Genomic DNA, 144,179 nt, shown 5'->3' with positions numbered 1-144,179 from the left:
ATGCAATACTAAGAGCTGTTCTAGTGAAAAGCAGACTAAATACTAAGTATTATTCTTGTCCCTTTCCCTCAGAACTTTGCATGGGTGGTGCCAAAATATCCTGTAGGGTGTCCAAGGTTAACTTTTATGTTTTGCAGGTTAAAATGAGTATTCCACAGGCTTCAGAGGCTGTCAGAGCACTGTTTGTAGGTCTGTCAGCTGTGTTACCATCACCTGTTCTTGTATTTCAAAAAATCTAGTACATCTTTCCCCTTCTTTAAATAAGAAGTAGAAAATATATATCTGCAAAACATATTCAAGGATTAGTATATTTAATATAAAAGCCTATAAAAATTGTGTAGTTTTGCTTCATATGTCAGTGTTGCTTCAGGATTAGACAGTTATTAAAATAAAGACATTTGTCTTCAGATTTGAAAAGAAATGGAACTTAAAGACACCTCTGACAAAATACTCTTACTGAATACAATCACAAGTAAACTCAGCCATACAAAAGATAAGTGAATATTAGTCCCTGGTTAAACAAGGAGCTGGTAGAAGAAATGGGAACAAGCCAATACTAAGCATTTAGATAGGCCTTTTCACACAAGAATTTAAAACATTCTACAATGAAAACAACAAAAAAAGCAGCACTTGATTCCTGAAACACATTCTTCTGCTACACATCAATCTTCCTCAGAAAATGTTGGTTCCAACATTTACTTTGTTCCACATGTTTTCACCCCACCTCTGTAATAGGTATTTTGAGTAAACTACAACCTTATACTGACACACGTACTTCTGAATTCAGAAAAATATTTTAACTTCACTATAGAGACTTTTGTAAAACCCAGTTATATCCAACCCTGTAAAATAAGACAATCTTTAATTGTAATTATAAATATCATATTACAATAATGATGTTTTCAAGTTAATGGCACAATAAAAACTTGCTATAAGGCAGTCTTTATTATCCTAATAGCCATACTATTTTTAAAGCAGACCATGGCCATAGAATAAGTTATATTTTCAGAGGTTTATCTGAAAATTTGCCCCGTAAGAGTGATATTGAGGTTTTTTTGGAGGGAGGCTTTCTATTTATTTCATGTTTGTATAGCACCAGGAGGAGAGAAGACCTCATCCTATGTTTCAATATCATAGGAATAATAAATAGAACTAGTCAAATTTTCATTAGTATTGCGTTAAATAATTGATGAAAATATACATCCTGGTTTCAGAATCTTTACAGTTTTGATCAGACAAAATATCCTTCCCCAAAACAAACCATGCTGCCCATGACATTCGTGAGAGCAATACTGGGGGACCCACATGACTGTGTGTGCAAGGAGTGCACCCCAATTTTACAGACCTCTTTTGGAAACCCCACTGGAATACATTTGAAAGCATCAAGATAGTAACCAAGAAACTGTCTTTTCCTTCAGTTGCAAAGGTGTACACAGAGGGTAATTAAATTGCAATTAACTTCTAACCACCTTGTCTCTCAACAAAGTGATCCTCTTCTGTGGGAAAGGAGAAAGTAAACGGGATTTGGAAGTGTGGTGTACTTCCCTCCCTGCTTTCCTAGAGCTGAGGAATGCCTACTCCAGCTGGAAAAACATAAACAACTCCAATGAATCACGGAAGCTGGGTATCTTGCTCAGTTACTTGATGCTAGATATCTGAGTGTAGGCACTCACTAAGCCCCCACGTAACTGATGTTCTTGGAATAAGACAGAGTACGAGCAGTCAGTTAGGGAAGACAGATTTTAATTAGCCTTACTTTGTAGGGGCTTACAATTTCAGACTATGAAAATGGTGGAATTTCAATCTTCTGCCTGATCTCTCTTCACACGTTCACATATATAAACTGTAAGAAAAGCATCAGGCACCCTCCTTTCATGGAAAATTCCTTGGAGTCAACCTCAGTGAAGGAAAACAGACGTGGTAAAATAGAAAAAAAATAGGTTAAATTTCAAGAATTCTATAGTAAGTAATCATTCCAAGGGCATGTGAGCAACTGGGCATTTCCCGAACACGACCTCTCCTGGTGGCAGTGAAGTGCTGGATATCACACTGAGAAATGGTACAACTTGACGAGGAGCACATTTCAGCTAATTGTGCTCACTGTATCTGCTTATTAATACGGGAAACGACCTCTATATTCACATGCTTATTGAACAATATTATGCCAATGTATCCAGAATAAAGTATGGAATTCTTGTACAATTTTATAAACAATTAAACTTTTAATACATTTAAATTAAAAAAATAAAGATTTTTAGTAAATTTATAAATAATACATTTTAGTAAATTTAAACCATAAATTACATTTACAAATTATTGGTTCGTGGCAGGTCTTGTTCAATTGCAGAAAAAACTGAGAAGGCATTGCAGAAAATGTAAATTATTCATATGAATTCCCAATCTTAATATAAAAAAGCAGAAGAGGTCCTCTAGGATCTAGTTGGGCAGATTTTTACTTTAATATCTCATTATCTTTTATTCAGGTGAGGAGTTAATGCACTTTTGATACAACTGTGTAAATATGGCACAACTAAACATTCAGACTATGATTTTGGTTGCCATTTCTACCCTCTCTACTCTTTCATAGCTCAGCTTCTCCAATCACCTTCGTGTCTTGCAATGCACCATAAGAGTTCAATCTTACTCTTGCCAATTCATGGCTCAGGGAAGATAGAGAACAACTGAAGAATCATTGTCAAAAGTGTTAGGAGGAAGTGCAAGAATTACAACAATTACAGTCTGCATTATCATCTATTATGTTTAAAAATCACATTACCTTGTAGGAGAGGAGAGAGTTTTAGTAGTTTATAATAGTGACAAAATATTAATGATTGATAAAATATGAAAGTAAAATTTAGAGTGATATAATACAGAAGGCATTTCTTTCTCAACTGTCTATAGGATAACAACTATCAACAGCTTACGTTAGTAGCCAGCTAGACCCAACCATCTGATTAGGCTAGGTTGTGCCACTCAAAGTTTAGGGTCAAATAATATGGTAAATATCAGAGGTGATGAAGAGATAGACACAGACTAAAAAGACACAAACAGTGGGATGTTAGATACAAGAAATGGAAGGTCGATGAAATTATGAGACTAAGACAACACATGCATGCTGTAACAGAAGTTAGGGATCTGAAAATCTAATACATCACTGGCCTGATTCTCATTCATATTATCGACCCATTATTCCTCACAACCAAAAAAACACAACAGGTTACAAGAGTTTTTAGATGAAACATAGAGTGAAAACATAACGCCACAGGAGTTACTAGCATGACTTCATCTGCTTCGGTACCAACAAGAATTTTAATCTTATTCTTCAATAAAATTAAATTATTTAACACTAGAGCTCATTAAATAGTGAAAAAAAAAGTATTCATTTTCCAAAAACTATTCATATTAACTAGATTTCTAATCTCTTTATTCATGATTCATACACATTCATCTGAACTCATTTTCATTTACATGAATGGAGAATATTTCAGACTCATACTTGATGTGAACACCTTGCAATGTGCATCAACACTTCTATGTATTCTATTCAGAAAATAAAACCAGTATCATGTGCGCTAGGTAAGCAACCCCAAAGTATACAGTGAAAAACACAGACACAGGAGGGAAATAGCCCAGAAGAAGCCATAAAATGATATTAAATTTACATGAACGATTCGGTGAATATTAATGACAAAGAAATACATTAGGAGAAATTCTAATCAATCTGTCAAAATACTTACAAAGGGGGAAAAATTGATTAATATGTAATCAGCATCTTGTTGGGAAGGTTTCGTTTGGGTTTTAGTTTGGGCTGCTTGAACCTGGAGTGATTTAAAATTGCATGCAGACAATTGCAGTGGTTTTGCCACAGGAATAGGTGTATTCCAAAATTGTTTTTAAAAATTAAATCTGAGTGAAAGGATAATCATGTCACTTAATTGAAAATATTAGATGCAAGCAAACAAACGGTACGAAAAGAACAGAAGGCCTCCTTCTAAACTAATTTGTCTCTTGCAGTGGTAAAACTGAATACCAGATGTGTTAATACACAAATCAATAATTAGAAGTGTGCTACGCTCACACTACCCTGACCAAGCCTCTCTGACAAAGGAGGGAAATGGAAAACTGTTTTGATCCCAACTTCTTCTCATGACTGTCACTGTCAACTGAGTATCAGCTGCTAATGACAGGTTCCTTCAGCCTGCCTTGTGCTTTACCTTGACTCGAAGTGTCATGACTGCTTTCACCTGCTCCTGCCAGGATAATCATATGGAAGATGATCAGACATATCTGAACCACTACAAGAGCAATAACTGATGGAGACGGATGCTGTCAGCTAGGAAGACATCTTCACATGCTACTTGTTCACAACTTGTCACCTTTAGATCACAGTACCTCTGTGTGCACCTTTCTTTTTTATTATGACAACACTGCAGTCCAGTAGCATTCATTCCTGAAAGCTTGATGAACATAAGTGATGATTTTTTGAAATATGAGAAGAAGCTGCTTATCTTTGGAAAGATGTTTTCTTTGATGCCAGTGTAAAAATGCATGGAATCCATCTAAACTCAATTAAGGAATAGTTGTAGTATCACTTAACCTTTTACAAATGCTTCCTGGGCAATTGTAAACAGAGTTGACATTTTCTTTGAACAGAAGAAAAAAAGGAGCAGGGAGATACATATTAAAACATACTTCTTGTGGGAATACACTCTGGGAAATTTCTTGTCAGAAGAGAAAAGTTTTTGGGGCTGCCAACAAAATAAAACATCATGTAACATCACGTCGTTGCTTAAGGGTTAGATGTAGGATACTGTTCATTACCCAAGCCAAATCCATCCGAAGGTACTGGACAGATCACAAAGATATCAAAAACTGTTCCTGTATTTTATTTAAAAATGCTACTACCTAGAAACAACATTCCTTAGCTCACTTGTTCTGCAGAGCATTAAAATGGAGTTTCAATGTAAAACAAAGTTCTTTTCCCACTTACCAATGAAACCATAACAAAGCATTTTCCCACTCTTGGAGTCTTAATGTTAGATACTCAAGAAAATTTATTATGTTTTTTCAGAGGTGGCTTCCAATGAATTTCATTCGTTTAAGAGTTTCATTAGGCACATAGCGGCAGGGAATAGAGAAGGAACAGACTGTGTTAATAACATGCACCTTTTGGATCACCAGGTCTAAAGGAACACAGACCTTGTCACTTCTAAGCTAGCCATTCCAATCTAAGTTCACAAGATGCTGCAATCTGCTAATATAATATTCTTATTTGAGTATTTTATGCCTCTAAAGTCATTAACAAAAACCATCTCCTTTCCCCTCTGATTATTTAAATCAATATCTCTAACAAACACACTAGTGGTCGTACTTCAGCTCCTAATATCCCATGGTCCAGATTCTTGCAGCCCAAACTCCATCCAAATCCTAATTCTCTTTGCCTTTAGGCTTTCAAGGATTCTCAAGCAATAGAAAGCATCAAGTGAGTGGAGATTCAGTTGTATGAATCGTGGATCCCCATGTCCAGATCCAGACCATGTCTCTCCAGGGTTGCTGCTTTTGACACACAGACTTGGAGGAAGAGGGAAGAGATAGTGCAGCACAATACGCAGTGTTTCCTTCTCCTGTCTGTATGAATAATAGTTATTCAGCTGAGACTGAGCAACAGACAATCTCCTGAAAAGAAATTCTCAAGGGATTCTCCAAGCACTAAATAAAAAGGTAACAGAAGATGAATTGTTTTGTTTTGCTTTTTAAATGCAGTAGAACAAGTAAACATGGACATCAAAAGAGTCCTTGCTTCTGAAGTTCAAACCTCAGCTGTGTTCTTTCACTTATGTGGATGGTACAAATGTGACATCAACAAGCTCTTTAAAGAACAATAGTTGGTAGCTACATAGAGAAACTCTGAAATCTAAGAAAATTCTTTGACTTTTCTAAAAATGCTTTCAAAGGAAGGGCATGTATTTATTCAGCCAGCACTAGGATAAGGTCTAAGGTGATAAATGAGGAATTAAGCAGCAACCTGATAACATCAGCGTTATTAAATACTACTTACAATGACAAAGTGTCAACTATCCTTGATTAACATTCAAGAATAGCGATGGAATTGCTAGTGTACTGTGGACGGTTTTCTCCACCACAATCTTCCACATTAGAGAAAGGTAGTCAGTATTGAAATGAGTGGAATTTATACTGGCAGACATCTGCAACTTTACGTGCATTGGCACAATATCTACACCACTGTCACTGCCACTCACAAAGCCACATGAGCTACCCTCAATGAATTTAGCTTAAATACTCAAGCTAAATACCCAAATATCTGCCAGACTTCCTGGGAGGTATTTACAACCCTTACTTCCAGGACAATATTCTTAGTACTGTCCATTATCTACTTCTCATACAAAGGATACAAGCTGTTGACCAAAGGCTATTGTATCATGAGATAAATGACTTCCTGGAATTCCCAGGATAAATGCACTGGGAGATAAAACAATACGTAATGAACTCAGGTGGCCTTTAGACTAAGCCTAAACTTCCATAAGCAGGAGAAACTGGAATGTCTTACACTGTTTATTGAATATATATTAGTAGTTCCCAATCGGTCTGTGTTTAACATTAAGGAAACAGCAGTTCAATGGGATCTGGAATTTTAAGACCCATTTCTTTATAAAGCTTTATTGCAAAATGGGGAACAATCACACTAGTACATGTTGAGCATTTATATATGCAAGGAGGCTTCTTTTGACTGGTTCCTCCTGCCAGAGGCTGGCAAGGTAACTAGTGAACACACTAAACCCCATGAAGAAAAACCTTACACATCTTTTTCCAATTTGCTTTTCCAAACTGTTTTTCCCCTTTTCTTTGTTTTGTTTACAAAGTGTTTATTCATAAACACTTATCAAAACGTGAGCACCCACTTCTGCATTTTTGCCAATTCACACTGTAAATGTTCTGCCCTCTGAATGTTCAGGCCTTTTGATTTTGTTGTGTTATCTGGGACTCAGACTGGAAAGATCTGTCCCCCTGCAGGTTTTGGATCATCACAGCCAAAATATTCTAGGTCATTTTGGCATTCAAGTCAAAATCCAGGTGTGTTGATACCTAATAAATGCTTCATTAGTATACTTTAGATACTGTACACTGCCCTGGCAAAAGGGTATTGCATTGCATTTATAATGTAATGAAGGAACAAACAGATTCCTTCCACATGAAGCTCTGACTTCTAATTATAAACCATATCTATGTGGGAGATTAATAACTAGACTTCTCTGCCTTCTCTTCTTTCAGTCTTCCAGTTCCTTCATCCATTTAAGTTTTTATTTCTGTAATGTCTTCTTTTCCCATATTTCTCAAATGTTTTCAACACAAGAATATGCCATAATAAAATCAAAATACTTGAAAATACATGATCTTATTTACTGGCAGATTAAAAAAGAAACAAAATCAGTGAGGTGCAGTCAGAAGTAATTGAGAAATATAATAGGAAAACAGATGACTATACTCAATGTCGATCTGACAAACACTGGTATTAAATAGGTATAATATGCCTGAGATTTCAGAAGGTGTTTTTTTACCCTAATCTAAAAGTTAAACATCCCCAGCACTGGGAAGGAGCTTTCTATTGGACTGGGAGAGTATCAAAGAAAGAAGGCCCTTGTGAATGAAAAAGCGCAGGACAAAAGACAGTGATTAGCAGGTCGTCACAAGGATGAACATAAGGACAGTTTCTGCTCACACTGGATATAACAAAATAGGAACACACAGAGTGGTAGAAAAGTTTAGCAATAATTAAGATAAAGGAAAGGATGGAGTCATATTAAGTTTAGCGCCAATAATCTTGCAAAAGTTCTAAACAAACTACAAAAAAGTATGGGAATATTGTTGACTTCCTTACTGCAGTCTGCAGAAATGTAGGTTAAAGAGACTTTTATAACAATAAAAAATAATTTTAAAAAATCTATGCTACAGAACTTTGCAAGAAATCTCTTCCCAATGAGTAAGTAGAGTTTTATTCATTTAGTCCCTCCTGACTGCTTATGTTTCAGTGCTCAGCAACTCTTAAAGAGAATTATAACAGTAGTAAAAACATATGCACATCCTAGTATTTACATGCATCTCCATCTTCACTTAAACTTCTCAATGGGTGTAAGAAAAATAGTCTACTAAAATGGCCTTGGTATACAAAAGCAAATTACAAGACAACATTGCCTTTGCTGGTGCAGGGTCCAGTCTTTTAATCATTAATTTTAAGCCTTAAGAACAAAAACTTACCACGTATCTGAAAATATGTGACTATACATAACATTTCCTCTTAGAATTACTAATTAAAAAATGGTTTGAGAAGCTGAGGTTTCATTTCGAGACTTTGAGTACAGAAAAACCTACACAATATTTGAATCCTAAAATTATTTGGGGAGCCTACAAACTTTGGTTGGGTCATCTCTAAAGACAGAACACTGAATAAACTGCCACAGCCCATCATTGAAAGCTCCTAGCACAGACTATGACAGCAATATACCCCAGACACAGAGCTCCATAACTCACCCTCATTGCAGGTAACCTGTAGTGATGCCATCGAGTCAAACCTGGACGTGACTCTTACCTACACTCAGACGTTTATGTTAAATGGACAGGCTCACTCACAGGCTGGAAGTTAAGCACATGCTCAAGCGTTTTCTCTGATAGGGTCCTGAGTGACATTGCACTCATTACATAGAAGATACCAGTTTTAAGCAAACTCAAAGCACTGGTCAGGCCCTAAAAAAAGAAGAGTTTTAGCATAACCAGATCTGACCACTTGCTCTTCCACGATTTAAATATTTTTACAGACATGATTTGAACTGCTTAGTTTTCCACACAAACGGTGATGGGCTTGGTCACTGACTGCGTTTTGCTCATCTGTGCAGGATGAGCAACCTAATAGAGTAGAAGTAAGAGATTTTCCAGGAGAACTTCTAAGGTTCAATTCTTCCACTTAGATTTTCTCTGCATCTGTTTTGTTCTAGTACAGATCACCACTTTAAATCCTCTTCCAGCTCCCCAAATATAAGCAAATAAACTAGAAGCCAAATCTTTTCCTCTAGCACTAGGTTTAAGAAGAGTATTGTATCACTTTTGCTAAATACCTCTCTAAATACAGAAATTCTTAATTTCCGTACTTGAAAACTATGTCACAGTAATAATATCCTTTATTCCCTGGTAGCTGGAAAGAAAGACCACCTTCTAGACACCAGTAAGCAAGAATGATATTAACTTGGCCTACAAGAAAATTCTATTATTAGAAATAATAAGAATACAACTGTGAAAATGAACGATAAGTAAAATTTTGAGTTAAATACTTTTGGAAGTAAAGTACACTGATTGGTTATAATGTCAAGCAAAAAAAAAAGATGGATAGTCTTTCATTTTGAAAACCAGCATTTTTTTGTATTCTTACAAGCATTTTGGGGGAACTCGTCACCTTACACCTGCTCTAGCAGTAGCCTCAAACAATATAGAAGTCATCTTTGGATTTCAAGCTGCCATTTAAAAAAAAAAATCCAAACATAAAAAGGCTTTCTTCTTTTGCCAGAGAAAACCAAATTTACATGAGGAGCAGAACTAGTAAAGACTGAAGTCAATCAAAATATGTCTTTCTAAGGGGGTTAGGAGGCACTACAAAAATAATGAACAGAACATTCTCACCTCCAGAAGATTATCATTTACAGTAAAGAATTCACTGTCTGCAGAGGACAATGCTCTTAAACGAGGCGGTCTCAGACTTCCTGTTAGAAGACCATCTTTCCAGGAGTTAACAGCTCCCTCAAACTGTAATGGTGTGAGGTGAATTTTTTGAGAATAGTTCTGGCTAAGGCTGAAGTTTTTGGCAAATGTTGACCTAAAACAATTCTGCTCTTCCTCGGGGATGAGAGGATGAATACATTGTTTCCCACATTCCCTCCTCTCCCTTGTTTTTTAAATAAAAAACACCTTTTACAGCTGCTTTGTGAAGATGCTACAGCTCTCTCCATGACTCAGATCAGGATTTGGAAATATGGCATAGCAGTTGCTATAGCATCAATAATCTGTTGTTCTTGAGAAAATGTCCACAAATTCAGCCAAGTTATGAGCTTTGAAAAATCTGCCCACACAGACTGAGTGGAAATTTTGGCTGCATAGCAGATAACAAGAACCATGCTCCACTGACTTAACCTGTTGGGCCAGTTGGAAAGTATGTGCCTCATCCTCCCTAACTGCAGGTCCATCCGCAGCAGAGTTTTGCAAGTCTTTCTGCCTGTGTGCACCCACCAGCCCCACTGCCTAGGAGTGAAAGCAGTAAGTTTTCTCCCTCCTGTGCTTTTTCTCGCCCCTGTCTGTTATCCTTCCTCTCAAGAAGGAATATCGCAGATTATTACAGTGGAATCAGGATCAGGCAGAAAAGTTTGGGGAATAAAGCAGCTCAATTATAAAGTGCACAGCAGAAGCTGAGCCACATAACAAACAGCAAATGGCAGCTGACTGTCCAGTGCGCCCAAGGATTTTGGTCTTGCCACTGTCTCAGACAATCAATATGTTTCAAAGTGCAGCCTTACAACCACCTTTCCAAGAATTTTGAAGTTTTATTTCCCTCCATGGGATAATGTTATAAATATTAAATTGAGGGGGGAGAAAATCAACCCAATGCTTAGGAATCCCTTCATAACTTTACTTCACAACCTCACTAGTTTTTGACTGTTAGATGTTCATCCACATGAAGCCATTTCATTCAGTGTATCTAGAGGCCAACAGTCTGGGACCACCATGTCTATGCAAATGAAATTGCCATCTGTAAGATCCTCTCTCATTTACAGCAGGAGTCGAAAGACAGGCAGTGCACAAGGAAAGGCAAAAACATGGTCTTAAGGTTAAAAAATGTCGTCCTCAAATACTGGAGTCTGTTCAGTTTTGACCACAGCCTATATGATGCTGAAAAGATCACCCTGAACTTTTCCTTGCTGAATCCTGACTGTCTGGCTTTTACTTTCTGAAAACCCAGATTTTCTGAGATCACGGAATCTAATTTGTAAAAGGGCTGAGAATTCAGAACTGCAGGAGGAGTCGGATGCACATCTGTTCTCACTACAAGAAGTGCAAAGTATTCTGAAATGTATCAGGTGTAAAGCATCTCAAATTGCATTGGTAAAATTAGTGATCTCTCTTACCTTGCATTTCACCATTTTTTCTGTCCCTTTGTGTTAAATAGTGAAAATACTTTAAACAGTGATTAATCAAAGGACTGCCTCTTATGGCAGCACTATAGAAAGGTACTTGAGGAAGTCTATAATCACGCATTCAGTGCCGGACAGAATGGTGTGCAGCAAATAACTCAGTGGTATACACTGAGCAATTCAGATAAAAAGAAACATTTCATAAAGCTCCTATTCAGCGGTGTCTATTGTATATGTTAAAGGCGCAGACGTCTCAGAGAAAAATGTAGCTATGCAATCATGTAATTTAATATCCCTGTCAGGATGTGGATGAATAATCAGAAAAATTGCCAGAATTAAGATTGCCCATGTATTTTCTGTTTTCTCTACACTTGACTTTACAACCTAAACACTCTTGTAACAATGCGTATGATACACTGGCTTACCAAAAAACATTTTTCCACTATTGAATATTTCCACGTCAGGCATTTGTAAACACCTTTTTGTATTCAAATTCCTACTAATATTAAAAAAAAAAGTCACTGAACTTTATATTTAAGATTAATAATTCGTTATACATTTCTAGTAACATGAAATATTGAACCTGCCTTTTAAAAAAATGAGAAAATGTGATCATTTATCACGTAAGGGTATTAGAGCAAGTTCAGTGACCCATTTGGGAGGGTATGGGGGTAGAGGCCAGGAATCTGAAACTATCCACTTTAAAATGTCTCCCTTCTTTAACTTGAATCAACTAAGGAAATGGTTTGCCATTAAATTATGGCTCTCCCACACACCATTTAAATACACACTTGACTCCCATTGAAATGGTCAGTTCAACTTAAATTAGATTGAACTGCGCATAAACAAAAGGCTACTGGAGAGCACAAAACTCCCATAGCACCCTCTACTGATAAAGAGGGAATGGGATTAACATTCATACAGAGCAACTCCACAGAACAGGCAAAGTAACAGAGAAAAGTGAAAATGGGTTTTCATTGCAGTTCAGAATTTAAGCTGCTGCTTTATAAAGGGACCCTTTCAAGACATTTACACTCAAAGGCCCAATCCCGTAGTCCTTACTCTGGCAAAATTCCAGCTGAAGTCAATGGGAATATTGCCTGTGTAAGGACTATTCAAAATTAGTCAAACTGTCTGAATATCATTCAATCAGCTCTAATCACTGCATTGAGAATAAAGGCCGTAATTTTGGCATTTTTTGTCACTTTAAATTCTTCAACAAATACTTGCATTATTCTCTGTAAATCATCTTGCCAAGCAGTATTTGTCAAATAATTGGACAATTTTTTTCCATCAACCATTGAATAAATTATGAATAACAAGCACTGATTTAATCATGTGACTCCCATCAGTCAATTCTTAAGTTTCCTATGAAGGGCTTAACTGGGGGGTTTATTGGTGGTTTAAACATTAGAGAAAATCTGATTCAACCAGAACTACTCGGCTATCTTTCCACCAACATTGACAGTGTAAAGGCTAAAACTAAATTGTGATATACTTTTTAATCATATGGACTACCATAAGCATTGACTTTTTTTTTTTAACAGAATGTTTGATTTTCCTCATTCTTCCAAATATACTTACAATTTTATTTAGGAAAAAAATGTCCAAAGCTCTGCCTAGGAAATATGATGCATGTAAAGAGACTCAATAATATTTGTTAGATCAACAGTTATACTTCGAATAAATATTTATTTTCTTTCATGTGCGTAAGCCTCATACAGGCACAATAGCTACAACACTACCACAACAGCTTTTGTGTCTCCTCTACCATAAATCTTTCCACCTTTGATATAAACTCTAATTAGAAATATCAGGATCATTTGAAAATTTGAAAGGGAGGGTGAAGATGTAGATTTTCTATCTTTTAATTCTCTTTTAATAAGAAATTTAAATAGAGATTAAAGACATTTAAATAGGCATTTACTAGGCATTTAAAACAGGCATTTAAAATTTCTATTAAAAATTAATAAGGACAAAAATTACTTTTAAATTAGAAATACTAAGACATCAGAGTGCACCAATAACCCAGCGACCAGTCCCTAAAATATTAAGTAAATTCTGATTTAGAAGAAGAAACAATCCCTTATGAAGTTCTAATATTGGGCAACATAGTTTCAGAAGAAAAATCTTTGGTTTATCTGAACTTGTATAGCAGCTGTAGTCACTATTACTAGAAACAAATCTTTTGGATACTAATGATCTCATCTGAAATTGTTCTTCAGTAGTATCTATCCCCCCATAATGGCTTATACCCCGTCACTTTGGATACACAAACGAGAAAATGATAGCCACAAATGATGCAAAGCAAATGCATAGCCAGAGCCTAAGGAATCCCTCTCCTCCTCTCTGAGATGAGCACATTGACTCCTTGATTGACTTTCACTCAGGTCAAAACAAAACAAAAAAAACCCCAAATTATAATAAGGCAAAGAGGCAAGGTAAAATGAGAAGATGAGCAAGAAAGACTGTGATGAGAGTTTATAAAGCAATGGTGATTGGTAAAACAGATTGAAGTCTTACAGGGTAAAAATGAATTTTAGAAAGAATTCCCACTCTGCAGTAGCTTGCCCTACAGAAGCAATGTGAATTCCCTCTCTCTCTCCCCCATGTGGATATATGTGTTTGCATGTTTTCTTGTATTCTTGAATCTTATTAATTCTCATTAACTTTGTGTTTCCCTGTCATTAATTCACCTTTCATTTCAGGTAGTATTAGGAAGTGCAATTAGCTGCATCAAGCACATCTTCACTATTCAAACTATTTAGCTGGTAACTATGTTTATAATTAAGTGGTTTAACACCACTCCATTACATCAGTTACACAGTTGCTTATAACCTTGCCAAGCTTCAATTGTTTTCTATGCCAGGTTTATCTCTCAGAAAGAAAATTTTCTGGAAAATATCTGTAAAAACTGTTTTGTCTACATTCAACAACTCGTGGCTTTCACTGATATTCTTGAAGTGACAATTGCAGAAAAGAGATGAACTTTGGGCATGTCCTTCTCTATATGCTCAAGGGAGTTTTGTGAGAGTTGGCAGATTCAAAACCTCCGTCTACTGCTAACACGTTCCATCCTCCCAGCACTCTGAAAAATAAAACCACATCAACCACACTTTCACCCCAGCAGTTGGCTGTTTTCTATCCTTGTCGTAGAAGTCTACACAGGACTTCTTCTGCAGACAGGGACTTCCAGTGTAAGAAGTGCAGGGATTGAGATCAGAAAAGCTCTGGATTTTAGCCTTAAACTGCCACCTAAAATCTGTGTGTACATATCTGGGAGATACCACCCTGGCAGTTTAGCAACACAGCCAAATCTGCCTCAAGCTCAGTGTGGGTCAATCCCTTAAGTATTAACTTGGTTTTCCAGAAAGATTTCACAGCTCCCACTAAGTTGTGTGTTGCAGAGACCTAGAGGCAGGAGGTGAGTTCCGGAACTTAAGGATAATTTGGGCATGATGGCAGACAAACAGGCACATCGTAACAGCAGTACGGGCATCTGAGCTGCCTCCTCTGTTCTCTCTGCTCTCCTTTTCGCTCTGTCGTGCCTAGGCAGAATAGATAAAAAAACCTCCCTGATTTCAATGGAGTATAGAATAGTAACTGGGAGAAGGCAGGAGGAAGAGCTAGACTGGAGCAAGCTAGGACAGGAAAAATTTTCATTCTGCAACAAAAAATAAGAAGCAACTGATCCTAACCAGCACTCAGAACAAAGCATACCCCTAAAGACACAAGTAGTGTCAATTTTGGCAATTCCTAACCTTTGCAGCCTTGCTTTTGTAATTATGTTGGTCTTTTACTGTAGGTCTCTGTTATAATCGCCTTGGGTTTTCTTATTAAAGAAGCATTGGGGTAGATTCTCTGCTGGTGTAAATTGGCACTATGCCATTGATTCTAGTGGAACCATGCCAATTCTCATCAGCTGCAAATCTGGATCATTCTTGTTAATTTACTTGTAAAGAAGCTCCCCACATGCCTCTAATCATTTCTATTTTCCCCCTTGACCCTTCCTGTGTTTGAGTTTGGGTTTTTTATCTTAGAGATGTAGTGACAAAATGCTTTATTTTGCTTCATCAGCAAATTGGGATGTCGTTAGTCACTACTTCCAACCTCTCCTTCCAGAGATTCACAGCAGGGTGCAGCACAAAAAGCTCTGCAACAGTGCTGTCCCAGAGTGGTGTATCGCTGTGTTTTGGCATCGTACAGGAGGGGAAGCACATAGTGCAGCTGGTGCAGTGTCTCAGGTAATGAGACCTGCTTATTGTGCTGCATCAGAACAAGAGGCGGCACGTGCTTTGTCTCAATGGCAATTTAAACACATCCACAATGACGCTTGAACATTCTACTGACTGATTTATTTTTCTCATGAAATCTTTTGCTTTCCATCACCAATCTACTTTTTCACCATGTTTTAATATTTGTGTCATCTTAATTATCAAGTTATTTTTTTATGATTAGCTGTGTTTCTAGATACTGTCTAAAAGCCTTGTCTAATACTTCTTGTGCAACTCACATCTTTTTGATAAAACCGTGTAAGTACTTTTATTGCCAACCTTCTCATTAAACTGTCAACCTTGCTGGAGTGGCAAGTTATACTGTCACAGCAGTCACAGTTATTTCTCCTTAGAACTGTACTCCAATCAGGTTCTTTATAGGTTTGGGGTTTTTTATCTTTAATGATTAAGTTTCCTGACACCAAAAAAATGTTAACTGTACTATTTCCTGGAATCATTCTCAGAACAATTTCCCCCAAAACAGTTTTGTATGAAGCTGGTTACCTTCAGTTTTTCTCTATTGTATCAGATTTTACTGATTAATTACCTAAGTTCTAATAGGAGTTCAGTTAGCAATTCTTTACCTCATTTAGATTGCTTGGATGAATGCCATATGCTCTGACTTTCACTGTCATTTAATTCCATGTGTTGCTGCAAACCCTGTATATACATGACTACTCTTGGCAGCACTTGTTTGTAAATAGCCAGCGCCAAGGCAAGTCTTTCTTTATGATCTGCTCCGTTGAAATTCTAGGCAACCAAAATACTTTGTTTCCACACGAGCTCCTTCTCCTTTGAATTTGTTCCCTTTGCGCCCTGGTAGCTCCTCATGCATTTCCAGCACATTGTTACTACGACTCTAATCTTTCTTCAGATCTCCCCTAACTTATTTGAGATTAATTACACTTGTATTATATGGATGTGGCTTTGAAATAATAATAAAAATCTATTATTTAAAATACACACCAAAAGTTGTGTTCCAAGTTTCAGATGTGCTACAAACCTTAGTTTTATAAGGTGTTTAGCTCATATTGTGTTGCGTATCACATTTTGACATGAGATTCAATGACATAATGTCATCTACCTCTACTCACATTCTCCTTAAAATCCCATTGGAGAAGAAAACTGTCTTTGTTTTGTGCTCTTTACAGTCATACTCGTCCTGTGCAGGGCAATATTTAGCCCAGATAATCTCACATGGTCCCATTTACTCTTCAGTTCTCTTGCTCAGAAAAAAATACAGGAATTATAGAATCAACCTCTCACTTCCACATCCCAATCTGTCTTTCCTATGCAGTACACAGAAATTAATTATTGTACCTTATTGATTTTTTTCATGAGCACCATATTTCACAAGTGATAAATTATACCTATATCGTCCTGATGACAGACATTACGACCTATTCAGAGTTTCCTTTAAGCCCCTTATATCAGTATTGGCAAGTTTTATTATTTTATGGATGTGTTCCTTTTCAAGGATGTGTTTTACCTTTGCTGCACCACAGCTGCAGTTCCTTACTGTATCTGCTACTCTTGGGTATATTTTGCAAAGATGAAAGGTCTGAATTGCACAAACCAAATGAGACATTTTCATCTAAAAATATCAAAATGAGTAAAGCAAAATTATGGAAAAGCAGTCTTTGTTGTGAAGAATGGGGGTTTTACTGCATACACTTCTGTTCTATCAGGAAATGTATGATACTAAGCAAGAATAAGAAATAATTTTGCTTTGCATAAGTTGTTGATGAAAGAAAGAACAGAACACTATATTGTTCAGGTATCTTAACTTTTTAACACTGAACATTTATGTAATGCTCAAGGTAAAATAAAAAAAGAAAAATATTCCAGGCCTAAGCAAATGTCTCAAGAGTGGTCTGACAAATCCAATCTATTCAGATTAGCAACAAAAATTGAGGGATGACTTGATGACATTGTTAATGTATCTCTTCAAGAAGAAAATACCGGTTAATAAAGAGCTCTTCAGCCTAGATGAGAAAAGCATAAAAAGAGCAAATGGCTAGAAGCTGATGCCAGACAAATTCAAATGAGATATAATAGAGCAACAGTCATGATGATTAACCACTTGAACAAATAACCTCCCCCAAGTTATGAAATTTTTAGTTGAAAACTGAATGACTTACTGAAAGATATGGTTTAAACAAATGCTTTAAGTTCTAAACTTTGATAACTGCATAAAATTCCTTCTGCAATCTCAGAAGGTCTGCGTGGATGATTAAATTGTGCCTCAGACCTGAAAGTTTTAACACATGGCAAGATGTAACTTAAAGAATCACACAACCGCTCAGAATAATTGCTTGTTTGTTATTATTGTCTCTTTTTTTTGCATTCTCTTAAAAGAGTATTTTGGTGAGATAGTCTTCTAACCCTCTGTATTGTTACACAAAAGGTTAACCTCCCTACAGACAGACCAGGTAAAAAGCAGGTGAAAGTTGCATTTAAAAAAACACCCCTGTTTCAAATAGCATTTAACATAAAAAGAGGGAGAGAGAAAGAGACACAAACGCCAGCCCTGGAAGTATTGAAAGCAGGCTCTGAATACTCTGTGATGACAGTTTGAAGAAAGCAGCTTTTATGTGCTACCGAGCCTGCCTCTGCAATGTCTTTTAAATGCAACTGTTTACCTAGAAAATATAAGCAAGGGCCAGAATCTGGACTAGAAGAGGCACCTTTTGATTGCAGACACTGAACTGAGTCCTTAACTAATAAATTGCTCCACACCTTTGTCTGAAACAAGAAAAGCAAAGGTCTGCATTTTCTCACAAGAATGCACAGGCCCCCTCAAAAGCAATACGGTTTTCTTCATCTAAGTCTCAGTATTTGTTGACTTAAAGAGTTTGTATGAATGACAATGCACATCACTGGTTTGTTACTTCTATCATCTGTGCTACTGAGTGTACCTTGACTCAGATCAAAGTTGAAAGCTTCTTAAAAGATACACAAACCACAATGTGACAAATAGCATGCTTTGTTTGACACAGCAAACAAGAAATTACTTTCATCAACCCAGGAAAAGAATCTTGTGTTTTCAGTGCTAATTCTGAAGACCGCAGTGATGGAACCAGAGCTTTACTTCATCCTCAAGGAATGAGGACCTCTCCAAAGACAAACAGAGAGGAAGAAACAATATCAGTGCATTAAATGCTGACAATGGTATGAATTCAAGTCTTGTACTCTACAGTACACGTTTGTAGAAAATACACTCTTTAGATAATTAAACGGATTTCCTACAAAGTGGAAAATATCTCCATTAAGCAAATATTCATCTAACCGGAAATTACTGATCAGAACATATGCAGCACTTCACAGGCACATCCAAAACTAAATACTCATACATCTACAGCTTTACACAACCCAGTACCATACACAGTTAATAAACAAGCATAAAAAATGTTGTAAACCAGATGGTTTTGGTTTGCTCTTCCTACAGCAGCATTACCTAAGTAATTTCCAATGCATTCTTATAAAATACTTGCAAGTTTTTACAAATGTAAAGCGCTTCAGATCTGTAAATCCTAGCATGTGCGATTGCAATAAAAAAATTTTACTATGACATACACTCAATAAAAATCACTGGTCATGTATGAAATGACATTTGAGATGGAATCTAATTTCTTACAAAAATATACATATACAAATTTCCCCTTAAATTAAGCTTTTCCTCCCTATAAAGGACATAATATTTAATAAACAGAACATATTTTGAATTCAACTATAATCCAGTGACAGCCTTTTCACCAAGTTGAAATGGCTTTGAAGGGATGTAATACCATCTCTACTCACAAATAAAACTGTGCAGCTTTCCTACTGAGTTGGAAGCAGTGCCTGGAAGTTAGCAGAAACAGACACAAAATGGGAACAGTAAACAAATAGCACCACAAGGAAAAATACATTGTGTGAGTGTGTGTAAACATATGTATATTTAATATGTATATGAACAAAGAGTAAATGAGGTAAAACATTTTCAAACATCTGAGAGGAAAGAGCAGACACTGTGTTTTTATGACTAAGGAAGTCTGACTCAATTCTCTTAAAAAAAAACTTTATCTGGGCAACTGCAAAGCTCTGTGACACTCTTCACTGCTGAGTCAAAGGCATGGCTTGGGTGCGGATGTGCCAAAATCTGCCCTCCTCAGCTAGCAGAAGTATCTTCAGCTGAAGGCATTCAGACTCAGATCTTATCATTTATGACAGCAGTTAATTTGCTTCTTAGAAGAGCTATTGGCTTGTACACTTTCAGCAGTCCTTATCCCCAGTGAAAAAAGAAAATCTGTATCTTAACACATGCGAAGGGCGTTATCCATCCTATTCACTGCCCACACCCTGAGCTTGGTTTGAAGACAATGCAGCCTAACATCACTGTAACAATACTACAAAACAACCCTTTCAAGAATAGGTTTGCAAAATGTTTATCTTACAAAAGTGTAGCACTCACCATTTTTGCCCTTTACAACACATTTTTGCTGTTTATTACCATGTCAATATACATTTTTATAATGTGTTGTTTTAAAACAACTGTTCATAGAATCATAGATTTATACAATAGTTTGGGTTGGAAGGGACTTTAAAGATCATCCAGTTCCAACCCCCCTGCCATGGGCAGAGACATCCCACTAGTTCAAATGTTGGTCAATTGGAAATAACCTCCACAAAAGTACTACATCATTATCAAATATGTTAATATTTTTATTACATTCCTCTAACATAGCAAAGCATAAAAACGTATCACAAATGGTATTATGGGATGAAGATCTAGTTTCAGTCAAGCTCAGTACAGTTGCTAGACTAGAAACTTTACTTCAAACCTTTGCCCCGGCATTGCTGTTTCTTGTATCAAATTTATTCAGCCCACATCATTTATCAGCTCTTCCTGAAACTTTACTCTCCTGACATTGACTGCCACCTGCCTCTGCTGATTAGCACTACCATCCTTGGTTGCAGCTCTACAAGAATAAACTGGATTTGCTCTTCTGCTAGTGCATTTTATTCTAGAAGGCCAGTAGCTGTCAAATTTGTGTCTTAGTCCTTCAAAAAAGGCTTTAAATTGTACTACAGTGAAGATGTACCTCAGATGAGCAATCTGAGCCAGTGGAAGGTGTCCCAGCCCGTGGCAGGGAGATTGGAACTGCATGATCTTGAAGGTCCCTATCAATCCAAACCATTCTATGATTCCATGAGTGCTGCTAACCTAGGGCTAAAACTCTCATTTTTCCTAAATGTTCTTGAAAAGAATTTTGTAAAACTCAACCATTCTAGAGAGATCCATGATTTCAGCACTATTTAAACACACAATTACCATTTTTAAACTATGCCCACCGATGAAAACAGGTATATCATTAGTCCCTCACTAGTCACCTTCAAAACAGGCAGTGTGTTCATTATGGCTTTGGACTGTTTAAGGCAACCTTTTGCATTTGAAGTGGGGGCTCTTGGTAAAAGGTGGCACTTTAAAAGAAATGGCGGTTACTGAGCCATGTTACTCTCCAGAGGACTGCAGTATGAGTTTTAATGTCATCATGACCATGTATCAGCTAAGGATAATACAGACATATTAGTTCAGAAGCAGTAGGAAGTACAGTCAAAGTGAAAACCAAAACAAGAGACGACACTAATCTTCTATAAGTTTCAAATAGGGCCAAGCACCTTTGGGTTAAAGGCTCATTTTAATGAAAATCCTTAATTAAGGATACATGTGTATAGGATCACTTTAATGAGGTATGACAGAAATAGAAGCTGAACATTATTTTAAAAGAAGCTTATTAGCAACTCAGTTAAGTAGTGCAATACTGAAAAGACACAGGAGTGCTGGACCAAGATAAAGCATAAAAATGTGAAACCAAAACAGGTACAAGAGAGGTATTTTTCAGAATATTTGTATTCAAATTGATACATACTAATGAATTTTCTACACATTGACGGGTTTATTTTGGCAAATATTATGACATTGAGACTTTTATTTAAATTTTAGGCAGTAGAAAAATAAAATTTTCTACTGCATTTCCTAATTAAAATGTATTGTTAAAAATCTTTAGAAGTTCATAGTGCTATTTTATGGTATTTTATGGTATTACTTTTATGGTATTACTGAGTCAGGTTTGGTGTCAAGCTAACTTGCAAGTTCACTTAAAAAAAACGTTATTTTATCTTTTCATTCTTGTCTTTAGAAACGATCAGTGATTTAATGTCATTTTAAAGATAGCCACTTCAGTTGCTTTTTACATCTTCCTCTACAGTACACAGAGGTATTCTCATTTGCAGATTTGACTTTAAAGTAATTACGTATAATTACAGAGAAGACATGCATCCAGTGGCTTAATGACTCCATTTATAAGCCGCTCGAAGGATTACTCTCAGGACAGCCTCACTGCATTTCCTTGGAAAATGTCATTTCCACAAGAAATTGAATCTCTCAAATCAGTAGCAGCTGAGAAGGACTGCAGCAACTACTTAAACCTCAAAGATTAAAGAAATAGCACACCTGGACTGGAGGCAGCATCTGTACCTGTGCTCCACTTCAGAGATACAGGGCCACCAAGTGAGAATGATCAGGAAAATGGCCAGAGGAAGCCTACATTCCTACTTGGAGTTAAAGTACTTTTGCACAGTTCTGGACCTTTAAGAAAGACATAATCATAGAATCATAGAACCACTAGGTTGGAAGGGACCCACTGGGTCATCGAGTCCAACCATTCCTAACACTCCCTAAACTATGCCCCTCAGCACCTCATCCACCCATCCCTTAAACACCTCCAGGGAAGGTGACTCAACCTCCCTGGGCAGCCTCTGCCAGTGCCCAATGACCCTTTCTGTGAAAAATTTTTTCCTGATGTCCAGCCTGAACCTCCCCTGGCGGAGCTTGAGGCCATTTCCCTTTGTCCTGTCCCCTTGTCCCTTGGGAGAAGAGGCCAACTCCCTCCTCTCCACAACCTCCTTTCAGGTAGTTGTAGAGAGCAATAAGGTCTCCCCTCAGCCTCCTCTTCTCCAGGATAAACAGCCCCAGCTGTCTCAGCAGCTCTTTATAAGACTTGTTCTCCAGCCCCTTCACCAGCTTTGTTGCTCTTCTCTGGACACGCTCCAGAGCCTCAACATCCTTCTTGTGGTGAGGGGCCCAGAACCGAACACAGTATTCGAGGTGCGGTCTCACCAGTGCCGAGTACAGAGGGAGAATCACCTCCCTGGACCTGCTGGTCACGACATTTCTGATACAAACCAAGATGCCATTGGCCTTCTTGGCCACCTGGGCACACTGCTGGCTCATGTTCAGTCAGCTGTCAATCAACACCCCCAGGTCCTTCTCCTCCCAACAGCTTTCTAGCCACTTTTCCCCCAGTCTGTAGCACTGCATAGGGTTGTTGTGTCCCAAGTGCAGGACCTGGCATTTGGCCTTGTTAAACCTCATACCATTGGTCTCAGCCCAACAGTCCAGCCTGCTCAGGTCCCTGAATTGGTAATTAAAAATGAGGGCAGTGCTTTTGGATCAGGAAGGCATGATCTGAAGCCTGGAAAGTCCTTGAAGGAGCTGCCACTGTAGAGTAATCCTGGTCTTAAAATGTCCCCCTGGGCTATCCACTTTTTGCAGTTGCCAAATAGGGGATTCTAGGTGACAAGGATCTTTGGTTTCATCCGTTCGGATATTGCTCATTTGTTCTCTTTGTATAGAAATTACTTTGTAATAATTTTGACTCTATAGAATTGCCAAAACCACAGGTCACCCAGAATGACTGCAATGTACCTTCCCTTAAAATTCAAAGCCACCAGTGAGTAATTTCGGTAAATGCAGGGGGAAATGTAAACCCCCATCCCACTCAGCCATGGTCATGACTACTGAGATTATTACCTTAAAGATATTAGAATCCCAGAATCGTTGAGGTTGCAAAAGACCTTTAAGATCATCAAGTCCAACTGTAGATTTGAGATGGTAGAATTTTCTGAGATGGTAGAATTCTCAGTTCTAGGTGGGGTAAGGAGGGGGGTTAGCAGAATGACCACATTAAACTTCCAAAAGGCAGCCTTTGGACTGTTCAGAAGGCTGGTTGATAAAGTCCCATGGCAGTCCTTAAAGGCAAGGGAGCCCAAGAGGCTGGGTACTTTTCAAGAAGGAAATCATGGCAGAGAAGGAGCAAGCTGTCCCCGTGTGCTGGAAAATGAGCCAGCGGGGAAAAAAACAGCCTGGTTGAGCAGGGAGATATGAGTGGACATCAAAAAGAACAGGAATGTCTATGAACTTTGGAAAAAGGGACAGGCATCTTGGGTGGACTACAGGGAGGAAGTTAGATCATGCAGAGGAAAAATCAGGAGGGCTAAAGCCCAGCTAGAGTTCAGATTGGCCAAGTCGGTGGAAGATAATATAAAATGTTTCTATAAATACATTAATAGTAAAAGGAGGACCAAGGAGAATATCCAGTCCTTATTGGATGCAAAGGGAACAACTGTGACAAAGGATGAGGACAAGGCTGAGGTACTTAATGCCTTCTTTGCCTCAGTCTTTAACAGTAAGGAAAGTTATTCCCTGTGCGTACATACCCAGGAGCTAGAGGAGCAGAACGAAGCTCCCATGTTCCAAGAGGAAGTGATTAGAGACTTGCTTGGCCAATTAGACACTCAAAAGTCTATGGGGCTGGATGGGATCTACCCAAGAGTATTGAGGGAGCTGGCAAACGTGCTTGCCAAACCACTTTCCACCATCTTCCAGCAGTGCTGGCTGACTGGTGAAGTTCCACTGGACTGGAGGCTGGCTGATGTTGTGCCCATCTGCAACGGTCAGAGGGAGGATCCAGGGACCTACAGGCCTGTCAGTCTGACCTCAGTGCTGGGGAAAGTCATGAAACAGGTTATCTTGAGTGCTATCATGAAGCACATGGAAGAGAACCGGGTGATCAGGCCCAGTCAACACAGGTGCATGAAAGGCAGGTCTTGCCAAACTAACCTGATCATTTTCTATGACAGTGACCCATGTACTGGACGAAGAAAGGCTGTGGATGTAGTCTTCTTGGACTTCAGTAAAGCCTTTGACACAGTTTCTCACAGCATTCTGCCTAGGAAACAGTTAGCCTCTCTTTCCACACTTTCCTGGTTGGAAAACTGGTTGGATGGCCGGGCCGAGAGAGTGGTGGTAAATGGAGTTAACTCCAACTGGAGGCCAGTTACAAGGGGTGTCCCCCAGGGCTCAGTGTTGGGTCCAATCCTGTTCAATGTCTTTATCAATGATCTGCATGAGGGGATTAAACGCACCCTAAGTTTGCAGATGACTCTAAGATGGGTGGAAGTGTCAATCTGCTGGAGGGTAGGGAGGCTCTTCAAAGGGATCTGAACATGCTGGACCTCTGGGCTGAGACCAATGGTACAAGGTTTAACAAAGCCAAATATCGGGTCCTGTTGTGCTGGGAGCACAACAACCCTATGCAGTGCTACAGACTGGGGGAAAAGTGGCTAGAAAGCTGTTGGGAGGAGAAGGACCTGGGGGTGTTGATTGACAGCTGACTGAACATGAGCCAGCAGTGTGCCCAGGTGGCCAAGAAGGCCAATGGCATCTTGGTTTGTATCAGAAATGACATGACCAGCAGGTCCAGGGGGGTTATTCTCCCCCTGTACTCGGCACTGGTGAGGCCACACCTCAAACACTGTGTTCAGTTCTGGGCCGCTTGCTCCAAGAAGGATGTTGAGGCTCTGGAGCATGTCCAGAGAAGAATAACGAAGCTGGTGAAGGGGCTGGAGAAAAAGTCTTATGAAGAGTGGCTGAGACAGCTTGGGTTGTTTAGCCTTGAGAAGAGGAGGCTGAGGGGAGACCTTATTGCTCTCTACAACTATCTTAAAGGAGGTTGCAGAGAGGTGGGTACTGGACTCTTCTCCCAGGTGGCAGAGGGCAGGACAAGGGGAAATGGCCTCAAGCTGCACCAGGAGAGGTTCAGGCTGCACATCAGAAAAAAATTTTTCACAGAAAGGGTCATTGGGCACTGGCAGAGGCTGCTCAGTGGGGGATTGATTCATTATCCCTGGAGGTATTTAAAAGACAGGTAGATGAGGTGCTCAGGGACATGGTTTAGTGGTTGATAGGAATGGTTGGACTTGATGATCCAAGATGTGTTTTCCAAACTAGTGATTCTGTGTGTAAACCTAACTCTGCCACCTCTACCACTATACCTGTCCCTAAGTGCCACATCTACACACCTTTTAAATACCCTCAGGGATAGTGACTCAACCACCTCCCTGAGAAGCCTGCTCCAGGGCATCACAACACTTTTAGTGAAAGAATTTTTTCTAATAGCCAGTCTAAAACTCTCCTGGTGCAACTTGAGGCCTTTCCTCTTGTCCTGTGACTTGTTACTTGGGAGAAGAGACCAACATCCACCTCACTACAACCTCCTTTCAGGTAGCTTTAAAGAGCAATAAGGTCTCCTCTCAACCTCCTTTTCTCCAGACTAAAACCTCAGTTCCCTCAGCTGCTCCTCCTAAGTCTTGTGCTCCAGATCTTTCACCAGCTTTCTTGCCCTTCTCTGGACATGCTCCAGCAGCATCATGTCCTTCTTGTATTGAGGTGCCCCAAAACTGAACCCAAGATTCGGGGTGCAGCCTCACTGGCGCCAAGTACAGGGGGGAAATCATTTCCCTAATCCTGTTGGCCATTCTGTTTCTGATACAAAAATGCCTGTTATACTGCTTATGCTAGAACTACCCATGGCTGAACTGATGTCCAGCAGATCGACACACAACTGGTGCTAATGCAGCACAAACTGTGATTCGGTGTTCATCACTAACCATGGAGGCTGTTGGAGCAATTGGCAGAAGACTGTACATTCCTGCCACCTTCACTGGGAGATTCTGAGACCCTGAAGAGCTGTGCTAAGAGGCTGCTGCTGGAGAAAGTCTTTTCATGGGTGATCCTGCCTCTCATCTTATCATGTGTCAGGTTAAAAACAGCTCTGAAGATAAAAATATGTGTTAAAAATTGAAAACTGCAGAGTGAAAAATAGATTTCAAGTCAAAATGCACATGGAGATCTACCATTAATGCTCACTACCAACCTCATTACAACACAGACATGGGAGCCGAGTTCTTGTCTGTGTCTGTTTGTAGAGCCACATGACTCTTGCAAAACCAGCTAAAGATTATCAATGGAATGTCATGATTTTTATGAGGTAAGATTTCACATCTTTTAAAATAAGGCAGAAGGGTGGGGAGAAATGGAGGGATAGATAGATAAGCCCATTACCTGTACAAAAATAATATATTCTTGTTTATATGCAGCATTCTGGAAGACAAGGTTAGCCTTCGGGATTGTTTTTAATTATATTGAAGCAAAAATGTGTTTGGACGTGCCAAACTTTTATAGTCCATAATGAGTTTATTGCATTTAATAATTACAGGCTCAGTAATTAAAACTTTTAAATTACTGCTATTTTATTTAATATTAATGATAAATCAAAGATTTTATGTGACTTTTTATAAGCTGAAACTAAAATGTGTCAGAAACATCATTCTTAAATTTCAGATTATGGTAATTGCATTTGGGGCTACAAGTATGGAAGTTGCATGCGTTTAAAAGCCTTCGACAAGTCAAAAATATTGGCTAAGAGCAGAATTTCTTTTAATTTCATACAATATATAAATTTTTAAATATTTTGTAACAACAGTTATTCAAGGTTGAGGACTGCTCCTCCAAACAAGAAACGATAGCAGTTTCTGCAGTTGTTTTGCAGGATCATATGCTACAGTCATCGGCTCCAGGATCTTTCATTAGCAGATCCCTTTATGTCAAGGACAAGGAATATCAAGACGCTTTTTTTCAAGAAAAAGGAGCACTCATTACAAAAACAAAGAAAATGCAGAAAAGGAATAAGTTCTTGATCCCAATCCTCCACAGCTAACGTTGGGTAAATCATTATATTCTGATCTGTGAATTTTTGTTTTTATTTAAAATAAACTAAAATGAGGAAGCTAACCTTTCTGTTCAATAAGATAATTTAATGCTAAACAGCATAATAACTTGTTTTATAAATTGTCAAAGTTCTGCAGTTTAAACCAACAAGTGAACAATGGAATTGCTGTCAGTAGCTCCAATTTGTCTTTTCATTATCTGAAATGTACTAAATATATTATTCCTGTGCAGTGAAGAAACTATTGCATCTTGACGAAGAATTCTTCATTAAGAGGCCAGGAGGCTTATACACTTTTTTAAATAAGCTTTGCGTGTTGACTGTCGGGACTTTCTTTACATTCTCAAGAAAACATCCGTGATTTTGATAATATATTTATCTATATGGGGAATATTTTAGTATTAAGATATTGTTAAGTTTACTTGACACAGTTTCTTTTATTCCTTATTCTGTTAAAAGGTATTTACTAGTGCTACATTAACTGTATTCTTTTTTAATATATACCCACCTTTACTCTAAGTTAAAAAGATTTGTTTTTACAATGGTCCTGGGGCTAAACCCAGGAAGAATTAACACCTGTAGTTAAATACCTTTTTCAAATTTAGAAGCAAACATGCAACAAGATAAAAGTCACAGATGTGAGGGCTTGGAATGATGCCTGGTGAGAAAATTCACCTTTAAATAGTATTATAATAATACAGTTGTACAGCAGCAACAGACAATATTGCTCAAAAAAACAAAGTCAGGGAGCAACTTAAGAGACCAGAAGTCTAAATGTGGTTCCCGCCTATCAGTTTCAGTCTTATATTTCCCATTTCTAAGGAATTCTACAGCATTCTTGATATGAACATCATCTTGTCATCATCTCTTTCGTTCTCTTGATTAGGCATTTCTTAAAGGACCTTCCAGTTCCACAACTTGCAGTTTTAGGCATAACTTGCTTTCATCTTTATTAATATTTATTTTTATTTGTTCTTTGTCATAAAAATGCCCTTAGGCGCCTCTGAAGATCACATTGCCTTTGCTATAGGAACTGTCACAGTAGTCCCAGTTATAAAGAGAACCATGTAAATCAATGAGGCTCTGTACAAGCACAGGCATCTTCCTCCTGGAATCAGCTGAAGGTGAAGAGGGCAACTTAAAATAATACACAAGTGAGTGTAACCACTGATGGGACAAAGGCAGTAAGACACCACGATTATTACTGTGTTTACATGGTTATAGTTCTAATGATGGGAGGTTTTTTTCCTTTGGTTAGTTTTGAAGAGGAATTTGAAAGAAGAGAGGAGAGTGGGGGGGAACAGAAGAGAGGTACTGGGGTTAACACAAATATAAATAATGAGTTATTATGAAAGCTAATGGTTGTGGCAAAAAAATGCAGCCCAAGTGTGAGCATGTTCTTTGCAATTATAAGAAAGACCAAGTATTTTCTGTTTAAATCACAATAGTGACTGAAATGTCCCATGTGAGCGCTTGTGCAAGTGATTAGAATGGATGTGCTGAAAGATTTTTTAAAATTGCAGTTGTTTCTGGGCTATCCTTATTAGTATTTTCAAATAGAGTTTCACATTATTTTCAAATGCCTGTGTCAAGCTTTCTCCTCTTATTATGAATTGTGTGATTTAAACCTTACAGCTGTGAGATGACTTTGAAAATTTAATGCAACTTTTTCTTTTTGAATTTGTGAGTAATCAAACAAAATTTTACAGGCCTCTATCAATAAATTTTTCTCAATAGGGACTTCAGTCCCAAAATCCAATAACAGTTTAATGGTTAATAGATGTAATCACTTTGCTACTGTTCATTTTAGGATAAATAACTCATTTGATTTTAAATGAGTGTGTCAGTAAATGGGCTGAGCTTCTAAACTTGAACAAAGATGAAAACTCTCGGATGTCTTGAGCTATGATAAATATAGGCTTTCATTGCTCGTATTTATTCAAAGTGCTGCTTGGAGAATATTTTCATAGGGCCTGCTTAACCTACATACCCCTTCTTGGGTGTCCTGCTGCCAGTTTTCCTTCATCAACTATGTTGCATAAAAGCTTTCCTTCTAAACAGCTGTATAACCTGTCCCTTACAAATATCCCATCTGGTTTATACTATTTAGAAGTTAGGTTTTGCCGCCAGTCTCTTCCTATTTGGCAGCTTTAATTATCCATTTATGTAAGATTTAAATAAGCATTTTTTCTTACCCTGGAGGTATACAAAAGCCTTTTCACAAAGCCATCTCATTGTCTTCCTTAAAACAGTCTCTGACCACAGCACTTGGAAGAAAATCAAAGGTAGGCTTTTTTTTTATGTCGTGATACTGTCTTTCATGCTGTGATTGGTTTGCTGTCTCGTTCGTTCCTTGTGTATCCAGATTTTCTCATCATGAAGACCACCACTTGTGTATATTGGACTATCAAATTTGGATCTTGTTTCCTTACTCATTCCCTGATACTCTTATTTGTTACAGTCAGACGAAACTTTGTGTATGTTTTTACTGAAAATTTTAATGTGCGTCTTATAATTTGATTTTTGTTTTTGTAGCAGAAATACTGATCTGTGCAATATAAGCTCCTCAAGAGCTGAATGGTCCAGAGGGAAAGCACTCGTGCTCAGGAAAGCTTTCTTGTCATCCTGTTACCAATTTCAGCAATTCTTGTGTAAGCTTTAAACAAAATACATGTTCTGAACTAATTTTTACCCTAAAAAGTTTGCTGCGTCCTTCATATTTCTCTTAAAGTTCATATTATTTTCCACCATCAAGAGCACCAGATGAAAGCATTTTACTGCACCAAAATTGACAGACACCATTTTATGTTAATATAGTGTATATTTTACATTTTGGAATTACAACACTGTAAATACACATGTATGTGCTTTGCTGCTTGACATGGAGTGGTTTGAATTCTAGCCCGTAGCCTGCAGGCAGAGCCGTGAGCTTCCACACTTGTGGAGGTGCTGCTTTTGTGCCTGAGAATCGAGTTGTCCAGGAACTCAAACAGCGTGCATCTCGGACAATTCATCTATGACTACCAATGTAATCTCCAGCAATCGTTGATTCAAATTTTCTTTTCATAGTTAGGTTTACATGCATTGCTTGCCTTTAACTTGATGCCTTTACAAAAGTAACAAAAGTAACCAGGTGGAGTCTATGTGAACCAGTCCATATGTAGGGAAGGCACTTTCCATGTTGTTCCAAAAGTATAAACTGACTCAGTTTGAAATCTCAAAGTCATTTTGTCATTCTAAGATATGGAATCAAATTGATGTACCTTTGAAGGATGTCATGAGCTCACAAGGAAATAAGTTAGGCAGATGGTTCAACTAAAGGGAAGAAAGTATTCCTTATGATTCCTTTAGTACCTCACAAAAGTTCTTTAAAAAGATCAAAGACAGTTTCATACAAATTTTAAATGATTGACGACATCCATCTGCAGGTGGATGAGCTCAGGAGCAGAATTTTTGTCTCAAAAAACAACAAATCCTGTCCTGGAATAATGAGTTACTTCAGCAAATGGATCACCAATACCCCATTCTTTGGTTTGTTAAGCTTCCTTTTCTCTTCCTGACTAATTACTGTAATGAGTTTAGATGCACAAGCGGTCTGATGGGGCTTTGAAAGCTTGTAGAAAACAAATAAGTGCTGCTTATTAATGTCTGTTTAAAGCAAAAATTTTGGTATGAATGAGTTGACCCTTTCCTTCCCACTTAGAATCAAGCCGCTCATCTAGCTGTCATCAACTTGCATTCTAAATACTGCATGTCCTTTCTGGTTTTAGCAAATATTGTTGACCCCATCGTGGACTCGCCTTGTTGGCTTGTTACACCAGCCTTCAGCATTCCTCCATTAACTTTGGTCAGTCCATGCAAGGTGCTTCCTCTGCTCTTCAAACATGACAAAGATCTATCCTTTGCTGTACTTGCTAGCATCTTTCTTTACTACTAAGATACTGGTAGAGAATATTGTGTTTTCATTGATTGCTTGAGAAGGCAAAGATTCCACATAAACATGCAGCAAGGCACTCCACGATTATCATTTGAGATCAACAAGCTCACGCATCACGGTTACACTAACACTGGTGTCTTGTGACCATCTCTTTGTTTCTTTAGGGTCTGTATTTCACTTGCATACCCCACCATCTCATTACACTTCAGTATTTTGCGTAGCAACGGTTTTTCATTATACCACTTTATTAATTTTTATTTATTTTTATTTGTATTTGTATTTGTATTTTTATATTTATTTAAGAATGTAAAAATACAGTATTGAAGAAACCTTCATAAATGAATTCTAACAGAGATTTCGGTTATACTGATGATTTGAAATTACATTATTGTGTGCTGTTACACTGTCTAGTTAATAATTCCCATTTGATTGGCTATGAAAAGGTATCAAAATAATTTCAAATTACTCGGCAAATTAAAGTTTACATTTAAAAGAATTTCCTGTATAAATCCTGTATGTCAAAGGTCCTGACAATTATTGAATAGGTAATTAATGGTAAAAATTATGTTGCCTGCCAGTGGTTTGTCTGATGATAGATTTATATGAAGTATCTCTATGAAGTATTTTTAAATGAGTTCATTATTGATGGATTTCACATCTGCATCTGCCAGTGGGTATTTGTTCGGTGATTGGTTGCTCTTATTGTCTACCGCTCAGAAATTAGGCCTAGCTGAGCCTCCTCCCTTGCTACTAACTGCTGAAGAACAGATAAAAATAAAGCAGACATCCATGCAACACGGAAACTCCATACAGCTTTGTGCAATATGCAGGGAAGAAATTGCATTTCAGCCTTGGGCACATGTAGAATTGCATGGAATACACAATTGTATGTGAAAAAAGTTTTCCAGAATTGCTGCTAAAAATCATTAGCTGGAGGAGGAAAGGAAAGAAATGAAAGATTCTGCTTTAAGACACCATTTAGCACTTAATGCTGGTCCCAGCTATCAGTGGCCAACTCTGACAATATTTTGGACATGGCATAGTAAAGAAAGGTTGGTAGGGTTCGTTCACTTCTGAAATTATGACAGCAGAGGAGAAGGTAATCAATCCTTCTGTTTTTGCAAAGCAGGTATTGGCTAATATTTGTTTCACTTAAACTCCCATTAGATATAATCCTAGACTTCATCAGAATAACAAACATTCACCAATTACACAAGATATATTTTATTGTCTCACAGGTTTTTCTAATTGCAGTTTAATTCAGTAGTTATTTCTATTGGTAAAATGGAAGTAGGCGTACTCTTAATACCAATCGGTTCCTTAGGTTATCTGAAGAAATGCTTGCCTTTTACCTTGGTGGCTTTATTCAATATATGTGTAGCATAAGCATAAATACATCATACTTTATTATATTCTCTCATCTATCATCTTGAAAATATTAAGCAAAAGGGACAAGTGACTGATTGAAGAAGAGCGCTGCTTCAGAGACGTGATGACGGTAATTAGAAGGATTATCTCAACTGCTGGCAAGTTCCTTTCCACAGTGCATTTCAGGGTGTTTTTTTTCTGCCTGTTCTCCCTTTTAATTTTTCTCGGAGACTATTTACAGTCAAGTCTGTGATATGAATCACGGTCTTTTAATAACCTTAGATACAGGGCTTTTGCTTCTTTTTACACCACTATTAACTGAAGGTGTACAGTTGTCCACAGACAGGTGGGATGGATCCCGCAAAAGACCATTCGGCCAATTTCTGGCGACCCCTGCAAGTCTAAAACTCTGACAAGAGAGAGCAAATGACAGCACTCATTAAAAAGGTTACTTTAGATTTGGCACAAAAAGGGAAATGCCTCTGGAATTCTTTTTGTCCTCAGCCTTTCGTTAGCTTTCCTCCCTCAAGGGAAAAAAAGCAACTGTATCTGAAAGCCTTCCCTTCAGCTGGCTGCTAGCCATTAATCCTTTTGTGTTTGCCAGCTCAATAGTGCACACTACTTGTTCTGATTTTCACTCCTTTCCCAGTTTTTCCTTCCTCTAAGAGCCAACAGCCTTTTTTGTCCAGCTCTATATCCTTTGTTAGGATGGAGATCAACAGCATTTGGTGGGAATTTAGGTCAGATAAAGGTGAAGTTTTCTTGTAGCCTGTGAACATGCTTTCTCTTTTGTTTTTTTTTGTATGTGTGAAATGCAGCATTTGATGTATATCACTTCTTGAAATTAAATGTCTCTGTGGGGAAAAAAATTAATCAGCTTTTAAGCACTTGTTTTATAATCTTTTGCTCCAGTTTGTAGCAGATACATTTCTTGCTTTCTGACCCTTCATGTGTTGTTAAAACAAAATGTATATATAGGTTTAAGATGCAATATATTAAATAATTTCTAAAGAAAATTAATTTATTTTCACCAGAAGGACTGCAGTAATAACAGAAAGAAACTGATGCCCTATCAGGCCAGTCAGAATTTTTCTTGTAAGCATTTTTTATTTTTCAGCTTTCATGGTTTAAAATCAGGTTTGGTTTGGGATTTTTCCTTTAAAAACCAGGTGCTGCTTTCATGTTCCCATGTATTTCATAAAGTGAGTATATTTTTATATAACTACTCAAGCACATAATACATGATCGTTTTAAATAAACTACTTCAGTATATTCTTAAGAATATCTTATTATATTAAATGTATATAAATTAAATTTATTATGATAAATTTAATTATACATTAAATCATCTTGGAAAGTAATTTTTATTCTAGATTTTTATGGTAAGAAATATAATTTAAGGCTATTTTGTGATGAAGCACTTTATTCTATTTTATTTTCTTAAAAAAACGTATGGGAAAACATAGTTTGTAACTAACTGAGCTATACATTTTTATACTAAGCAAGAATAGTTTAATTCATGAAATTTCAGGTGAAATATATGGAGATTGTATTACAGAATTCTGTTAACATTTTAATTATAAAAATGTACATATTACAGAGTGTTCATGGACTGATGAATAAACTGTTTTTACCTTCTATAATCCGTTACATCAGCTCCAAAGATAAGAAATTTACTGTAAGTAATTGTAATTATTTTTTCAGGCATGCCTGAAAGCCTTTGAAAAATTCACAGGTAAAAAGTCTCATTCTGTGTGTAGAAAAGAGCAGTAACAGACCAGAGTAAGACAGGATGGGGCATGCTTGTTTAAAACAAAGTGTGCTATTAAGTAAGCCTTGCTTCTGCTACAGGTCTGCCACTGGACAATATTAATTTCTAAATAATATTCCAAATGTGTCAAAGCTTTATTAAGATAAGAAGCTGGACAGAATGAACGCACTACACAAGTTAAAGTTAAAAAAGTTAAGTTAAAGTTAAAATTAAAATTAAAGTTAAAGTAAAAAAAAAGCATACTTTTTTCATATAAATAGTAAAGTTATACAAATTAGGGTTTTATCTTCAACAAAATTGTGTCTTACAGAATTAAGGCCTCCTGGAGGAAATATATTCCTAGAAAATAGTAGAAAAAATTGAGAAAAAACAGTACTTCCTAAAGATACCAAATTAAGAAATCAACTATTTCAGAAAAAGGTAAGTTATATTTCCTTCTTTGGTCTGTTTCTTTGGTCTGATTCAGCTCCCTTAACTTGAGATTCTTGAATATCAGCTCTTTACCTCTTCCTTTTTTCCTTGTACACATCAACCACGCAGCACTGGAGGCACTCAGTTATTTTTTTAATCTGTTCATTCCATCCTCCTTATACCGTAGAAGTAAGGAAAATAAATCAAATATTTCAGTTTAAGACTTGCCTTTTGCCTGGCCCAGCAATAGTGGAACTTTCTGTGAGGCTCTGTATTTCCCTGCACTTTTCAGTAAACCACAGTAATATGTTTTCCTGTAGAATTGAAGGCAGGACATATAGTAAAGGGAGAAACAAATAAATCCATAAACAATCCTAACTCCTTTTCACTGTCATTGTTCCTCACTGGACACTGAACTGGAGAGTTCCATTCCATAGCTTTGCCTTTCTCTAACTTCTGCTGAGATGGAAGTCAGACTGCAATAAATCAGAGCCTTGATTCCATACAAATGAGACCAAATCAACTGTAGCATCTTGCAATGACCTCGCTTGCCTTTAAGCACACAGCTGATGCAGAGTCCCTGTGCCGTCCTCAAGTTCTCCTTTGCCAACTTCGTCTTCCCCAAGTTTAGTAATGGCCAGCCTGGCTCAGCTTTTCAGTAACAAAACCCACCAGTGAGAGAGGCCATGGTCAAACCCAGATTACCAGCCAGCCTGGTTAGCGAAGATTAGCGAAGCCACACGAGACGGCTGGTTAAACGTAGGCAGTGCGTGCAACTAGGAAAATACTCTCACCCAAATTGCAACCTAAATCCATGGCAGGTTTAAATCAATACTTAAATTGGTTGTTTGGGCGATTTTAAACCATGGCTTTAGTTAAATAGAAGAGTGCTTGCAGAAAAAGCCTTGTTAAAATCATCATTTCTCATGCTTATTTGGTTGTATCCTGTTAGAGGAGAGCTTTGTAGGCAATGACCCTCTCTTGGTGGGGTACGCCTTCATGTATATTAGTGAAGTTGGTACTCTAGAGGTGATCTTGCAGCCTGTTGCAACAAAACTGACACCGCTGTTCTGCTCTGTGGTGAGAGCAACAAGGGAGAGAGAGAAAACGTTGTTCTCAGCCTTACCGCTGAGACAGACACCTGGTTGCTGTTGCTCTCTTTTGTACTCAATGTAAAGTTCTTCACTGTAACAGAGAAAACAAATGTGGAGGTAACTGAAGAAAGTAATTTTACCCTTGAAAGTGCTCAAACATTTGGAAGTTTGGAAGAAGTAAATCCTTCGGTGGATGATGACTGTCCTTAAGTAGCACGATGAGAACCAACAGCAGAATACTTAGATGTTTCTTCATGGGAAACTGGGCAAGTGGTCACGTGCCTCTTTCCCACTACGACTGCCCGTTTTCTATGGGCTCAGGATACCATGCACAGCTATAAAAAAGGTCTCCGTAAAGAGAAGCTGAAGAAGGCAAGTTGCAGCTATCATTTATTATGATTACTCTCACCAAACTTCTGTTGGTCACAGTAGTCGTCTACCAAGCTCCCCACAACGGGCTGGCTTTTAGGGCCCCTACCTTAATAAGTACTACCTTAAGTACTCATTTGGGTGAGAAACAGCCTGGTAGGCTGCGAACACTTCACCACATGATTGTAAACCATGGGAAGGTCTTAAATTAACATAGTGTCTATATACAGTCCACATCACTAGAAAATCTTCTTCATATGTAACACTTGAGGATTTTTCAGGGAACAAAATGAGCAATGCATCTTCACCTTCTATTAAGAATAAACGTATAAAGTCTTATCATATGGAGTAACCAGGTTTAAATTAATTCAGTAGTAATTGTGATTAAAGGACATACATTTCTTTTTCTCAGCAGCTTTCAAGAGGGAATTGTAGATGAGTTTTCCTGCTGTTAGCTCTTACGCTCTTAAGCATTGGTTAATGAAAACACTAAAGAAATTTTTTGCAAGGAGTTATCCATTTCAAGTACTAAAGAGCTTTTCTAAAATAAATCTTGCCTCTCCACCTTGCACTGCGCTTTTAAAATGTCACTTCCTAAACATTATCATAATCAAATGGCACTAAAATTGAAAAGAAAAATCAAATTTTTAATAACTCTACCTCCTCTGGACAGATCACAAAGGTTAAACGTCAAGTTTCATACTCTTAAATAAATATCACAAAATAAAAAACAAGGTCTGAAATATTAGCACTAGGAAGGACACGTATTACTTGTTGCAGGGCGCTACCATAGCCCTTATTACACCTATCGTTAAAATTTTTAATAATCTAGATCAAAGGAGAAAAGAAAGGTCACTGAAACCAAAGCAGGCTACTTTTTAGCACTATGGTACACAGAAAGCACAGTGTTGCTTCAGCATGTTAGGTAGCGAATTTCTTTGATCCTACCTATAAATGTCACTTCTGTATGTCGTTTAATTGTAGTATAGTCTTTTATTGGTGCAATTAAATCTCTCAAATGCATTACATTATCTCCAGCTTTGCTGAAAATATTGCCATTGTTTAGGGAGCGAGGTAAGTCATTGTGTGATGATGTAGTTGACTTCAGTTTCTTCCTCCCCCCTCCACTTGATTTCTCACAGCGATTTTAATTTAAATCTCACCAAACAGTATAATGGTCCTGGAATTTGTTTAGTCATTTGACTTCCTTTATCACATGGAGATGGTAAACATTCTGTTGCTAACTTGAAGTGGCTCCAAGCAGCAAAACTAGGAGGATATTAAACCAGTAAAAGCTTATCAACTGATTCATTGATATGCTGTAAATTCCAGCCTTTTCATTTTACTTTTGAGGGTTGCCATAAGTCAACACATTAGGAAGCAATTTGCTGACATTGGATCACTTAAAAAGGCTTCCCTGTGGACAAAGTTCACCTTGGTCCTTTGTTTCATAGTTTTATTTTATCCTAGTCTTTTGCTGTTGTACAGATGACTGATGTAGTTTTGCATACTGAGAGAGCATTTGAAATACTCAGTTTATGCCATTCTATTTAAGAAGTCACAGAAAAAATATAGAGGTACAGTGTTTTCAGAAAGAAATTCTAATCCATTTCAGTTGTTTGGGGAAAAAAAGGTTCAGTATTACACATTGAAACACAGCATGATTTAGTGCGTGAATTCTAGAACACATTAACAAATTATACAAAATGCTTATTTCCTTTCTATTCACACCAATTTGTCATTTTGCATGAATTTTGGGTTAATTTGTAGTTACAAGATTTTTTTCTTCCCAACTTTAGATTTTATTTGCTGATTGATGGGTATGGTTTGGGTCAGGTCATGCTGCAGAAAACACAGGAGTAGCTCAATACAGATAATATCTTAGCAGCAGGGGAACTTCATAGATCACTGTCTCGGGCAGAAGAGTTTTTGTCCCTTTATTTTTACCCTTTGTCTTCAAGGAGGCTCATAAGAGGACTTTCGGGATCACTCAGTGAAATGGGGAAGAGAAACACAAGTGCAAGCTCAGGGAAGGAATGGAGGGCTGCTCCCTGCTGAGGGATGAGGGACCGAGCAGCACAGGCAGAGAGAGAGAAGGGGTTCTGCTTGCTGGATGCACCTCCAGCCCCTCTCCCTCTCCCCTTTTGAAGTCCGTCCGGTCACAGTACAGCTCACAAAGACAGGACAAGTCCTGGAACTGACAACACTGCGTGTTGCTCTCCCATTCACAGAAATGGAACCTGGATATGGGCAGGGTTAAAAGGCAGTTGTTTTTCCTCAAATTTAGAGTCCTGAGAGCTTGTGGGAGAGCATCGTCCCAGCTGCTCCAGCTTTCTCTTCCATCATCCTAGCTTGCTTACGAAAAGAGTTCAGGTCTGTTCTGATACCAACGTAAATGAAGATCAAGCACAGATCAGGAACAAAAGCATTTTCAAAAGGATACACCTTTATTTGATGTTGAACAGGAGACATGAATTATATCAGGTTTAGGTATAATCTTATCCCATTCTTCCTGAAATCAAATTTTAAAATGAAATCAGTAAGAGCAGTTAAAATTGCAGTGTGAAGTAGTTCAGCCCTAGAACCTAGGTAACAATAGTTCAGCTAAAACTCACTAGGCCCGCTACTGCTTAAGTTATTTGAATGTAATTGTGTATTTAAGACATAATCTGATTACAAGGTAGTGCATTAGTATTTCATGTCTCCTTCAGGAAGCCCACAGTGTCATCCTGGGGGATTGTGTGAGGAATACGAAGTGTAAATATTGAAGGGGGCCTGTGGCAGGATTCTTCTTTGGTTTTATACATACCACTGAAGGCCAATGTGCATGTTCACATGGCATAGAATCCCACTTTTATCTTTGTCGGTAAACAGTCATGAGAGAAGCACAAGATTACTTGTCTGCTCTTTGCTAGATCTAGAATTCTCTCACAGAGGACAGAAGGGGCTGTTGCGGTTCCCGGCACATTGTGAGTTAAATGCAAGGGGTCTCAGGCGTGTGTATGTGTCCTTCTTTTAAGGATATATCCACATTAACTTACGTGGTAACTAAATCCAACTTGTACTGACAAATAGATACAGCCTTTCAATACACTTGTGTTGGGGATCATTTGGAAATACAGTAAATGATAATGGGTGTCAGTCAGCAGTGAATCAGGCCATAAAATAAAAAAAAAAATACACAGGATCAAATCTAACATCAAGCAGCAAACAACTTGCCTTACTTCATGGTTTCATCATCTCCTTTACCCAGATGCTTCTAGTGTTTGTCATGGAAGCCTTTATCAAGAAACACTGTGGTTCCCTGGAACACTCTCTATATACGTAATATATGAACATAATTTTAAAAAATCCAAACCATTAACGGGTGAGGTTTTTTCATAATTTCAGAAGGAAATTCAGGAAATTCGAAGTGTAAATAAAATGTTTGAATGTCACATCAGATTTTCCTATAGTTTCTGTGGGATTTGGGTCTAGAAAAGGTCACTGTGAATACACTGACTAAGAAGGGTCATTTCAGCTGTTTTAAGGGAGCAGATGCCCTGGTAGAATAAAGCTATCAAAAAAAAAAAGTTAAAACAACAGGGAAGCGTTCAGCTCCCATCAGGGTGTCTGACATTGACAACAACCCTTCTGCCAGCTTACCTCCCACTTTCCATCCCATCCTCCCCGAAAAGATGGCTCCCTCTTTTCCTATCAAGTTTACACTCCAAGGAAATGCATGGAAAGGGACTGACCATTGCATGGGTCTTGGTACAAGTTCCCAAACACTTCTTAAATGCTTTCAGTAGTCTTCAAGCAGAGTCAAAAACCAGAAGTCTCAGACTTGAGTAACTTCCTACAGAACTTTCAGACACTGGGGTGGCAATCAGAGAAAGTGGCCACAGTGAGCTGCAATTGCATTCAAGATGATTAAGTTTAAGCAAAGTATTCATTGCTTTTAAGTATTTATTTTGTTGAGCACTCATGGGAGCACCTTGGAGCTCATGACGATGAGATTGCTTAGGCCTACATACAACATGCAGAAATATTTTTAAGGCAGTAGGTCATAAAAGCCAAGGACAAGACATAAGACGCATCTTCTCTCTTTGGTTATCATGCCTTTTACTGATATCACAGCAGACACACTGGTTTCCCAACAAATAACCAATACTCAGCTCAGTCCTACACTTCCTTTGACTAACACCGCTGTACTCTCTGTGCTGTGCTCATTAAGAATAGTGTATTTGTCTTGGGAAAGTTCAGTGATTAAGATCCCGCTTTCTCTGAAGGATAATGGTCCATCACTGGAGTCCGAGGACCTGATGCTTTTAACCTCTAAATCAGTGATCCTTTTAACCTCTAAATCAGCACCGAACACCAGCTGCAAACGGCAACAAGATTCTACAGATCATGCAACTAATCAGGCCTACTTGTCCCATGGCTCGCAATTCATCCACACATGGACTACCTATAAGTAACTGCAAACCTAATAGCAGTCAACTAACTTTGCTGGTTCAAAAGATCAGCAGGTTTGCAGGTTTCTGTGTCCAGTCCTGAGCTCTCGGTTTCAAGAAACACAAGGGTCTCCAGAGGCAGAAAAAAGGGTGATAAGAAGCCTACATAGAACAGTTGAGGGAATTAGGGATCACGTCTTACAGAGAAGATAAAGGGAAATGTAACCTTTCAGGCATGGAAAAAGCCAATGCAAGCAGAAAGACTTGTCTTACTACGGACACTTGAGAACCAAATTAAAGATTAGAGCTTGGCAAGGGCCGTTCACATCTGATATTTAGGAAACCTTGGACAATTAAACACTGGAATATACTGCCTAGAGCCAGCACAGAAATCACGCTGCAGATAGCGCTTGCCAGGCTGGTTAAATACCAGGAGTAACGTAGGCATGTTTGATCCTCTGCTGGCGGACAGATCAGATGTCTCCAGGTCGCTGCCAGCTACGCGATTCTTGAACTTTATCAAAATCTCCCATGAAATAGGAAAGAAAGTCTGAAGCTGTTTAAGTTTCAAATAGTTTAGGCAACGTGGTGATCAGGTTCTTAATAGATAAAAATTGCCCTTCAGTCAAACTATTAAGCTATTGAAAATTACTTGCACATTACATAACCAGCATACTCTTCTATGAGCAAATCCCACTTGCCTAAAATAGGGGGATCAAATTAATTGTGCACCTGTCTTAAACAAAGGGCTGTAATGCCTCTGAATGTACAGGAATATCTCATCACATACCATATCTCACATATTTTATAAACTTGACAATATGACAAACTCAAAAACACATTAATTTGAGGGGAGGAAGGAAGAACAGAGGGGAATGTAACTATTCACAGCAGCTACTGACAGGATAATTTAGGATGCCACAGAGGATTTTTTTTCATTGCTTAAAATAAAAAGAGATTTAAAAAAAGAAGCAAAACCCCACTACAAATCACACTTTATTGAAAACAGTAAAAAAAAAATCTTCCTACAAAACACTCAGTGAAATATTTCAAACAAAGGAAAAGCACATAACCACTGCTTTTCATAAAAAAATTCAACCTGGCTAATGCGGCAAGTATTTGCATTTAATTTTGTAACACAGCAAAGTATCCACAACTAAGAACATTATAAAACATATTTCTGAATGACCTAAAATAAACCAGGAAGGGTTTGGTGGGGAGAAGGTACGTACAAAGAAAATTGTTCTGATTGCAGTAACACTAATAGCATAATCTCTCAACTATATTTTACCTTGGTCCAAGACTCAGCCATGTGAAAGGAACATCCAAGTTGCTCAAGCCTGTAGTTTAAAAAGCCTTTAGCAAAATTTGGACCAAGAGGTGATTGCTGATTGCACTGAACATCTCACAGCCTCACATACAGTTAAGACTGTGCACAATGGGTTTTTTTGTCAACTGAAATCTTAACCAGTAACACTACAGCAAATGACCTGAAAGTGCACGACAGAAGATATCCGCAGCCATTGCTATAGTGCCATCAGTAGCAACATCCATAGAAACGCTAGTTCAGAACTGAGTTTTTATGGTCACGTCACCAAAGTCCATGTGACCCTGATCCCATCTGACAAGACGGACAGCAGCATTCTGAGAATATTCTCAGTTTCCTCAATGTGAATTTTATAGACCAAAACTTCATAAAGACAAAAGTAATGTGTCTTTCCTATTTAGGTAACACAAGGTTGGGTTCCATGCACCATAAGAAAGTAGTCTAACCATATTTTTTGTGTTTGCGTGTTTCATATCTGCTTAGGCTTCAAATCAATGACCCAAATGTATCTTCTTTTTCTATGCACTTGTATTAAAGTAATAGAAGTCAGGCCAAATAAAACAAAGACACTCTGAAATCTAGCTTTAAAAATTAAAAGTGGCTCAACTTTGCTTTAGGGAGGAGAAAGTTACCTGCACAGATTTTGTAAATCTGATTTTGGCCCAGACTGGGAAAACTTATGGTTGGGTGAAAACAGAAGTCGTGCACCAGTTAGTTTTCTCTTTAGGCATTTAGACAGATCTATCATACACACGATACAGGTGCCATCATCGTGCTGCTTTTCTGGATTTCACAGGGAGAGAAGGTCCAAAACATGCTCATACACATGAAAGACAAAAGGTACAGAAAACACACAAGGAGTCCTACCTTGGCACCATGCACAGTTTGAGTTTGATCTAAACATGAGAGACCTGTGCACTATCAACAGATTGGAACAATGCATCTCTCTATCCAATCAAGTAAGGCTGCAAGGCACATCAAGAGCTGCAGTCTTACTCTATAAATCACAAAGAAGAGAACTGAAGAGTGGTTCCACAGCACATCGGGTACCCTGGTGTCATCAGCATGGGCTGTACAAGCACGTTCTTCTCTCACTGACAAGTGGGCTGGTTGCCACACACTACTGAAAGTTAACAGCACATGCATCTGCAATGACTAAACCATCTCCATTTCACTCCTAATTCCAACTTTCATGAGTTCTCAGTAATTTGTTAGAGGACACACTCTAATGACAGAATTGTTTTAATGGAATCTAGAGGTAAAAACCATATCAAGTGCAAATGAATGAATAAATATTAACATTTTCGCAACGGAAGAACACTTCTAAGTAGGGAATGCCTCTGTATCGACTATGTGGGAAAAGAAGATATTAAAATCAGCCGAAGTGCCCTGCAATTTATATCTACACAAGAACTGAATATGTGAGGAATGCAAAACAAAGCACTCTTCACACACAGAGCTTCATCCAGTGATGCCGACTATAAAAATTATGTAAAGGGATAGGTGGGGGAAGCAACAGTCACACTTGAGGTTAATATATAGCAAACATTTAGAAGCAATTTATAAGCAGCATCCCAAAGTGCTGATATAGGTACAAACAGTTGGATACCTAAAGTCTTTAAGTACTGGGATTTCCCAATTCCTGTGTTTATGTGAGGCCTTCACACAGATACAGCTTTTGAATAACTTGGATTTAGATATGTTAGGTTTTTCAACGTTTATGGGATATTTCTGACACTATCACTTTGACTGCTTTGAGTCATCTTACGTTATTTCTTAAAACATTTAATGCTATGTATATAAAACAATAATAATCTATGAGCAATAAACAAAACTGGAAAAGTTACTTAGAAAAATATGGTAATTAATATAGAACAAGCAAGCATCTTCAGGTTTTCAGGCAAGTTCACAGGCTTCTATAAATTTTAAAGTCAAGGATACTCTTGCACTGTGAAACACAAAACTGGTTTTTAGAAGAACTTCTTTTCAGTGCTAGTGAATTATTGGCATGTTTGGAGAACATAGAGTTAACTTTTGTACACCAACGATATCCATGTTCCTTCTTTCTCTTTGAAAGAAGAGTTCAAGGTGCTTCCCATTTAAGTTCCCTGCTGATATACATTCTGATAGATCATAGATTGTTTTGTTCTGTTATTTCACGTTTTGCTTCCCTCACGAAGAAGGCCCATTATTAACATCAATGCCACTAAATAAGATGGTGCATAACTTCAAAACATGAAAAAGGAAAGCAAGCCAAGATGTCAGATGTCTTCAAAAATTAGATAGATTTAGGAAAAAAAAAGTTTCATCAGCCCTGAATTTCATGAATTTGAGGATTTAAAATAAATTTTTAGAAATATAGAACTTTAAAGATTGACTATAAAAAGAATGTAAAACATACTATCTGCACAGGTGAGCTCCATGTCATTTCCCACACCCTGCCCAAAAATTATTGGGCACAGTGGGGATTCTGGAAGTCACACTTAGTGTTAATTGCCCACCAGATGTGTTCTCCTTCTCAAGATTATGACCAACATTGTCGGACTTTAATTGTTTAAACAAAACTTGCATCCTCTCTGGATGAATTCCAGAGGCACATGGTTCTATTCAGAACCATGCGGCATTCTCTAGACAGCAAGAAGCCATCCAAACACAGAACGGCCTTCACAGAAACATACAACCAGGAAATCCTGAATGACCTCTTAGTCCCAACAAAACGGAGCTGAAAGTAAAAAGCTGCAGTTCGAGAACGTGCACAGCTATCACCCAGGACCCCTGAGAATCTGTAATCCCCAAAGTAGCCAAATTCAGCATGTAGGACTGATGTCCTCGCAGCTCAAACAGAAATGGAGCATCATGACTTCTTATGACAGCGTCAGAGACTGTATGCCTGAGTTAAGGGCATTGGGCAAGGCAGAACAAGGTGGCAGAGGTTATCACCATCTGCAGCCTTCCCTTGGACACAAGAATGCTTTGGGATCCATGTCAGGACCTACTGGGTGATGGCTGTCAGCCATCCCTTGCTCTCCCCGAGTGGGACAAATTCAAAAGAAGCATTTTTGTGAAGTTCAAATGCTGTTAATGTGCCTGAAATAACATACCAGCTCACCAACAGTAAACTCAATATTCAGGAGCTCAATATTTCGGCTCCTGAAACGTATGGGCAGAGGGGGAGTTAGTTGTTTTGAGTCAGCACTAAAAGAATAACAAAAACACTAACACCAGGGAGGAAGGGATCTAATTTCTAGAAAACATTTAAAGGTTCACAGTTCACATGAATACTTTTAAACAAAACTAAGCACATTTCTTTTTAAAGAGGTTATCAAAATGACCTTCATGTATTAAGCATCCCTGTTTAAATAACTTCACTAGATTTGAAAAACTGTTACTTCAAAAATCAGACTATATGTAAATCAACAGGATTCAGTTATCTTCCTATATTTGGTATTTCACAGCTGTAGATGCTGCTTAAATCCACCAAGCATAAGGGTCAGCAAATGTACATACACCACCTCAGCCCATCACGCTTTGGGGAGGAAAAGAAAGAGAAAAGAAAATAACCTAGAACACACAAAATTCAAGGAAGGTCACATGGATGAAGAAGCCAACTGCTCTTGGTTTCTAACTTACTCCTTTCTATTTTAGATAGTAAATTCTTTCATAAAAGGGCCGTCTTGTCTTTGCCACAAAGCATGGGGCATATCACCTGAAGCAGCACACCAGCTGCTGTAGAGACCTACAGGTAAGCAGGAGAGGCACAGTGAGGTGGGAGGACTGCAGCCCCCTTTGCGCTTGTCACTCCCACTGGCATGTTCACTAGGTGCCGTTCTGGAGAAAGCGCCGCTACAGCAGCCATTTGTGCGTTTATCCTATTAACACACGCTGCATGAGCTCCTCTCTGCACAGGCTCAACTACAGCAAGAGCCAAGCCTCTGTGGTACTTGAGGTGGTACTTTGGAAATAGACAAGGAAAACAACTTGTCAAGTCCTTTAATTTCTATGACAATAAACCAGTCAACAGGGTAAAAGGTATTGGAGGAATAGGGCCAAAGATAAACATCACATTACAGACAGTAAACAAAGCTTCCTATGAATGCAAAAAAAAAAGTTACTTGTACAGTAACCAATACTACTACTTTTTAGCTTAAAGTGATATAAGTATGTGTGCTTTACACTTAGAAATCCCACAACAGTCCTGCCACTGCATTTAATATTGTGCTACCAACACAGAAAACAGCTAACTTAAAACATGTAGTTTACATTTATTTTTTGGTCTTGTGTGGTATCTAGTTGAAGATGGAATTGTTTATGTGCTTTTTGCCTCCTAAGAAGTGAGGCAGATGTTAATGTTACTAAGATCAGCTGTATATACCTTGAAGGTATAGACCACCTGACTCTACATGAGTCAAAATACTAGGAATGTATCGTCAATATCCATTAATGAATTACCAGTTGCTTGTATTTAAGTGACTACATGCTTCTGTGAAAAGTACATAGTGACCTGTATCTTACACACAGTATATTTGACAATAGCATTTTATCTGTAAAGAAGTTTTGCACAAGCATGTAATTTTCAAGGCCAAAGGCTATTTTAATGTAGACAGTGTCACCATATAAACAGCTGATTTTAAAACAAAACACTGTCAGGAGTTGCACAGGGTAGTTCTGAGTTTCTTGCCCACCCTGGAAACCACACAGCTTCTTAGCCATCCTTCATACTTCAGTGGAACACCTTCACTGATGTAGACTTAACACGTACATCTCTCTGCAGAATCCAGCAGAAGGGATGGAAACAGGCAAGGCTACAACACTTGTTTTGAAGGAGAGTTCTGAAGTCTTGCCTGAAACTTGTGTGTGTATCAGCAGTAACTATCTCTGCTCAATTTACATAACTGCCCAACTCACTTTCAGAAACCAAATACAAATTATAATCCCATCTTCTGTCTTCTCAGGTCAACCTAATGCCAGGACAACCATCTCTCCAAAAGCATGAGGAGCAAGACCTATGCTGGTTCACACTCCCTAGATTTACTCCTTAATTTCACTTCTTCGCTTTCTCAGAGTATATTTAAATAACTGTTTTACTGTTGTAATACGAATATTTTAAGAAAGCTAACCAGCCTCACATATCACAATTCACCAGCCCTACTAAGAGATGAGGACAATTTTGGTCACACAATCACTTGTACCGACAAGTGGATGCACTGCAGTTATTTTTAACTATAATGCTAATACATAAAAAGCTACAAGCTCTGAGAATACCTGAATGATGCTCCTAATAATAAATCTCTCAATATTTTAAATGTAAACACATTTTAAACCAACTTTTAATTACAGCTCCCTGTTCTTCGTTGCAGAACTTGCACTCGGATAAAGATTTCTCACTAAAATGTCAGCATTAAACTCAAACAACAGAAAAGATGCTTGTAAATCTTAGTGAAATCAAGCAATTTTACTTTGTCTTCCAAGACTCAGTACAACACATCAATAGTTTCATAAGCCTTGAATTTATACTAATCACAAAAAAGCAGCTCTCTAGCATCATATTCACTACAGCAGTATTTACATTATGTCCCAGTTCAAGTCAGAAAAGGCAGCCTGCAAAAAACCCCTTGAGAAGTCCTCATGTATGTCGGAGCTTGGTTTCTGAAGCACTCCGGGGAACAAAAGAAAGCTCGCAATCACACACACAGCAATAAGGTCTACGACAGCCCAGGGCAGTCATCTCAAGAGAACAGCCAAAGAGTTTCTGACACAAGGTTTATCTGATTTCGGAACCCCACTGGAGAGGTAGTTGTCACCACCTGATCACGTATAAGACCTCAAACTACAGACAGATTTTTTTGTTTTACAGAAACAAGAAATAAACAGGGATGTTATCACACTTGCTACATAGTGGGCACACACTGAAGGTGTTCCCATTCCAATCTGTTTGAAGATCACTTGTGTCAGAGCAGGACCAAAGGGCAACCAGGCTTTGAATACTTAGTTGGGTTTTGGTTGGCGTTTTCTTTACTATAAACTGCTTATAGGATTCCTAAGGCTGAAGTAATGCTAAGAAAAGTGACATTACCACTCACTGATACCATCCTGAATCTACGGCCTCTGAGAAGTTAAACTGTAACACTGCAGAAATTCATACTATCAAGATTGAACACACAGGTTTTACTTACCAAGCCACCTATGTCACCTCTATAAGCTTAGAACTTAATTTACAATATCTACGCATACAGGCCTACATACATGTTCATGTGTACATTAAAAAACAGGCTAGTGAAAGATACTAGTTTATGCCACTGAACAGAAGTCCTGGTAGCTATAGTATAAATTCAGAGAAATAATTTACTTCAAACTAAAGACTGTAAAAAACCTGCAATTGCAGCCTCCTAGGCCTGTGCTACTTGCATTGATAACAAGTACTGCTTATACACAGTAGTTCATAAAGAATTTTACAGGGATGTACTTGGTAGGGTAAGTGACCTCCACGGCAGAATAGCTTACAGAACTGTAAGAGCTGTGACGGGGGTCTACACAGCTTTTTACAAAGCATACTAGGCTCAGATTTAACGCTGAAGTTAATCTTCATCTTGTACTTCATTCTATTTGATAAGACATTTTCTGACTACCAGTAAAGCAACATGGCATTTATAGCTAACAACCGAAAGCTGAAAACGCTGGCGTTCCAAGAAAGCTTTGTGACATTAGACTACAAACAGCCTATTGCATCCAGCATGAAAGGAACTGAGATTTCTACCAGTTACTTTCATTTTTAACACGTTCTTAGTGGAATTACCTACTGTCAAGGATACCTACTCCAAGTAGTTTGCATTTCCAGCAAGGGTCATGTTGGGCTTCAAGTGTATTTTTTTTTAACCAAGTCCCAGAGTTATTCTTTATAGCTGTGTCTGTATAACACAGGAGGTACTATGCATTCAAATGGTAGCAAGTTAAATCTAAAGATGCGAGACTGTCAACAAATAAAAAGGAATGCATTATTCTCTTCAGCTTCCAGTCTTCAAGGCACCTCCTGCATTAACTTCCTAGGAAATAAACAAGCAGACCAAAAGTTCACTGGAAAGAGAAGACTGATATACCTAACTTCCTCAGAAGCACACAGCATGTGGAATAAAAATGAGACAAGGCTGGACCCAAATTATCAACAAATACAATCAATGTAAAAATGCTGATGAGATGACAGGAATGCCATGAGGTTGATGTTTTCAGCTCTGTTGACTGCAGATGACTGTTAATCACAGTGTTTTCTGATGCCCATTTGCAGCCGGCTTTGCCTCTGATTCTCTTGGATTGTTTGACAGATGAAGTTTATCTAATCCTGTAAAACATTACACAGTAAGGAAAAACTGATATTCTCTATGTTTAATGCATGCAAGTATTCAAAACAATACATACAAACCAAATCCTACTTTTTGATTAAGGACCTCACATTTGCAGAAGCCCAGAACTGACATTTCAGCTCTGGTAAGAATTAATCCTGGAAAATTCCCTCAAGTGTGTTAAGTGAAAAAAGTCCATTGCAATGGACAAACATGGAAGCCTAACTCCACGTTGTTTAAATCAGACTTCGATGTTATGAATTGACAGAGACATGCAATCCTTCGCTCTGTCAACCTACAAAGACCAAAACAATTAACAATAAACAACAAAAAAATATTTCCTTTAAACTATAGCATCTTTCTGAAAAGCATCCATTGCTGATCTTAAGATAATGTGATCATCACCTGTCTAAGCTGTTTATGTGTCTAAAAATATTTTTAGGCCTACGTCAATACTGATTTGTTTATCTCCATTTCCAGCCATTTCACAGAATCACTATTGCACGGGTCTCTACTGTAAGTGCTAATTAAAGTCTCTCACACTGCCCCATGCCAGTAGTGAAACTATTCTTTTTTCAGAAAGAGGTGAAGAAAGATGATAAGTTTAACCATACTTCATTCACAAGGGGCATAATTTCAGTCATTCCTTGCTTTCTCTAAAATTAAGGATCAAAAATGGAAAGAGCTTCTTACCCATTTAGTGCAGACTATTTTGAATTTTTTAATAAAGCACCATAACACACTGAGTTAAATTTCTTGCATCACTGGAATTCCAAAACTGACTGCACTACTAAATAAGAAAAATCTACTCAATATTGTATTATCCATAAGTCCTAATATTACAGTAATTCTTTTGCTCACAGGCCTAAAGCAAGAATTTACCTTTCACTAATTAGCTTTGATGCTCCACCAACCTCTAGTCCTCAGTGTCATAGTTTTCAGCACGGGGGAGAAGTGAGCACACAAATTTTGGTGCTCATTCTTTGAATTCAATGTGCCAGTTTTTAAACAGACACTATTTATTATGCATAGTGTTGAAAGCAAACCCAGATTGTGTCAGGAACTCTTGAGAATTTATAACTCCCTGCTCACGTCGAATGCAAACCTTTTACCAATTACTTTGGTTCTCCATTTTGAATCACAGTATTTACACAAAATCCCATGGAATGCAACAGCAAGAGGGCAAAATCAATCCCTAAAAAAATCCATTAGAATGGTGCCATTCAGTGACCGTTATCCTACTACACTTGCATTTTTATTTGTTAATCTACTTTCAACATATATCATATATTTTATTAAATACTATTTTTAATACAGTAAAGTGCCATGAATTATCTTTTACATCATTTGCTTTAAGACAAACTTCCAAGTTTCAGCAGACCTGTTGCTATAAGCCCACGCTGACTGATGTTAATTTATTTCCTTCAGAACTCTGCAACAGCCATTACATTATACGAAGTAATCCCTTTACAGTCAAAACAGTTGCACAAAAAAAACCCCAGCATTATACAAGTCAATTGAAAGACTAATCAAGGTCTTCTCAAAAAACAGCCTTGAATAAAAGCTGGGGGGTAATGTCAAACACATCATACTCATACCATGTATCTGTCTCAATCAACAATGGAGCTTCTCTGAAAGTATCTGCAGCATAAAAATCAATGGACAGATTTACAACCCCCCTGACCCTCTAATCTGTTTCCCCGGAGCTTCAAAACTCAACATGAAAAAAAAAAACCACAAAACACAGAATGGCCTATTTTAATCCCACATTACTGGACATTTTTTATTTCCCTATTTAGTAGGTTTGATTTTAACTCAATCGCCACCAGCAGAGGTGCGCACTAGGAAGTGCTCAGATTTTGTTTACCAGGGTCTCAACTCTAGAAAGCAGTAATTGTTGAAAACTAACGTAAGTATCTTTTAGGTACTACAAAGAGAATCCACAGTTATAAACACTGGAGCTTCACCACTAGGCCTCTCAATTTAAGCAAACACTACTCTAGAGGTCTAAAGTGTTAGGAGTTTCATTAATTAATAAAGGTAACATGTAGTAACAGCACAACTGCTAAATACATACATTTTATCCTCTTAGTATCAAATATGTTTCAAGCCTTTCTTCTATAGTCAAGAAACATGAATCCACACTTTGACCAAAATTTTGATTATAATACAGCTTTTACTCAGCCAGTAACTAAAATTCTATATATTCTGTGAAAAGATTTTCTGAACATGTAGTGCTCAAAAAAAAAAAAAAATCACAACAGGTAAGACTTCCACTGAACTACTTCTAGGGAATTAATAAGTTGCTTTAAACAAAAAAGAAATAAGCCAACCCACATACAAGCTCAGGTTTTCTTTTGGCAAAATTTCTCAGCAGCAATGAGACTGTCTCTGCGCTCTCAAAAGGCTGAAAATCTAACTACAGAACAATACATCTGAGAACACCAACATTGTATCTTACCTGTCAACACTCAAAAAAAAAAAAAAAAAAAAGACAAAGCTATGCATTCTCTCCTTAACTTCTAGAACCCCCACAAAAAAGAAGTTATAACAGAAGAAAGGAAATGTTCAAGTACAAACTAAATTTCCAGTGCTATATTACCTAATGCCTTCAGGAGTTCTTCTCGCACAGCAGAAGTGAACTTTCTGACCAGACATAATGTTGTCATGATAGCAAAGAGCAAGTTGTAAGATAATACAATATAGAAGTTTCCCAGCCAGTTAAACCTTCCAAAGTCTCCAAGTAGATCAAATCTGGTGATTCCTGTTAAAATTGCATTAAAAATTTGCATCAAAATCTTGATTATATTTTTAAGAAACACAAAATTTTAATTGTATTGCTTTTTACATATGGAAGCAAAATTCTTTCAGACAACACACTAAGACACATGGCTAAACACAGAATCTTCTGACTGTTCTCAAGGTCATTTTTCCCTTCATTAACCACTATAAAATGGTAGGACACAATTATCAGTCAAAATGTTTAAGTTCCCTCGTAAAATGCTTGAATAATGCAAGTTGAAGTAAATTTTCTATCCTAGATAAGAACTCTGCTTTAATAATTTCAATAAACATAACTAGGAAAAAATAGTACCAGTACGACAACTGCTTGAAATCTCAGTTTCTATGAAATCCTGTCTACTTTAGGAAAGGATAAAATGCACCATGGGCTTTCTTATTAAAATACTGGTAGCAAAAAGCCTTTTCACGAGAATCACATCTTACAGCCAGCAATAAGCCTTTTTAAGTGTTTTTTCCAGAACTACTGCTTTTGGAATCAAAGTTGAAAGACACATTTCCAATTACAGTTTTTCTCCTAAATGTACCCACCATTACAGCCAGAGCAGCTGCACAGAAGGAAAAGAGTTTGGCTCAAAGACAGCGCTGACAGTCCATCTTCACAGCAGACCTCATAATCCTGACACCTGGTCTTTGTGCTGATCAAAGGCTACTCAATCACTTAAAGGTGAGTGAGCAAAATCCTTCCAAAATGTGGAAGCGTCTACAAGCAACAGGGTACATCCCAGAAAGCAGGAAAGGAAGAATGATAGGTTGTTCCTTTGCCAGGTCTACATCAAGCACTGCACTGAATAAAGGGCAGAATATTGAGATGATACCCAGCTCACAGTTGTCTAGGACTCATGAGTCATTAATATTGAAAAAAAAATCTTTAGGCACAGCTGATGTCAGAGTGAAGCTCCCACAGCTGAGAACAACACAACATGAAGGAAGAAAGCTTGTCCCAGAATGAAAGTGACAGCAGAAAACCAGGTAATCGGAGAATAGCCCTGGCTCTGAAGCTCTTGGAAGCGAGTTTTCTATCATCTTATTTCAAAAGGGTGGGGGGGCTTTTAAGAAAGATGACTTCAACAGTGACAATAACTGAAGACAGACAGAATTAAGGATCTGTCACCTTCATTTCAAAGGTGAACCTGGCACTTACCTATCTCATTGTACCTTACAGACAGCTATAACCACGTTAAAAGGTATGTACACTTCTTGTACTCAGCATCAGTCAATTAAATAAAAACAGAGGAAATCAAATTTAGTATCTAAGAAAAGCATGAAATTGAAAAGTTTCAAAGGATAAAGTAAAAAAAAAAAAAACGAGAGAAGGAAGCTGATGAAAATAGCAAGAGAGACAGGCAAAAATATCAAAAAAGCACAGACAGTCTGAGGACAAGAAGAAGCTGGCTGACTGAATCAGTTGGTGAACAGATGAAGGATAATAAACAGGGAATTGCTTTCACACTCGAAGCCAAACAGACAGTGGCCTTAAGAATATTTTCAAAGAAGCAGAGAGTGGTTTAGTCAGACTGCAGAGCTACAAGGAAATTGAAAGTTGGGGTTGAACGCATAGGCTTCCAGACATTTAATGGAAAAGAAACAAAAAGGGTAGAACACTGGGTAAAGAGTTGTTTGGAAAAGCAAAGATACTCCTTTACCCAAAGGGGTTCCATAGCTAGCAATGGAGTAGGCATTCACTCTGACATCAGACAAACAAAAATGAAACCTGGCATTTCTGTTAGAGCAGGTAGGAAAAAATATTGTCCACAAGTCACATTCATTTTCCTCGTACAATTAAAAAAAGTCTCAGTATCATTTTGTAAGCTTGTGGAAGAAAAGCATTAAACAGCTCTTGCTGACTTTCCAATGGTATTATCTACTCAGCCCACAGAAAAAAGATCTAAATACTGCTATTTGAAAGAATCCTCAGTTATCTGAGCAGTATGTGAACCACATCTCTAGTGGGCACAACTACACATCCAATAAAGCTGGTAACAATTTAGCAAATAAAATATTAAAGAATTGTTCAGGTAAAAAAGAAGGAACAGTATATTTCTAGACTGTATATACAAAAAAAGCTTTAAATCACCATTAAATTAACCATAATAAAGAGCACAATTTTAGGAACACTTTTGTATATCAGAAAATTCAATTTCATTTGCAATTCCTTGTTTCTCTACTGCTGGCTATTAAGTACTCTGTTCCCAATATATTTCACAGTGTTAGCAATGTGATGCTGGTGGAAAACTTTTTTCAAGGACTACCAAAAGGTTGAGAAGGTCTGGAAAAGATGAGTTAACTTATTTTACCAATAACTTCCCTTGAGTTCTAAAAGAATGACCAATTAGAGACATCCACCACCTACACATTTAATGAGAATGCTAAGAAACACATAAAAAACTTCTCATATTTCTATTTTTAAAACTTGAAAGAGGTGAGTCCACGTATTAGATAGCTTCTGCTTCTTTACCTTTCCCATAACGATGAAGTCTAGTCTCTTCTGTACAGTCTAGAAACTCGCTTTTTTTAATAGGGTGAAAAGTCTATGAATCTGCTTAACATATTTATTTCTTTTCATCTATTCAGTGCCAAAGGGCGGTAGCATGTAGTGCAACACATGTTGATATTTTTGCAAAGCACCACATGACTCACTGTACTCTAATACAGTCCATTAATCCTGTTTGGACAGCTGTGACTGTGCATTTGTTAGCTCTGTGTTAATTGTTCCATCTTTTTTCTTCTTTTATCTATCTCTATGGCAAACTATTCAGGAATTTCATTTGTTAGTCTTTTTTTTTTTTTAAGAGAGTTTTACCATTAATCTGTTTCCTATGAGACAACAATGCACCCAGCATGTATATTTACCTCCACAGAATCCATTTATTTTCAACTGTTAATCTCATAGATGATTAACAATGACTTTTTTTTTTTAAACAAATTATGAATGCAGTAATTTAGTGGTCACAACATTTACCTTAAAATTCTATTCTAAAACACTAATTTTTCAACAGAACGTCTTGCACAAAGTGCTAGAATTGACTTCTTTGATCTTTATCGTACTCACTATATTTTAAAACTGTACTACTTGAAATATTCAAATTATTCTTTTGCATTTCTGTGAAGTTTTAGTACAGATTCTCAAAGTGTAAGTTCTAGAATGTGTATTTTAAAATTCAACCCTCCAAAATGTGTTATAGGGTTTTCACTGTTTGTGACAGAAATGATCAAGTAAATCTAATATCTCATTATCTGTAGATACACATAACATGAAAGTACACGCTATAGTTTAATGGAAAATTATTCTTGATTTGACAGCATTCTGGTTGAAAAGAAAATCAACTACAGAACTATTGCATACACATTAGTGGTCTGTGGGCCTGAGTTGAAATGCCTAAGATTGTACTCAAGATTCATACAGCCGAAGGTGAAGATTTTTGGTTTGTTCCATTTAATGTTCCCAATGAAATTCACATTAGGTGCAACTATCCTGCATGCTTAAACATGTAACAGCCCTGCAATCTAACTTCAAGAATTTAAACTGAAGATTACCTAATTAAACAAAGTGGAAAAACAAAACATTTTGTCCTTCCAACTGGTCAAAATAGTATTTTCACTTCAAATGCTGCTGCCAGCTCTTAACAATAAAATCGGAACTTCTTCAGTTCTACTATGCCGGCTTCTGAATTCATATATTTGAAAACTGAAGTAACAAAGAACGCAAGCAGATTATTTTAGGAAAAATGAAAGTATCCTGGTATCATTGCTCCTAAGAAAACCTTAAAGAGTCAAACTATTTTGTAACCAAAAATTTTTCACCTGAAACACCCAAATGTATTTTTTCACAAAAACTGAGCCCTGTCATTTCACAGTGAACATGAAACTATTTTATACTGCCCTGGAGCAAGCAATCTCCATATCTAAACTTATCTCCCCTTTTTATGTAACATAAAATTTGACCTTTTTACAAATATATATTCACTAGAAAATGCTAAGCATCTTTTTTAAAAAGTTACATTCTGCAGTTCATGTATATGGAATGTATGTTCAGCAGCTCATATTGGTGGGGAAAAGATGGCCACATATATATGCTACTTCTACTGAAAGAAATGGCAAATTAAATACAGAATAGGGAAGGTTCAGCTACAGGCTGGGTTGTTTTTCTTTTTAATCAATTAAATACGTTTTATTACAATGTTTTATACTTCCATTTCACTTACCCAGTGTCCTTGACATAACCGGCAGAGCAGAGCTCAGCACCAAGATTGAGACACAGTTTCCAATGATCTGTTTGAAAACAAAAAACATCATTGAAATTATACATCAGTATGATGAAGGGAAAAAAAAAAAGAAAAATAAAAGGCGAAACAGTGGTCAAGATGAAAAAGAATTCCTGAAAGTTACATTTTTCCAAAATGAACCTAAAGGAACTTAGAATATTTACTTCTGTCACACTTCTCCATATGCTGTGTCACAAGATGAAAATGATCCAAGAGAAGTTTTAAAAGCAAATGATTTTTTAATCAGTGTTACATATACTTAGATTCAAACAACTTCAAGACTGGCATCTTGCAAATCACCAACTATTTACATAATTCCTGCAAACTTCTTATAAAAGAATGGTTCCATGGCTTTAGAACAGATGACTATATCAGCTTAAGCTTTGTATGTAAGTGCTTCCAGGATTAGCATTATTTAAAAAAAATTACAACAAAGAGCTTCTTTTCAACTGAATGTCTGTTAACTACTTTAAATAATAAGAAAAAATTCACAGCTGTTAAATTTTACTCTAGTTTTTGTGAAGCTTTTATAGAGAGTAATTGAAACTTTCTCTCACAAGAGATCACTTTCTTCAGCTCTGATTCTATCAGAATTCAAAAGAAAAAAGGACAGAAAACTTAGAAACAGGTAGTGCATTCACTATTTATTTCTATGCTATTCCTGGTGTACTGTAAACAAACAACAGAAAGCATTAAAAACATACAAATTCCTACTATCTACCATTCTATGTGTTTACCTACTTTCTCACTTCTAACAATTTATTGTAAAAGTGTCTTTGTACATCACTTTTTTAAAAGAACAAAACAACAAAAAAACACATTGAAAAAAATAATTAAATTCAACATCCGTTCCTTGGTTACTGAACACCTCCCTTTGTCAGCTGTAAGAATATTTTGCCCAAAGCCTAAGCATGTTCTTCCACATTAGGTAACAGTATTTGTTATTCTGAAGCCAATAAATTGTAGAAAGTCAAATTAGCCTCAGACTGCAGAATGTTGCTGAACAGACCTCCTCAGTCTTAGTTTAATTATTCAAATTTCAGTCTTAGTTTAATTATTCAAATTTGAATTACTTTGTCTGTATTACTTCTAGCAACCAAGTTCTTCAGATTTCAAACAAGCTCCCTGAAGTACAGTTAGCACAATCAAAGTTACTCATTAGCAATACGTTTCCTTTGAAAAAAGTTCTTTCACTAGCTTTTCTATAGCTAGTTAACAAGCTCTGCTATTCCCAGCTTTTTACAAGTGAATGGATGCCATCCAAACTAAACAGAGCACATCCTTTTTCCCACTCATTCAGCATTTTGAAAATCTTCCAGTTTGTGTTTACCAAGCTTACAAACAAATACTGATCACTGCAAATGAGCCATTCAGGACAATTACTAAGAGTCAGTTTGTCCTGGGTGGCAAGAAAGAGAGGAGGGGGCCATCCCAATCACAGACTTTACTTTACCTTTGTCATAGTCGTGTCATCCTTCCTGGGAGTGAAATTTTCAAAAAAACGAAGACTGTAGAAGCCGACGACAGAGGATACCATAAGATAGCTGTGAGAATCAAGGAAAAAGGAACCTCCAAGGAATGCAAGCTTCACTCAAGTTCTCAGCAGTCTCCTAAAAGTCTTAAGAACCAAAGGAAAAAAAAACAAAAACACTTCGAGTGCTTGAGAAGGACTGACCTATCTCTTTCTTCTTTCCAGGCAAGTGTCTTAGTAAATTACCAGTGTCCCAGAAAAATGGACAGAATAGTTGTTAACAGACAGAATTCTTAAAGAAAGGATACAAAATCAAAATGATTTCAAGTGCTGCTCCCACAAAACCAAAGGTGGATAGGGAGGCATTTCCTATTCCTGGCTCCTACAAGGAGAAAAATACTTCACATCATTGAATAAGATACAAACAACTGTTCATAAAGCTAACTTCTGCCAGGACTAAAAAAACTAACATCTTGCATGAAATACAGCCTTTTCTCAACTCAGTATTTAAGGATCCTTCCGATGTTCTGATCTGCAAAGCCCTCATCCTATCTAATTGCAGCAGCAAGCTTTCAAGCTTTAGCGAAATGCGTTATTACTAAGACAGAAGGTATAACGATTCACATTTCATGCACATTTCAGCCACCTACCCACCACACTGCATTTTATACGTACTCCATTACTTTGGAAAATAAATAAGAAGTCTCAAAAGAAGACACTTCAGTTATTTGCAATACCACAGGCACAGCAGCCATCACCACTGAACAACGTTTACAGCTCTACAAGGTTAGATACAGCTATACACCACAGAAAGCAATACCAAGTTAATAAAACACTCCTCATGACTAAAGACACCACTACTCAATCTGCTGTTAACTTTCTTGAAGTACTTGTACCACAAAACAGGAAAAAATATCATGTTTTGTAAGAGGAACTCAAACACAAGACAGGCTCTTCATAGTGTTTTTTAACATAGCTTCTTCAATTGAACAATTCTAGATTGTATAAAAATAGGAGGTATGAGTAAAATGCAAACTCTAGATTACTTAATCGCTGTATCTTCATAAAGGCTCTGGACTAGTTTTGTTGAGTACTTGCTATAAAATTACATGTAATAAATGTTCACGTGCACAAGACCAAAACCTAGAAGGCTTAAGGCTCAGTAGTTTCAATGTTACTAAAGCAGTTCTCTTTCGTAAAGTTCTGTAAAGCAGTTCTTTTGTAAGGGCTCCAAAGCATTACTAAAGTTATTAAAAATCGTAAGACAAGTTTACTTTACCCCTGATCCCTTTGGCATTGCAGTCTCATCAACCAACAGGTAAAGAATGTTGAGAGCAACTAAGAGGACTGAGATGGACTAAAAAGAAGTAGAAACAGTCTTGTTATTTTAAAATATTCCATGTTTTTAAGATATACACATGTACCCTCACCAGATTTCATGTTAAGTTCTTTTAAAATGGTCAAGAAAAGAAAAGTTTGTTGCTTAAAGATGCATCACTCAAGAATTTTAAAACTATTCCCCCAAATGACTGCAGAATTCTTCACACTTTTTTTTTTTGAGAAAAAAGAAAAAAGAACAAAAATTCTTACCGTCTCAATCAGTAGCAATATCATAACAGCTGGATAGACTAAATTCCTTTCCCAAGCAGAAGCTTTCTTCCTCCGTTCTGTTCAAAGAAGAAAAAGAGGCTTAGTACCATAGAACACCTTGGAATAAAATAAGTAAAAAGTATTCCAATATCTAAACGCTCTTGTTATAACTATAGACAACAAAAGTAATTTTATCATGAACTGACATCAACCAGTTCGTAAAATATCCACCCTGAAGAGCTGTACAAAAACATCAAGCCTCTTCAGCAAAGGCTGGGGAGACAATAAGGAAGCATATTTTTATTTCTTGCTTAGAAGAATATTTCACCATCAAATTTTTTTCCCTGGCATACAGCGGTACAGTAAACTTTAAAATACATTTAATTTTAAAATATGCTGTTCACGTGGATATTCTAGTATGGCCTAAAGGGACAGAAGGGAATTTCAAATATTTAAATAGTATCTTCCTCTTAAATCATAAGGCAAGACAGGCAAGGCTAACTCACTGGACATCATTAGCATCCTTTCTTACCACAGTCATAGTTTTGCACGTAACTCACAAATAAATGCAAAATCCTGCAAGCCTTTGAACATAAGCATATCATTATATATGAAAGGACCATGCTATTGAGTTCCACGCAGGGAAGAGAACTAGAATTTCTCAAAAAATATGTTAAAAATATGATCCAAATCAGACTCCCTACTTAAATGTGTTTGTTAGATGGCGCAATGGTACCATGTGATGTATTTGCAGAAACTGACTATTTGAAAGGACTGCAGATACACAAATTTGGTTAAGAACAAACTGGAGTCCATCAAGTGACTGCTACAAGCTAAACACAGTATCTTAAGGCCATTTATTAAACTGTAATTCAGATGAAAGAGTAGAAAAAGGTTTATTACCTAGATTCGTTTTCCTGCTTTTCACTTTTTCTAGCTCCCGTTCCAGCTCTGCTGTCTGGTATTCCACCATGGAAGACACACCTTTTAAAACAGAAAACAGTTATTTTCTGTTGGATGAGACTAACTACAGTACTGAAAGACAAACTGTGACAGTTCAGATTTAGGAAGCATGGCATCAACACTTGTGGCTTTAAACTGTAGGTGGTTTTTGAGACTCTTCATGTACTTTTCAGAAAACAGAGGCTTAGTCAAGAATCTTCTAGTTCTGTCTAACCAGAGGAGTTCCACACAGCAGAGGTTTCACTGTGACCTTCTGCGATCCCCGCCTGAATTGTTGACCAGCTCTACTGACTGAACTGTCGCACAGGTATAAAAGCCAGTTATAGCGCGGCAGCCTGACACAAGATGCCTCAAACGTCTCACTCTTGGTATACGAATCATACAGAGATACAAGACATGAAGAATCTCTGGACGACCATCAAGGAATCACAGAATCATTTGGTTGGAAAAGATCTCTGAGATCATCAAGTCCAATTGCACCTATCCACTATTAAACCATATCCCTGAGCACCTCCTCTATCTCTTATTTAAATACCTCCAAGGATGGTGACTCAACGACTTTCCTGGGCAGCCAGACACTACTTCTTACCAACTTAAAGACAAAGCTGGTAAGAAATAATGCCTTCATACTAATTAAGCTGGTAGCTGGACCTCGAGTTTCAACTTCTGCCTCTCCTCCCCTTCCCAGTCATTTTTATTCAAACTCACGTTCCCTACAGCTGACTTGGCTGTTAACATATCTTCTGCTCTTACCAGTTCGCCTGATTGCTCAGTCTTTGTGCCACAGAGCTCCCTCTGACAACCACAATCATATCTTCCTCACAACCACTCAAGAGACAACATTCTTTCACTTTCCTTTTACAGTTTACAGCAGATGCATGCCACTGTTGTGTTCCTCCTCAAACTCTCTCCTCTACACCAGCTAAAAACTGACAACCATAATATTAATTCCTTTCTCCCTTGCAAATTTTCTGCCTAAAAGTTACTCAGCAACTCTTTCTCCTCTACCTACACACAGTCTAGGGAAACCAGCCCATTTTTCCTCTCAGTGCTCTTCTCTTCAACCTCCCATTCTCTTCCAACCACCAATTCTTTCCAATGCAAGCACACTGTAGAGGAACTGGAATCAAGAGAAACCACAAACACTGCACAGTATTCAGGCAATGATACAGCTCTGACATGCTGACTAGAGATCTGCTATTTCAGTTCTGATCTCATTATTTCTACTTTAGCTTTCACACTTTGCAATGACAATCTGGAAATAATCTTCCCAGGCTAAATTATAAACACTCTCCATTCATCTTTTCTGAATAATCTCACCTAAAATAATTTAAGAGGACTGTCTGTGGCAGGCTGATCTCACTCTGGGAAAACACTCAGTGACAGTCACAGTTCAAGGTCTTAATAAAGCCTAAGTCCTCTCCGTTGTGTTTCTTCTTGATACAAATCAAGACCCTTCATCCACTGGTCATTCCCTACCTTTGGCCTCACCTTTGATTGTAGGATAACTTGGAACAGCATCACGTGCCAAACAGAAACTTATTAGACTGTTTAAAAAAAAAAATCCAAACAAAAAACCCAAACAACTGCGAGATTAATAGTTTTGTCCAGGCTTTTATCTCATATCTTGATCATCTGCCCACAAAAACTAAAAGGCACTTAGGTTTCTGGCACCCTAACACTGCTTTATAGTCCAGTCTCATTATTTCTTTCCTTATTTTTTGTTGTCTCATCCATCCAGCAATCTCACTACAAGATAAGGAGGTAAATTTCACATCCCACCAAGTTCACATATTCTCCATACTTCAGCACAGCAAGGTCCTACCTGAAAACCAAGATATACCAAAGTATTGCTTATATTTGTTTTAAACTTTTACTCATTTTATTTCAGAGTTTTAATACTGATTTAATACGAATTATCAATGAGGCATCCAACTGTTTCAAAAATTAAGTCTTAAAGGTTCAATTACGTACTCTATTCACACACATTTTTGCTTAAAACACAATCTCTGCATTATGCCTGAACATCTATCTTTGATATCAGTGATATAATGTGTATGTGGTAATATTTACAGTGGTTTCAAATATATTAATATCTCAAATCCCAAGACTAACCACTAACACCTATAAATGCTGCTTTGTAAAACATTCTATTCACTTGAAGTACCTGCAATATGAATGTCGGTTTAATTTGCCAGTGTTTAAATAAGTAATCGTAACATCTTTGTTTTAGAAAAAGGTTTTTTTAATAAACAAAAATTCACATTATCATTATAAAAATAAGCTTTTGTGCTGATGAATTCACTCAAAAAAAAAAATCTGGTTTATGGAATGACTAATTGCTATGAGTTAAGAAAAAGGACAGATATACAACACAGTGGAAAAAGTCTCAAAAACTTTAATGGAAGTAATTGAACAAGTACAAAACCTCAAGTTAGTAGCTGACATTTTCTTCTTCTCCATAACTAATTTAGGGGTCTCTGAGGAAAAGCTTTATTCAAGATATATGTTGTTCTCCCCCGGTATAAAAATACAGAGCTCAAAACACTGATATTCATAGAAGTCTTTCCAACAAAGTCAGCATGATCCTATTAGGTCCCTAAGAGACACTTCAGTAGAAATTCTGAATCGTATTTATGTGCTGTTGTAGTTCCTCCTTAAAAATAGTAGCAAACAACAGGTTGCTATACAAAAGGATATTTTATGAGCGGGTAAGGCAAAGTTTCACATCAGTCAAAAGAGTATTTGACAAGGATGCAGCTAAATTCTTAAAAGCTCTATAACATTAGCTTTATTTCAAACGTGCACAAAGTTCAATGTCAGCGCTGTCTAGCCAATAAATCAAATTGGTAGACGAGACTTGTTTGGACTAGCAATGAAAAGTTAGAAGGGATTCTCCAAGAAAGCCACAAAGCAGCTCATTTAAGGTCAATTTAACGGTATTATTCTGTTTTTCTTCCAGCCCCGACATAAGATTTCAGTACCTCAAAGGAAATTGTAAGAGTATCTATTTGCATTCCCCCTAGGTGATTGGCAGTTCAACACCAATTAGTTCAAAATTACACTGTTACTAGTGTGCAATAAAAACAACACCTTTCATCTTTCTTACATAGGTAAGGATACCTTCAGAGCCAATAACTTTGATCAAGTAAGTATTTTTGATCCTACCCCACCCATCTCTTTGGATTCAGGAAAACTAATAGCTGAAGGCAACTTTTTGCTTTTAATATAAAAAAGTCCCAGCTTTATTCTTCAACTGTAGGAGTGATGTGGGTACTGAAATATAATACACTGGAAACAAACATTTTCCCAAAGCCCAGTATCTCTTGAATAGATAAAAATACTAGGGTAGGTAACACGATCAAACTTTCCCTTCCCTCCTCCTCCAATTTTCAGTTTCACACTGCAGACATCTGAGAACTGAGAAAATTAGTTTCCACAATAAAGATATGCGGTTTCACAGTTAGATTTATTTTCAAATATGAAGAGCTTTACAGAATACTCCATCAACTGCATCACCACCACACCAGTCACATCTATACGAATCAAGAAGGACACCAGCTCATAGAGCTAAATTTTTTTTGTCATCTGAAAACAGAGGCTTTACCTAGCCTGTTCAGGGGGAACAGCAATTCATGCTACACCCTTCCTATGTCCAGGAAACATGAATCAGGGCATGGCAAAGCAGTGCCAGGAGCATGATAGTAATTATTCTACCAAGAAAAAAAAAATCAGCATTGACAATCAGCAAGTATCACTACAGCCTTTACTCTGATCCCCTTCAGTTTTAATAAAAATTCAACTCTTTGGTTATACGTATAAATGGAGTAAATATTTCAGAACAATTTACTGCAAAACTGTCCAGTAGGATTACTTAAACACATATTTCTGCTACCATAACTGTGGAAGAGTTGCAACAGCCGTGGCCTAGGAAGCGTGTAGCCCAATATATCTGCTCTGATGCAGCAACAAAAATACTTGCACAGCCTGTGTGTCAAGTCATAAATTACAGCCTCTAACATCATAGCACTGCATTTACTGATACAATTAGCACTATATCTCTATCTGTACAGATTTTTTTTAAAATCCAATTAATATGGTAAGCATGAGACTTCATAGCTTGGACAAAAATGATATCTATTTTTCTGGCATAATTTGTATGTATTAAAGACTTCTGGGAGAGAAGATAAAGCTTTTCATACTTGCCACATAAATGAGAACCATTCTTAAAATTACTTCAATAATTACTCTCAAAAATCTTGCAGAGTATCTTCTCATACATAAAATACATTGCCCCTACCTACATGCTAAATCCAAGTTTAGATTTTTACTGACTTTTCAGCACAAGTCCGTAAGTCTTCTCTGTCCAACAAACCATGGGTTTTCCAGCATTCCCCCAGCATGAGAAACAAGAATTCAGTTACCTCTCCTGTCAAAGGATATTCAAACCCTCTGTCTTTCACCTCTCAAGAGCAGGCTGCTGAGAGTTCTGTGGAACGTGGGTAGACTGGACTTCCACTTTACACTGAACACCAACCAATTTGCTGAAAGATAATCCAGTCTTCCAGCTAGTGGCTAGGGAAGCCACCCATGCACATCCTAAATCCAGATCCAACCAGTAGATGCCTATAAACAGCCTAGGTCCACCTCACAAGCAACATTACCAAACTGCAATATAAACAACTGTTGCAAAGACTTGTACAGAGAAAAACAGCAGACAATCATCACCTAAATAATCACATTCTCCACACAAACAGTGGAAATCACTCTGCACTGCTTCCAATATTATAGATACTCAAATAACAATCAGGTTATTTTTCTGTACCACTTTTCTTGTACATAAGCACAATCACCATGACAACATAAAATATTCAGTAACAAACATTTTACAGTTGCTGGCTAACATCAAACAGAACAATCCTAATTACCCTATCACAGCTTCAAAGACATTGACTACATGCATCTTTTTGCGCGTCTACATGCGTGTGCATAGGTATACGCATGTCAGTATAAAAACCTATGCTTCCAAACCAGCGAAGGTAAACATTACTTTTAAAGTGAAACCATGGCTGATTTTAGCACAAGAAGTCACTAATCCTCCAGAAATTTTAAATGCTGGAATACAGACAAACACAGCATGACCTACTGCTATCAAATGTACCTTCCCTGACCACGCCACTTTGAAAAGGGACTGAGACTTGAAAGAAGAAAAGATTGAGATATGTGACAGAAGACTGAAAAGCAAGACAAAGACAAGAAATGAAGAAAATTAAAACTAAAATAAGTCATGAGACAACACAGCAATGCATGTGTCATGCCATGACTTTGGTTTTCCAACCTGAAGCAACTGTATAAATTGTGGATGGATGGCTCATACATGCAGTTAAAAGCAACTCAGAAGATATTTTGCATAACACTATTTCCAGGTTTATGGAACTGATATACTTCCCGTATCTGGTGCCTGCCATGCTGCAATACTCTTACTTCTAGAAGCCAAAGCTTCATAATGTATTTGAAATACATTAAAACAGAAATGCCTTATCAAGAAGTGCAAAGTTAGAATACAAAATCCAAGAAGTCTATAACACTTGTCTAGTTATTCATTGAAATTGTTCATTAATAGAACTGTTACAATTCTACTACAATTGGAGAAATGGGCCTCCGAGAGCCTCTGAGGTTCATCAAGGCCAAGTGTAAGGTCCTGCACCTGGGTCAGGGCAATCCCCATTTTCAGTACACAATGGGGGATGACGTGCTTGAGAGCAGCCCTGCAGAGAAGCACTTGGGGGTGCTGGTCGATGAGAAGCTCGACATGAGCCGGCAATGTGTTCTTGCAGCCTAGAAGGCCAACTGCATGCTCGGCTGCATCAAAAGAAGCATGGCCAGCAGGTCGAGGGAAGTGATTCTGCTCCTCTACTCCTCTCCTGTGAGACCTCAATCTGGAGTACTGTGTCCAGTTCTGGAATCCTCAACGTAAAAAGGATATGGAACTGTTGGAATGGGTCCAGAGGAGGGCTACAAAGATGATCGGAGGGCTGAGAGAGGTGGGGTTGTTCAGCCTAGAGAAAAGAAGGCTCAGAGGTGATCTTATAGCAACCTTCCAGTACCTGAAAGTGGTCTGCAGAAAGCTGGAGAGGGGCTATTCATAAAGGCTTGTAGGGATAGAACCAGGGGGAATGGGCATGAACCGGAGAGGGGCAGATTTAGACTGCATATTAGGAAGAACTTCTTCACCATGAGAGTGGTGAGACACTGGCACAGGTTGCCCAGGGAGGTTGTGGCTGCACCATCCCTGGAGGTGTTCAAGGCCAGGCTGGATGGGGCCTTGGACAGCCTGGTCTAGTCGGACGTCCCTGCTCATGGCAGGGGGGTTGGAACTAGATAATCTTTAAGGTCCCTTCCAACCCTAACTATACTATGATATTAATTATTAAATTCAACAGATAGCTTCTAGAATATAAAGAACTGCTCTGATGTCTAATGAATTATTACCTAAGACTCTAAATAATAATGAATTGAAACAAAAAAAAAATCTTGAAATAAAAAAATAAAACTCATAATACAGTAATCCGAGCCTCTTGCTACTGTAAGTTCATTATGCTTTACACAAGGCTAAAATATAGTCATTTACCAATCCAAACTATTTTGCAGTAAGGGCGGGGGGGTCTGGTCAACTACTCAGTTTGCTTCCTCGGTCTCAGAGCATTCGCAAACTAGAGCTGATGACCACATTAAAAAGCATAAGAAAGCAAACCACAAGCCGATCTTGAACACCATGGCAAGCAATGAAATCTAAGCCTGTAATGCTTGTTACAAACCAAGATATTGAAATTTTCTATTTTGAGGAGAGGCTATGTAACAGTGAGATCAATACTCCTGACCAGAGCCACTCTCCTCTAAATACTGTATTTGAAGCAGTATCAGAACAAGCATACCGTTGAGCCTCCTCTGAATTGCTTCTTCCTCTAAAGTGATGATATACATCTGCTCATCTAGGTCTTCAAGGATCTGTATTTAGAAACAGAAACATGAACTGAGTATCAGCATCACTTGGGTTTTTTAACCACACTAATCTCATCGTGTTTGTTTTATTCTAGTACTCTATATTTTCAATATGTTGCCTGCAACTTTACAATACTGATACAAATAAGTACTCCAGCAAAAAATACTCCATTCTGTTACAGACCTACTCCTTTACTGTAAGCAAACCTTCTGTTAAGTTTTCATTTCAGGTTACAGATTCAGTATCAATCTAAAGAGATTTAGGAACAGGGGAAGACAACACACTTGACCTATATTCAGATCTTTTCTAAGGAAAAAATTAATGACCTATCAACCTTCACACTCAATCTTATCTAAACAAAAACCCTGCAGATTCTGAAAAAGTATATTAAAAGTGATTTTTTTCACATAATCTAATATTTCAAGCAAATATAAACGTCTACTGGAAGTTAAACCCAAATAAATTAAGTCTGTCTACTTTACTATCAGGTGCTTTGAGTTTAAAGCTTACAGACAGCAACACACTATTATTTTCTTTGTATTGTCAGGTCTTAACTAACTAATAAAAAGGAATCCAAGACCCGAGTGCTCCCGAATTTAAGTAAATACAAACTAGAAAACATAAGAGCAAAGTCACCAAAGCACTTGCACGATACAAGCCTCTCCCTTCCTCACTGCATTCAATACAAGAACACTGAAGTATTTAAGTTCTTACAGATGCCAACTACCTACATTATTAATAGCAGTAGCAGTTCGATAAACTGGAAAAACAGGAAGTCCATACTATTAAATAAAAAAAATGCAAACATTTTCTGGAAGAAAACAAGCTTTTGTAGTATATGAAGAATCTTAAACTAAGTACATTCAATAGAAACTCTGACAAACTGAAGAAAGAATTATGTAGAAGTGCAAGCCTCATGACAGAAAGTACCCCAATGCCATTCTACCTTCTGACAGATGGCAGATGAGGACAGATTTGTGTAACACTTACTGTTGGCTTCACCAGCAACTGACCCATTACTGTAAACATCCGTGAAAGTCCCACTGGCGTGCATACTGCAGAGGAAGAAAGATTATGCAAAACAGTGATGTGTAAGTGAAAGATGAATTTTAATTTGGATGTTCAATGTGCAACTCTATTCCCCATAAAACCAAGTATGGTTTTGCAGAGATATTCAAGATCTTCAAACTCCAATACAACCTTTACAACACGTAGCTATCATATGAATTTTGAACAAGACAAGCATCTCACCTCCCCAAGAGCATAACTGATTTTTTTGTCAACAAGGAACATCATATAATCAGATACCTTATACTTGCTCAAGTAATTATTTATTCAAAGCACATGGCACCAGAGGCAATGTCTACACTAGTAAAGTCAGCAGTGCCAGGACACATTCCTTGGCATTAAGACTTAATTGCCTACACCCCTAAATCGCTAGAACTATCTCTGGCATGATTTGCCCTGGGCCAGTTAGCACTTTCCCAAACAGTTCCCAGGTACAGTTCTGGTGTTCATGCAGTCCAGAAACCACTATCATGAGGCAATACATACACAAAAGTTATACTGCAACTTCAGCTGACAGCAGGCTGAGCTACCAGATTACTACAAGGGCAACAAAGCTAGTGAAGGGTCTGGAGCACAAGTCTTACGAGGAGCAGCTGAGGGAGCCGGGGCTGTTCAGCTTGGAGAAAAGGAGGCTGAGGAGAGACCTTACTGTTCTCTACAGCTACCTGAAAGGAGGTTGTAGTGAGGTGTGTGTTGGTCTCCTCCCAAGTAACAAGAGAAAGGACAAGAGCAAATGGCCTCAAGTTGTGCCAGGATATTAGGAAATATTACTTCACCAAAAGGGTTGTCAAGGACTGGAAGGGCCTGCCCAGGGAAGTGATTGAGTCACTGTTCCTGTTGGTACTTAAAAGATGTGTAGATGTGGGACCAATCATTTAGGGACATGGTTTAGAGGTGGACCTGACAGTGCTAGGTTTATGGCTGGACTCAATCTTAAAAGTCTTTTCCAACCTAAATGATTCTGTGATTTCAAGCTACTTTCCTATAAAATAAAGTGGACTTTTTGATCGTAGCCCATGGTGGTTTCCAGGTATGGTGCTTACACTTTCACTGAGAGAAAGGCTAAAAGTGTGATAACAGAACATTAGCAAAAATCAACAGCTTTGCAAGAACAGCCTTCAAGAACTAGTATAAGAGACAGAAGGAATTCGTAACAGCACAGATGGAGACTTTATAGTGAAGAATACATTTATTTTTATTAACTAGTGTTTCACAACAACTAGTATGCATTACAGCAAAAATATAAGAATATTGAAAAAAGGCTAACTTGAGCTAGTTTTCCATTACTACAGAGGAAGCCTGCAGGAAAAGGAGAAAAGAAAAAGGAAGCAATACTCTATATCACAACTGCAATAAGCCTTACTCATACACTGCTTCAACAATTAAACCAGCTGAAGGTCTAATGAAGCCTTACCCTAGTATCTACTGCTGTGGGCTGCCCTTACAGCTACACAGACATAACAGCTTGCAGGGCTTCAAGTAACTTCAGTGATTTGCTTGTACAAAATACAAATTAGTCTTACAAAAATTGGCATTTAATCCCAATTATTTTGGTGAACGGATTCACAATAGTCCCAGAACACATGCTGTGCTTTCAAACCCTGCTAAAACTGACTGCAGAACAGATGTTAAGAAGTTTTTAAGGCAACTACTCCACTAAAACATTTAGCAACTGTTGTGAATCACACTCCTGAACAGCTACATGAGACATTCAGAACGACGTTTTTTTTCTCCACCCCTCCATTAAAGTGGATTAATATTCTCCACTTAGAGAACCCACAAAGACTCACCAAGGTCATTGTGAGCAACACCCTTCCCAGATAGATCTGCTTAGTTTTAAGGAAGTTTCAAGCTATCATTCCTTATCCTTTCTTCACAGTGACAGCCCTATAAGCGTTAGTTGTAAAACTATAAAGTCTGAAGAACAAGTGAAACCATGGTCATCTAGAAAGGGAGATGTTCTGACCTCCTCTCAGTAATCTTCTAGAAATTAATTGGTGGAGGGGAAAGAGGGAGCTGAAATTATAAATGGGATTTGGAGCATTTTATCATATTTTTCATTCCCCTAAACATGGACGACCGAACTCAGCTGGTATAAGGTTGGTCCTTTTGTTGCATTTGTTTTATACACAATCACATAACTGACCTCCAGACTGGTCAGGTACCAGTTTTGTGATTATGAAGGCTAATTACACTGTGCTCCAACTTCTGTCTATACATAACCGTTTTCAATTAAAAAAGGAAGGAGGATACTTTACTGAATATAGGACAAACGAAGTGTTCCAAAAGAACTCTCCCTCCATACTACTGATCTCCTGCAGAAGTTTCATTTAAAAAATGTGCCTTTCTTTGTAGACTGGAGTCCCTATTTTTCAAATAACTGCTTTAAACTTTAAAAATTGAAGTTATTTTCGGGTGATGCGCGAAGTTCCTCAAAACATGAAAAAGTAAGGCAGCATTTGTTCACAAACTTCAAAACTCAAACCTAACAAATTTACATCTAAATTTAAACCTCAGAATGAAAATAAAAGCACCAAAAAAAGCCGTTTTTTTCACTCTCAACTTACACAACAAAAAACTGTTTCTCTTAATCTTTTAAAAAAAAAATTTAACAAGTCATTCATCTTTTGGAATAACCAGGAAAACACTCACACAGAAGTAACAAGCATCCCATCAGTGATATACAGGAATATAAATACGGGAGGTAGAATTCCCAGAGGTCTGTAAAGAAAACATTGAGTAAATATTTATAATAAGCTACTTATGTCACAAACAACTGAATTAACCTATTTTCTTAAGCGTTCAGGACTGAATAATTGTATTTTCAAGTATAAACTAACAATAATTCAGTTAATAATCCTGCAGGCAACTAAATCCCCAAGTACTGTAGACTGAAAAATAACTTCAGCTTTTATTTCCATCCCACTTAAGACTCATTATGTTTTTAACATACATCGCCTCCACATGAACATGGAACTTCACAGCATGCTAAAAATGGATATAACAACAAAAAAAGGGATATAACAACAAAAAAAAGGGATATAACAACAAAAAAAGGGATATAACAACAAAAAAAGGGATATAACAACAAAAAAAGGGATATAACAACAAAAAAAGGGATATAACAACAAAAAAAGGGATATAACAACAAAAAAAGGGATATAACAACAAAAAAAGGGTATAACAACAAAAAAAGGGTATAACCAAAAAAAGGGTATAACAAAAAAATGGTATTGATTAAAGTAATACAGCTTCCTCACAATCTGTGCAATACTCATATAGCATTCACAAATATATTTAATTGAAAAGATGGATTTTCAAAATTAAAATGAAACTAGAGTGGGTTTGTTTGTTTTTTTTTTTTTAAATTCCATACCATACAAAGACTCCATACTGGCAGCATCATTGTCAATGAGTGCTGAAGCCACCCATACAATTCCAAGGATAAGCAGTGCAAGAAGAATAAGCATTACCAGCGTTTCCAAAATGCGTGCTCTGATGCCCTGTGGGCAGAAGACGGGAGAGGGAGGGAAGAACACAGCCAAGAACTTTGAATCAGATATTTTCAAACATAAAAAAAAAATAAACATCAGTTCCTGCTTCCGAATTACATACTCACATTTTATCATGTAGACAAAATCATTAAATGTAATGCACATTTAAAAGGCAGTGCATAAAAAAGGAAGTACTTACAGCTTTATAGTGCCCAGATTGCATTTTTCCCCTTAAAACCACAGAAAAAATGTTTTAAACTGTATATGCCTTACAGTTCTCATTAATCTCATTATTCCATAAAGTATTCTTTATACCATATGATTTTGCTCGAGCATTTTCAAAAGATGGATTACTTTTCTAATACTTTCAGCAAAGAAAGTGGATTAGCAAATTTTTATCTATGATTCCAATTAAGGGAATGGAAAGCCAATTATGGCAAATAGCCAAATGGCCCAGCAAGCATTAAAGCCGGTGCAGGTACAATGCACCAATTTAGTTAAAATACATTCTTCAACTGCAATTGCTTCTGCACCATTCATTGCAGTCTTCAGAGCCCTCAAGCGTGCAGTCTGAGTACTGCTCACTTTCAGCCTGCCCCACTCACTGCTGCTGCAGCCACTGCAGCCGTTACCTCCCATGTGTGCATTCTCCACACCAAACCCCATATGTCTCACTCACAACTCACACAAATCACAGGTCTACAAGGTTACATCATAGCATTTGGTCTTGTATTTAAAATATAACTACACTCTAATAGTTAAGTGTTAAATTTCCAAAGGTAAACATACCAAATGCTACACAAAATCATCTTTAATTTCTTTTTAGTGGTGCTTTCAATACTAATTTTACCGTTTTCAAGTTATAGAGTTATTTGGACATTTCAGGTTGCTGTTCATATATAAGGTGAAAGAGGGGAGATTTAGATTAAATATTAGGAGGAAATTCTTTATAGCAAGGGTGGTGAGGCACTGGCACAGGTTGCCCAGAAAAGTCACCGATGCCCCATCCCTGGAGGTGTTCAAGGCCAGGCTGGATGAGGCTTTGAGCAACCTGATCCAGTGGGAGGTGTCCCTGCCCATGGCAGGGGGTGTGGAACCCGATGGGCTTTGAGGTTTATTCTAACCCAAACCATTCTATGATCCCATTATAACAATATTATTTTTCTTCATTTGCCAGTATGCATCTCGGCAAGCAAACTCAGTTTCTTCTTTCTTACACAAGTTCACCCCAACTTGGGCACATTCCACTGAAAAGTCTACTTTATAGTTAAAAGCAGAAAGACTGTTTTACTTCATTGCTTGTCTTCTTCTATCTCTTCTTTCCTCACTGCTCCACACAAGAAGTTAATCTTATACATGACATTTACCCTTAATATTATGTTCCCTACATAATCAGGGCATTCAGCCACAAATGAGGACCTCGGGCACCCTAACTATGAACACTGATCTCCTCTAACACACCAGTTCCTCTCCACCACCAGTCCTCTGACGAACAGCTAAGGGAGCAAGAAGAAAAAATGGATGAAAAGACCTTCACAAAATTCCCCTTATGGCTTACGTTTGTAGATTAAGTCCAGAAAGGAATTCAAACAACAAATTTCAAATTAAAGGGAATGTGGAGAGGATATAGATTTACTCCTAAAATGTATTTTGGGTAGAATAAAAGTGGGTTTGAGGTTGTTAAAAGTTATTACAATGTTATTTTTGGAACAATCACAGTCTCAGTAGTAAGCATTGATATAGAGCCTTCACTTTACAACAGATGAAGTCACAGGAGTAGAAGAAAACCCAACACATTCAAGGATGCAAGCAGAGAGCTTTTAAAAAACCTTGAAGACTCTTTTCCTCTCCTAGGCAGAAAAAAAACAAAGCTACGTTTTAAGTTTCTGAAAGCCTTAGCCATAAAGAGGGAATTCCTTACTTCTCTACTACGAGACACATGCACAAACGTCAGGCTCCCTGGCTTCAACATTCACAGCAACATATCTTCTGGACAAACTTGAAAAATATTTCATTTTACTAAATGCCTCAGAAACCAAATCCTCCTCCCTCAGATGGAGTCACACAATTGTTATTTACAGTTGACTCTCTCCATCAGAGTGCAGCTCTTGTTTCTCTGTTTTGACATTTTTTCATATTTATTGCAAGTGTTTTCGGAATACCAATACAATTAGGACAACACAAATAATAACCTCTCTCTCTCAAAGAAGAGGGGGGCAGGCAGGGAGGAGAAAACCACAGTAAGTATTCTGAGGTTACCCTTGCTTTTGGCCAAAAGTACCATTGGCCAAATTTCCAAACTCTAGGAAAAAGAGGGGGGGGGCGTTGCTGGTTTTTGGTTGGTTGGTTTTTTGGGGTTTTTTTAAATTAAAATGCTTAAGCATACAGGTAAATACTTAATCTCAATTTGGCACCCATAAAGCTGTGCACTATTCAAACATTAGTGTCCCAGGCACATTAGTTCATGCTTACATACATTAGTGTATCTGTCAAATAGGTGTTATTTGTACGGAATGAAAGGTATGAAATTTCCCTGCACACACACACACAGAACATTTCCCGAGAATCACAGCATGGTTGAGGTTATCAGGAATTCTCTAGAGACCATGTGGTTCAAAACCCTGCTCAAGCAGGACCACCCAGAGACAGTTGCCCAAGACCGTGTCCAGCCAGCTTTTGAATATCTCCAAGGATGGAGACTCAGAACCATTCTGAAGGTAGTTTCCTTGTTCAGGTGAAGAATTTAAAGCTTGAACATCATTAGCAATATCACTCATTTAAAAGCTGAGCAAAAAAACTATACTCTTGACTTTGAGAACAAAGAAAAAACAGGTAAATACAAGCAACACTTTATTTTACTTAAATGTAAGCAGAACTATGCAAAGAAACCTTGAAATTCAATGCTGATTTCTTTTTCCCCCCAAGCAAAAACCTCCTCACTGACATTTTGGGTTCAGCTTAACATTTCTGCTTTGAGTTACTTCACTTCTCTCCCACAGCCCCATTATATTACTCAGATTTCTTAGATGAGCCAAATGTCATGGCATATCTTCATGGCACAGAAGATATTGCCACTTCCATTCAACATAATACTTGCAGCACTATTTGAATCCATTTACTCCTTGTGATTTTTTGCATGAAAAGGAACATTAAGCTTACAGCCTGACATCTTCAAAACCACCAATAATCCTATCTAAAACTGGAAATTTCAAACCAGCTTGTAACAGTAGGTTTATTGTTCCTGTTCAGTCTAAACCACCGTAGCTGTCTTGAATACAGAGTAAACAAATGAGTACAATACAAAAAAAACCATTTAGTATAGGTATGCAGATTACTTCAAATTCACATTCTAAGCAAGGAAAAATAGTCTACGGCACTACATCTTAACATCAAAAAAGTGGCTGCCTTTGAATCAGTTCTCCGATTCCTCATCGTCAGTGTACTACTGGAAACAAAGGAAACCTCGACCACACAAATGAAGGAGGTGACCTACACAGCAAATTAAGCATATGAGCACATATATGTTTATGTACACATATGGGACAGGGAGGACTGATGCAAAAGGTCATGGCTGCTCCGAGTTTTCCAATTTGATTGTTTCACCTGGAGAAATTGTCTCATGACCTCCTACGACCACTGTGTAACATTCTTATGGAAACTAAAATGACTATAAGGAACAGGAATGGGAAAATTTTTAGTTTGCCGTACTGTATTGAAGGAGGAAAATAAAGGTTTCCAAGTCTGCCTCTAGTCTTCCTTTCCTAATGGTTTTGACAGGTAAGAACAAGAAAAGGGCACACTGTAAAACTGACCAACTTGCATCAGGTTTCTCAGAAAGTTGTTCTAGATCACAGCTGTGAAATGTGCATTTGATAACACAAATACTATTTTGATCCTGAGATGTCCTTCATTAAAAACAGAATGTATATACTACAATTAATTCAGTGATTTAGAGTTTATTTTAATGAAATTAAACTTGCAGTTTAACCTGTTTTAACACAGGAGGGATTTATTACCTCCAGACCAAGTAGGGACTGCACAGTAAAGCATCAGAAAGATACCCCCAAGATACTGACGCAATACAGAAAGACAAGAAATTTCAAGAAAAATTCAACAGTGAGATGCAGATTGAAACTAGTTATAGATGTCTACACAGCTGATTAGGGAGGCATAATGAGAACAACTTTCACATCCCTATCAATTAAAATATCATACTCAGATTCCAGTACAGTATTGTCTACACAATTGTCTCTCATGCTGCAGACTTGAGATGAACACAATCATAGCCTTTAGAAATAATTGAAACACATTTCCCCTCCAACTCAGGCTAAAATGTGCTGATTTTGAATATGGTACTAAGACAGTTTTAAAAGGGAAGAGTTGAGCTCAGACAACAGACTTGCTTTATTTCCAGTAAGAGAAGCTGACCCCTGCACCACGACACTTGCATTGGCGTGACAATTTTAAGGAGGTCAAAATCCTTACTTTCTCTTGGCCAATTACTGCTGGGCTGCTTGTAAATTGGGAGAGTGAATAATAAAAAAAAAAAAAAATCAAGATTTCTAAGTCTTTTTTACAGTGCTGCAAATACCAGATATCTAAAAGAAAACCACAAACTACATAAAATGTAATTGAGCTTGAAGTTATAAAAATAAATGGGGAATGTAAATACATACTAAGTTAGTGGTTTTTCATACTTGCACTGCTATACACTAAAAATATTGCTGTGACTTCAGCTTATGTTTGCATTCACAAGGAAAGAGAGGTGGGAAAAAGAAATAAGGGAAGTAGGAGGGTCTAGAAATAATATATTCTGTTTTAAAAAAAAATATATATAGAATAAAGCCTGTTTTGAAAGATTATTCACCAGCAAATTTTTGCTAGAAAATCTCAATGAGTAACCAGGACATACAGTCCTCAAAGGAAATGGAGGAAACAATGCTGACCATGGTTACTTCTCCAGATGCTCCCTGGAGATCTCAAACAAGCATGGCATGAACAGATTGGTTTTTTATCATGGCAAATGGGTCCAAAGAGTATCCTCACTTTTGTAGATGTCAGTATTGCCCTTATTCCTCATGGATATGCAGAGAAGAGGGAAGGCTATAAAACACCAAGAAGATGGAGAAAGAGACTGACTGGAAGAGAAATGGAAAAAGCAAAAGGGAAATGGAAGAGCAATAATGTTAAAAAAAAAAAAAAAGGCAGAAGAACTGGGGAGAACAACCTGATCTTGGTCTTCAATTCATACGTAAGTTTCTCTGTAGTTCTGAAAACAAGAGGAATACTGTTCCCAGGACAGACTCAAGGACATCTTTTGGGAAGCATGAACCACAATTCAAAGGAAGGTGGCACTTGACTTGCTGGACAGTGACTTTAGTTTTAGTAGCCCACTTTTAAAGTTTTTCTCCCATAAAGGTATTCAGAATAAAACATCAACTGTCATTGCTTCCAGCACTACAAGCACATAAGATGATCTTCAATAACTGCTAAACAGGAAACCAAAACACACCCAACATCTTGCAACTTCCTCAACTGAGTTTCAGATTATCCATAAGGCATAATGGAGTTCAGAAAGTGAATTCCTGAGTGGTTTCCTATCATCGGGGAAGCAGAGGCATGGCATCATACAGGCCAACTTGAGAAAATTAGTGTCTTGTGAAGGATTACAAAACTAAATACGTTAAACAAAAAGCTCTAACCCTCCCTCTTTTTAAAACTTTCAAAGTTTCAAAGTCTAGACTCACAGCATGTTTTCAAAGTCACTTAATTCTTCAACTTGTGTGCTTAACCAAGTGAAATACTTGGTTAAGGAAAGATATTTAACGCACCGATCCCAGCAGCCTGGAACTTCCTAGAAACCTGGTCATACCTGTAATCTTCCCTGTACACTAACGAGGGGGGGAAAAAAAAGTAAAATATCAACAAGAGCACTTAAAGCTCTGAAGGCAAGGCTAGAATCTATAGCTGTCCTACAAACATATTCTAAGCATCTTGCTGTTGTACAGCCTCAAAGATATAGCTGACTGACTTGCACTACCTGAAAAATCTATTGCTGAGACTTTCAGAAGCTCTTCTACTGCTTAATCCTGAGATGCTTACACTCCCTGAAGCAGCAAGCCTAATGGTTAAAATTTCCAGAAAAGCCTAATTTTAGCAAGAAAGGTTTTAATTATTCTATAAGCTTTCTAACAATTTTTTCTTTTTATTTCTTACTCTAGAAGGCATCATCAAAACCTTACCATGTTCCTTTCCCATTATGATTAACATAGATGAGTCAACCTGGATAACAAATATCAAAAAAATATTAAAAAACAACACACGACTAGGAAAGGCAATTCTTCAGCTGAAAAACCCAGTATAAATGGCAACAACAGTCCTGAAATAATTATGGATATCATAGAAGAAAGTGAAAAAAAAGTTATTACTAAAGAAACCATTTCTCCCCCACAGGACATTTGTGCTAAGCAAGATAACTACTATGCCAACTGCAACACATTAAAACTTTTCCCATTAAGTGTATTCACACACAACACCTAGAGGTGGGTTTGTACTTTTTCACAAAAGAGCACACATTTGGTGATAGTTTCTTACAACTTTTCAATAAGGAAAAGAGAGATTGCTTGATAATGGAGACGACCTTCATTTGCAATTCCATAACTACTTTGAATTATATAAATCTAACAATACAAAACACTTCGCCATTAAGCTAGCACAAGTAACACGTGAAGGCCTTGCTCTGCACACTTGTTGTTCTCCAAGGTTTCAGGTACTTCGGGTAACTAGCAGTTAGTACTTTCCTGATCTTTCCTGCCCAAAATGACTCACAAGAACAGTGCATAGGCAAGGAACCTGCTGATTGCTCCCCAGAAATTCTAAAGTTGCAACATTTTCTGAAAGAACAATTACATACATGAAAGCAATCAAGCCTTTTTTTGCCGATTTTTGATATGCCAGTTGTGATCATGAACACATATTATTTTCCACCAGTTTAAGCATGATTTTTAATGCTTTCTAACACTTTCTAATCTTTTTAACCATTTCAACATTTATGTACAGATACTATTTACCAAGAGTTCTTATGCTTTAGCACTGATGAAGGAGGAAAACTTGCAAGATTATATTTTCTCTTTCCATATGAAGTAAAACTCCTGGTAAAACCAAAGAACTACAGCTCAACTCCCAATGCAATAAAAAATATTTCTTTACTGGAACATTACCTGGCTATAGTGATTTTGATGAACAACTATTAGCTCCTGAAAGATGGACATTTTTGCAACTGCATGAAAACATACAACACGGTATGGCTTTTGTTCATTCTATAATCTAATTTGGTTGCAAATTGTGTAGGGAAAAAACCTCACTGTTATCAGTGAAGTAAAAATTACAACACATTACACACAAAACCAGGGAGTCCTAAGAAAGTTTCTATGGTGCCGAATATCTGAACACAGTTCTGCCTGGACATCCCGACCTCTTGCAAAGTAGGTAAACAATACTTTTTACACCATGCCCTGACCCACTGGAAAAGCCTGGGAAACACTTCTGCAATCATGGCACTTTTAAAGTACACATGAAGCCCATTGTTTTCATCTGACAAAAAGGAGTCTTGGTAACCTTAAGATTCATTCAGTGAGAGACTGACTGCAACAAACATGCATGCCAACTTCTGCAGAAAATAAATGGAAGCACTAAAAAAGAACAAGAATTACTGCAGGTATGAGGCCGGGAATGTTACATATTAACATCAATTAAATTTTTACCATGCAATACTCCATCTTTCTCAGTTTGTGAGCATTAGTGAAAAGATCAGCTTCAAGCATTCTAACCATCTCTATGGTTAGAAAACATACTTTGAGCAATCTTTGTTGCAAGACAGTGCAGAAACAATTTCCTTTTAATAATTCAGGAAGACCCATATTCCACCAGGTAACATGGAAACACACACTATACTTAGTACACCGATATTTAGTCAAGAGGTCATTACCTTTGGAGACTACCACAAATCACTGAGTCAAAACCAGAAGCTGTAGTTTTAGGAAAATTGTTCATTTTAAAAATTTAGAAGCAAATGACTCAGAATCCTCACAGAGCAAACTGAAGAAAATCTAATCAAAAAGTAATACATTTAGGCATCAGATTCAAGCAATCAGGAAAAAATGTTTCCTTGCCCACACAAGAACCAAAGACTTTCAGACTGCAGCCAGTGTTGACTGTGCCTTCTCCCACACCATCTCTTCCCTCACAGAAACTTTCCAACCTGTGGGCATTTTGAGCTTAAAATGAATACCTTTCATCACAACACAATGAGTTTATTTTAAAGTTTATATTTCTTTGCCACACAATACAAATCTTAAATTTCATAGACATTAAACATTCCCAGCAAGCTGCAGCTGATTTGTGTGTTAGTATCTTTTCCCAAATGATTCCATGGTGGTTATCAGTCTGTCAAGGAAGCAAGAGGAGGCAGTGGAAATGATCTTACCGCATAGAATTTAATAGTTAAACAGTATAAATAACAAAATTCAGAAATTTCAAAGAGAAACTAAGAACCATAAAGAACAAAACAAAATGAAAGTTAAAGGAACTTGATGGAAAAACGACCATGATGAATTCTTTGGCTATTGGCTAAAGACGTGTACTAATAAGCATTAGAGGTCTGCCTGCCAATCTGGAAATGAAGGACAGAAATCACTCAACCAGAGGTCAAAAAGTCTTTATTTAATAGACAGGTGAAGATGAAAACTATCCAGCATGCTGCACACCCACTGGAATGGCTGCTCTGACAAAGAAAACTTAGGCTCTCTCCTCGGGTGTATCAGAAGAATATCCAAACCCGTGTTAAAGTCTATTTGGGTCCATAGCTGTCAGACTTGCCTGTTGACATCACTGCATGCAAATTACTCACTGAAATTACCTAAGAACCAAGATGGACTCCATGCGGACTCGCATCTTCACAACTGGAATTAAAATAAATCAAAAGTGGAAAAAAAATTAAAAACCAGTTCTTTCTCACTTTTCTCTCAAGGACCTACTTAATTATCCAATACAAGACACACTCCAATGAGAATGATAACATGAGATTCATTTATTGCCTAGCAGTTAAGGCATTGATCCAAATACACAGATTTAAATTACTTAATGAAAGAGCATACACCTTGCTGTTTCAGATCTAGGTATCATTCTTCCATATTTAACAGAAACAGTACGTAACAGAAGATATATTAGTTTCTTAAAACGAGGAGAAGCTAGACAGAGTATCAGAGAAAATTCAAACACTTATTTACGACTACTTTGCTGCAGCCTGCCCTTCCCTCCTTTGAAAAATTATTACAAAAAGAAAAAAAAACTAGGATTATAGCTGAACTCTAATTAAAAAGACAGGTGCAGACTTACTGACACTACAGCAAAAGCATACAACCCAAACCTTCCAGGGAGAAGGGAAGGAAGAAATTAAAGGATACACACAGTAAAATGATAACTGTCCCAATGCTACCCCTTTCCTCCACAAGTTCTCTCTGTTGTTCCACTCGCTAACCCAACCCTTACTAATTAGCTTTTAGATACTCCATTCCCTCCACCCAACAAGTTTCCCAGACTCTTGAAAACCACCTGCAACAACATGGGAGTTGTGGGATTTCTGACACTAAGAGTCTCCTTCTATCCATATACTTTTGGATAACACAGAATCTTGCCTGCTAGACCAGAGTGACAGGAAGATAAACAGATATTTTCCAGCTTCTTTGTAGCTTGGCAGAAGATTAAGATAAGTAATGCAAAAACATAACGACAGAAATTGGAATTTGTGGTTGTGTTTCTGGCAGAAGGAAATCAAAGACAGTTTCCAAAAGCAAGTAACACGGAGAAGCACACAGGTCACTAAAGTTCTAAAATAAAGAGAAACCTTTAGGTCTTTTGGCGTCAATGTCTATTACTAATGCCTTGCAAGGGCGAGTTAAGATCAAGAAGAAAGCACACTTCTAGGAATTGGCCAAAGACCCAGACTGCTGGTAGCTCTTTTTAATAAGCTGCGAAATCCTTCAAAAAGCTACCCCAAAAAAAAAATTAATAATAATAAAAAGAAAATGGCCAAGGATGGGAGACAAACTCATTGGTCCTCCTTCCTCCTCTCCTCTGTAAATAAAGTTGTTGGCTACCTTACAAATCCTCACTACAGACACCTTATCTCCTTCCTTGCATTGTCAATTCAGAATAAGTAGTTCTTAATATAGATTAAATCTTAATTTGGAGTATTTCTAGTAATACTTAGTGAGTAATATAGACTGAAGATCTAAACATCAAATTGCTGGCTACCCATACCAATGAAAAGTATCGTTTTAAGAGAGGGAATGAGTCTACCTTCCTCATTTAAGGAAGGAAGCCTATAAGAAAATTGTTTCATGCCTTTCAGTTATTGAGATATTTATAACATTAAGATATTTAGATTAAAACTTGCCAATATTAAATTATATGGCAATTTACTTCTCTATGAATTAAAATGACAATTCCACTCAATCTGTAAAGTCTTTTTTATTTTCACACATATTAATAGATGTGCATAAAGCAACTTAAAACAGATACAACGTTGTTGCTTGTCCTGAAAGGTCATTAGTTGATATCAAGGAAGATCCAAATGAAAACAGACTAATGTGAAAATATTCCAATTTTAAAATATTCCCCATGCATAAAACAGCCATTTTTATAAAACAAATCACCATATGCTCAAATAAAAACAGCAGAAGATCAGCTTAATGTTTCTTACCATTTAATAAAAGAAACTCAAATACCAAGACTGAAAGGTGTTCACGCTGCCTTCCTGAAGCCTTTAACTCAGACACGCCCAATTCTTAGAGGCATCTGCTTTTTTCCATTGACTAAGAGAGGCCTTGCAGATCCCTTGAATCACAACCATTTCAAGGACCCTGCACATGAATACTTATTTCCTTCCCAAAGGATATCAAAATTTTCCAGTTTTAATTAAATAGTTATATGAATTTTATTATGAACCGACAATTTAAAAAAGAAAATAACATCTATCGGGTTTTAGATAATATAGCTATCATCTACCACAAACAGCAGGGTCTACAGATGGCATTAACAATGCTTCATAGAAACTAAGTTTGAAAACTACTCACTTCTGCCTTCAAAAAAAAAAAGGCAACTTATAAAAAAACAAAAGTATTTTACAATGCAGTGCTTCAGTTTTCATCAATGATAAAATGAAGATATTCAAGCTTAGTATTAGTGGCTGTACCATCTGTACACTTTACAAGCAGTGGAAGTATTTAGCATGTCTATTTCTACTCATGTAGAACACCATAAGTTATCCTAAAAAAAACAATAACAACTGTAACATAAAAAACCCCACTCTATTTATTCACTATGACAGCAGCAGAGAAAAATATTCACATCTTATTCTATTTGCAGGGTTCCAGATATATGTTAAAGCTTTTAGCAAAGAACTACGGAAATTTCACAAATCGCAAGCAGAGATGGACAGGTTCAGAAAAACGTAGGAGTGAGGAAAGCACAAAGCTTCAGCAATGTATTTTGTTCCTGGCTCAGATAAGGTGGAATAACTAATGCCCTAGTGCTTCTCAAACTAATTAGTTTTACAGATGACTCTATCCACTCATATGTAATAGTCATCTAATACAGTTTCTCACGGTACGCTAGAGGTAATGGTCAGAAAAGCATATCTTGAAATAACACTAAGGATGTTTGGGATTTTCTTTGCACAGTGTTTTTACCCCAACATTACTAATAATTCTTGTTTCACCTTGTTACTCTACTAATTTCCACAGTTCAAATACATGAAAACGTTGCGAGAACACAGACTAACCCGACACATCTTGCTTTTCTATCTACATTAAAGAGTTGGAAAAAAAAAAAAAGCAGTAATTATAATTTCAACCCTATAAACTACTGCAAGAAGGCTGAATCATTCCTCAGCTAATGAAGTCAGTGAGGCAGGTAGTGCGGAAAAGCTATGCCAAGTAAGCTATACCATTAGCTTATCTCCTGTGACTCTATTCTTTGTAACTTGTACTGAGGCCTCTTTAAAAGAAGTACATTCTAATTTATGGAAGCAACCAACTGACATTTAACTACTTCAATGAAACGGAGCACAGATCACATCTCATCACATCTTGATTCAATGTGTGCAACAACCAATATCCACTTATTTCCCCCTTAGCTGTTCCAGATACAGAACTGTTACACATATTCAACAAACCACAGACCTCCTTATGGTAAAAAAAAAAAAGGACAGATTTTGCATATAGTGTCCCCAGCTGAATTAAGCAAGATGTCTTATAAAAACCTTATAAAATGTTTTATAAAGCTACAAAAGCAAATTCACAGTAAGCCATTCTTCCTCAAGATCTGTGAGTTTCTCTGTCCTAGCCACCGATTACTGAATTACTTTTTATCTTGGTCTTATGGAAACATGACAAGGCCCGAAGCTGAAGAATACATACATGTTATTTGCATAATAGTTGCTGTTTTGCACAGCTGTTGTTCCTAAACATCTGAATACAGACACCAAACAAAGTCCACATGCTCAAGTCCAGGCTTTGTAATACATAAATTAATATAAGCAACATTCCCAACTTCTTCTTAACCTACCTGTAGTAATCTTTGTTTTCTTACTGTCTTTAACTTTGCCTTACAGTCATTTTGAAAGGACAGAAAAATGGACATCCCTGCAATACTTCTACAAAGCCATTTTCATCTTGTACTGATCTCCAGCAATTACATATATTCTAATCACAGATGCGCCGAAATGGGCCATATGCCCAACAAATTCTTGTCAGACTAATTTGCTGACATATACCTTTAAAGTAAGAAATTTTCTTTTCCTCTGCAGAACTGCAAATAAAGCCCTTCATAGTGTAAAACTAATTTTAACACATTTTCAGATTAGTGTGGACACTCATGCGAACAAGGACCCTAAACATCCTCGCCTTCCACTTCCTGCCATTTCATAAGATCTTCTTAAATTTAGTATTAGATGTGCTTGTCCTCTACATTACAAATTATAAACACACCCTACATTTAGCTGTATAGAAGCTATTTGAGACTTCGCTAGAAACAGGAAGCATACAAAGAGCCAAGATACACACCATTGCTAATCCAAGATTTACCATTAAATATATCCTTTAACTCCCCACCTTGCATTTTACAGATTATGTTGTGGGTTTGTATAACCGTCAGCTAAGTATGCTTTTATTTTAATAGGGAGGAGGGAAAACCCTCATCAAGCTACTTGCCAAATCAGAATCCCAGAATAATCAGGATCTACTTCTAAACAACATCAAAAAACATCTAATAAATTTTAAGTGGTGTCATTTTAAATTACTCCCGTTTAAAGAGCTGGACTTCGTATCCAAACTTAAGATGTTACCTTATGTCAAAAATACAAAACCAAACAGCTGTCTTTGGTGTGACTGATTAAACAACTTTTGTCTCTGGGATTACTAATGGAATGAGTAAATGGGTTGTAATATAACATACAATAATTCAGTTACATACTAGTAAATATTTCATGGAGATCAGAGCACTGAAGTCTCAGCTCATGTTGAATGATTTTATAGACAAATAAATATGAGCTTAAATGCCAAATAATCATACACTTTTAACAGGGTACCTCAAGTCTATTACACACAGTGGCCTGTGGCTATTGCAGTCAGAGGTACACGCAAGCATAAAACATGAAGTCAAATGCTGTTTCCAAACAATGTTCAAGACTCTTGCACTCTCCAAATCACTTTTACAGAAAAATGAAGGTAGACTTAGAGAATTGGCTTGTTTAAATTAGAGATAATCTCATATTGGAAAGGATTTCCAAGCCAACTTCCCCAGTATTTTGTATTATAGGAACAGCTGCTTTCCATGGAATACTTTCAGGTTCATGAAAAGTTTCTAAAAGTAAATACTTCAAAACTAACTTTGAACATACTTCCTACATTGGTTTCATCACACACTGAAAACGCGTTTTACAGTGCTCTACATCTACAGTTAAACCAGAATTCTGCTGCTACACACATCAAAACCATGTGTAGCTTTTCTATGTAGAAAAATACAGACGTTACAATTTCAATACTCACCAAGAAAGGAAAATTGGCAGGTTTACTTTTCACTTACATTTATTACTATGTTTAGCTATTTAGAGCTTGCAAATACAATATATTACAACACAATGCATTAGAAACTTAAGCTTAGTTCAGTCTTCTTACACAGTAATGCAATTAGGGAAAGTAGTAGCTATTGCAAATACAGAGTATAACAAGTGAAATAAATTGCTGAGGAGATGGAAGACGCACACTGTGGCTGCTCAGCATGTTGACAACAGCTTACATTTAAAGGAAAAAAAAAAGGCAGTTTCAAACATTTCACTCCATCCTCAAAGCACTAATTATATTTACAAAACACATTTTAAAATAAATAAATAAGGAGAAGGGAAGAAAACTGCCTTTAACAGAAGAAACTGCTGTGCTTCACTGTATGGAAAGGAACCTACACACCACATTTCACTTGCACAGGCTAAGCTGCAACTGCTAAGGCAGGCAGGACTTGGCAGTCGTGACAGGCAAGTCCTTATACAGTAGCAAGCACTATGCAGTAAACCATTCAGAACACCAGCCCATCTCACCTGCCTTAAGCATATGAAAAAACTGCTACATTTTTAAGTGGTTGTTTTTATCAAAATTAACTCGGTGAGGATTTGGGAAAACATATCAAGGAAAGGCAAGCAGATGGAGAGACTAGCTGACACATAACAATAGCCAGTGAAATATTACTCTTATTTTCTGTAATAAACACCAAGATCAAAACATTATGCAAGTTAAATTTGCTTGAAAGGTTCCCAGCAGGAGTTTTCCTTTTTGTTTGTGCAGTACGCGATTTCCTCTCACCCAAAAAAAACATACCAAGAACGTGCATGTGCCACTAACACTAAGCAGCACTTCCTTAATCACTCATTTCCAACAATTTATGGATGATCAGTGGCAAAAACGAGCAAAAATAATGAAAGCATGCAATGAAAGCTCATTGAGACAAACCTGCTTGGACTTCCTACTCATTTCTGTGTCTCTTTAAGATGGGGGTCTGATACAAATTAGCCACTGGGAAAAAAGTCATCTGGTCATAAAATACAGTACAGGGTCACTTTTATGTAAGTTTGCCAAAAGGGACATAAACCAGGACAATTTCAAACTGTGACACAGGATAGAAGTATATTAAAAAAATCTTTGTTCCTTCTCCATTGTGCTGTCATGTTGCTCAGCTTTATAGACATTCCAAGCACCAGTTCTGGCCTCTTCGCTTCCACCTGGCCCACCTAATTAATTAAGCAAGGAAGTTACCTCAAATTTTTGTACTATTTGTTTTTATTATCATGCACTTCTTTTGATGTTCCAGGAGTTAACCTCTTAATCCACAGACTCTGTGTGTTGTGTTGTGAACATTTTGGGATGTCTGGATAATTTAGATAATTGGTCAGGATGTTGCTGTCGCTCATGTTAAACTTTATGCCATGACTTCAAGTTCAAAGATCAGTATGAAGGTAAAAACTTCATAAAGTCTTTTTAAAACTCTACACTTGTGATTATGCAATACCCAGTTATTCCAGTTTCTCACAGCGGTAAATTGCACTATTTGTATTTTCTTACAAGGAAAATTACTCCTAAACATCTTTATCTTTGTCAACTTCAAACAAATACAAATTTCAGTTTGAAGTTACATCAAGAGAAAGAATATTTTAAGGTCAGGGAAATGTATAGCAATTAGCTCCTCAAAAACCCTTGCCTTCCTCATGCAGCAGCAAAAACGTCATTTTCTGTGCAGTCTGTTATCACACATTGAAACATCAGCACTGTGAACTACAGACGTTCAACTGCAAACAGTACATTTTTCCTTTTTTGGAGAGAATGATACAGAACGAGGTTAATTCCGACATTGAGAAACTTGGTTGATACCTTTGTTTCAGAACTGAATTTGAAAAGGCCAGTGCAAAGAACTGAAAGAATATCAAAACAAGAAATATAACTCTACAAAGGAAGACTAGCAGAATACAGAAAGGTATGAAAAAGCTTTTAATACCGATGCAGCAGATTAAAGTTACTTTAAGTACTCTGATAGCTCAACTAGCAGTGCTGGCTAAAGCGTTATATATCACAACAAACTCCAACTACTTCAGTAGTCTCGAAAAACCTAATTCATATGTGTGCATGAATATACACAGCATGTACACATATATACACAATGATATACATGTACACTATTACACAATGGTAATATTACTCATTATTTTCCAATAAATGGAAATAAGCAGAAATTAATTATAGCAAGGAAGAACACTTAAGCTCTTTAAAATGGCATGGTCAACCCCTTAGGCCCCAAATGCACTTTCTGAATTAACACAGTGGTTGTAATTAAAAACTAGGCAGAGAATCAGTTTTATTTTCAGTACAACACTGCATCCGTCCATGGCGAGTGCCTAATTTCCGTATTTCTCTCCTCTGCACAATATGCAAGTCCTTGGTTGTTTTAAACTGTTGCCCTGGGGAATCGAAAGAGTCTATAAGAGGGGCCATGTGCCATTTAGAAAGTATATTAGCAACCAAGAAAAAAGGCAAAGTAAATTGGAAGATGGTTAATCAAACCCATTCAAATTCATCAAACAAACAGTTACAGAGGCAATACTTCCTTATAAGAACATGGAAAGAAAAGTTATAAAAGAAAAGCTCATAACAGAAACCTAGGAGCTATCTAAAATATCATAGCTTGCAAGAAGTTCACATTACAGGGAATGGATAAAAATCAGCTTTTATAGCATAATCCATGATAAACAGATGACTAAAAATTTTGGGGGTTAGCCCATATGTGATAATAGCTAACATTACTGTTGATTTAAACTGAGCAAAGAAATCCACTAAAAAATGAAAAAAAATTATTCCATTTCAGAACAAAACCTCTTTTAATCATTCTTTTTCAGAACTTCTATTTAAATCATACAAGCAATTCTTACACGAGCACCTTCAAACAGATACTTTCATCGTGTGCATCTGAATCTCAAGTGACCTATTTATTCATTATAATGAAGGTAATTCTATGACAAATTAAAGACGACATGCATAAAAGCTTCTACTGGAACAGTCTTTTTATCCAAGTTTTGAGCTGAGCTGGGTGGGTATCTGGAATCAACTGCTTACTGCTTGTATCCAACTATCAAATGAAAGATTACACATCATGTGCCAAACCTCCTTATTGAATGTCTTCACATTTACAGTAGATCGCTTTTCTCTTAAATACTGCAAGTTTTGCCAAATGCATAAAATGTTCTTTTAAATTGAGATCAGTAAGCTCTGATTTTACCAGTTAACAGTAACAGGACTTGAATGATGCTTTATCTCCCTGGCCCATTAGTCTGATATGAATGACAGCAACAGGACATGGTTTTAAAAAAAAAACTCGTACAAGTATAATCAAAACCAAAATAATCTGTTAGACTACCAGAATTCTACAAAGCAATCAGTGTCAAAACCTTCTCTAAGAAAGAGATAAGCAATCTGCCAAAGTCTAAGGAAAGTAAAAAAATTGGAACTACCCTTTGCAAATTCTAGAAGTGAAAAGCTTACATATAATTCCAAGTTCAATTAAGCATACTATTTCCCAGATTCCTATCACTCTGTTATGCGATGTAACTCTTTAAAATATGCATACAGTACCTACTGCAAGTAGAATCAGCTATGTGTATCAGAAGCTGGACAGAACAACACACTCAACTTTCATTATCAACTTAGCCCAGAAGTGACATCTACCACTTACTTTCTAAGGAAAGTGAACAAAGATAAAGCATGTTCATACAAAAATCAGCTACAATTCCTATATCTTCATCAATAGCTTTAAGGCTCCCTCAAAGTTGGTTTAACAATTCAGTATATGTCTGCATCCATTTTGGACACATTTCAATAGAGCGGCCAGAGAACAGACACCGAAGAAAGGCCTCGAGTACCTGTACCAGGAAGCAGCACATGGTAAAGTAACAAAATACCCCCAAAACTGGGTTCCTCTTCCTCATAAGAGGTGGGGTTTGATATTAAAATCTGATCTCATCTACCCTCACGAAGAAGCAAAAGTACTCTAAAACACCAACAATTGCCTTTTCTCCTGGTATCTGTAGACAGACTGGTTCTATCTCATCTGGAGCTAAAAGTGCTTCCAAGCATGAACAAGTGACAGCGATACTATTTATCCCAAACAGGATTTATTAATAACCAGTATTACAAGTTTAAAAGTTATAGCATAACTATTAAAGTTTTATGTAAAGCGCATGTTTAACGCAATTGGGATACATAACAGCCCTTGTAGCCAAGAGAAATCTACAAGCCAAGGGAACACACCAGCCATACATGGTGCAATAATGGAGAGAAGCCTTGGCTTTGGTTGGACTGCAGGAGACACAAAAAGTCACTAAAATCAGTTAACTTATTTCTTTTTGAAAAGATAGACATACGCTGTGGCTAGTACTTGAAAGGAAAATGGACTGGCCCACACATAAAAACTGAAAGGACAAACCGAGTTGGTGAAAGTTTTCTTAGCCCTACAGAAAACTGAAACGAGGGGAGAAGAGTTTCTTCTAGCCAAGTTGAATAAGCAGAGTTAAACACAGCAGTGTGGACAATTCTCAGTCCATCACCAAACTCCTTTGAAGTTGAACTCACTAGCTTGATCATCCAAACTTGTAACTGAAGTAACTTGATTATGTCCACAATTCAGTCAAAACAAAGTAACACTGCAGTAGAACTGAGTCCAGAAGAGGCTACACCAAACAAGTACCTAGACATTGTTGTGGATGGGATCTAGAGACCCCTTCTGACGCAGCTATATCACTCAATCTACGTAATCTCCCACTATCTTCAGCTACAGAATAAAATCCCCATTTCTCCACGTTATTCACATTATTCTTCTTTATGATTTTCATCTATGTTGTATTAAGCATTTTATTTTCTTTGCTGTCCTCCGTCTTCTCTCAAGTATCTACACGAACCCATAAATTCCAAACAGGATGGAGTACTTCAATTGAGTTTCCCCCAATTCCACCAAGAACAAAAATGGCAACAATCATCTCCATGCCACATTCCTGTCAATGCAAACAGGAATTGTATTTTCTTTCCCACGACAATCATCCGCCCTTGTTGATTTATGTTTCCTGCAATTCACCAATGACTCATAGTCTTTAGCATCCATCTATACAGTGCATTTCATTTTTCTGATTTCACATATCTACTCAAAATCCTTTGCTTTCTAATAACCATTAACCAAAGCATGGAATTCCCTCAAGTGTAGTATCATTAAAAACAAAAGTGCAATCATTTGGAAGATAAAGATTAATGAAAACATGCTACAATTGGTCCCTAGACAGTCATTCCAGTTTAACTTATTTGATATTTACGATATGAAACTCCTTTTGCTCTGCCTCTCATTATAAGTATTTTCCATATTTCTTTAGTTCATACATTAATCACAGCTATCTTACTGTTCAGAAATTGCTTTGCTGAAATATGCAGCTGTCTCAACTTGAATACATTCAACTAAGTTGAATATTGTTACTCTCTACCCATTTCAGATAATTTTTTTAATGTATTAATACTACTGACCACACCTGAACCATTTGTTCGGTTGTAATCTTTAAAACTGACAAATCAAGCTTGTTTTCTTCTTGATTAATCACGCTTCCCACTAACAAGAGCCCTGTACTTTCCCTTGTTACTTTATTTCTACTGTATACTGAACCTTCTCTTTTAGCATCCCAACAAAATCATGTTCCAAAAAATAAAACCTTTATTAAAACATTGTTACTAAAAACAAAATCAACAAGTAATTTTCTTGATCTCAGCAGGCAAGGCTTCTCAAAGACTTTTTCCCCCCCCTTATACTTACTAGCAACCATGTTCACTTCACCTGCTTGTGCATACATAAGCATTCATATATGCACACTCATCACAGCACCAAATCCTCTCAAATTCGTAATTTCAGTTTCATCAGAAACAAGGGCTGAAAATGGTATATATACTGTAGTTACTCTGTATTTAACAGTATTCTCCTACCTTCTTTAAGCCAGCAAATCCTTCTGATTCCAGGAAGAAAAAGGCAAAGGGCATCAACACAAACAAACATAAATTTGAAAAAAGAGAAGCAAGATTCCATAATCCTGCAACAAACAAGAAGGTGGTTACATTACAATTTTCTCATCTTTAATAGTTAAACATATAACAATTTATTATACACACAAGATATAACTGAATCCAGATCTTTATGGATACAGATTTATTTACAGATCATTGCTGAACAGTACCCATTTTTCTGTATAAGGATCGTCAAAATAAAAATCATATTAATTTAAATAGCAGCAACTGTCTGAAATCTTGGCAAACACACTGCAATCTCAGGTGGATTACTTCTACAATATCCCACTCAAGGCTCTTTAGAAAACCATTCACAAAGTTTTCAGGACAATAGCATTATACTACCATCAGTGTATCTCATTTCTGCATACTTGCTTCTTTCCATATTTTTTCCTCAAAAGGAAAACAAATCATTATTTTAACATCAGCAATACACAAACGCCATCACCACCTCCAAATTAAAAGAAGATACGATGGTGACAGTAACAGCAGCCTTGCAGAATGAGATGTCTGGATCAGTGGACAACAGGAGAGCAGTGGATGTTTTTTATCTCAACTTTATCAAGACTTTCAACATTATCTCCCTTAACTTTGTCAGACTAATTAATGAAGTATGAGCTAGATAAGTGGATTCTGCGGTAGACTGAAAAGTGGATGAGCTTCCAGGCTCAAAGGGTTGTGACCAGCAACACAAAGTCAGACTAGAAGCCAGTCACTAGTGGTACACCCAAGGGGGTCTACCGGATTTTACATCTTCATTAATGACCTGGATGGTGGGAGAGAAGGCATCCTCAGCAAGTTTGACAACACCACAAAATGGGAAGGAGCAGTGGCATGCCATTCAGACAAACCCCAACAGGCCAGACAAATGGGTGGAGTACACCGGGGACCAATCGCCCCAAAAGCAGCTTTACAGAAAAAGCCTTACAGGTTGCATTCGACAAGTTGAATATAAACTGGTAATGTACCCCTGCAACAGAGAAGGCTAACAGCATGCTGAGCTACATTAGATGAAGTGCTGCCAGCAGGTCAAGAGAGGTGATCCTTCCTTTCTGCTCAGCTCTGCCAGCAAACATCTGGAGCACTGCATCCACTTGCAGGCACCTCCATACAAGACAGACATGACCATACTGGAGTGAGTCCAGCAAAGGACCACAAAGATGGTTAATGGACTGCAGTGTCTGTCCCACAAGCAGAGCTACAAAAACTGGAATTGTTTGGCCTTGAGCAAAGAGGTCTTTATCGATGTATATAAATATCTGATGTGCGAGCAGGAAAATAAAGTATTTGGACTCTTCACAGGGGTATCCAGTGAGTGGAGAAGAAGCAATGAGCAGAATTTGAAAACAAAAGAAAAAAAAACAACTTAAAAGTGGGAAAAAGCTTCTCAAACTGACCCTGCTGTGTGCAGCAGGGGTAGACTAGACGATTTCCAGAGGTCCCTTCTAATCTCGACCATTCTGTGATCTAGGTAAAAAATCAGAAACTTACTAAAACTGGGACATGTGTAAGACACATGTGACATCTGCAGGAAGGGAAAAGGTTTAGAAAACAAACTGAAGTGATAACTGATCTCCATTAAGGGTATCTGCTCTATTAAGATTTCCAAAGCTGAACACTTTCTGAACAGCCACTTTCTGGGGCATAAAAGTGAACCCATCACCACCCTAGCAAAAGCTATGCAGGATGGAGTGTTTCTTCTTTTAAAAGCAGAAGCCTAGCGACACTAGTACTAAATTTCAGGTAACAGGTTTAACTAGTGTCACATGTTCTGCATCCTGAAAACACAGCTTTTGTTTTGTAGCCAAGAAAAACAGGCTCAGCCCCCTGCCTTCCCCGAAACACACAGTTCTACAATTCTAAAGGACTACATTATATCACCTGAAATCCAAACAAAGAACATCCCCCATGACAAGAAAATTTGAACTAAAAGCTTTGTTTATTTCTTTCCTCTCGTGTACAGGTTTGTTCATTTTCTTCCTTGAAATTTCCACTTTGGAAAGAATAGGGAAGGAAAGAGACATTCACTGCATGTCTGGGGAATTCATTATTAAAAGAAATTCCTGTATTTAGTTCCTAATATAAAATAGTCAGGAGTTACCTTCACCTGCACGTCCTTTAAATAAACGCTTTTATCACCTAGACTTCCTTTCTCTTTAAATGAAATAAAATTTAAAAAAAGAAAAAAAAAAACGAAAGCAAAACCAAAAACAGAGTGGGAGAAGGGGGCAAGAAATCTACTTCTTCAGCAATTGATAGAACCAGGACACCAAGAACCAAACTGAGCCAATAAGCTACACAAAACAAAACAAGAAAATTCCAGAAGATTTGTGAAATATAATACTCAATGGCTTAAGAAAACAGACTGCTTAAAGGTGGCTAAACTCCAGTTAACAAAGAGGGGGATTTTTCCTTTTGAATTTGCTTAACCAGGAAGCTCCTGTTACCATTGAAGTAACATTCACACATAGCAACATCAGCAAGAATGTCATTAATTGCCCTTACTAGAGGTACATTAACTCAAACAGTCTGTGTACTCTTCCTCCCCTTCTTTTTTTTCTGAAAACGAAGATACTAGTGTTAGAATATAAATACTTCTAAATCAGGGCAGCAGTCTTATTTCAGGGGGTTTTTTATCTAATTGAATGTTACCTGATGTAAAGGTAAACATCTGGCTGTCCTAATTTGAGCAGCTCTATTATATCTGTAGCTACAATGTAAAACGGCACTTAGGAGCTGCATAGCATGTACAGAGCATTTCAAGGGAGGAGAGAGTAATGCATACCTGGAGTGGCCTTTAGGAAGCCAAAAAACCAAAAATATACACATCAGCAGCTGATGGGAACCTAATTTGCAGAATATTGAACTACAGAGCTACAATGTACATGTAAAGTTACAGGACGTAAGGACAGTGCTGTACTGCTGCTGACATATATACACACTTCCCTCCAAGTAAGGAGCATTCAGGGGCCTTCTTTATTCCCTACCGTACTTCTTATCCTAAATTGATAGTTCAGAAATGAAATTAAAATAGACTCAGAAAAATAATTTCCTACTACACTGACTGCACCATAAAATTGCATGAGAGACTTGGAGATAGCAAATATATAAAAGCTTTAAGTAGTCTACAGGAGCACTTGGGTTTGGGGTTTTTTTTTGCATTTGTAGCGACCTAAGACGACTCTCCGTAAAGCGAGTTAATAAAACACAAAAATTAAAAACCTCTGTCTGGCAAACAGATCGGACTCTCAGCAATTTTTCTTCTCTCTTAGAGCAGCTTCATTACGTTTTACCCCCACCTGGTGGTTGGATCTAACAACAGCACAAGTGAGCACCCAGCCGTCAGGATCTCTGGGTTTAGTTCAATGTGCATTAAGAGTGTTTATGCTGAATCCAGGGATGGGCTTTCTGCCTAGTTTCAAAAATTAGAGGCACAAACTTCCTATTTCCCTATGTGCCACAACTAATGCAACAGTCTGCAGTATAAAAGCCGTTAATGTTGCAGATATAGTCTGAGGTACTTGAATGTAATTAATAAATATAGCAGAATTGAAGCATGTAAAGGCAATAGGAATTTTTCCATCTGATAAGATTTGCAAAGCAGTAAGCACCCCTGATGTGCAGGCTATGCTACACAGAGTGTAAGGGAACGATGAACATTTTCTTAACTCGAGAACTTGTGATGGCACTACCAGCTCTCAAAACATGCCCAGGTTATTTCATAACCAGCTCCAAACAGGAATGCCACTACACAGAATGGGTGTTAGAGCAGTGCAGCGCTGTTGCGCACACCGAGCTCACTCCACAGGAGGGAGCGCTTCCCCAACCTAACGTGTGGAAATACCATCCTCTGCTTCTTGTCACGTTGCAGTCACACAAGCCTGTGGTCAGATTCAAATCTACTGATGTTTCTGAAGTATTCACTCTAACAGTGGTAAATCTCAGATTGTTTCAGTCATTTCTACCCCAGCATAAGCTTGTCAATACACAAACTTGTAAGCAGCAAGATGCTGAATTTACTTCCTTGCTATTAACTACGCTGGAGTTGTGAAATATAAATTATACTGTGCAAGCATAAAGTGGTATTTTCAAAATATTAGCACATTAAAAAAAGATGGTCACTGGAAAAATACGAAGGTCTTCCTATGCGACAGCTACTTTTTTCAGCAGATTTCTAATTAACCCAAGTTTTCTTACGTTCTGACTAAAATTTCTAATTGGTTATTACATAATTTTCCATCTCTGAAATATTTTACTGCAGCTTTTCCAAAGTCAATTCAGACACGGAAGGATTATTTTCCATTAAATATTTTCCTTTTCATGTTCAGGAGTAAAGAATATAAATCTGGCTGAGCAGCTAAATCCATGTGAAAAATTAGAATTAGATGGGGCTTTTTCTTCTAAGTAGGAGATGCACCAAATTAGCAATTCTCCATGACAGGCGACAAAAGAGATCACAGAACAACTCAATTAGAAAAATCTATAAAGTCACATAGTCTGTTGTGCTACTTAAAAAAGGTAAGTTGCAGGTGCAATCAGGTTGCTCGGGGCTTTAGCCAGCTGAGTGTTTAAAAAAAACCTACAAGGATCTGTATTTCCCAGTCCCTCTGGACAACCTTTTCTAGCGTTCAATCATCCCCATCACAAAGATTTGTTGCTTTACGCCCTGCAAACATTGCTTGTTGCCTCTCACTGCATGCCCCAGAGGAGCTGGCTCTACACAAACCCCTCACCAGCTGTGTCCTGCCTTTCCTAACTTCACAACAGGATATTAACCCAGGTGATAGTTCTACAGCCCTCCAGGATAGTTCATCCCTATTTCTAACTTCTGTGCACTCACTCCCTTTTCAGTTTGAGCTCAGGAGTCCCCAGTTAAACGAAGGTGACCTCCTATCACACCTGCTCATTGCTTTGCACACAAAGGCACACATTACAGTGCTTGAAGGTTATCCCTGAAAGTAAGCATCTCTCCTGGCTTCCTTTGCCTTTAGGGCTTCTCCAGTGAAAATGTCTCCCACATACACAATTCCTGAAGATGACAAAGTCTACTCTCTCAAAAATATAATGTCTTTATTCTGCTGTTTTCCTTCCTGACTTTTCTCAGCTCATATTACTCTGTTGCTACAGTCAGGATCATCACTGACCACCACACCTACAGTTAGCCAGTCTTTATTCAAGGGGTTAAAAAGCAAACATCTTTTACTGTCCAGATAGCACAAAAAGATACTCAACTAATTCCAGAAAGATGACAGGCAATATGTATTATTTTCTATCTTCACATATACATATTTAATTTGTTGTAAAAAAACACCTGGATCTGGATTCAGGAATTTGCTATCTCAATAGTATTAGACATTTAGTAAAAAGAATACATTTTTCAGATGAAAAATGCTCCAAAGCCCTACTACTGTCTCTTCACAAGAATAGAAAAAGAACAGTTAAATCATAAATTATTTATTCCAGACTAAATAGATTGTTTAAATACAGTCAAGGTACTATTCTCTTTCTCCAGCCAAATCTATTAAGGATGTCCTGTTTCCACCAGTTCTTTCCCTTAGACACACAGAAGTGTCCAAGTTATTTTAAATTAGCATCCATTATACATGTCACAGTCATAAGCAAGTTAACCAATATTGGAAAGCACGCAAAACTCACTCTGCCAGACACCAAGGCATCACTGCTGCAAGAAGATATAACATTCTTTTCTAGCATCTTGTTTTCCTTGAAATATTTCAATTTTATTGTGCCTCTTTACCACACTCAATACACTTACATTCTGTAGCTTTCCTTGTTTACAAATAAATCACTAGCAGCTGAATTTACCTACCTAATCAACTGCTCATAGCCAATAATTTTCTTAAAACATTTGTTTTATTTTAAGAATAAATCTGTATTTAAAAATACAGAAACCAGAATCTCAGCTAGGCTTCTGAGTCTTGCATTAACACACAGGGAAGAAGTTTGAGCAGCGTGTTTCCGAAATAGCTTTCAGTAGCTCTTATTAATATTTGAAACATTGAATTCCGTTTAAACCTATAAAAAATCCTTAAAAAAAACCCCCAGAACAGTTAAGACAGACTTTTGTGATATATTACACAGCAGCAAAACCAACCAGCCAATAACGTGTTAACAATTCAGTTGCATCTTAAATGAAAATGGAGTTGTGACTTTTAAAGTAAGAACATATCTGTGCACATATAATGAAGACATCCATTTTAATCACATAATGCTGAGTACTAACCATGAATTAGTGAGCCATTTAGCCACTGAATGTAGTAGTTTTGTGGAAAAGAAAGCAGGATCTCATTGCTGATTATTGAGAAAGGCAGAAGCAGGACTGCACCAGCTGAAACTGCTAGAGTGAAGGTGCTCAAGAACAGCCTGAAATTTAAAGAAATGTACCACTGTTACCACCAGCATGCTTTGAACAGGGGGAGGAAAAAAAGTATTTAGCTTACTTACTAATCAGTGTCTGAAGACAACACATTCTTTCACTGTAAAGGGGCAGGAGAGACCGCAATTTACACGTATTTTCACTTCCAAAGGGTAAATTTAAAATACCAAGTAGGTTACAGAATCCAGTAAATACCATTTGTTTTAACCAACTACCTCCGTTTGGGCATGCATTCAATTCCAATATCATACAGAGGATAAATTATTGGATATTATGGAATATCTTTTCCTAAGTCTTCTGTTTTAGTTTTGATTTCCCACATACACACAATAAAAAAAAATCCATTTCTATATTCTTACTACAATTTTTTAAAGCAGAGCAGCTTTTTAATGTCTCAAAAGTGAGTGCAGTTATACATAAGAAAATATTTTATCAAACTGTTAAAGAAAAGCAATATTTTTTTCAAAGTTATTCAAGTATTGTCTCATAGGTTGGGGTTCTCTCATAGCTGTTAAGTCAATACAGACAAATTGTCAGAAATATTTAAAAAGTTGCGTATTTTTTTCAGATCCCAATTACAACTTAGACAAAATGCCATCTTGTGGCATTGAAAAGAACTGTGTTCTTCAAAAAAACCCTAAAACTAACAAAAACATTCTATAAGAACAAATGGAATGCTAGAATAAAATTAGAAATAATTCTCAAAATTGAATGACAAAAAAGATAAATAGATCATTCCTACAGCAGGAATGTCAGAAAGTTGCTTATGGGGATCTTACTTTTCCGTAACAGTCTACAAACCTTCCTTCACACAAAACTTATAGTCAAAGTCTGGGTGACTAATTTTATGCTAAATATATATTCCTTTATGGTTTTGCCAATGCTTTCTGCGGGATTTTCTTCTTTTACTTAAGTATTCTAAGCCCAAATTGTGAAATTGTGACTACTTCAGCACTTCAGCTTCATTTTCTCCTCCCACCCAACTCATAAAGCCTGACAATTATACTACATGAAGAAATATCAACTGTGTATGTTTGACAGTTACTGCTTTTTGGAAAATAACATGCACACATAAGGAATAAGAAAACTTGGGCTGAAATAAGCAGCAAGTCATAACGACATTTAATGAAAGGCTCTTAATCTGATGGAAATGCTAATCTTCTCTTACACTGTTTTTGCATGAAGAACACAGTATTTACAACTGATATTTGTTGTATTTTAGAGTTAAATTAGAAAGCTGATGAAACAGCAACAATAGTTAACAAGACATATTTTACTCTTTGAATGTTGAAATATTCAGAACCAGGCTAAGACCACAGCTGCTATGAAGATCATTGAATCTACAAGAGCCTTTGCTGTAGTGTTAAAAGCCAAAGCTCCTCTGCTTGAGAATGACCAGCTTCGTAGTGTTCAAAAGTAGGCATTTTTCTTTCTCTGGATCTGAAGTAGGTCTCGTGGTAAATAAGTATTTCAAACTCATTAAAAAATACTAGTAAGAGTACTGGGAGAAGCACACCTAAGATTAACATCATCTCTGTATATCTTTCCAGCTCGCCACAAACACACAACTAAAAGCAAAGTTTGCCATGTACTCAGCATTCTCCCAGGATGCAAGACAAATCAATAAAATACTCAACAGGCTCTCCTTCCAGGAGGATGACAGTACCACCATGGAAGAGCTAAGTACGTCACAATAAGCAAGTAGCAAGCCCACACAGTTTAGCAAATGTCTTAACTGACAAGGCAGCAACAGCTCACAGATGTTCTGTGAATATTCTGACATATTTAAATAGGAGAGATTAATATTTAGATTTTAAAAAGGGAGAGGAAGAGGAGAGTTGCAGGCAGATCAGCAGGCCTGGCAAATATCTTCCATTTGTTATTCTTTTTTAAGATTATCAAATACAGATGTTTACTTCAGAATAAGCTAACTTTCCTTCCAGGATCCACTGCCTTCCTTTGACAGGAATTCCATCAACTGCACTGGGAACTGAAACACTTCCCATATAAACAGCTACATTTTAGAGACCTAAACTTAGATACAGGTGAATTCCACCTCTTGCATCATGTCTTCTTACACTGCACTGGTCAACTTCAAGCTTACCAGAACCATAGGTGAAAAAATATCCTTAAACCAAACTGCCTTACCTCTTGTCACGCCTTACAAAGTGCCTCTATATCAAATCTTTTTCCTTTGCCCCCTAGCAATTTATCTGCTGCCACATTTAAAATGGACCATTATTTATTTGTAAGTATAAAAGATTGCTATCATAACAATATAGTCAGGAAAAAGGTTGTACAAAAAACTGTACATACGATATTCTGTTAACGATGGCATCTTCATCCTCCTGCTCATCTGAAAACGAAATTACAGACGGTTACACTCAATACTTAGTCATCTTTCCTCAGGCTAGAAGGTACATCCACAGGAATAACTAATTTACAATTACAAGTTAGAATTACTAAAAAAAATTTATTAGCATCAATATACTAAGAACTTTCTTACCAAAAATGAACACTCTTTTCTTCTGCTAATCTTAAAACTCTTTTTCAATCAATGTAACTACAAAGTCATATAACTTTATTTAAATATGCAGATGAAAACTTCTGGGAAATATCTTCCAGAAGGCTCTACAGCAAACAAGCTTTCAGATTACTACTGCCACAGTTGCTGCAAGGAACTGCCCCTTCAGGCATTCCTGTAACTACAGAGAGCAGGCAAGCTACTCGCAAGTCTTAGGGTTCATTCTAACTACTACTACAAATCCCTAAATAAATGTTTCATTAAACAGTAGTAATGTATTTTTAACACAAGAAAGCATACCCAGAACAGTAGTGATGACCACTACTGTTAAAAGACAGGTAGATTAAGTGCTTAGTGGTATGATTTAGTAGTGGGCAGATGTGGTTGGGATGATGATCTCAAATGTCTTTTCCAGCCTAGTGATTTTACTCTATGACCACTCAGCTCCTTCTTCATTCCTCCCACCCACTCCTGGAGATTTGAGGGAGAAGAGGAAGAAGAGTTGTTGTTTGTTTTGGATTTAAGGTGCCATGGCTTCCTTTCTGGTACTTCACATTTTAAAGCATTTTTGTTCACTTATTCCTCAATTAATACTCCACCTTTTTAAACTATTTTCAACATTGGACTCTGAGGCCAATCAATAATAAATCCTGCATTTATTCTTTATATCCCTCTCTGTTCACAAACAGATGCATTTCCAGATTTGAAATAAAAGAAGAAAGCTGACTCTAAAATTAAGTCTCCCAAGTTTTCCATGAAAGGTAAATCAAATTTATTTTATAATATAAAAACAAGTAAAGCCAGGTGTTTCAAGTTCTTAAGAGTCATCACGCATAAACTTGAAATAAACATGCAGATACTATTTTGAAACATGTTATTTTTAAATTATTCTGTGAAAGTACATTGGGTTTTGTTTCTGTTTTTTTATGGGAATCTCATGGTGTTTTGAGAGACTAAGCCAAGGCCTCTTATGAATCATTTTGGCTTCTTGCAGAAACAGCAAACAATTTGTCCTGAAAGAATTCCAGAAGTGCTAATTCTTCAAACATAGCAGATGACAAAGTTTGCCTAACTAAATACTCACTAACCTTTCAAAGTCAGGACAGCTGCAGAGCAGTTCCTCTAACTAGCTGACAAGATGAACTGCCAAAAAGGTTATAATAGTGTCTTCACATCCAATAGTATTTGCCAAACCAGTTCCCCTCCCTCTCCCTGTTTTCCCCATCTCCAAATGGTAGCTTTGTAGTACACAAAATAAATATCAGGGTCAGAGGATAGTACCCGTCTTACTCACCTGTTTAACTATTCCCTATGTTTAAAGAGGCTTTTTTTAAAAAGTCTTAAATTTCTTGAAGACTTTACTTTTCTAAACATGAATCCGTGAAAGCAGCTCCACCATTTACACAGGTCACTATATCTCAACGAACAATTTCCAGAGTTCAAAGTGCAGAGATCATCACATATAAGAACGCTTCTCCAGCCTGACTGTGTATCACAGTGCACCAAGGTCCCAGATCAGCTGTCAAGAGTGAAAGACTGTGCCATTTTATAAAGATTTTTATGCTATTTGTCTTTTGAAGAAATATAGATGAAAATGACAGGGGTCCCTTCAGACCAGTTTCAGACAAACAATGTTTCTAAAGGAAAACAAACAGACTTATCTCAATGCATAAGACCAATGGTGAGGTCATAAGGAACAGGTTAAGAACACTAAAATATCTGCACGTGAGGAAAGCACTATTTTTAGAAATTCACTACTTCCCTTCTGTATTACTGGCAACCTTTTCACTTTTCCAGTTAACGCTTTGAACTCATTTTTGTTTTAGAACACAACCTGAAGATACTCATTCTGGAAAAGCTGACATGAAAGGAGAACAACAGTATCTAAAGGCAAGGGAGGCAGAAGCAGCTACTTGAAATTCTCCCCTTTCCTCCCTCTAAAAACCATTAAAATTTAGCCTGCCATGAAGCCAAAACAGAACAACTCATTGTGACCAAGCACACCACCTCCCTAGCAGCCATCCACTCTGACTCAACCGCAGAGTGCCAGCTACAGCGCTCACTGGTCCTTTTCCAAGACACTCCAGCGTACTCCTGCCCCTTCATTAGTGAAATTAGAAGCTATGTGGAAGAGTCTGAGAAGTACAAGAGCTGGCACAAGGAAAATGATGGAGCCTCATGGCCAAGGGACAAAAGCAGCAGATAGAGGGCAAGACAGTGGCACACACAATCCAATCAGGTCCCGGCTGCCACAGAGCTGCAGCCAGAAAAACATTTTTGGCCTGAGATCCAGTTCTTCTACTTTCCTTGTGGAGGCAGAGAGAAAAAGAATCACCCATCTACTCTAAAACCAAAATTATTTTTTAAATTTATTGAAGTCTATGCTTACCTGCTTTCCTTTTGTATCTTGTGATTATGAAGTAGGAGACTATGTAGAGAACAGCAAATAGTAGAAAACAGATCTGGAAAAAAAAACATTGCATTTATTTAGTTGTGAAGAAATGCCTGTTTTATAACAAGAATCAATAGAAAATCCAGTATCAACGACTTAAAATTTAATTCAGATGAACAAAAGTATATTCTGTGTAAAAGCCAACACTGTTTTTTATGGTTTATATCTTATTAATGCAAAGTTAAAGCAATAAGAACAGTTTAATCAAAGTAACAGGTATTGGATCAATTATTATACTAAGTTTTACTCTAAAATTAAGAAAAAAAAGCCTTATTTACAGTGTCAATTTTTGCTTGGGGGAGGGGTAAGATGATTTTTAAAGTCTGAATCCACTTAACTAATAAAAGTCCTCATGCTTGTACCCCCTTCACATGTAACCTAAGGGTAATTGTATTTTACACAACAGGCTCTTGTTTGGAGTAAGCGATCAACATACATGGAAAGAAGGAAGCAGTTATGTTTACTAGTTTCATCATGTCTTGGATCAAACAAATTCTGGGCAACACCACACATGAGAAACTCATCTGCCTACAGTGGCTGTCCAAGCATGACGTTTCTTTCCCATTCAGAAGCCAAGGGCACGATCCTCCTCCTTGTAACGTAGGTAGTTTATTTAGGTCAGATGTAGCTTGAGCCCAGCACGACTTGCATCGAGTTGTTTCTAAGATTTGGCACTAGAATTTCAATACAATCACATAAAACCAAAACATCTACAAATACATTACAAATCTTGGGAGGAAAGGAATCAAATATCAAAATGGCTTTTATTCTCCAAGTCTTTGCCGGAAATGAAAATTAAAAAAAAACAAAAACATTTTATTTGCCTTTGAATGAAGCATCAGTGGCTCAACATTGCTTCCTTAATCTTGTTTGTTGATACTTATTAAAAACATGTCAATCAGAAACAAAACAAGATTGAAGCACACCATTCCGTGATGCCATGGCCTTTAGCCTTTACTAAGTGCAGTCATAGTGAACAATACTATACACCAACAGTGGATTTTGCTTTTCATTAGCTTGCAAGTAAACAGATTACCTACATACCACTAGTTAAGAAGCTACCTGAAGGAGATAAAACTGTTAAGATTCTCCTGTTTGTGCACAGTGCTAGTAGCCACCTAATAAGTCCTAACACACAGTTGTTGACCAACTAAATCAGGCAAAATTGTTGTAGCAGGCTGAATTATTACAGCAAGTTTGCCCTACTACCTGTACAAGGAGTTTTTTAATTGGCCCTGCCTGGATCTGCAATTCATAATATTAGTACCTTAAATACATTTTACTTCAGTCTGAGCTTTAATCTCTTTTGTGATCTGAAACTGCAAGATTACTTCACCAGGAAATAGTTGAACTACTTCTTCCATCATTCATTTAACAATTTGCTGTCTTCAAGAACTCACTGCCTTAAAAAAAAAAATAATCAGGAGCAGAAAAGCTACCCTAAGTGAAAGGAAAAATTGAAAGCAAAGACAGAGATTACAGCCCTTAAAAATCTACATCTAAAGCAGCAGATTACAAGGTTCGGCACCAAAAAAACCCTGAGACTGTGCCTGTAACTTTTTATTAAATAAACTACAAAAATCAACTACAATTACCCTCAAAAGAGTTCCCTTCTGAGCTGACACACAGCTGCATACGATGCTGCCAACGTGCGAAGCAATTCTGCACATCATTTTCTGATAGGCTGTTCAAGATCTCCATCATTTTTGCTTTCACATCTTCTACCGATAAAAACAGCGTTCCTCTGAGCACTGACTTGATCTTTGGGAAGAGGGAGCCAGGTCTGGTGAACAGAGTGGGTGCTCAAGCTCAGAGATGTTGTTGTTAGCTAAGAACTCCTTCACAGACAAAGAACTGTGGGCTGGTGCACACTTACATTTTCTGATTGAGGGTAAGAAAACATCTGTATTTGAACACACGTCCACTTGTAGTGAGTGAAGCAACTGAGCTGAACCTTGTCGCACTGGGACAGGTAATAATATGTTCTGTAATCACCTCTTTGCCTCCCCCCTCCCACTCTTGGTTCCCAAGCCTTGTGGTTAGTCTTGGGGTTTTTTGTGTCTGACCTCCTACATCTAAATCAAGGGGAAAAGAACATATTGCCCCATTGGGAAAGAAACTTTTTAACAAATATTAAAAAAAACAAATGGGAATAGTTATTTCTTTGATGTAGTCAGACATTTTAGACCAAAAAAGCAAAGCGTAGCCAAGCTCCTGTGAGCACAACATTTAGGTTCCTACAACCGCTCTGTGGATGTCCCAGAGAAGTATTACAGTGCCATAGTCCTGAAAGTGGCAACATAGTTCATTCTCTGTGCAGGCAACACATAGCAGAGATATCCAAAAATGCAGATGCTGGAAATCAGACTTCACAACTAGCTCTCTGAATTCAAATATTTCATCCAAGGATGGATGAAATGGATTTCATCCAAGGATGGATGCTTTGAAGCATCCAAGGATGCTTCAAAGAGAAAAAAGTTTTGAGAAAGAGTTGAGTTCTTTAAAGAAAGAATTCTATTAATAAAGAATTTATGAAGATCTAATAAAAAAATATACTGGTATATTTTATAATCAGGAAGGACAAAAGAAAATGAGATCAGCCTTGAGTGTTCAGAGTACTCTGACACAGTTTGTCCTGTCGGTTTCAGAAAATGGAATGCCAGTGCTGAGGGAGAGCTCTTCTCCAGGTTTCCAATTCCTGTGAAAACTAGACTAAGGCTACAGACAGACATCTAATTTTAGGCATCCACTTTTGAAATTAGGCATCACACATATAGGGTCAATAAAATTCTTTATAAACCTGTCAGACCCAAATAACACTGCTCCTACGCAAGATAAACTTATAGTTAAGCTCTTTTTTTGTTGTTGTTTACTTTTATTTAAAACAAGAATAATAATGACAGCAATCCTGCATCTTCAAATAAAGTAGGTGACCTTTATTCTATCTGCGATAGCAAGGTTACAATGAAAATGAAGGTCTCTACTTATAAGGTACCAATGAGATAACTGCAGTATTTTGAGGGCACAGCAGGAGAAACCTGTCTGTAACATGAACCGTCTAAGGCTGTATTCCGTTTTAGATGACAGCTACTTTGCAACTCAGCAATAAGGTGTAACTATATATCTTGGTGTAATGATCCCTCTACTTCTGTCAGAACTGGGAAGACTTTTGTAAATATTTTATAAATTTATTACTGAAAATACACACAATTTTTAAATGATCAACAAGAACAAAGTAAATTATGATCAGTAAAAGCTTTAGGATCTTAATAAAAAACGCTTTTTAAGTTAGAAGTTCTTCATACCGCCCAAAGCAAGAAAAACTCAGAAATATTTCTTCAGTCTCATTTTATACTTGGTGAAAACCTCTGATCCTGAAGAGCTTCTAACCATGTACTCCAAATAACTTTACAAAGGAAGGAGGCAAAAGCCAGTACCCTATTTTTAAAGTGGCACTCAGTTAAATCCAGGAAAAGGAACGTGGTGCCCATGATAGCCAAAAAATAGACTCCACTGTGCTGTCACACTGCAATCCTGGGTTCTTACTCTTTATACTGCTCTTTGTTTTCAGGATATTTTCATACTGAAAAAAAAAAAATACAGCCGTTGTTTGTATTTGTGCTAGCTTAGGTTCCCATTTCTTAATCATGAATGACTAGCCTTGTATGCAGTACTCCAGGTAAGGCCTTATGGCTACATAAAACAGCACTTCCTTTCTGTACAGAAAATACCTCAACACATTCACTGAGAACCATCCCAGTAACTTAGTACTATCCTCCGATCGCTGAATCCATCCACACTGTCCTCCTCAATTGCTTCCAGCAGAGCAGCTCTCAAGTTACAGTAGAAACTTGTTTCTCGGGTTTAAGTTCATCACTTTTTTTCCTTTTAAAAATCACACCTTAATTTCATACTATGTCTGTTATTTTGGGGTAATCGAGTCCTTTCTGCACCATGTTCTAATCTTCCTCTGCATTGACTGCATCTCCTAAAGAATTGGTTTTGCGCTAACAACAGGATGTTTTACTTCATTTTTATCCAAGTTCAGCAAGATTGCTCTCATTATTGATACTCAAGGAAACTGAATAGTAGCTTCCCCCTACAAATGCAACACCTACTGGCATGTACACTACAGCCAGTTCCTTACTCACTTTACAGCTCTTCCCCTAAGGCCCACTGACCCTAGTTTAAAAAATACCTCCCAATGCATTCCTCTATATGGCCCTTGGCATATGCAAAAGAAACATTCTACCAATACTCACGTGGCTTCAGAAAACATAGTTCCTAACGATTCCTAATTTGGTTTTCTTTACAATAAAAATTAAGTCAGGAAATTCACCTCTATGTTCACAGTCTCCCAAATCATCTTTCAACTTCCCTTTCTAATCACTTACTAGAAAGAATCGGTATTGACACTAAAAGTTGTGGAGTAATCAAAAAAGAACACCATACATAAAGCTAGATTGGCATCTTCAGTGAAAGAAGAGCCTATATTCCTCAAATTCCATCTTTTTCTTTGGAAAACTATGTGACAGCATTGTAGCCAATATTGTAATACAACATTAAATCCAAATCATACTGCAAGCCATGTTTTCAACCAAAAAGCAGTGTTCTATGCCATCACCCATCTCTACAATAACTGCTGACAAAAGCTAAGGATGCTGCAAATGCAGCAACTCTAGGACAAGCTGTATTCCTCATAACCCTCAGTTCTCTGCAAGGAGTTTTTCACTGGAACTCAAATGAAGATCTTGCTGGTTTGACTTGAGACAATGAAGATACTGTGCAGAGTGTACACAACTGTGATGAAAAAATATTTTTGACGTTTCCTGAGAGTGTCAACTTAAAACAAAAAACCCAACAAATAACAACTTCCAATCTTAAAATTTATTTCCTTAAGTTCATAGACTCTTAGAATGTCCTGAGTTGAAAGGGACCCACAAGGATCATCAAATACAATTCCTGTCCCCGCACAGGGCAACCCCAACATTCACATCACGTTTCTGAGGACATTATCCAAATGCTTCTCGAATATGGTCAGGCTTGGTGCCGTGACTACATCCCTGGAGAGCCTGTTGCAGTGCTCCACCACCTTCCAAGTGAAGAACCTTTTCCCTACCTCCAACCTAAACCTCCCCTGGCACATCCTCCTGTCATTCCCTCACGTCCTATTATTGGTTTCCAGGAAGAAGAGATCAGCACATGCTCCTTGTCCTCCCCTTGTGAGGAAGCCGTAGACCGCACTGAGGTCTCCCTTCAGTCTCCTCCCGGCTGAACAGACCAAGTGACTTTAGCTACTCCTCATACAGCTACACCTCTAAACCCTTCATCAACTTTGTAGCCCTATTCATTGCAGCTTTACAGAGGGTCAAAGTAGTCGTGGATCTGTTGCCATAAACCAACCGTTCCTGGGAAGCTGTTTTAAACCAGCAGGCACATTCTCAGTCTATGTTTAACCAGCTGTATCAATATATAAAGAAAATTACAAGGAATCTGAGAATGTTATGTGGTTACAGCCAAACAGTCAAGCGAAGCAATGCTTAATAATTTTTAACACGCTCCACACCACTCAGTAACTGAAAACAAAATACAGATTCTATGTCACATATAGGGGCTCCCTTTTAACTGGTAGCACATTAAGAAGTCTCCAGACTTCAAGCACATAATTCGTTCACGTCTCTTTGCATGGAATAAATAGAACCTCTAGGAGGACAAGCAAAAGAAACCTGCCTTCCCCTGGACATCTTCATTTAAGAAAGGAAGTGCTTTATGCTCCTGCTTAGCTAACACACTGGACACACCAACAGAGGCTGCTTCTGCAGACATACTGCACTACATTCCTAGCTATCTTGTATCCAGCTTTTCCATTGAGTCATACTTTTGGGTCTGTCACGCAAAGACATCCAAGTATGATCCAAGTCATACTTTTGGATCAGTATCTGACAGCTCTCAGCTCCTGCAAGAATGGAGATAAACCTCATGCATTTCATATCGTAACTATGTGCGTCTAAGGGGCTGGCACCGCAGAGACTAGCATTAAACACGAGTAATAAGAACTGAACTAACTCAAGTGACGCTGTACTTATCTCACTGACAGTTACTAAAGATCAGCTGACACTAATTTGTCCGTGTGGATGATCTTTAAAACTTTGGCACTGAAATTCATGCCTTGGATTGGTAAAGCATCATCTTCTGTTGCAAGTGCTAGAGCTAAACTTTCATGCTAAGAAAGAATATGCTCAAAACGCACGAGATTCTCTCTCCCTCCCCCCCCATGCACAAGACACATTCATCTTTCACAACTGTAATTCGTGTGCGTGCACTAAGAGCTGCACTTTTGTGCACAAAAAGATCAATAGCTTCTATTTATATAGCACGATATTCCTCCCAAGTGTTGTGCAGGAAATATAGCTATAGTTTATACCTGAGAAAAAGCATACAGCTGTGTCATCCAACAACTGTTCAATACCCAACAACCAGCGAGCCCCAGCAGAAAACACTCCAAGGAACATCCTGGACTATATAACCAGAAGCAAAGCCAATAATCATAGAAAGTAATTCTCTCCAGTTAGTATTCACCAGGTCACAGGTGAATACTATGTCCAGTTTTGAGCCTCCAGTACAGGAAAGTCACTGGTAATTGGAGGAAAGAAAGATCACCAAGATGGCCAGGAGGTGGGTGCAGATAGTCTGAAGGACCTCACCCTGTCCAATCCAAGGACATCAAGGCTTCAGAAGGACCCGACAGCAGCTTCCAGTACCAATGAGGAGGCCATCAAGGAGGTAAAGCTGGGTCTGTTGACAGTGGTGCAGAGTGGAAGGATGAGACATGAGACTGGAGGTAAAGATAAATCCTCTCCATGAGGGAAGCCAAGTAGTGGAACCAGTTGCTCAGCAAGGTGTACAGAGGTTTTCAAGTCCTGGGTAACCTAGTCTGGTATCATAGCTGACCCTCCTCTGAGCACGGCGCTGGGGTCCAGTCACCCTTCTCTTCAACTACCCTGAATAAATTAGCACCATTAGAAACCCTGTCATCTCAATTTATACCCTTCTTCAGAACATTTATGAATGTGTTTAGAAGTGCTGGTGTAAGCACAAGCCCCTGTAGGACTGTGTCAGGGATGTCCTCCCACAACGAAAAAGCTGGGTATCTTACAGAACAACATCTTTTGGCAGTAAGGAACCACCACAGAACTGCTTTGCGGAAAAGTCACAGACCTTAACAACATTCTTTAACACATTTCCAAGCATTAAACACAGGTTCAAGATTTCCACTTTAAAAGCATCAATATAGATAAGTTGTCCTTTCTTTCCACTTGACTGCATACTAGCATTTAGAATAGGAAGAGTAAACCCAGAGAAGCAAAACAAGCAAGAAGTGAAGAGCATTTTACTATGCTATGTATGAAATGAAAGATCAAGAAGCTCGAAAAAAACTAAGGAATAAGGGAAGGAAGAAAATAAAGTTATTTTAAAGTGGCTGTATCAGTATTAAAACAAAAAAAATGTTACTGCCATTGCATCCACCCACATTTCCATGCCAAGGATACACAAAAAAAGCAACTACAAATATAATGAAGAATATCTCCACTTCTTGCTGTTACTTTACAGAGCATGTCCCTTTCTCTAAATAGAAAAAACAGCACAGAGAAAAAGAGAAGGCTACTGCAGAACACATCCAAGAACATGTTTAAGAGCTGAAAAAGGAAGTGTGAGTGTTTTGCTTGGCTGTAAATGCTACCTACAGAAAAGAAGTATTGTTGTTTTCTATTATAGAAATTAAAACCCAGAAGTACAACTAAACATAACATTGTACACCCATCTTTTCCTGCTCTTGTGCTGTTCAAGTATTTCGATGTCCATCAAAATGCCACAGTGCAACTAAAATGCTTCTTCCTACTTGGCAACTACATTTGTTTACTTGTGGAAAGGGTGGAAGGAATAAACAGCAGGAAAACACAGATGGACACATGCAGGTCGGCTCTATTTCTAATAATTCCATTGCACATGAAAGCAAACAAGGCATTCCACCTCTTTTGGATGTGCCAACAGTAAGTTATCTATAACAAACTATGCACACTAAAGAAAACTGAAATTTTATAATTATGCTCTCAGTCTGACCTCGGCATTCATAGTATCATCTACTTTGGGCATCTCATTTTTCTCAAAATGAGATATTAACTATTTATTCTTAAAAACTCTGCACACTGTGGTTAGATGAGGTTCACTCTAATCCATCTGTCCTGAGACACTTCGCATGACACGCTAAATCCAAGCTTATGAGAAGAAGTCAAACGTATCATATGACTACAGATTAATTTTACACAGCCCTCCACACCTATGATTTTCGATACACATATGGTCACCTCACAGGACTCCTCCTTGGCTTAAGACACGTGCAAGAGGTTGACCCACTTTTTCGTTGGTTCTTAAGTAACAAAAAAATTATGAGTGGCATAGAGCCTGTGTGCCTAGACTTCCTCATCTAGGAACAAATTCCAGGATCTAACAAAGTACAAAACATCCAAAGACATATTCTGTGTACTAGAAATACTGCTCAGCCAAAGATAAAAAAAAAAAAGTCTCTGCAGCCCTTCAGAAGGGAGCTTCTACATGTCATTCACTTAAAACTACCTTCCCGTTGACTTCACCAGCAGCAGAACTCCACTTCAAACTCATGAAGCAATTCCAATTGATACATGAACCTGTTAGCTTTCAAGTTCCCTTTTATATACTTAATAAGAATGCATCTACATTGTTGGGTTAAAAAAAAAGTGTTAAGACAACTCCAGGACCATTAGTACTTAGTCCAAGATATGTTTGTTCTGGATAGTGTATTCTATATCCAGTGATATACTCAAAACCCCTCAAAAACTCACTAGAAGTAATTTTTCTTTGACGTGTAAGGGCTACAGAAATACCATTAAAATTGGATTCAAGAATATTTTTCAGCATTAATGCAAGATTTAAAAACACCCTCTAGAATTAACACCAATACAACAGCCTAGATCACACTAACATTCTGACACTGAATGGAAGTATTATAGCTAACTTGTAAAACTTTGAATAATTGGTTAAATTAAAACTTCAGAGTCATTTCATTAAAAATTCCTTTCTGACAAAAACTCAAAGGTCTTGTTAATACAAACTTGATAAACAAGTTATTTGTGTTAAGGCAGCTTCTTTGGTTAATACTAATTCCCAAGGTAATATTCATAATTATCTTCGAAGACAAAGCTAATTCATTTTCTCTTCCAAACTCAAAAATCCTCTTCCTTGTCTTCTCAAATATACACGCTGTAGACTTTTTAAGTGCCAAATCTTTTTTTTTTTTTTCTCTCACCTCCACTCCCAAACCAAAAGCATCTATAGGTACATAGTTAGCTATACATCCTGCAGGTGTTCAAGGCCAGGCTGGATGAGGCTTTGAGCAACTTGATGCAGTGGGAGGTGTCCCTGCCCATTGCAGGAGGCCTGGAACTGGATGATATTTAAGTTCACTTCCAACCCAAACCATTCTGTGATTCCATGAATACAGTTTAAATGTTTTCATAAATCTTACCAGCTATGCAGACTCTATTGGACATAAGTTATCACAGTCTTAAATATTTTAGACATGTTGCTATTGTCAAATTCAACGTAAGTCGCCAACATCAATTCTTCCCATCATCTAAATAAGTTAAAAATAAAAAGTACAACGAGGTAATGGAAAAATGGGATACTCAAAGCATAAACAGGTGCTTAAAATCAACAGTAAAACTGCGAAGCACCACATTTTTAGGACAATTGAGAAGCCTAACACTGGAAACCACACCACTATAAACCACAAAAGTAAAGCAGAGGGAGGGAAGTCATGCACATATACTGCTTCTATCCTCTGTATACTAAACTCTACGATATACAGACTTAAATACCATCTCAACACACACTATTTGCTGTGGAGAACACATGTGACATGGAAATATAGAAACTGAAACAAAGTCCTACACTATTATTTTTCCTAGTTAATAAAAAATTTTCAAGGCTAAGTTATTATCAATACAGTCAAATACTAAAGCAGAACAAAGCACTGGGGTCTTTCTTGGAACCATGCTGGTGGCAGTTAGAAACAACTTTTAATATATTCAGTTAATCAAGAAATTAGAAATCTCTGCATGGGAAGCAGCTCAACAGCACTACAATATATACTCAACATTAAGCTGATGGAACGTCAACGTAAATTTTGTCACCGTCTTCATGAGTAAATTGGGCCTCAAACAGCAACAGCTCAAAGCTGCTGGAAACGTGATGCAATTCCACTTGTCACATGGATGGCTCATCAGGGTTACAGCAGTAACTTCTTTGAGGCCATCTCTACCTTTCAGAGTGATGCAACAACCAAGGCTGTTAATTACTGTACGCATAAAAACAAACGACAACCATGACCTTCAAAGTCTCTCTTGTTCCTGTTTTACAAGTGATGTGAATTCTTGCACATTAATGTTACCAAGAAGTCAGTGTCCCCAGGCCTTGGACAGTATGTGTTTACAGAAGGGCTTCAGTGGTTCCCAAGGTAAGCGGGGGAAGGAAGGGGGCCATGGAAAGAGTAGAAAATTACAGAAGTTAAGGCTTTCTCAGTATTATCACTGCCCTCCTCAATGAGGAAAAATACCAAATGAAATAGAGGAGGGTGAAAGACAGAAAGGAGAAAGCACTATGGTTTTTTTTAATTTTAAAAAAAAAATCACTTACACAATCTTCAAATGAAAGCAGTAAGCTTGTTTTTAATTAAATGTTTTCTTTAGACAGTCTTCCTTAACCCAAATTCCCATCTATGTCACCAGAACTGAACTCTCACTTTCTTTATCATAACTTCATTGGCAACATGCTTTGGATTCTCTCTCTGCTCCAATATTACCAGCAGATCCTCTGCTGCTCTAGTCCCTGCTTCACCCACTTCTCAACTCTCCTTTCCCAGAGGGCTTATAAATTCCACCACACTCAGCATCCCTACATCACAGCAAAGACTGAGACATTCATTACAACTCTACAATCTCTCAGTTACATCCTGCCATCTTATCCAGTGCCTCTACTACATGACCAGCTATCCAAACAAAACCCAGGATGGATATACTTCTCTGTGGTCTTGCAATCAGGAACTGGTTTTGTCTGCTGTCAGTTCTTTCACTTTCCATTACATTTTCTCAAACCAAATTTACATTTTGAACTAAATCTTCTTAAACAACTGTCCATACCTTCCATGAAGTGCGCTGCCCTTTTGGCCAATTGCTACCACAAACATCAGTATTCAAAAGGAATTATTCTGAACTGTAACTAATAGCAACGTTTCACACATCAGCCTTTCACGCTTATTTTATGTAAACAGAATGTAGAACTGTCCAAAAGTTGTTCTTGTTTGGGGAATCACCATCTCCCTATCAACTTGTCTACACCAAGATTTTGGAGACGCTTATTGATTCCAGATGGATGCACCAGCGCTGATGCTCAGGACCAGCAGCCAGAAAATGACTCATTACTTCTTAAAGTTCAGTACAGGACTCATGTTTAGAAGTAAAGGTGTATTTTCAAGATGACAGAATGATGCCAACATTTTATGTATGGTATTATGTTAAATGTACACAAATCTTTCAGCCATACACCTCCAGCCACTACCACAAACATTCCTTTATTTATTTCTGTCCCCAAGCATTTAAAAAAAAACAATACCGAGAAATCTAGGCAAAGTTATTTTTGAGATACAAGCAACCACTTAAGATATAAATCACTCCTCAAATTTTCAGAGCATGGTTAAAAAAAATTGAAAGGCATCTATTTTATTGAATAAAAGATAAACTTACATAAAAATCCAAATAAAAGCATTTCAGGATTTGTAATAAGTTTGTCCTTAAAAATCACTCATGCTTCTGGTCAGCATTTTCTTCCTGGCCCGCTATCAAAATTTTATCACTTCTGGCACGAAAAAAGGGTTGGTGAAGATTACAGATTTTGTCTGGGGCATAAAATTAAGGAAACAGAACTGGTCAGAAAGAAGTGCACACTACCACCAGGAGTACAGAGTTCACATAAGCTCTCATTTTACAGCCCTACAAGGGACAAACACCAGCAGTAACAATGCTGTACCAGTTTGTGTAAGAAGAATCCTGAACACCTCTCTACCCAAAATAGAGGGGGGGAGGACAAAAGGTATGAAAAGAAGCCAGAGAAGAAAATTAAGCCAGTGGTATTAGTGAGAAGTTCAGACAAAAATCCAAGACATGATACAGTTGAAACTACCTAAGAAGGCCTCTCTTAACTGCTGGAAATTATTTTTAAATTCAGATTTACACATACACATACAAAATAGCCATGATATCACCTGTAACAAAAAAAAAAACAAACACCACCTTAATATTTAAGAGTGGTATGATTTAAAGAAAAAATAGAAGGTTTCTTGTAGATATTAACAAGTAGAAAAACTATGTCTTAATACTTAATACTAGGATCTGAAGCCTACACCCCTGAAAACACTTAGTCCTTTAACTGCAGGCATGTGACACTATTAGTCATAAAATTACACATTACCCCAGTTTTAACATCTGCCTGGATTTGCATAGAGCCATGAGAGCTAAATAGTACTTTTGTATATTAACTTATTCTATCAGGACTGATTTTTGTCATGACATTTAATATAACTGCGTCATTTCCAAATATGTCATGTCTGTTCTTAAGCCAACTAATAATGCTATCGTCACCAAATTATTTTCTTCCAAAGCATTCCCCACAATACAAACATAAGCACAGTATATTTATTTTGCCAAGGAAACCTCATAGCCAAGTGTATGTGTATATTTTTACAAACTCAATATCTTCACTTTGTCAATGGAAAAATAACATCAAAACATGCATCTAAATTTTAAAAACACGAACCTATATTGCCAAATAGAAGATTCAAACCAGAAAAAAAAGAAGTGTAAGAATAGTCTAAAAAGTAAATCCAGGAGAACAGAGACTGAACCATTGCACTCACCTGATATGGGTTTGAAATAAACAGTTCACACCACCACTAGTGGAAAAGGAACCCTTTATAGCTATGTTGTATAAACAGACTAAAAGGAAACAAAGGAAAAGCAGTTCCCTAAAAGATGAAATACCTTCCATCGATGTACAATACCTCAGCAACCTATAAGTGAACCTAAAGGATCAAGAAAGGCAAACTAATTAAGTGTACAAAAATAGAAGATAGTATCAGAGTAACACAGAACATTGTCTGGCTTTTACAGCTCTTTCACACAGATGCTGATCAAGCACAGAACACAGACATCTCTATATTTTCTAAATAACTAAAGCTGCTTTTCAGAAACAAAGTTTAAGTTAGAACTGAGTATGACTCTAGCTTTATTGCAGTCAAGGGTCCTATTAACTCAGAGCAAACTCACGGCTGTGCCATGTGTCTTATACCCGGTCATCAGTTCTCAATCTCTATTTTTTACTTTACTGATTCTGAATTTTAAAGTTAGTATAAGTCTGAAATAGTCTGGCTGTTTTCAGTGACTATTCCAAACAACAGATCGTCAAAATAGCAGACTCACATTTGAAGAGTTATGCCAAAACTAGATCAGGGAGTTAACCTCCTATTAGTAGATCATCCTCATGAAGCAACAAGATGCAAGGCAGATTAATTTTCTTGCAAACAGGCACCCGGTAGAAAATAACAGGTATTGTACAGACATCCCAAACAAGGTCAAGAGTGAATGGGCTGGAGTTAAATTAAGCATTAGATTACAGAGACAGTCATCTCAAAAGCAGGCAAAAGATTTATCTTTTACTACTCTTGTTCAATCTATACATGCGTCAGAAACATTTCTCTTTTCAAGGTGGAATTAGCATAAGTTAGAACCTACAGAAAGAGATGGACACCATCAGCAGAAGGATAACAAGCCTTTGATTTTTGTTAGGTAACACAACTTCATGGAAAACTTTAACTTGCCGGTTCAGAGTGCAGATGAAATAGAAATGAAACATTACATTGAAGTTAAGCTTAGCATGCCTTTAGGGCTCAATCAGAGAGCACAACTTCTATCTATCCAAAGAAAATGAAGAAAATCTTTAAAAGAAAAAGGAAGAGGGTTTTCTTTTCAACTACATCAACTTACTTTGATTTCTCTTCTCTCATAAATTTTACTTTTTAGCTTCCAGTAAAGATTGTGCCACACAGCTAGATCTCCAAAGACAGGACAGTACTACCAGATTCCATAAACATTACTTACTTCTATGAACAGGTATGCAGAGGTTTCCTCTGCTGTAACATCACACAAAAAACATCAAAACCTTCTATTAGCTGCTTCACTGCCACCAGCCCACCTGCAGCTGGAATGAAAATCTTGTGCATCATCAGAAAGTGGATTATGTTTACGATCCCTCTTCCAGCTGAGGGACCGATGATTATACCCACTACACACACGACAACTGTCTATTTCCATATTTTAAGACATTATATTCACCATATAACTTCATGACCAGCCAGGGCAGGAATAATTAGGGGGAATGCTAACATAATATACATGTAAGCAACAGAATCTGTGTACTTTGTTATGCTTAAACTAACCACAAAAGTGTAATCATACTTGCAAAACACTTCTGCAGCAATGCAAGAGCCACAAGAAGGTTGTATACTCAGCTGTGGATGGCAGCAGCTTATGCCCTCATAAAGCTCTGTGGCCTTTCAACACAAATTAAAGACGATCACAACTGTACCAATGCATGATTTAAAAGGTAAGATTGTTATTATTATCCCCATTGATTCAACAACACAGATGGCTTGACATCAATATTAAAGATCCAAATACAGTTTCAAGAACAAGAACTCATTCATTGTTCAAATAAAGCAACACTGCACCTCTAAAATATGAGTTGCTGATGTCTTACATCATTTCTTACACGTTTACACCAAAAGAAAGAGTTACCAGTTGCTCCACAGAGGCTGAAAAAGCTTTAGAAAAGTAGCTACAGAATGGATGAGCTGGTTCCTTAAGAAAGCAAGATCTTCACTATTTGTAACAGCACCTGGAGAGGCTGCACACAGCAATTCCTTTCAGACTCAAAATTTGTGTGTCCTACTAGGTACAAAAGACCAATACGTAGCATATGATGTTATCAGAACAAGACTCCATTGGATGTAAGTAGGAGACAATTACTGCACAAAGAAACACAAATGGAAAAACAGACCCTAGGGAAAAGATGGATGCTAGCATCAAGAAGAGATGTGTGATTTGAGCATACCCCTGTGTTTTCACAGCGCAAAGGAGATAAAGATAAAACTTGAAGCCTTCTCTACAAAAAAGTAATTTTGTTTTTATGTCTCTCCACTGGTCACAGTTCTCATGACCTATACTACATTCACTCATAGAAAAAGGAAGGTCCAGAAAATCTCCTGAAGTTATCTTCACACAGACTTGTTTTGAAGTTGTCAGGAAAAAATATCCCAGAAACATAACACTTCACCAAAAGAATGAAGGTCTTAACATATGGATTCTCAAGATATAGAAAAAAAATTAGTATACCAGGGATCCAAGCAAGTCTCTTGTATCATATAACCTAGCTATAGGCCTACCTAAATAAGTTAACAGTGATATTTTGTCTCCCAAAACAGCTGAAAAATATTTCAAGCTAAATGATGAAATCGTGTTTGCATTCAAGAAAGACAGCAGTGACTGCAAAGCAAATGCAATTACCCAGCCAAATTCAGATGACACGTGCACAGAACACAGCACAGCATGTCTCCAATGTGCAGCATCTATCTCCTGCCTGGAACCGAAGCAGAAGAGACACAAGCCCCATCAAAACACCTCTGTGGGCTTTGAACAGCCCTAAGAACAGGTATAAGGCTGTTGGAGAGGGATTAGCAGTGGCTCCCTGCACCCGCCTGTCAGGCGCGGTGTTGCACTGCACTCCAGCAGGATGAGGGAGACGGGACAGGCACTGCTGCTCCCCTGGGAAAACCGGGGCGTGCAGCAGCACGGAGGGGTCAAGGAAAACGGAAAGATTACACACAGCTGCGGCGAACAGCGCAGCAAAAGGCAGGAAGACCTCAATATCCCGAAATATCCACGAAATGCGGAGCTCACAGCAAGGAGGGCTGCGCTGAGAGCTGAGGTGCCGAAGGGCAGCACAGCGCAGAGTAGCGGCACGAACAAACGCGTCTGAACGCACAGGGGTACCCTGGTGCAGCAGGAAGGCACAGGGAGAGGGGGACCCCAGGAGCACCAGGAACGCCTGACTCTACCTCGGAAGGCACAGTGAGACCCTGGTGCAGCAGGAAGGCACAAGGAGAGGGGAACCCCAGGAGCATCAGGAATGCCTGGCTCTGCCTCTGAAGGCACAGTGAGACCCTGGCACACCAACCTGGCTCTGCTCCTGAAGTCACACGACGGTGGGGACCCTGGAGCATCAGGAAGTCACAGGGAGACCCTGACGCACCAGGAACGCCGGGCTCTGCCCCTGAAGGCACAGGAAGAGGGGCACCCTGGAGCATCAGGAAGGCACAGGGAGACCCTGACGCACCAGGAACGCCGGGCTCTGCCCCTGAAGGCACAGGAAGAGGGGCACCCTGGAGTATCAGGAAGGCACAGGGAGACCCTGGAGCATCAGGAACGCTCTGCTCTGCCCGTGAAGGAACAGGACGGGAGGACCCACGCGGGTCGCCGCCGGGCCGGAGCGGGGGGGGCACGGCCATGCCCGAGGCGGTGGGCACGGAGCCGGGGCGAGGGGCAAAGCGAGGGAAGGGGAGCGTGGGGCCACGCACCGACCGGCGGGGAGGGCGATGAGGGGGCTGCGGGGGCGGTGCCGCCTACCGTGTACTCCCGCACTTGGCTGTGGAAGTTCTGCTCGCGGATCGTCACCTCGTCCGCTTCCATTCTTCATAGTCCCGCGGCCCCCGCGCGCAATGGCGGCCGCCGCCGCCGCGCCGCCTGCTGCTGCTGCCCCCGCGGCGGCGGGCACGCCACCATGGCCAGCGGCAGCGCCGGCTGCTCCCCTACCCGCGGCCCGGCGGCGACTCAGAGGGCTCCGCCGCTCTGACACCGAGGAGGAGGAGAAGGAGGAAGGGCGGGATGACGGCACCGCCGCGGCTCCTCCTGCTGCGTCACCGCGCGGCGCCCCCGCGCGCACCACCGCCCCCGGGGTGGGCGTGGCCACGAGGGGCAGCCTATGGGCTGGAGGCGTGGCTATTGCAACGGGGCGTGGGTACGGTATGGGGGCGCGGCCACACCGCCCAAATGCGTTTGCGGGATGGGCGTGGTTTAGCGATGGCGGGGCGGGGCTAAAGGGGGCGTGGTCGGGGCAGAGCGCGGCGCCCTGGGTAGCTTGGGAAGCCCGCGGGGTTCGGAAGGGCCTGCCGCCCTCAGGAAGCAACGCGGCGCTGCTGTGGTGCATTTCTCCCACGTAACAAGTGATAGGACGAGAAGAAATCTAGGATCGTAGAATCATAGAATGGTTTGGGTTGGAAGGGACCTTAAAGATCATCCAGTTCCAAACCCCTGCCATGGGCAGGACACCTCCCACTAGATCAGGCTGCCCAAGGCCCCATCCAGCCTGGCCTTGAACACCTCCAGGGATGGGGCAGCCACAGCTTCCCTGGGCAACTGTGCCAGTCCCTCACCACCCTCATTGTAAAGAAATTCTTCCTTATGTCTAGTCTAAATCTTCCCCTCTCCAATTTAAAGCCATTCCCCTCATCCTATCACTACATGCCTTTGTAAATGTCCCTTCAGAGTTTTCCTGTAGCCCCTTCAGGTACTGGAAGGTCACTGTAAGGTCTCCTCAGAACCTTCTCCAGGCTGAACAACCCCAACTCTCTCAGCCTGTCCTTGTACGGGAGGTGCTCCAGCCCTCTGAGCATCTTCGTAGTCTCCTCTGGACCAGTTCCAACAGCTCCATATCCTTATGTTGAGGATTCCAGAAATGGACACAATACAAAAAAATGTCCTCAAGCTGCACAAGGGGAGGTTCAGATAAGATATTAGGAAAACAATTCTTCACTGGAAGGGTTGTCAGGCACTGGAACAGCTGCCCAGGGAGGTGGTAGAGTCACCATCCTTAGAGATATTTGAAAGACAGGTGGACGAGTTGTTCAGGAATGTAATTTGGTTGTGGACATGTACAGTTGGACTTGATGATTTCAAAGGTCTTCTCCAACCAAATGATTCTATGAATTGATCGTTCTAGAGCTCAGCCTTCCCTGTAAATGCATCAAAATGTCTAGTGCGAAAGAGTGTGTTAACAACTGAAGTTAAAGCCTGTGTTCCCCTTGCCTGGAGCAGCTTTTGTCTTTGATTGATTGCTCTTGACAAATGGCTGTGTTGGATTTCAGCCAAGTGCTATAGGAGGAAGGCATAGGCACAGGCACCACCTCCCTACTCATTCCCTATTCCCTTTCTATACACAGGCCATTTTTTTTCATTTCTGTTAAAGGATTTTCACCAGCCAGTGGATAACTCTAGGCTTGCTTTATTTACAACTCTGAGTTGGGCCATAACCTCAGTGAGTAACAAAGGTCCACACAAAATCATCAGATATTTATATATTTTGACATAGCATTACACAACAGATATTTTCTTTGAAAAGTTCTTAGCATTCTTCCATGTGCTCTTAGTTATTTCTTCATTAATTCGAAAGTCCAACTTGATAATTCATCTCCACGGTGTCATTTTGGTTCTCCCTCAGAAGTGATACTTCAACAGGTCACGTTCCTCCTCCAGTCACAAAAGTCACTTATCTTCTTTCTTGAGACACATCTATTCTCCTTTAAACTGCAAAGAAAAAACTTCAAGCTGTTCCATTAATTTATACCTATATCTAGTTCATGCCTATATTCAAAAAATAGGTTGACTTTTTAATCATCAGTTATCCTCAAATCTAACACTTAAGTTCTACATTTCTTACACAATCTGTTGATTCAGCTGGACCGGGGCTGTACATGGGACAATTGAATAGTATTCTCGAAGTTGTCATAAAGATTAATTTCCAACACCTGTTCTTATTGTATTCTTAATGCAATACTCTATTTATCACAATCGACTATCAGTAATATGTAAGTCCTACATGGATATATTTATCAGATTTTCTCATTTCCCTTATCAGTTTCCGAGTCTGCAAGTGGATCAATTGTCTAAATATACAGAAAAAAAACGCTATTAATCTAGGACATGGTATAAATTATAGATGGGGATTTAGCAAATCAAACACTTATTTCTATCCAAATATGTAGACTTCTTCCAAAGAAGTTTCAAAAACAAGGATTATTGCTTTCTGCCTGATTTTTTTCACATCTATTGATACATTATATCTATGCCAATGATAGTTCAGATTATATTTACTATATATTTTCTTGGTTAAAATCAGATGGTGAAACATTTATTAAATGTTAGCATTATTAAAACTTATCTTTGACTATCTGATGTATTTCTTGTAGTGCTGAATGCAGAACACCCTTCAGCTTCAGAAGGACAACAGTTTTGCCCATGTTCTTCCAATACTTGTGAAGATACAGATAAGGTATATGCAGGCAGAACCACACCATGGGTTTGAGAAGTCAGAAATGTCCCCTTCTCTCCTCCTGAAGTCCACTGTGTGAGAAGGGAGCCTTTCTAGGTATTCACTCAGACTGTAGGAACAGGGGAGGACCATAAAAGCAGACCTGAATGAGCAGTGAGCACAGTCTTTGAGATGCTTCTTGGGAAAAGCTGTCTGACTTTACAGCTGTTCCCTGCACAGCGCTGGATTGTGTCTGGTAGATGATATTATTACTCCTTTGGTTTTTTTTTTCTTCTACTAGTCCCACTTACCTTCAATCACCTTTTCTTCTTGGGCCGCTGAAAGTGGTGAAAGCATCTGCAGCTGCCAAGAGGAACATTACATGAGGCTTTGGCTTATAAGAGTAGCTAGAGCCATTCCTCCCTCAGGAGCTGGTCCACACAAGGTTTATAGGTAGAAGTAATATCTTCTATTGTAACAAACACAACTGGAAAAAGCAGATGACTGTCTGGTCTGCAAGAACCTGCCCCAGAGAAATCAAATTCTCTCAGAGCTGCCTAGAGAAATTATGTCAGTGGACTCAAACACAAACTCTGCTCTTACAAAGTGTCATGCTTAATGTTTGTACAGAACAGAGGCTCCCAACTTTCATCATCATGTATAAAAGACCTGTGCAGTAACTTGCAATGGTATTAGAAGCAGGGTGTGAAGAACTTAGCATTTAGACCTTCGCTAGGTTTGTGATGAAGATAGAAGTATTGTAGCCAGAACAAACCAGGTCTAAGAACTGGGGAGACCAGAAGGTCCAGTCAAAGTGTAAAAATGAGGTCAATCAGAGATTATGCCAGCAATCAGTATGTTGCAATATACATGCTACTAGCAAGGCAAAGGAATAGCATAGTTCAGGCCACAACAAAGCAGCAAATTGATCCAGGCAACAAGGGTGACCCACAAGAAGAATCAGATGGAAGAGTGAAGCAGTTTGGGGAAGAAGAGACAGTGAAAGCCATAGTTAGGAGTCAAGAGAAGGAACTAAACTTAAGGCAGGGCAATCTATAGGCTCTTAGGGAATCTCTGCCAGTAAATACCAGTCAGTTTGGAATCTAGGCCTGAGGTGAGAGCTAGTTCTTGAGCTACCTGGAAAAATGATTCACCCATTGCTAAGGAATAGCTCATCGAATCTGAAACTAAGTTTATTTTATTGATGAGGTCTGAGAGTTGTATCTAGGTACCAAGGATTTCATACATTTCTAATGCTATATACAGACATAGTAAACACTGCTCTGAAATAGAAGATGATGAAGAAAGTGAGCTGTAAAAGAAATATAAGAAATAACTGTTAAAGAAATATAAATAAGCTTAAGATTTAGCAGAGCTGAACCTTCTGCTTCCATTTGGGCTGTGTGTTTTCATTTTAATCTATTGGATTGAGGAGATACAGAACATCATTTGTCTCATACTGTAGACTGGCAAGTGCTTTCTTCCATTTCTAGCAGATGAATCATCAGAAACATGATATACATTTATATTTGCTAAAATGATGGGGGGGAGGAAACATAGCTTCGATCAGTTCTTGGGCAGAAGTTATTGCTCAGTTCCAAAGTGCCTGCATCACAAAGGAAAGTCATAGTAGCCACCACAGCAAAATCTATTTATATCAAAGGAAATGCAGTCTATACAGGATTTAGGTGTAAATAGAACATTTTCCCAAGCTAGTAATGTACAATATAAACACACAATAGGAATGATGAAAAACAGACTTTTATTAAACTTCCATTTAGTGGTGCCTAACCCCTCAGTGTAGAAGTTGGAAAGATTTAATAGATTTTGCTCAGTTTATTCTTTTTCAGCCCAGTTTTAAACCAACAGTTTTTCAGCTTCAGGATAATCCAGTAAGCATCTGGTACCCTGAAACACCAAGGAAGGTTTTATGTGCACTGGGTTAACTCTCAGATTCTCAAAAAGAAAAAGAAAAAAAAAAAAAGTTGGGATATTCAAGCTAATAAAGTCAGTTGAACTGGCTAAAATTGGAGTTGCTAAAGTTGCAACTGTTTCACTGGGAAGGTTTCCACAGAATTTATTAACAGATTTTAGATAATTCTAACTGTAAATGTGAAATTGGCACCATGCCTTTACATCTATCTAGCAGCATCTGAATAGGTGATGCCTTGTTTTCCAGTCATCATTCATCCAAGTGCAGCTTGGACTAAACAGGAAATAGGAAGTTATTCACTTATTTAATAGGACTATAATCATCTAATATTCATTAGATGATTGTAGTCAAGATATTGCCTAAGAATTGGCCAGAATGAAGACTAAAGCTCAGTTTAAGATGTTGCTCAGAATGACCATTGATTTTAAAGGGAATTTAGGGTAAACACACTCCACAGATGATAACCAGCACTTTACACACTCAATAAACAATTATGGAAGACAAAAAGAAAAATGAAAAAGTTTAAAAAGCTTGATTATGGTATAAAAGAAATGTGACAGTATCATAATTACGTACATGAAGATTATTGGGTAATTATCTCCATTTTATAAGATAAAGCACAGCGAAAATTGCCTTATAACTTGAGAAGGCCAGATCATCAGTTTTGGATCTGGATTCAACTTGAAATATTGCTGACTGGCATTTTGTTTCTATTCCTACCATCTTTCCATTTGCTAACTGTTTGCTTTTAAAAAATAAAAAAGCATTATTTTTTTTATTCCAAATGCTATCAGCCTGTATCTTCATTGTGTCAACCCAGTGGCATCAACTCCCCAGCTAAATGCTATATGGTATTTTATACACATATACATATACATATACATATACATATACATATACATATACATATACAGCCAAGGGGAAGAGATTTAAATTAAAACTGAGAATGTTGGCACAAAAAAATTGCTATAAACTAGTTCAGTATAGACCCACATAGGTATGCACTGGATTTTATATATATATTCATAAATATATTGATGAAACTATACCCCCAAAAACAGACAAAAAAATGCATTACCAAAATAATACAGTTTTGAACAAGCTTTTGAAATGAACATTTGAGTAAAAGATGTCCACTACTTTTAACTTAAAGCTTGGTGCATTTATAAAAAGTTTAGTGAGATTGCTTTCAATAAACAAGGAATTGGGTTTCATGATTAATAGAATCCTTTCCAGTCCTTAGGTTTGCTTCACTGATAGGAACCTACAGTCAGAAGTATAAACTCTGCAGAAGCAAAGTGTTCTTAGGTAACAGAAGCACAGGTCACGTCACAAAGTTAGAACAGTTTCAGTTCCATCTCTAGACAGTCTGAAACAACTGAAAGCTCATTTGGCTTCCATTCTCTTTTCCTGTTTCTTTCATGTCCCACTGTAAGGATTCAAAACACAAAAAATCCCACTCCTCAAAACAAAAAAAAAAAAAACAAAATTGCAGTTTAAATTTTGCTAGGAATGAGATAAATGGAAATATTCAAGGATATGTAGTTGCGTATAAAATCCAGAGTTCACCTGCTGTACAGATATAAACATGCACAGGGACACCTGCTCACCTGCTGTCTATCCATGGCAGGTTTGGCTGATTCTTCAAGAAGGTGTTTATTGGTAGAACTTCTGAACTCCTGACAGGGTCAGTATTGTTACGGGGCTGAAGAATCAAAAGACAGAACAAAACAAAATGTACAAGAAAAGAAGTTTCACCAATCTATGTCTATTTTGACCCCAGAAATTACTACTTAATTAAATGAGTGTCTGAAAGGAGTTCAGTTAGAGTGGATGGATCCAAAACATGAAAACTCTCTAATTCTCTCATAGTGTGTTTGGTACCATTAGTATTAAAAATGGTGTCTTATTTCTGATTTGAATTTTACTGCCTTCATCTTCTAACTGTCGTTATTGTTCTGTCCTTCCTACCTACAGCTAAGAACTTGAATATTTGATATTTCCCGCTAATCACAATTCACCTCAAAATCTTTTTCAATTTTTTCTACTTTCTTCCCTGAATTCTCTCCAAACTTTTAACATACTTATTAAAAGGGAGGCAGAAGAACTGGAAGCAACATTCTTGGCTCGATTTCAGCAATTCTATGAACAGATGTAAAATCACCTCCTTATTTTATGCTCTCTATTACAGATCTTTTTAGTCATTAAAGGGGAGAACATCACACAGCTTCAGAGGTGAAAGACATGATTACTTCCCAGAGCAAATGGGATGTGCAATCGAAGTAATGCATGTCTGGTCCTGTCTTCCTCCTATCAGAGGCCTGGCTGTAGATAAAAGGCTTCCTTGTGGCAGACCTAAAGTAAGATTAATGGCTCTCTATCTGTGTTTGGGGTGGCCATGTCCACTTATTTGCTTATATAGAGTAAAGCCAGTTTTAGGGACATTTTAATTCAAATGCTATACAAATCATTTCCTTGAGGCAGAAAACAGTGGCTGCTTATGAACTTTGTACATATTCATAAGCAGCAGCCTATAATTACTATTCTGAATCATTGTTCTCAAGATACAGCTCCAGTTCTCCAGACAGGACCTTGATTCCTTGTTTGTGGTACATCCATGGACATTTGACTGAATTCAAACCTCTTTTGTTTTCTGCTTCCCAAACACCGCAGATTGCTCTGTATGATTATCTTATCTTTGTAATTTACCACACTGTTATTTCCAGTATTCACCAACTTTTTTTGTCATCTATTTATTAACAGTGACTTGTCTACAAGAATAAATACATCTTTAAAAAAATTAATTTCCCTCCCCTGTTTTTTTTGTCCAAATAATTTTTTCTTATAATTATCATCTTTGAGAACTTTCCTATGTACTAAATACATATAATACTTATTTTACTGGCTGCAATGCTATGTTTGCCCATATGGAATATGAGCTTGCCAGTATCATGGGTTGGTTCCATGGCAACATCATCATGGATCCAAACCAGTTATTTCAGAGTAAGGCCAATTATTTTTGTTAGCAAATAATCATTAGAAGCTTTAATGTTGTTTTACCACTGGTTGAATAATAACACCAGCATATGTCTCTGAAACCAAAATGTCACAAACAAATTTTCTGTTCTTACAGAACAGATGCCAGGGAGGTTTAGACTGGATATCAGGAAAAGTTTACTGAAAGAGCAGTGAAGTGTTGGAACAGGCTGCCCGGGGAAATGGTGGAGTCTCCGTCCCTGAAGGTGTTCAAAAAGTGTGTAGACGTGGCACTTTGGGACACAGCTTAGTAGGTGCGGTGGTATTGGTCTGACAGTTGGACTGGATGATCTTAGAGCTCTTCTCCAACCTCAATGATTCTATGAGTCTATGCCTTCTGCACTCCTATGCTTTCTTTTCAGTCTAAACTTAGTTCCCATTCTTGAAGTGCTTACATGGTACCACTCAAAATGACTCCATGCTTTGGTTTGTTGCATACGGAGCACTATAGCATTACATCTATGCAACACGCTGTACTGACTATAGAGTCTCACCCATCACTGCATTTTCTCTGTGAGTTTTACTGATTGCTTACCTTTCATTGTTTCTCTGTCCTCTTTGAATATTCTCCTTTGATTTGCAGGCCATTCAACATCTTTCATTAGACATCTTAGTCTGCCAATTTACTATTGATTCTAAAACATGTGACCATGCATTAGCTGTGTTATAAATTATGTAAATGCAAGCATCCACCTGTATTATCAGTTTCTGATTACTTAACATAGCTGTATTCATCGTCCTTTTTTAAAAAATGAAATAATTAACCTGCTGGATCACCTGTGCTCTTTCTAAACTACCCTCAAGTTATTTCTTGTCAGTTACATAGTTTCAAGAAATGAAATTTTAGAATTTTTGGAGAAGATGGATTGCAGTGACAAATCCTTAAACAATAAAAATGCATTTTTGGTATTAGTTAAATAATTTTATTTTTTCTGTCTTAAATTCAGTATCTGACTCATCATGACTAAGATGACTGCACTGTTAAATATCATGTGGAAGGCATTTCAGAAATCTATTCAGTATTAACAGCCATTTTTCAGCCTGGTTCACAAAATCACACTGTATAAATCTAGTCTTTGAAAGTATGCCATGCACCTTTTATGAAGGACTTTTATCCAAAATGCTAGAAATTTTAAAGGAAATAAATCATCTTAATTTCTAAAATTAATAGGGGCAAGATTTATTCTTAAATCATGGATACTCCTTTCTAATTAAATTCAAATGTGTTTAATGCATCTCAGGAGTGTTAAGATTATAAGTAGTCCTTTTCTGGAACTTAACATCCTCGATCCCTGTCAATAATTATATTGGGTGACTAATAAAATATGATGCCAGGCATTTTTTAAATTTTTATCTTCCTCCTCTGTCTCATTAGCATAATGAATAGGTTTGCTCCACAGGCACCACCTAATCTAGAGAATTCAATGTTGTTCAAGGACATAGCAAATAAATTTCAGCAGGTATTCCTTCATGCAACAGGAATATATATAAAATACACTTCTACAATAGCTGCCAAATGCCATGCTAACATTTCTCCTTGCTGTGTAGGCTTATTGCTCGCATCAAAGGCTGGGAGACCAAAAAGGGCCACTGTGACTGTCAAGTCTGATCTCCTGACTTTAACTTTATGCAGTTATCCCATCAAAGGCTACACTCTAACAGAGCTCCAATGATCGGTAGTTGACCCACAGAACATACAGCACTCACCCATTGCACCAATGGTCTATCAGAAACTGCTGACAACATGAGAATTGATTATATATTATATAGTATATACTATATACTATATATATTATATGACACTACTTATTTTGAGAAACTGTACTCATATCTAGCAAGCCTTTTAACAAAAATCACGCCAGTAATTAACTAATTAACTAATTTTTTCTTGATAGTTTAACTTCCTTTCTCTACTAGATATTACATCAGAATAATTACACCTCTAAGTAACAAAAACATGGCAGGATCATCAGCCTTTGGGATGATATATAGTCCTCTGTCCCTCATACAAAAGCAAAAGCCATCTCTAGTGACTTTAAACATTTGGATATATCTAAGTACTTGAATAGAGGACTCGAGATTTCATACTGCTTTCAACGTGGGAGGACGGAACAAGCAATAGGTTGTGATTCACCCAAATCTTGAAAGAGTTCATCTTCCTAATTTTACGTCCTGTAAACCACACATTAGATTCAGATTATACCCACCCTGCCAGTGTGTGCAACTGACACGTTAATGTCCCATATTTGACCATATTTTACATGTGGTGTGTCACATAGCATCATAGAATATCTGAAATTGGAAGAGACCCAGAAGGAACATTGAGACCAACTCCCTGTGTCTCGCAGGACTACCTAAAACTAAACCACATGACTAAGAGCATCATTCAGACACTCCCTGAACTCTGACCGACTTGATGCCACGACCACTTCCCTCAGGAGTCTGTTCCAGTGACTGACCACCTTCTCAGTGAAGAACCTTTTCCTCATGTCCAGCCTGAACCTCCCTTGATGCATTCCATTCCATAAGGCATCCCTTTGAAAGACACTATCTCACTGCATCTGCCTGGGCTTTTTTTTAACTTTATAGTGACCTGTATGCCTTTGCCTGGGCAAGAGGAAAAGTCAATCTATACAACACACAGTAAAGCACACAGCTGTCCTACAAACCCTTCAGATCTAAGGTTTGTGCACAGACTACTGTCCACATGCTTCTCAACTGTCATCCACATTCTTCACTTCTAGCTGTTCTGACTGGCATAGAGACACTGTTGCCAAGGACTGTGCCTTCAATGCCAGACCACACTTAAAAAGACAACAAAAAAACCACAAGAGAAAATATCTTATAAGGGTCAGCCCTTCTTCCTGAATCCAGCTCAAGCCAGGCAGATACTTACCAGACACCAAAAGACATAGTTCTGTATTCCTATGTACTGTGGGACAGTCATGCTGCTATGATGTCTTGGCATATTGCCTTCTCCTGATCTCATAAAGCTGAAGGTGCCACCAACTATGTTAAAAATGTTGCAGATGCTCTCTCTGCCCCATCTTCTGCATGGATTGTCTGGTCAAATAGCGCTGATACCCAAAAGCCTCTTAACAACCTAGTGTCTGAGGCTGCTTCCTAGATTGGAGGATTCATGGAAACACCTCAATCCAGGACAGGTCAACTATAGAAGCAGACTCTGTCAGTTCCCCCCAGCGATGCAGGTTTAGTACATGCCGCTGTGCACATGTAATGCCATCATCTTACTCTGTCTCAAGTTTTCCCGTGCTCCAAACAAATGTATGCAGGCAGGGTCAGAAGTTCTTCATGACAATGCCACTACTCCAGGGCCGGCCTGTTTGCCATAAACTCAGCAAATCTCATCCATAACCTGGATGGAGTCACTCCAAACTCTCTTGCTGTCAGATGAATCCTACACATAGAAAAGCCATGAGTCTCCTGATCTTTCAACAGAGGAGCAGCAGAGGGAAGGTCTGCCTAGATTACTGGTTTTCAAGCTGCATCTTGAACTTGCTGAACTGCATAAAACATCTTTGCCTGACCAGGTGTGCGCTGGTGTCCTATGTGCTGCTAATGGCTGATATGAGAGAAGCAGGACAACTCCCAGCCTTATAAGGTTGAAAGTGTCGACATCCATTCTTTCATCTCCATTAGTGTATGATAATGTTCACTGGCCCCATTTCTCATGAAAAACGCACTCGTGCATGGCTCAAACTGTAATAACTGCCACCTGACACAGGAGTGCATCTTCTCCCTGGCCTAAGCAGATAACCATACCTTTGGCCTTGCTATAGGTGTTCTTCAGCTTTATTACCTCTAGCCCATTCCCCCTGCTTTCCACGTTTCACATTAACATGGCTGCTGGAGGCAGGCTTTCCCAAAATTCTGGCCCCACCTTATAGAGAAAAAAAGCACAGAGCTCCATATGGCCTATCATGTGACCATTTCAAAGCTGCTAATGAGCTTAGCCCACCACAATATGCTGGCTCTATATCATACATGGGAGTATAGAAGTCTACACATCTTTTAGAGCAGCACAGAGACAAGGAGCTTCTTCAATGTAAAAGCAGGTACACAGTTCCTTCATTCTTCTTTGAAGTATATTCCTTACAAACTGGTTACTGATAAACTTGTAGAATCTAGTTTCTCTGTTTTCAGCACTGATAAAGTTATAAAGATGTCATCTGTTTGAGACAGATGGTCTTTTGTTTCTAAATCACGCCATTGTGAGTAATCCCTTATTTAAACTGTAGGGATAGTACAAAGTTAACAAGTTTTCGTTCAAATTGTTTTGCATCTTATGTGTTGATACCTCAAAACTTACTTGTTTTTAAAGAAACAATATCTTTTGTATTGTTAGTTAATTTGCCAAAATCTAAACATACATTAAAAGCCTATATTAAAAGTCACTGTATGACACAATGGGAAACCTGGATACAAAGGTGCCACTTCGTCCTTACTACTGAAAACAACAAAGCACAGGAAATAACTGCAGTTTGTAGTCACTGGTAAAGCATTGCATAGGATGTAGTTTTCTTTGAAGTACTCATAGCGCTGCACAGCATATGACAAAGTTTTACTATTGATGTAGTCACATCTGCACTAAACAGTGTTTCTGTAGCCTAACAGCCACCTCCCCATACCACGCTCACTGCGGGTATCCAAGTGCCATTATTGTGGGCATGCACTGATCTGATACAATCACCATTTTTGTACCCTAGCCAGCAGCATGCTTTCATCCCTTTAGAGTTGCATGCTCCCCAAAACAGCATAATTAGAATATAATTTCAAACTTATTTGTCATCTTGGTGTGTAATAACACCTCAATATCATTGACAAAGTAAGAAAACAACCAATTTCACTCAGATGTGTCTTCTCCAAACTTCAACTTTATTACCAAAGTGACATTTAGTCTTGAATGCATTCAGGCTGCCAACAAATCTGTGAAGGAAATAATTACAGCTATCCTAAATAACGCTACGTGCTATGACATATGTTTGGATTTTCTGCTGTAGTGGTAGAGGTAGCACCCCAGAGAGCAGTGAGCTCATACCCTTTCGAAGTTCTCTTCACCCCACACACCACAGTAAATCACTAGCAGCACATTAGCGAGATACAGTTTTTCAATAACTGAAACACCAGCCATACTCCTTCCCTTCCTCTGTCTTACATCCGCACCACCACACAGCAGGATCTGCTGGTACATCCTTCTGCCCTTTGTATTTTCTTGAGTCATGACAGGTTTGTGGAAGCATCAGCTTTCAGCTTTCCTGTCAAGTAGCTCTGAAGAAAGCCTCAAATCGCTTCTCCATGGCCTAAATAACCTTAAAGAATAACTGAAACAAAAACTATTTTGTCTGTTCATGTTATAAAATTTATCAACACTTCAGCATTCGTGGAGTAATCCTGCAGCAGACCCTGTACATCTCCAAGTTCCCCACACCTAATTGATTTTTACATTACTGCAGGCTAATAATCTCCACCAAGCTCCCAAAAATCCCAAGTGTGGATTTCATTTTAGCACTTTGTAAAAGTAACTGAGCAAGTACCTCTCAGGCTGTAGCGCTGATCCTGTCCAGCTTTGTTTTTGTTCAATTTTTCCCCGCCACCCCTTCAGCATTATTGACCAATATATGGCCAGACAGACTTGGGGAAAATAACCTAGCCAAAATAACAAATGTAATCAGAACTAATTTCCTAAACCCATTCATTCTGTGTCTACACAACAGAAGGAACGATATAACTGAGCAGAGGGAGCTACTCCAACCACCACAGTTACAAAGAGAAATGCTTCTGAGCTACACTGTACACTCAAAGCAATCACAAATACTTTCTTTTGTCTGGCTGATGCCAGTTTTAGTACCAACAGTAACAGAAAATGTGAGAAACTATATTGTCCTTTTGCTCAGCAAACACACGGTCCTCATAAAAGATTCATGAGTCAAGAAATAATTACAGACCTTAATTTTCAGATAGTTCTTCCCGCCCTTCCTCACGAAATAAGAAATGCTTGTACACAATGGCAGTGGGACAAGTTTATTGCATTCCTTGAAAGAATTTCTTTAAAGATTCACTCATGCAATAGATTTTACAGTCTACATTTTTAAATCATTAAATGAATTTATATAGGACGTTGTATGTATACTTACACATAACACGTGCCTGTGTATTTCTATATACATTTTGTATGTGTGTGTTTATTTTTATTTATGTTTCATAGAATCACTTGGTTAGAAAAGACCTTTGAGATCATCAAATCCAACCACACCTGTCCAGTACTAAACCATACCCCTAAGCACTTCATCTACCCATTTTTTAAATACCTCCAGGGATGGTGACTCCACCACCACGTCCCTGGGCAGCCTCTACCAGTGCCAAATAACCCTTTCAGTGAAGAAATTTTTGTAATGTCCGATTTGAACCTCCTCTGGCGCAACTTGAAGACATTCCCTTGGGTCCTGTCACCTCTCACTTGGGAGAAGATATCAACACCCACCTCACTACAACCTCCTTTCAGGTAGCTGTAGATAGTGATAAGGTCACGCCTCAGCTTCCTCTACTCCAGGCTAAACAACCCCAGTTCCCTCAGCCCCTCCTTGTAAAACTTGTTCTCCAGTCCCTTTACTAGCTTTGTTGTCCTTCTCTGGACAGGCTCCAGCACCTCAATGTCTTTCTTGTAGTAAGGAGCCCAAAACTGAATGCAGGATTTGAGGTGCGGCCTCACCAGTGCTGAGTACAGGGGCAGAATCACTTCCCTGGTCCTGCTGGCCACACTGGTTTTGACACAGGCCAACATGCTATTTGCCTGCTTGGCCCCCTGGGCCACTGCTGGCTCATGTTCAGCTGGTCTTCAACCAACACCCCGAGGTCCTTCTCTGCCAGGCAGCTTTCCAGCCACTCTTCCCCATGTGCTGCACAGGGTTGTTGCGTCCCAAGTGCAGGACTCGGCACTTGGCCTTGTCCTCATACTGTTGGTCGCAGCCCAACAATCCAGCCTGTCCAGACCCCTCAGTAGAGCCTTCCTACCCTCCAGCAGATCGACGCTTCCTCCCAGTTTAGTGTCATCCACAAACTTACTAAGGATACCCTCAATCCCCTCATCCAGATCATCGATAAAGATATTGAACAGAACTGGACCCAACACTGAGCCCTGGGGAACACCACTTGTGACCGGCCTCCTAACTGGATTTAACTCCGTCTACCATGACCCTTTGGTCCCATCCACCCAGCCAGTTTTTACCCAGCAGAGGTAGCCAGTTTCTCAAGCAGAATACTGTGAGAAACCGTGTCAAAGGCTTTACTTGAGTCCAGATACACTACGTCCACATACATCCACAGCCTTTCCCTCATCCATTAAGCAGGTAACCTTGTCACAGAAGAAGATCAGGTTAGTTTGGCAGAACCTGACTTTCATAAACCCATATTGACTGGGCGTGGTAGCACTCCAGATGACCTGCTCCATGACCTTCCCCTGCACTGAGGTCAGACTGACAGGCTGTAGTTCCCTGGATTCTCCCTCCAACCCTTCTTGTAAATGGGCGTAACGTTTTAAAGTTCTCATAACTCATTTAAAGTTCTCTAAAACATATTGTTACCCTGCAATGGTATGAAAATAATCTGCTGTGGAAGTCAGCATTACCTCTACAGAATTTCTTCACAAAAGCCAAAATATACTGATTTGTATGCTAGGTTAATTTGAATCTAGGTACTGATATTTTCTTTCTTTGTCAAAGCCACTGTCTATTGACTTAACTGAGTATGGTATTTTTGCCTTTATAAAGGAGCAATAGCTTATAGTATTTTTTCACATGAGTTTGTGTGGAATGTATAGGAAAGAAAGGAGGAGGAAAGACAGATATAGTTTAATTATTGTTGGAATGTCTCTTCTGTTTATAATTTTATTATGTCATTGATATCTTATTTACTTCAGAAGAGCATTGAAGCCTATGCCCCAAATAAACTCTTTCTTTTGATATGGAGGAAATATTTAAATGTCTGCTTAAATTAATTATATGCACTGCCAAGTTCAAGTAATATAAACTGAAAAAATATACTTATAGACAAATCTGAAATACACACAAACTTAAGCATTATCTTAGTTATCTTCCTCTGCTAGATCCAGCACTGCACGCAAAGCCATGCACCCCAGATCAATGTCTTCACTGAAGCTGCACACTGGAAAAAAAAAATGGGAGTTTTGACTACACAGAAATATAATAAGAACTTCAGAATATGACCCACAGATTTTACTGAAACAAATTAATGGATGGCATGCAGATGCCAAGATTGAACAGAGTAATAACAAAACATTAGTAAGCACTTTTAATGTAATTAGATTTTTGATGTATTACAATTCTTACTGTGTATTTTTTAAAGAACTGAAGAGAAACACTGGATCACGTCCTTATTCAACCTAGTTGAATGTGACAATATTTTTAAGTTCTATTGCAGAATAATAGAGCATTGTCCATCACAGATAACTGGCAAGATTTTTCTCAGCTGATAATCTCCCATAGTGATTACCTAATAAAAGGACAATCCTTGGTACTGTAAGAACCTACGGTCAGTCCAGAATGTAATCAAGCAGTGAAATGTGCTATATAAAGCATCTCAGCTTGTAAGTGACCTTGAATCTCTTTTTGCTTATTGCTGGAGGCTGGGATTGTTCCATGGCTACATTCCCAGTCTGCATCAAGGGGCTGCTGGTAACATCAATCTTCAACAGTGGTCTTTAAAACAATTTTTTATGTTGGCCTTGAACGGGTCTAATAATTTCATTTAATCACTCCTGTTTCTACACAAAAACTGGAATCCAGGCTGACTTCTAATTTTTCATTCTTGTGAAATGCAGCCACAGGCTTTCTGTCTGCCATCAAATATCTGGAATCACAATTAGATAAAGTATGTCAGATGCCCTGTGACACCCAATCATCTTTATTGTATAGAAGTTCACTTTCAGCGTAGAGCAGAATAAATTCTATCTGACTCAGAGGTCAGTACTCAGGAAGAAAAATTAGAATCGTGCTCATTTGCATATTCAGATATGCAAATTGGACGCATCCAATTTGTGTTATTTGTCTCCTAATGAGAATGACCTTTTTTGCTGATGGGAAAAAACAATCGAACTTGGGCACATGAAATTTATGGAAGAATAAGGAATTCCAAATCTCTAACAAAACAGGTCAACTGCTTGCTTCTGTGAATAAAAAAACAATCGAGATCACATTGAACCTGGATCCCAGTGCTCTTTCATCTTTAGGGACATCTAGGTTAGGTTCAGTATCTGAATTTTGCTACTTGGACATATCTCTAATAAACACTTCTTGCGCAGCACCCTTCCTCTTCACCATCCTTTACAAACAGCATCCAAACAGTTGTCCCGCCACTAATGTGGCTCAGGTTTACACCATAACATCTTTATAATTATTTTACACAATGAAATTCAAAGCTTAAGTGACTTGCCCAAGGCTACAAAGAGGATGTTACTATGTCAGGGCTGAAACGCAATTGCATTTGGTCTTTGGTCCTGTGTTCAAACACATTAGATCAAGTTTATTTCAATACTGAAATTGAAACAGAAAGAAGCTGTGATCAATTTACAAAGCAGCATTAGGATCATGTAGCCTGTGTTGTTCTACATTTGTGAATGCCAAAGAAGAAAACAAGCCCCTGCATATAGGCCGCTCATCTGCAGATAGGTAACATCATCATTATTGCTATGTGTTAGTATACATTTAATTATCCTCTCTACCAAAACAAAAATAACACATATAGGGTCAAATTGCCAGTATGCTTTCCTTCTTTTCAAGCTTACTCTTTCATCTGTAGACCTTAAAACCAGACAGTAGTACCAACACATGGGTAGCAGGTCTTAGTATTGGAACCACTCACATGCACGACTCAGCACTAATTAAAGAGCTAGGAATTCAAGCAAACATCTTGGCATGACTTATAAGCAGGGGCACAGTTATTTATTCTTATTGTTGTTTCTTTGTCATTATAGCGATGGAGTCCCCCATCAGGGATCAGGGCCCCAGACTGTGACGATTTATTTAAACGTTTAATGAAAATATGGCACCTGCAGTTAAGAATTTACAACTGCAATTACAAGATGAAGAATAAAACTGTCTCTTCAGTTGATTTCTGTAATCATAATATTCTCAACGATACTAATACATATCTCATTTTAAGTGTGTGTTTTCCCATGACTATGTGCAGGATCGGGCTGCAGGAAGCTTTACACTGCAAGTCTGAAAGAGCATCCAGACAAATGTGGGTTGTCCTAAAAATAGGTATCTTACCTTTGCCGCCAGTAAGCAAGGAGGAAATTTCCACTGAGAAAAAGAAAATTCAATGCGTACAGAACCAGTTCCCTGGGCATATGCATACAAACCCACTTGGGGAGGAACTTGTTCTCAAAATTAGGGTACTTGTTAGTGTGCTGTCTTTTGCAACATTATTAAGAAGAGCAAAAAAACCAAACATGATAAACAATGTAATTACACAAAAAGGGGTTTTGTAATTGTTCCTGTTTTCACCTGTGTTTCAAAACCTATTTCATATTGGGCACAGCTGCAAATGCTTACAGGCTGGGCAACAGAAGGACCAGCTGTAGTTGTTAGAGCAATTAGTTATCCTTTAAAGTACCATGGCAAAGAGCTCTTCTGCCAGCATGCTATTCTGATTCAGTGGGTTTTTTTTGTTTTTTTTTTTTTTTTTTTTTTTTTGTGGTGGGCTGATGGTGTAGTTTTGTAATTGATTTGATCTTTGTCTGTACTGTTATTGAAAGCAAGCATTATCTTCCCTTTACTGTTACTATCTATCTCTTTCTGTAGCTGAATCAGAAAATTAATCCAGGCAATGGAAAAGCTTATTAGTTTCATTTCAGATCAAATCTTGGACTTTGTGAATTATGCCATAAGTCTTGGTGTCCCTTCATGAAGAAGAATGAGGAAATACATTACCTGGACAAGCGCACAGCAGATTGAGATTGTACTAAAATAGCTACAAAACTGCAGTCTTGAAAGACATAAATTGCTTGAAAGGGGTGTTAACAGGTGTGGATTGGGGTGCTTTCTATTGCCGGATAGGTACCAGAAACAAACTGTGTGAACATGAGGTTATTCAAGCTCGTGTGCATATGGTTTTGTATTAGTGCCTTGTCATTTCTGTACTAGTCACGTAATCAGGTACCTCCAATGCAAGTACGTGCACCTAAGCCAGTCGTGCATGGCTCCCTTTTAAATCAGCGGAGGTCTATCCATTGGATTAATGGAGTCTACAGCACTATCCATCCTGTCCTGAAGCAGAAGTCTAAGATAGATTAGATGAGTGGTTTGGTTTTTTTTCTCTCAAAGTGACTATTTCTCTCCATTTCACTATAAACAGAGAGCAGGATGCCTGGCTGGGCTGTAGAGATCTGTCTAAGCTGAGGGAGAACTCTGTCTTCCTTGTCAGGGTTAAATCAGTGTTGCTATTTCAAAATAATTCAAGAGAATGGTCTTTAGAGATGTGGTACGTGCACTCCACTGCTGTATTTCAGTTATGGTCAGGTAAGTGGAGTTCCTGAACAGGAACTGTATATTAACTTATTACTATATTACAAACAATAACATAATGTATCATAGGAACTGAGTTAAGATGCAAAATGGCAACTAACACACATAAATTGATATCATTGTTACAGGACAAGTTACTAGATCAAAGTTTGCTATTATCCTGCAAAGCACTTCCTTACAGATGGCTCAGACGCGTCTTATTTTGCACGTTTAACAAAGCCTTAGGGAAAATACAGTAAGGCTTTTGTTAATAGCTAGGAGCTGAACTAGAAAAAGCTGCTGGAAATTAATGGTCCCTGAAAATAATTACCTTACCTTGTGTATAAAAGAGACAGTGTTAGCCCTGGGATGAATAGTAATGCTGAACATTGCTACTGGTGCAATTGCTGCCATGTAAGTGCCGTGATACTTATTCTTGACAGTGTTTCCCTTTTTATAGATAAATATTTAAAAGGTGATTTTTAAGAAAGTAACAGTAATTGTTATATATAGGAGGATATATTTGCATGGCCTTCGGTTAAGAATGAGGGAAGATAAGTTTTTTTGTACAAATGCAACATGGAGAATGTAAATGACCAGCCCAAGGTCAGGTACCAAGACTGGATATTGTGGGAGTAAGTGCCAGGACAGAGATTTTTCTAGAGTATTTGCACAGTTCAGATTTCATCATGCATAACTTAAGATGTATAAGGACCAAGCTTTCAGAAATTGCCTAGCACTTGCCCTCTGGGAAAGAAATAAACAACAAGATTGTGAGAAACAGGAATGTATCTCTGAAGCAATAAGGGAATCCCTTTCCTCATCTATCAATACAGGTAGGCTGAGGTCAGTTGTACGAGGTTTAATAAGGCTAAGTGTTGGGTCCTGCACTGGTCACAACAACCCCATGCAATGCTACAAGCTAGGGGAAGAGTGGCTGGAAAGCTGATTGGCAGAAAAGGACCTGGAGGGTTGGTTGACAACTGGCTAAACATGAGCTGGCAGCGTGCCCTGATGGCCAAGCAGGGCAACAGTATCCTGGCTAATATAAGAAATGGTGTGGCCAGCAGGACTAGGGAAGTGGTTGTACCCCAGTACTCGCTGCTGGTGAGGTTGCACCTCAGATACTGTGTTCGGTTTTGGGCCCCTCGCTACAAGAAGGACATTGAGGTGCTGGAGCATGTGTAGAGGAGGTAAATGAAGTTGGTGAAGGGGCTGTAGAACAAGTCTTGAGAAGTGGCTGAGGGAACTGGGTTGTTTAGCCTGGAGGAGGCTGCAGGGCGACCTTATCAGTTTCTACAACTACCTGGAAGGAAGCTGCAGTGAGGTAGATACTGGTCTCTTCTCCCAAGTGACAAGAGGAAATAGCCTCAAGTTGTATCAGGGGACGCTTAGATTGGATATTAGGAAAAATTTCTTTACTGAAAGAGTGGTGAAGCTTTGGAACAGGCTGCCCAGAGAAGTGGTGGCATCTCCGTCCCTGGAGATGTTCAAAAAGCATTTACATGGGGCAGTCTAAACTGTGTTCCAGTAGATATGGCGGTGTTGGGCTGACGTGTTGGACCGGATGACCTTAGAGGTTTTTTACGACCTTGATGACTCTATGGTAATACCTTCTGAAATAGGTATAACTGAAGCACATCTGAAGAGCCAACACCTTTGTACTGCCTCGAAACTTTGGAAAATCTTGTCCAAAGATTCTTTACTGCAGCTTTCAGTCTGCAGTAAAAAAAAAGGCTATGGATGTGAAGAATATCATACTTGAATTAGGCTTTTCTTCATTGATAAGAAGAATGACCCTAAGAGCTAAATCTAAGTGTGGTTCTGGTGCTGCTTTGATATTTTGTGTGGTGAAAAATAGCACGATAGTCTCAATAACTGCAAATTGCAAAAGAGCCAGAATGTAACTATATGTCTTATGTAGTCACTGGGAGGTGACCAGGAGACAATAGCAGACAGACAGCTAAAGAAATTGTATCCAGCTCATTCTGCTGAGGAGGAGTGGAAAACCCAAACCATTAATATAATTTAACAGAAAATGGAAATCTGTTAACAAAGAGTATCTCAGCAGGAAGCAAAAACTTACTGAAGCAACAGTTCTACATGAACTTTCATTTACAGGGAATCATGCCATTATGTTCAGTGTCATTCTACATGTGAAATGGGCCCTTGCAGATTGTTCTCTGATGCAGGATCACTGTTAAAACACAGAACGCTTACAAAATGTTCCCTCAAATCAGAATTCTTATTTGGGAAATGATACCCACATGATGGGTGATCTAAATATGACATTCATAAAAGGGAAACTGGATTTCTCCCCTTTTTTGGTATTTAGATAACACAAGAAAGTTGGAAGAGTAGTTGACAGAAACTTCTAATTATTAATTTTGTAGGTTTTAAGACAGTTTTATTTACCAGGAACGTGATAAACCACAGTATTCTAGGATAGTACCTGAAATTTTTGTTGTAATATATTTATTTAGATGTGGCACCACCAGATTTGAATGTTCAATTAGTCTATTAAGCAGATTTATATATCTGTCAATATTGCATTTCCTTTATGATTCTATTTGGTCTGAACTATTGCTTTAATTCTTAGAAAGCATTTTTACTTCCCAAACATGTGATAATAACTCTATTTGTATATTTTTTGCAAAAGCAGCATGCCCATTTTAACCTAAATTTGGCATTATGGAGTTCAACAAAATAGGTGCTTTCCATATTTTGCTTTGTGACATTATGTACTGAAGAAGGCAACCATGGACACTTTCTCTTTTTGAAGACACATGAAATTTCCTATTATCGGAAAGCTCTGTTGCCCTGAATGACAAATTGCAGCATGAGACAGAAGGAAGATGGAAATCTTGGAGTTCTAAATGCATCTAATATTTTCTGAGTATTCAGCTGTATTTATCTAGCATTCTGGCATGCTGCTGGATTACTGTTACGAATAAATCTATAAATAGGATGCAAAATACATGTGAGCTGTCTGTGTGTGAGTAAAGCGCAGCCCAGCAATAAATTATAGCATAATATATAGTTTAAAATGCAGCAGAAGGTATGTCTTGATGAATCAACGCAACATATTTTGTCAGTGAGGTTGAAGGATTCATTATGCATCAGCCTTGAGAAAGCTGGAATTCTGAAGCATGGGTCATCTAGTACATATGATGCAATGAGGGAATATGGAAACATGCATAGAAACACAAAAATAATCTTCTGAATAATAAAGCCATCTTAAATTTTCAGGTACTATATAAGACCTGTGCAGTACTTCATTGTTCAAAAGGGGTCAGGACTGCAATGCCTAAGAACAAAATAATGAAGCCTGACTTCCTATGGATTTGGTCACCACAGGAGATTAAAGACCAGCCCTTTTCCTGAAACCAGATCATGTGCACTGGCTTTCATTGTTTTCTGATGTTTGCTAAGGTCAACGCTCATGTTGTAGCACTTTGTTCAACTGAGATGTTTTTTCCTCTAGCCAGTCACCTATCTTGATGAAATTTGGGGAAATAGCGTTCCAGGGAGCAATAGGTGTCTGCCTGACATGACTGAAACTGGCTCAAGATTTCAGAGTTGGTGGGAGGAGAGAATGCAGCCACAGGGCCAGACACATAAGCCCAACAGATTGCATAAGCCTAGAGTACAGCGAAGAGACTAAAAATAAGACCAACCAATGGGTTTTCCTGCTGACAGCAGTGAGCTGCTGTGGAATATTTAATTCCCTCTGATCATATCTGTGACAGATTAGTTGTCATCTGCTGTGCATGCCAGACCAGGCAGAGGAGGGAGGATCTCGTCCTTGTGGCAGGGCCACTGGTCCTGCATGCTGCTGTGGATGGAAACTCCCCCAGGAAAGTTAGCACTGGATACAAGCGGTAGACATGGATGTTGTCTCTGGCATGATAAGGAAGACACATGAGAGCTTAGCAGGGTTGGAAGGAGGTTGAAATGGGGGAGTGGACAGGTGGAGAAGAGACCAGGGGCACCAATGTCCTCAGCTCATTGCAGCCTAGTGAGGCGTTAGCAAGAGCCTTGTCCCGAATGGCCATGAGGGTCTTACAACCACTGCCAGGGCTAGGAGGGACAAATTGTCCTAAGTCCTAGAAATATAGAATAGAATAGAATATATGGGCCCCTCACTACAAGAAAGACATTAAAGTACTGGAGTGTGTCCAGAGAAGTAAAACAAAGCTGGTAAAGGGGCTGGAGAACAAGTCTTATGAGCAGCAGGTGAGGGAACTGGGGTTGTTTAGGCTGAGGGGAGACCTTATCATGGTCTACAACTCTCTGGAAGGAGGTTGTAGAGAGGTGTTTGTCTCTTCTCCCAAGTGATAAGTGATAGAACAAGAGAAAATGGCCTCAAGTTATGCCTGGGGAGGTTCATATTAGACATGAGGAAAAATTTCTTCACTGAAAGGCTTATCAGACACTGGCAGAGGCTGCCCAGGGAGGTGGTTGAGTCACCATCCATGAAGGTATATAAAAGTCAGATAGATAAGGTGTTCATGGATATGGTGCAGTAGTCGGCTAGTACAGTTG

The 144,179-nt window shown here is 38.1% G+C and overlaps 2 protein-coding genes across 4 annotated transcripts; one reads left to right on the top strand and one right to left on the bottom strand.

Moving 5' to 3' along the window:
- Positions 1-26,592: 26,592 nt before the first annotated feature.
- Positions 26,593-36,527, top strand: RNF32 (ring finger protein 32). The gene is given in 10 exon segments (XM_054059407.1): positions 26,593-26,616; positions 27,127-27,185; positions 27,187-27,261; positions 27,263-27,351; positions 28,736-28,740; positions 32,009-32,146; positions 33,829-33,861; positions 34,364-34,488; positions 34,741-34,795; positions 34,797-36,527. Coding segments are annotated over 10 exon segments (717 nt in total). The 3' UTR covers positions 34,911-36,527.
- A 5,196-nt stretch (positions 36,528-41,723) lies between these two features.
- On the bottom strand, positions 41,724-120,706 carry LMBR1 (limb development membrane protein 1). Of its 3 annotated transcripts, XM_054058239.1 has the most exons (17): positions 120,443-120,702; positions 103,551-103,623; positions 100,954-100,993; positions 98,485-98,624; positions 92,166-92,269; positions 71,937-72,063; positions 71,213-71,281; positions 68,483-68,547; positions 67,425-67,497; positions 60,430-60,510; positions 59,527-59,603; positions 59,216-59,293; positions 58,245-58,318; positions 57,919-58,009; positions 56,406-56,472; positions 52,004-52,165; positions 41,724-49,400 (listed from the first exon to the last, which is right to left on the bottom strand). In XM_054058239.1, exons 1-17 carry the CDS (start codon positions 120,503-120,505, stop codon positions 49,318-49,320), a joined length of 1,467 nt encoding a protein of 488 aa, XP_053914214.1. In that variant the 5' UTR covers positions 120,506-120,702; the 3' UTR covers positions 41,724-49,317. The 3 variants fall into 3 exon arrangements, with proteins under 3 accessions (XP_053914214.1, XP_053914216.1, XP_053914215.1); XM_054058241.1 differs by lacking the exons at positions 103,551-103,623; positions 120,443-120,702 and adding an exon at positions 102,456-102,672; XM_054058240.1 differs by lacking the exons at positions 67,425-67,497; positions 68,483-68,547 and having other exon boundaries at positions 120,443-120,706.
- Between the last annotated feature and the right edge of the window lie 23,473 nt (positions 120,707-144,179).

This window comes from Cuculus canorus, chromosome 2 (genome assembly GCF_017976375.1).
Source record: "Cuculus canorus isolate bCucCan1 chromosome 2, bCucCan1.pri, whole genome shotgun sequence".
Lineage (NCBI taxonomy): Eukaryota > Metazoa > Chordata > Aves > Cuculiformes > Cuculidae > Cuculus > Cuculus canorus.
Note: the sequence above shows the minus strand (reverse complement) of the source record. Positions and strands in the feature narration are given on the sequence as shown.

Coding starts and splice junctions, on each gene's coding strand:
- LMBR1 (XM_054058239.1), bottom strand. CDS start 120,505: ATGGAAGCGGACGAGGTGACGATCCGCGAGCAGAACTTCCACAGCCAA. Junction 59,294..59,526: donor TATTGCTACTGATTGAGACG/GTAAGAATTTTT, acceptor ACTTCTTTTTAG/TCCATCTCAGTCCTCTTAGT. Junction 52,166..56,405: donor GGTTATGTCAAGGACACTGG/GTAAGTGAAATG, acceptor CAATTTTAACAG/GAATCACCAGATTTGATCTA.